The sequence below is a fragment of the Panicum virgatum genome, chromosome 9N (genome assembly GCF_016808335.1).
Source record: "Panicum virgatum strain AP13 chromosome 9N, P.virgatum_v5, whole genome shotgun sequence".
Taxonomy (NCBI): domain Eukaryota; kingdom Viridiplantae; phylum Streptophyta; class Magnoliopsida; order Poales; family Poaceae; genus Panicum; species Panicum virgatum.
This window is the reverse complement of record NC_053153.1, coordinates 69,889,743-70,031,082: the sequence shown is the minus strand read 5'-3', so window position 1 is coordinate 70,031,082 and position 141,340 is coordinate 69,889,743. Positions and strand designations below refer to the sequence as shown.

General features: G+C 48.4%; 7 protein-coding genes, 2 long non-coding RNA genes and 1 pseudogene across 18 annotated transcripts; 4 read left to right on the top strand and 6 right to left on the bottom strand.

The window, feature by feature from the left end:
• Positions 1-8,504: 8,504 nt before the first annotated feature.
• LOC120690748 (probable mannose-1-phosphate guanylyltransferase 1) lies at positions 8,505-11,721 on the bottom strand. Its single transcript, XM_039973539.1, has 4 exons — positions 11,364-11,721; positions 10,154-10,304; positions 9,726-9,788; positions 8,505-9,625 (listed from the first exon to the last, which is right to left on the bottom strand). Exons 2-4 carry the CDS (start codon positions 10,262-10,264, stop codon positions 8,714-8,716), a joined length of 1,086 nt encoding a protein of 361 aa, XP_039829473.1. The 5' UTR covers positions 10,265-10,304; positions 11,364-11,721; the 3' UTR covers positions 8,505-8,713.
• A 15,806-nt stretch (positions 11,722-27,527) lies between these two features.
• Positions 27,528-28,278, top strand: LOC120687689. The gene is made up of 2 exons (XR_005680808.1): positions 27,528-27,859; positions 28,008-28,278. It is a non-coding gene; the product is annotated as an uncharacterized LOC120687689 (long non-coding RNA).
• A 2,060-nt stretch (positions 28,279-30,338) lies between these two features.
• On the bottom strand, positions 30,339-32,213 carry LOC120691665 (annotated as a pseudogene).
• A 35,517-nt stretch (positions 32,214-67,730) lies between these two features.
• On the bottom strand, positions 67,731-71,173 carry LOC120691666 (tropinone reductase homolog At5g06060-like). 4 transcript variants are annotated; one of them, XM_039974809.1, is made up of 5 exons: positions 70,989-71,168; positions 70,695-70,902; positions 68,431-68,647; positions 68,248-68,326; positions 67,731-68,103 (listed from the first exon to the last, which is right to left on the bottom strand). In XM_039974809.1, exons 1-5 carry the CDS (start codon positions 71,087-71,089, stop codon positions 68,067-68,069), a joined length of 642 nt encoding a protein of 213 aa, XP_039830743.1. In that variant the 5' UTR covers positions 71,090-71,168; the 3' UTR covers positions 67,731-68,066. The 4 variants fall into 4 exon arrangements, with proteins under 4 accessions (XP_039830743.1, XP_039830741.1, XP_039830742.1 ...); XM_039974807.1 differs by having other exon boundaries at positions 68,220-68,326; positions 70,989-71,164; XM_039974808.1 differs by having other exon boundaries at positions 68,220-68,326; positions 70,731-70,902; positions 70,989-71,164.
• Positions 71,174-77,183: 6,010 nt separating this feature from the next.
• LOC120689310 (proline-rich receptor-like protein kinase PERK1) lies at positions 77,184-79,485 on the bottom strand. The gene is made up of 8 exons (XM_039971608.1): positions 79,470-79,485; positions 78,901-79,362; positions 78,683-78,769; positions 78,527-78,597; positions 78,210-78,286; positions 77,936-78,083; positions 77,663-77,824; positions 77,184-77,586 (listed from the first exon to the last, which is right to left on the bottom strand). The coding sequence occupies exons 1-8, from the start codon at positions 79,483-79,485 to the stop codon at positions 77,404-77,406; spliced, it is 1,206 nt and encodes a 401-aa protein (XP_039827542.1). The 3' UTR covers positions 77,184-77,403.
• Positions 79,486-85,542: 6,057 nt separating this feature from the next.
• LOC120691663 lies at positions 85,543-90,040 on the top strand. Its single transcript, XM_039974805.1, has 3 exons — positions 85,543-86,999; positions 88,889-89,449; positions 89,529-90,040. The coding sequence occupies exons 1-3, from the start codon at positions 86,115-86,117 to the stop codon at positions 89,628-89,630; spliced, it is 1,548 nt and encodes a 515-aa protein (XP_039830739.1). The 5' UTR covers positions 85,543-86,114; the 3' UTR covers positions 89,631-90,040.
• A 5,377-nt stretch (positions 90,041-95,417) lies between these two features.
• On the top strand, positions 95,418-97,430 carry LOC120691667 (AT-hook motif nuclear-localized protein 20-like). The gene is made up of 2 exons (XM_039974811.1): positions 95,418-96,561; positions 96,795-97,430. The coding sequence occupies exon 1, from the start codon at positions 95,709-95,711 to the stop codon at positions 96,525-96,527; it is 819 nt and encodes a 272-aa protein (XP_039830745.1). The 5' UTR covers positions 95,418-95,708; the 3' UTR covers positions 96,528-96,561; positions 96,795-97,430.
• A 5,322-nt stretch (positions 97,431-102,752) lies between these two features.
• LOC120691662 (serine/arginine repetitive matrix protein 1-like) lies at positions 102,753-113,093 on the bottom strand. Of its 6 annotated transcripts, none has more exons than XR_005682346.1 (14): positions 112,867-113,093; positions 112,668-112,757; positions 112,419-112,541; positions 111,651-111,818; positions 108,044-108,130; positions 107,787-107,911; positions 106,572-107,294; positions 106,378-106,494; positions 106,127-106,264; positions 105,938-106,012; positions 105,725-105,847; positions 104,366-105,282; positions 103,951-104,018; positions 102,753-102,952 (listed from the first exon to the last, which is right to left on the bottom strand). XR_005682346.1 is itself a non-coding variant. In XM_039974803.1 (12 exons), the coding sequence occupies exons 1-12, from the start codon at positions 112,885-112,887 to the stop codon at positions 104,541-104,543; spliced, it is 2,532 nt and encodes an 843-aa protein (XP_039830737.1). In that variant the 5' UTR covers positions 112,888-113,093; the 3' UTR covers positions 104,190-104,540. The 6 variants fall into 6 exon arrangements, 2 of the variants coding, with proteins under 2 accessions (XP_039830737.1, XP_039830738.1); XR_005682345.1 differs by lacking the exon at positions 102,753-102,952 and adding an exon at positions 103,314-103,832; XR_005682344.1 differs by lacking the exon at positions 102,753-102,952 and having other exon boundaries at positions 103,421-104,018.
• Positions 113,094-118,507: 5,414 nt separating this feature from the next.
• LOC120691668 lies at positions 118,508-120,255 on the top strand. The gene is made up of 2 exons (XR_005682348.1): positions 118,508-119,418; positions 119,659-120,255. It is a non-coding gene; the product is annotated as an uncharacterized LOC120691668 (long non-coding RNA).
• Positions 120,256-121,600: 1,345 nt separating this feature from the next.
• LOC120691661 (disease resistance protein RGA2-like) lies at positions 121,601-136,429 on the bottom strand. Of its 2 annotated transcripts, none has more exons than XM_039974802.1 (8): positions 136,122-136,429; positions 135,057-135,465; positions 133,499-134,659; positions 131,909-133,165; positions 130,762-131,071; positions 129,914-130,281; positions 123,498-123,734; positions 121,601-122,155 (listed from the first exon to the last, which is right to left on the bottom strand). In XM_039974802.1, the coding sequence occupies exons 2-8, from the start codon at positions 135,348-135,350 to the stop codon at positions 121,904-121,906; spliced, it is 3,879 nt and encodes a 1,292-aa protein (XP_039830736.1). In that variant the 5' UTR covers positions 135,351-135,465; positions 136,122-136,429; the 3' UTR covers positions 121,601-121,903. The 2 variants fall into 2 exon arrangements, with proteins under 2 accessions (XP_039830736.1, XP_039830735.1); XM_039974801.1 differs by having other exon boundaries at positions 135,057-135,470; positions 136,122-136,425.
• Between the last annotated feature and the right edge of the window lie 4,911 nt (positions 136,430-141,340).

The window sequence follows — 141,340 nt, the reverse complement described above, 5'->3', positions numbered from 1 at the left end:
ATGCCAATACAGAGGAGGACGACCAGGTCTCACTTGAAGACGTGGGCTTGGACGGTCCGAATGTCAGGTGCAAAAGGAGAAGGGCAATTAAGACATTCTCGGAGTGGATTGAGCACGAACCGAAAGAGAAATGTGCTTTACTGTTTGATGAAGGAGGTGCTAGGTACGGTTTAATGACTACAAACCTAACCGAGGTATACAATTGGGTGCTGCGTGGTGTAAGATCATTGCCACTTGTTGGGATCGTGGAGTTCTTCTTGTATCGCACTTGCGAGTACTTTAGGGACCGTTACGCTGTGGCACAGAAAGATATGGTCGATAATCACAAAGTTTACGGATACAAGGTTACGGAGTATATGGAGGAAGCTTTCAAAAAGGCACGTTTACATAGGGTGACTCTAGTTAGCTCTATGGAACGTCGGTACGAGGTGATGTGTAGGGACAAAGGCCGAATGGGGGGCCGGCGTGAGAAGCATGTGCAGGAGTGTGTTCTCCGTCCTGATGCTTGTATTTGCTCATGTCATAAGCCAAAGCTGCTGCACCTGCCGTGCACACATGTCATTGCTGCCTGTTTTGAAGCTGGTGGACTACAGCCTCGTATGTATGTCTCAAATTACTTCATGAAGGAAACTATTTGGATGACTTGGAGGCACGAGATTTATGAGTTCCGCATCCTGGGAGACTTCATAACTGATCCTGGACACAATGCAACTTACATTTCGGATCCAGATCCAGAAATGTTTCAAGGGGTGGCCCGACGCAAGAAGAAACGCATTAGAAATAACATGGATCGATATGAGGCTGGTCGAGACGTCCGCCTCTGCTCGAAGTGCCATGAGACGGGTCATACGTACAAGGATTGTACGGCATTGAGTTATGGTGGCCGCACAGATGGAGCGGGCCCATCAGAAGCTGCTCCAAATCCGGCAACGCAGGCAACGGGTCGTCGTGCCCACCGTCCAAACAACGATGGCCTTATGTGATCGATGACGATTGTCATCTGTGTCATTCGCTATTGAATCATGTTCGATGTTAAATTATGTAATATTAAGAACTAATATGTCGTAAAATGATTTCGTCTTGGCGTACGAATATTTGTTGTAATGTATGGCGCAAACGTATGTTCAACTTTGTTGCTGTAATTGGAAATTGAAGTTATATGATATGTAATTTGTTGTGCATCATTTATTAGTTTCTTACGTTATGTTTTATTTAGTATTTTATTAAGCATTTGTCGTATTACTTAATATTATTATGCTTAATATTGTTATTTATGTTCTGAAATTTTTGCTAATAAATCTTATTATACAGGTATGGCGCACGAGGAAGGAGCCACCCCTGAGTTGCTCGATGCTCTCGTCGACAAGCGCCACTGGTCGTACATGTCTGCGGTGCGTGGCATAAACTTAGGGACGTTTCGGGCTCGTGTCCCCATGTCGACGATGCCGATACACCGTCGCTGGGTTCCTAGGTACGGGTTACATTTGTCACATATTTTAATTGTTTCTGTAACCGTTTGTTCAAACTTGATGTTTCATTTTCGCGATGCAGGCTACACGCTTCAGGTCTTCTCCCGATTGCGCGACTTGTGGAGGGAGATATGGCCGACCCTGCACGTCGACCTAGGGACAGGGCTCCACGGTTTCAGTTCGACATGTCCCTCCTCGCGGCACTTCTCGACCGTTGACTTATTTGTAGAGCAATGCTTCTGAAAATTCTAGTTGTAGCTAGTACAAAGTACACAATGCAGATTAATTTGACATTGAAATTACAAAAACAATTGCACTGGCATGTATATGAAACACGCTAACGTCGTGTTCCATCTAGACCTAACATGCCTTAGGGAATATGAAATTCGAACATTACATGATAGTCATCTACTGAGTGCATTGAGGATACTTCCCCTTCCTAATAGTCTCGGGCCCCGCCTCCTTCGCACGGCGGGCCCTCTCTCGCTTCCTCTCCCTATCAGCTTCACGCTCCTCCGCCTGCCGACGTTCTACATCTGCGAACCTATTCTGGTTCTCTTCTTTATCTTTCTTGCGCTTCTCCTCCATTTTTTCCTCTTGCAGCATTCGCTGCCACCTTTCCGCAGCCCACCTTGCTTCGCGCTCAATGTGTTCCTTAGCTTCGGTCGATTGCTCCGTATCCAGCCACTGTATGAAATCACAAAGAGGTGGTGGACTCTATTTCCAAGCCGAGTTAGAATTAACTTACTAAACTCCAAAGGCGCAAACTAGATAGTGCGAGGTGATACCTTCGCTTTGTCCTTGCCGTAGCGCTTTGGCGGATCGTACTCGTAGTTCTCACACATGAAGAACCTCCTGCCGAAGTCATCGCCCAAAACTTTGGACTCCATCAGCTTGCACAACGAACCGCAGAAGCACATTGGAACCTGCACTCCTTGAGGCACGGGTTCTCTAATCTTGTTCCACGGAATGTAGGTAGAACCAAAGAAAGACATGGTGCAGCGATGGCTAGTGACTTCGTATGAGATGGGGCGATGTCCTATTTATAGATGGAGTTATTTGGTCTATAGACATGGTTCACGCATGTCTATCGCCGATTCAAACGGCGGTAGGTCCTCCCATATTTTTAATTATAGTGGGCATTTTTAATTATAGTGGGGTGCAGAAGAATCTGATGCAAGGTGACAGGACATCGAAATCGTAATTGAAACTCATAAATATCTCATAAAAATATATTTCCACATTCTATTAGAGTTAAATCTAATTTGTATTAATTTTTTAAAAAATATTTCCCTAACCTCCGCTATCTCTATTATTTTCTTAAATATCTCTAAACGTAAAGAAAATAATTACAGTACAGACAACCTATAAAATAATTAAACAATTAATTACAGCACTGACTACTGAGAGCATATAAAATAATTAAAAAAATGTGGCAGTACCTACCGCCGTTTCAAACGGCGATAGGACACAGGCCGTCTACAGACCGGCTACAGCCGGCTATACCCGCACTGTAGCCCGGCGGTACCACCTACCGCTAGTTCATCCGGCGGTAGGTAGCTACCGCCGGATTAACCGGCGATATGCTTCATGGGCCGTGGGCTAGAGTCCTTACCGCCGGTTCATCCGGCGGTATCTCATTACCGCCAAATGAACCGGCGGCAGGGTGACAATTTTACAAAAAAAAAATTGATATATATTTTTGATAAATCAAAAAAATAATATAAAAAAAATTCATCGTATTCCAACGACGACCCAGCGAAGCCAATCAGCCACACTTGGCAATTTGGGCCGAGAGGAAGTCTCTGGTTCGTCCGTCTCTAGCGCTTTTTTTATTTTTATATTTTCTATTTTCGTTTTTTACAAAAATATATTTTCAATATTACAATTTACAGTTTTGTACCCCTACCGCCCTCCTGGGGGCGGTAGGGGGCCTGCCGCCCCCCAGGAGGGCGGTAGGGATTTATTTGTAAATAAAAAAAAAATTATTTGCGCGGACGCCCTTGGCGGGAGCCTGCCGCCCCCCTGCCGGACGGCAGGCCCCCTGCCGCCACTCCACTGGGCGGCAGGGGGCCTGCCGCCCGGCAGGGGGGCGGCAGGCTCCCCGACATATTGCCCTGCCCGTTGTGCCCATTAAATGTGTTTTAGATATGGATACAAATAAAAAACCATTAGTAAAGAATATGAATATGAAAAATATAAGCTAGCAATTCACACACATACGCAAATGAGAACGAAATAGGTGATGTATGAGAACGAAATAAGTATAACATGATGACATGTCCATAACAAAAATACAGAAACAGCTAGAAGCACATCCTAACCACCCCGGCCACCCCGGCCATGTCGACCTCTTTTACGCTGAGCGTGGACGTGGTCTGTAGAGTAGGTGTGTCGCTCTGGAGGCCCTACGTCTCTACCTGGACGTCCGGTGGGCACAGGTGTCTGGAAGATAGTATCGGCCTGCGGGTTAGGTGTAGAAAATAACCGACTCCAATCTTCGAACTTCGCCTCAAAGGTATCCTGTGTGGGCCCTATACAGTAGCAATTAAGATATCTTAATCATCGTCTTATAAGTCATATATTTTAGTATATATTCATCATACGTACCTGGTGGTGGTGGATACGATGAATGACCCATATCAGAAAGCTGGTGGTGCGATCCTGTAAACCGTTCAAATTATTTAAAATATTCATACAGATAAGAAGCACATTATAAATTCGGGCTACAGATTAGGTATTTACCTTGCGTTCCTTCTGCTGTCGCCGTTGGTTGAAATGACATCCCTGCAGCTGGTGCCATGGTACTAAACTGAGTCCCTCCGTGAGGTTGGTAAGGTGGGTGTGCATCACCTGTATGCACTGAGAATTAATTGTTGGCTTCGAAGTAGGAAGTTAGTAAGTATCCTCACGTACCTGGATAATGCTGCTGAGACCAATAAGGTGCTTGGGAAGACTGCTGCTGTGTGGGACCACAAGTAAACGAGGTCGAGGCTTGAGACGAACCGTACGAGTCATCGTACGATGTCCGGCTACCAAAGGCTTCAAGCATGGAATGAGCTCTTTGTGAAACTCGGGTCCAGGCCGACTCTTGCTCATTCCTATCCATCATAGATCCCCCTCGAATCCTCATCAAATTCGCCCTGGCATCTAAGTCCATCAACCTGCACATTTCAAACTGCAAGCAAGAAAAAAAAGACATTAACACTGTAATCCAAAGTATTTGAAAAGCGATGATAACTTTGACTCACCGCCCCAGCTAATGCTTCATCCCTATGTCGTGCGTACCCATCCTGTGCTGTCGCAACATGCGGCTGTGGTTGCATGTCAGCATATATCAAGCGGCAACGAGTCTGAGGCTGGTACCAGCTCAGGTACGCCTTGTACGAAGCCTCCGTGTGTGCAGGGGTCGCAAGCGCCACGTTCTCCTCTGCCTGGTCCCAGGCATCGACCCAAGGCTGCACCCTTGTCACCCACATGTTGGAGAAGGGTTGCCCAGTCCTCGATAAACTAAATATTGAAAACAATTTAGTCAAATATGATTAGTTAACCATACAATGCATAGTCACTGAAATAGTATATGAATTGTTACCTGTGGTCATGGCGTTCGACCCGATCCAATGCTGACGGCACAGGATACAACTGCCTTTGACCGAACTGTCTCCTGACTCTGTCCGGGCAGTGAGCCTCAATGTAAACGTCGTACACCAATGCTGTAGTTTTCATCCATAAGGCCTGGTCCTGAAAGCAAACCGAAGATATCCCGATCGGTGCACGAGTGTTTATAGCCAACTCGGAGTAGGGCTCCCACACGACGTCTTCAGGTGTCAACCGATCAAACTCAGCCACAAAATCAGGATAGGCCCGACGAGACTGTACGTGGGCCCACCTCTTCTGCACAAAATTAATAATAATATGTACAAATAAGAAATACAAAGAGGGTAAAACAAAGCAACAGAATTGCCAACAGAATAGTACGAGTAGCAGTCATTTCCGTACTTGACGAGCGTACCAGACAGTCCCCATGGTGGGCCTATCGTCCTCGGTGTCACCGTACATATCCAGCTCATACGGTGAGTGGTCGACAAGCGGGCGACCAATTGCTATCCTCTCGTACGACCAAATCTGTAGCAGAATTGGACATCCTGTAAGAATTGCATTGTGCTTATTTTGCACCAATGCCTTGCAGAGGCCACGGTACATGGCTGCAAGTACCGCTGCACCCCAACTGTATTGAGGCATTTCCTCCACAGCTGCCTCTGTGATCTCCAGTGCGTAAGGCACAAGCACCCTATCCACATAGGCCCCGTGTGAGTTGTTGAACATTATGTATCCAAACAATCACAACAGGTATGCCTCAAGGGATCGAGTGACGCTATCATCATCAGCATCATGTGCCAAATTGTCGGGCTGCATAGAAAAGATGAACATTTATGAGTACGAGATCAATTATAAAATAAAACCATATTTGCACTAGTCAAAAGCATAACTCTAACATTAATCGTAACAAAACAAGGTATGTACCTGGAACTGGAGGATCCATGCCTTGGCAGGGCCTGTTGCTTTTGGGTGCTCTTCTACATCAATCGCGATGTCAATATTTGCAAAACGCTCTTCTAGATCGTCCAACCACGTAGGCGGGACGACACGAGGCCCTACGGCATCCCCACTGATAGGAAGACCCAGCAGCATCGCAACGTCCTGTAGGGTTGGTGTCATCTCCCCACAAGGGAGGTGGAAGGTGTTTGTCTCAGGCCTCCATCTATCAACTAGAGCCGTCAGTAGGGACCTGTCCAGCTGTACTAAACCACTCTCAGCAAGACAACCTATAGTAAGAAGACCAGCCTCACTCAACCTGAAAAATAGAACGATCAAATGTTAGTACATTATGTACGAAACGTGTACGAAATATATACGAAACAAACGAATTTTTAAAAACATAATCCGACGACATATCACCTGGGCACCCATCGTGGCTCAACAGGAATAAACTCCGCTGGTGGACGTGGACGCAGCACGTTAAGTTTCACGCGCTGAACCACAGCAAGAAAGGACCGGTGCGACGAGTCTATGACTCCGTCAAGTAGAGCTGGCGTATCTCCGGCCATACCTAATACAAAAAAATATAAGTTTTCTGCATTTTCTACAATTTTTCTACATTTTTCTAATATTTTCTAAATTTTTCTGCATTTCCTACAATTTATCTGAATGTTTCATATACTTTTCTAACATTTTCTACAATTTATCTAAATTTTTCTACATTTTCTACGATTTTTCTACAATTTATCTTAAATTTTCAAAAACTTTTCTAACATTTTCTTGCATTTCCTACAATTTTTGTACAATATAATTTTATAAATATATTTTTCTAATATTTTCTCGTATTAAACAACTACTCAATACCACAAAATTTGTTGGTAAACCTAATTGGTTTTTCTAAAAACTAATCTTAATTCTACCTAAATTATATTAAAAACATTACCTAAATCGCTAAAATATCATTACTGCTGCTTACACTAATTATAGAATTAAACATACAATAAATTTAGATCGAGAAAGTTGAGAAATATTTATTACCTGCGGTTAGGATCCAAAATCCGGCAGGGTTTCGCCGTTACAACTCCCTCCCTCACCCCTCCTCTCTCCCTCCCGCTCTCTGGATGTCGTGGGAAGCAAATGAGGGGGAGGGGGGAGGGGAAACCTTTTATACAGGAGGGGGGAGCCTGCCGCCCCCCTGCCGCCCAGTGGAGTGGCAGCAGGGGGCCTGCCGCCCGGCAGGGGCGTCCGCGCAAATAATTTTTTTTTACAAATAAGTCCCTACCGCCCTCCTAGGGGGCGGTAGGGGTACAAAACTGTAAATTGTAATATTGAAAATATATTTTTGTAAAAAACCAAAATAAAAAATATAAAAATAAAAAAGCGCCCGTCTCTTCTACTGGGTCGTTCGCTTGATCGTCCATTCGTCCTTGGGCTTTTGACGTGAGGTGAGGGCCGGGATGAAAGGGGCCCACAGCACCCCGTGAACCCAAAAGGTTATATACGGAGTAGGTGCGAAGTCCTTTTCATCCATTCTTTTCCTGATCTTGCTTCTCGAGCACGGTTTATGCTTCCTCCTAGTTGGGTACTTGGGTGGAATCTCGCAGTCTCACAACTTTCATTTCTGAATCCAGCACCGGGATTAGATGCTTCCTCCCTTGGCCAGTATCAAAACCATTATTAAGGTCAGGTGTCTGTAGTTTCAGACTTGAATAGAAGTGTTATCAGGTAGAGAGCACGTGTTTAGTACGCAAGTGGAGGTCATCGCAAAACCATTGGTCTTGTCGACATCTGCTAAACAGAAGGTTATTCTTCTAGAGAGATCCAAAAGTCCGTGCAGAAACCGAAGTACAGGCGACCCTGCCTAACCATATCAGGTTGAAATTTTCTAGGTTAAGGTTTGTGCTTGAAGGAAAAGTCTCCTCCTACTTCTAGTTCTGTCTAAAGATTTGTGGCTGGCACACAGATACAGCTTGCAATCAGCATAAACTAGCAGCAGGCTACAACATCATCAGTCTGCTTCTTTGTCGACATCAAGAAACCAGGATTAGAAGCTGCTGCTCAGTGTCACAAAAAATTTGATACTAGAAAAAAATGTGGCTGGTCCACGGACCGCATGACAGGACTGCTTAACCACATAGACATGCTTGTCTTCAGAGATGATCGAAATTAAGACGGGATTTTTTGGAGGAAGGACAATGGCAAGTCCTGGAAGATGCTCACACTGGAAGAACCATAGGAGCTGGAGTATAGAGATGCGGACAATTAACAGAAGAAAGCGGTTACTGGATGAGCTTAAATTAAGTTGTAGCCTGACAACTGACATGTCTTTCCTCAAGAGTGAAATGTAGCTTTTTTAGGAATTGGACTGATTCTGCAACAGTTTTCATGTTATGTGATAGATGGCTAGCATTTCTGTAGAATTTTTTGCATGGAGAGTGGTAGACACCGAAGCTTCTAACAAAATTCTGAGAAACTAAATGATTTCTGCAAGAGTGGTAGACGCAAAGAAAAACTTTTGTTCTTCTTTCCATTCAATCTGATACCTATATACAACCACGGAGAGAAATTTTAGACTCAGCTAACCATATAGCTCGATAGACAATGGTTGGGAGAGGGAGACGGGACAACTCGTTACACTTGCAGACAACCGAGCAACAAATGAAACAACAAACAAATGAGCCACACGGGATGCAACGGGACAATCGTCACATGACGATCTCGGGCTTGAGGATGCTGGACTTGATCTCCTTGTGCGGGAGCACGACGCCGCCGTTGCTGTAGATCTCGTCGCAGACGTGCACGTCCTCGCCGAGGATGGTCATGTTCTCCACGCGCGCCCACTTGCCGACGGTGGAGTGCCAGCCGATGATGCTGCTGGAGACGCAGGCGTGCTGCTTCACGCGGGCGCCGCGCATCACCGTGCACCGGGACAGCCGCACCCCGGCCTCCACTACGCACCCGGGGCCGACGGCCACGTCGGGCCCGATCAGGCACCCCTCCCCGATCACCGCCGTCTCGTGCACCAGCACGTTGCCCAGGACGTGCGCGCCCGACGCCAGCCGCGCGGGCGCCTTCTTCCGCAGGGAGTCCAGGTACAGGCGCAGGCCGGTGATGTAGTCGCGCGGCTGCCCGATGTCCATCCAGAAACCCGGCAGCACCATGGCGAAGAGCCCGGCGTCCGCCGCGATGCGCGGGAACACCTCCTTCTCGATGGACGTCGGCTTCAGCTCGATGCGGTCGAGCACCGACGGGTTGAACAGGTAGATGCCGGCGTTGATCTTGTTGCCCACGAACACCTTGGGCTTCTCCACGAAGCGCTCCACCTTGCCGGTGCCCTCCTCCATGACCACCACGCCGTACTTGGACGGCTCGTCCACCTTGGTGACCATGATCGTCGCCTCGCCGCCGTGGGCCTTGTGGAACTGGATGAGCTCCGCGAACGGGTACTCGCTGATCACGTCGCTGTTGAGCACGAAGAAAGGGTCGCCGGAGCCGTCGGCGAGCTTGTCGCGGGCCAGGGCCAGAGGGCCCGCGGTCCCCAGGGGCTCCGTCTCCTGGGAGCATGTGATCTTGATGCCAAGCTTGCTCTCGAAGTCCTTGAGAAAGTTGAGCATCACCTGCAGTTTTTTACCAAAAGCATCGCCAGTGAGATCCGGCGTCCGACAAATGCACGAACGCTCATGTGCGCGCCATGCCGACCGAGACAGGGCTGGTTACCTCAGGCTGGTAATTGATGGCCAGGACGACCTCTGTGACCCCAACTTCCTTCAGAGCTTCGATCTGTGTATCATAGCATTCAGTAAATTCAACCAAATACCGTATCAATCCAGCAACAGTAGGCCTGAAAGTGATTTTGCTTGCTTTTTGGTTACTTCAAATGATCAAATCATATACCAAAAGCCATCATTATTGTTCTTCAGCAATTATTTGCCACCAAGAACAGTGGTATAGGTGGACGACTATTTCAGTATTTCTGTGAGGAATTCACTCACATGGATCCACCCAATCAAAGCATGACACGGAGGCTTATAACAGCTCAGGCTGGTCAATCATGGGGTTGTTGCCGAAATCGACTTCTCTTGGCACCATTTCCTAATGACTTAAACAACCGAAAATGATCGCAGAGACGGCGCATTCGTGCTGACCTGATGCAGGATCATGGGCTTGTTGCCGAAGTCGACGAGCGGCTTGGGCACGCTGAGCGTGAGCGGCCGCAGGCGGGTGCCGAAGCCTCCGACGAGAATGAGCGCCTTCATGGCTGCGGCGGCAGTCCTCCTCCCAACTCAGCTCTCGAACCTGTGAGAAATGCAGCGAGCAGCAGGAAACACGGTGAGATTGAGATCCTCCGATCCCGATCCGATCCGGATATAGCCACTGAACTCCGAGACAATTCAACCCTCTCCCCCGGCCCCCCTGCCTACGCGGACGCCATGTGTGATGTGCCCCAGCACAGAGCACACCCAGGTGGCAGTGGCATGGAAGCGACGCGGCTGCCCCTGATTCGAAGGCACGCGTGGCCTGCCCGGTTGGAGGAGTGGCCGATGGCTTGCTTTATCGGATAGTAGGTGAAGAGGAAGACGGCAAGTGCAGGAGCAGATCGGCTGATCGGGGATGTGGGAGGAAATGGTGGGGGGCCGGGCCGCGTCGCAACAAAGCCTGATCCATCTAGCTCTTTCTGTGAGCAGCATGGTGCTGAAAAGGCAGGTGCCCCTGTGTTCGTAACGCCAGCGGCTGCCTCCCACCGGAAAACCAACCAAATGGCAATTATAGATCGCCCGCCAGCACAGCAGCTGGCCTTATCCCCTTTTTTTATGGCTTTGTACATCTAGCATCACCTGCAATATCATTTCCTAGTGATATCTTTTCTGGGGCAAAATGGGTACAGGCTGGATCCATTATGAGTGTTTTTTTTATAAAAAAACTAGTATGATGAGGAATTGAGGAGAGCTGAGATGATGGCATGGTCACCGGTAGCAGAAAAGAAAAAGAACAGAGCAAAAGGGAACATGAAAGGAAGGGGTGAACGGTGTCGCGATTGCTGAGTGCAGATCTGTCCTGGCCTGGCCTGGCCTGGCCTGGATGATCTTGTCTGTGGGCTGCCTGCCTGCGGCGTCAAGAAATCTCTTGGCGTCTCCCTACCGACACAATGACCACTCGACCACCGTTAGCATTCACCGGGAATAAGATTTGAAGTCGTGACCACTGACCAGACATGCATAGTAATCTATCTCCAAACGGGCGAATAGAAGCGCTGACGCGGATGTGAGAACGAGAGAGAACAGAGCAGAAATCACAACAGGTAGTAGCAGAGAATTAGCATGCCAGTGAAACTCTGCAGAGCACGGCCGTACGCACCTCGAACCCTTGACGCGACGGCGGCCGCTCGAGACGACGACGAGACGGAGAAGAGGCGTTGCGACGAGGAGCCGAGGAGGCCGAAGAAGAAGAAGCCGCCAGGGAAGAGGAGAGGAGAAACTGAAAAGGCGTCGGCTGCGGCTCAAAGACGCGGCTGCCAGCGATGCCGCGTCTTTATACCGCGGCTTCTCCGCCCTCGCCCCCCTTCAGCGGCAGCCGGCAGCTTCATGCGGTTGACGTAGTTTAATCTGCTGGCTTCCGCGCCAATCAATCACCCAGCTTTCGCCTCCCTCTTTTTGTATTTTTGCAGCAACGATTTGCTGTACCCGAGCTCGTCCGTCCCACGCCACCTACCCCGACCCGAGACTCGAACAACGGGCGCCCGATGACGTGCGGGCCATCAGCTGTTGCCTCCGGCGGCTCTTCGCTGGACTCGGCTTTTTTTTTGGGGGGGGGGGGGGGGGGGGGGGGGGTGTTTGCTAACGGCGGCGATCTCTGAAGTTAGGCGCATTTCTGTCAGGTGGCTGGGGAATTATCGGAAGAAAGAGAGCCTTCCGAGGACGGGACGACGGCAACGACGGCGACCTGGTCTGGCTCCACCACTTGCTTCCTGGCGCGTGGTTTTGGCCCGTGGTTTAGGTGGGCAAGCGGACACGATGACCAATGGGCCCGCCCGGCCCGGCCCGTCCTTCGCGGCCGTGGGGCCGTCTATCCATCGCATTCTGCGACTTCAACTGTTTCTATCGCAGAAAGGCTGCCGCGCGCGCCTCGCGGCGCAGCAAACCAATTTTTTTTCTTTTTGTTTCGTTTCAAAGTGGGCTTCATGAAGCTTGTGGGGCTGAGGGCGTTAATTTTTTCTTTTTGTTTCGCATGTTCTTTTTAAATATTACGGGCTTCTCTCTCATGTGCTGAGGACTTAAATAGTTTTTTTGACTTCTCTCTTGTGGGCTTCATAGCACGGGTTTCGTGTTGTTAAGATTTTTTTTTGGACTTGTCCTATTTACTTCTGAATGTTCCGTTGGAACATTTCCGAATGTTCCTTTAAATTTGTAGAATGTTCTTGAGAAAAAATATTCATGAACATTTTAAAAAGTTCGGGAACATATTTGAATGTTCCATTTGAACTATTTTAAATGTTCCTAAACATTCTTAAAACTTTCAAAAAGTTCCAGAACATTCAATAAACATTTGAAAACATTTCGGAATGTTTGTTGGAACTTTGTAAAATGTTCCAGAACATTCAAAAAATTCCCAATGTATTTTTGTAAAACATTTCAAATTGTTGAATTGGATATATTTGAGAACAAGTCACAAAATGTTCCCAAGTTGTTTGAGAACAACTCACAATGTTCTGGATAATTGCCGAAAATGTTCAGAATTTTTTAACTTTTAAAAATGTTCATGAGAAATATGAATGGAAACATTTCAGAATGTCCCTTAGAACTTATTAAAATGTCCCTGAACATTCAAAAAGTTCCCGAACAAGTTTGTAAACATTTCAAATTGTTAAGTGAAAAGATGTTTCAGAACAACTCACAAATGTTCTGGATAAAAATTGACAGAAATGTTTAGAAAAAAGTTTGAAGTTTTTAAAATGTTTCTGAAAAATTTGTTTGGAAACATTTAAGAATGTTCCATTCGAACTATTTAAAATGTTCCTATGCATTCAGAAAAAGTTTTGAACTTTTCAAATTATTCCAATACGTTTACTTTTTTTAGAAAAAAGTTATAACCTCTTCAAAAATTTCTTCAATCATTTAGAATGTTTTGAACATTTCAAATTATTCCAATACATTTAGAAAAGTTTTGAGCTTTTAAAATATTTTTATGCGCATTTTAGAATATTTGAACCATCTAACGTTGTTCCAAAGTCCAGACTAACTAAAATATGATTGATGCCGGCAGAAAAATAAAAAGAGAAAGATGAGAGGTGTCATGCTTTAGTATGGGTCATAAATGCTTAATAGGCCTCCGACAAACCAAACAAAAGCGGACGCAGAATGCTGCCGCGACAGACCTAAAAAAAAAGCTCCTGCGACAGCATAGCGGCAACAGCCCACGCAATGTGTGGTGCACGCGACCCGAGACAAGTGAGCTGCGGCGGAACCGCTTCTGCGACGCGTCAGCGCCTACTTGCGCGCGCGATAAATAGAAATCCCCGTATTTCTCGGCGGCACAACCCTACGTCCCTACCTCCTGATACATCGCATCCGCGGCTTCGTTGACTAGTTTCCTTTTTGTTTTCTTCTTTCTTCGATGTGAGTTAAGGGCTTCCGGCGAGTTTCATCTCAATGGGCCTTGAAATTATGCTCGCAGAGAGTAGTGAGTGGTACAGCAAAGGCACGAATTGGTCGATACTTGATACTGACACGATTATGCAAACCTAGGTCAGTGAACAACGTGTACCGCGTCCGATTTGTAGAAACCCTCATCTCTTTTATTACTATCCTCAAGTTTGACTAGGCTGGGGTTGATGGTTTCTTCAACTTGTACCACGTTTGAAGCAATCTCGCACGTGAGCCAGATAACCGCGCCGATTTGTTCAACGCATGGCTTCTAGTGCTGTGAACACTTTAGTACAGTAGTATGTCTTTTATTAGGCACCATGTAACTGGATCCTGGAGCATTGAGTCGCCCTGTTCATGGTCCGGTTTCTGGTTAAAAACCAACCCAAGCCATGAGGGAGTTAAGTTAACGGGTTAGAAATCGGTGGGTTGAACGGTTAATGGTTTATACTGGTCGCTATTTAGAGCTGCGATTCGCTGTCTGGAGCGAGTACCAGCCTAGAAGGGACAACACATGCCTCCGCCGCATGGAGGGCGGGCAGCACCAAGCCACGCGTTGGCGTTGCCACTTGCCAGCAGGACGCACTGCCGTGCGGCCTCTGACTCCACGCCAGAGAAGAAGCCCTGCAGCTATGGCCGGCGAGGAGGACAACATCAGGCTATGGCCGGAGTAAAAAAAAAAGGTGCTTCTGAGTCTGAGGACAAGGTCTTCACTAACGCTGCAGGTGCGTCCGTGCGTTGATGGGGGGCATGGTCGCTAGAGTGACGACGAGGAGAGGGTTTAGTGGTTCAAACCAGCCTCAAACCAACCCGTGCATGGTCTTAAGAAGCGGTTTAACATGGGCTGGTTACACAGGTTGGCCGGGTTGAAACCGGACCATGCGCAGGGTGAGCATTGAGTGGGAAAATAGAATGATTGGCAACATAATTACACAACCGTGATATGCTGATCACTTTGAGTAGTAGACAAAAAAAAAGAACACTACAGATGAAGTCCAATGTTGTACAGTGTACTAAAGCCAAAGTCCGAACTAGACAACATATTGTTAGTAAATTCAAATTTGTTTGTTAAAGGTGCACAGGGAGTACGAATTACTCCTTTTCCAGTAATAAAATAGAGGCCCCCCTTTCCAGTATGTGAGAAGGATATTGGAGAGAATTTGAAGTCATCCTTATTTTGTAGGTTTATGTAGAGGTCATGCTGGACCTGTGTTTTTTTGAATTAGCCCCAAATCTTCAGTAGCCACATTAAGGGCCCTGTTTGTGTTTGCTCTTATCGTAGCAATATCGAGAGCGGAGGGATGAGGAGAGCACCGCGCGGGCGCGTTCCGATGATGGCAATGGCAGAAGATCTGCTGACTGCATTGTAGTTTCGTACTTGCATCATCTACACGCTGTCACAAACAAATATACTTGTGATCCAATCATTGCAATTTTATTCAGTCCTATCACATCAGATGATTCAGAAACTCGGCACCAGCTGTCTCTAGATCTAACCAGGACTAGGAAGACTGAAACACTGGTCTGGAATCAGATCTTGATGTGTTTTGCCTCAAGATGGGAGCGAGCCGGATCGACCCATTGGGTAGTTGGCCAACCCATGAGAGCAAGGCCAATAGGTCATATGGGCCGGCCTCAAATCTGAGAAGGGTTCATAGAAGCCAGAACCTACTAACCTAATGGGCAATATGGGTCGACCCAAAACAACTAGCTCCATCTACACATGACCCACGAAAGAGAGACGCATGGAGGCGAGCGAGCTAGCCGCGGCGGCGGCTTCTCGGCGCTCCTGTGAGCATTTTTTACTTTAGTTGTTTGCTATTGGTCCTTGATTCACCTATGTCAAGATTTTAGCTGTGCATTGGTCCTTGATTCACCTACTGTCCCTTGTTATGTTTTTTGTTGTTGCATCTGAATATACACACATGCACTGAGATTCACCAATTCAATTTGCCTCAACACAGGTGATGATGATGCAGAGGGACAATAAGGTTCGTGATGGTTGTGAGAACTGTTTGGTCCAGTAATGTCCAATAGGTGATGAAGCAAAATATGGCGAAAACTGAGTAATCACTAGCAAAAAGATGAGTTATATGTAATGGCAGAATGACGACAACTGATGGCGAGGCCTGTATTTCAGAACTTACCAAGGATTGCGCCAAGGCGATCCGCTCTCTAAAAAGGATGTACCCAGTGCCGTAGGCTCCCGCAATGTGCGGGGTCTGGGGGAGGTTATTAGCGGGAGGTCTCTCCCATTCTTTTTAATCTGGTAGCAGATGCTTTGAGCGATCTCCTCGACAAAGCCGTGCAGCAAAAGCGAGTGGTAGGGGTGCTCTCACATCTTATCCATGGGGGGATCTCGCACATTCAATATGCGGATGATACCGTTATTATGATTGATGCTTCAGATCAATCTATCCTAAGCCTCAAGCTTATTCTTTACTGCTTTGAGTGGCTCTCAGGCTTGAAAATTAATTTTCACAAGAGTGAGGTCCTTGTTTTTGGAGTTGACCAACTTGAGAAGGAAAGGATGGCCAACATGCTTAACTGCAAACTGGGGACTTGGCCGATGAAATATTTGGGAATCCCTCTTTCTGAAAATAGATTAGGGAGTTCGGCTTTTGCTGGTCTGAAAGAAAAAATGGTTAGAAGATTGGATCCGTGGAAAGGCAAACATCTTTCTTCCGGGGGAAAACTGATCCTCACAAATACTTGCTTGTCTAGTTTGCCAATGTATACTATGGGCTTTTATCTACTCCCTAAGAGCTCCCATCATAGAATGGACTTGGTGAGAGGAAAGTTTTTTTGGCAAGGGGTGCGAGAGGACTTCAAATACCACGTGGCCAAGTGGGACAATCTTAGTAGGCCTAAGGACCAAGGTGGTCTTGGCATCATCAATTCACAGATTATGAACGAGTGTCTGCTAGTGAAATGGATTTGGAAAATTGCTAAGGGAAGCAATAACACTTGATACAAGCTCTTAGAGGCCAAATATATGCCGGACGGGAACTTCTTTAACTCTAAGTGCAAGGGCACCTCACAATTTTGGCAAGGTCTGCACAAAGTTAAACACCTCTTTAAATGGGGTGCCATTCATAAAGTTGGAGATGGTTCTCTGACTTCCTTCTAGAGTGACGTTTGGTTGGGCCAATCTCCTCTGAAAATACAATTCTCTGATCTTTTTAGGATTTGTACAGACCCTTCAGCTATAGTAGCTGATTGTTATGCTGATAATGGCTGCCTGATAAATTTTAGGCGCAGCCTCTCTCTGGAAGAAAATGTGAGCTAGGTGGAGCTCCTTAGTATTCAACAGAATGTGGATCTTGATCAGGAAGTCAGAGATGACGTGACCTAGGCTCTTGATAACTCCAAAATTTTCACAACAAAATCCCTTTACAGATTTATTACACATAGGGGTGTGTGCATTCCAACTTCAGAAGATGTTTGGAAGTCGAAACTTCCACTGAAGATCAAGGTCTTCATGTGGCAGCTTCAACATAATAAACTGCAGGTTGCAACCTCACTAAAAAATAGGGGCTGCAAAGGGGATATTGCTTGTTGCTTGTGTGGTGAGGTTGAATCGACTAACCATGTCTTCTTTGGTTGTTCCATCTCGAGGTTTGCATGGTGCTGCCTGAGAGATGCCTTCAGTTGGGCTGGTTGCCCTTCCAACTGGAGTGATCTTATGGGGGATAAGGTTACAAAAGGGATGAGGCTTTATAATCGTCTGAAAATTTTTGTTTTCGCTGGAATTCTCTAGGCCATTTGGCGCTCTAGAAATAGAATGGCGATTGAGCATTCTTTTCCTAGGGTTTAGATGTGATTCGTTCGGGTGTTGCCTTTGTGCAGAAATGGCAACCTCTGCTGGGAGCGTCTGATCAAGAGGAAATAGCAACCCTGGGGGAGCAGTTGAAGACATGGCTGCACAACTTCTCTCCAAGCAGCGCAGTTGTTTCAAATATTGTGGAGATTTGAACATTTTTCTCCTTTTCTCTTTGTTTCTACAGTTCTCGTGACCTCTTAATGGGTAACCCCCATCTTTGTACTGAACCTTATTTGCTTTCAAGAAAAGCAGAGTTTCTCCTTTAAAAAAATGACAACTGATGGAAAAAACTGTTCAATCGTTGATGATGAATTGTAATGACTGAGATAAACTTCTAATTATTAATTGCTAATGAGCATGGAAGTTAAACTCTTTATGTTCATTATGTGTAATCATGTTTGTCTGAGTGAATGCATCTTGCATCTCATGTGTCAAGTAATTGCGTAAGCACAATGTAAATATTGGCTAAGGCCGACCCGTGCCGCCCATTGGACCATCAAGGCCGCAGCCAAAGACCTAATTTGGGTCGACGTATGGCCCCTAAAATTGGCCCCGGGATCATAGGACGAGGTTCAAGGTCAGATCCGGATCCGACAATTCCCATGTTGAGTTTTGCCTGCATATATCTTGACTTCCATGTGTCTACTAACTAGTTGAGCACACTGTTAAGTGTTAACAACGACCATATGCAATCGCCAAGTCAGACTCGCTTGATCTCGACCCATCGGTACGAACTAGATCTTAACTGATTGGCGACGATCGATAGCTTCGTCGGTAGACCCGATGCCTGCGTCCTCTTAGGCTATCCGCACTCATCTTCCTCTATATTCATTCTCTAAAGAGAATATTCCTGCCTGGTCATCTAGAATCTCTACTCTACGTATAGCTTTGCTGCACCCATTCATACTCTATATCTCTCTCTACATGAACTACCAGCTAGTGGGGCCCATGCATCAGATTTTTCTTTTCTCCCTCTTTCTTTTCTTCCCCCTCCCATCATTCATCCCGGCCCCCGCCCCCCTCTCTTCTCCATGCCACGTGCCGCCCCTCCCTCGCCGGCCCTCCGCCCCTCCCTCGTCGGCGGCCGGGGCCATGAGCGGCGCGAGATAGAGACACCGGTGCCCTTGCTCTCCCCTTCATTTCGGAGCTCGCCGCACATCCCGCTCGCGCGCTCGCCCCGGCGAGCGGCGGCGGCGGAGGTCCGTGCGGAGCTGTGGCGAGCGAGCTCCGCGCCGCGCTGGCTGGCAAGCTCCACGACGCCAAGAGGCCGCGCGCGGTGGAGTCCCGCCTGGAGCTCGGCGGGAGGCCGACGCTGGCGGGCTTCCTCGGCGCGGAGTTGCGGCACGGCTGCGGCGGCCGCCATGGCGAGCGCGGAGCTTCGGCACGGCTGCGCCATGGCACCGGCGGAGCCCGCGTGGCGGCGAATTGAGGTGGCGCTGCTCCACCCCTCGCCGGAGACGGCAGAGACGGCGTAGGTCCGTGGGCGCCTCCTCCGACCTCCACCCCTCGCCACGCCTCCTCCGACCTCCGGGCGCGAGCGGGGCGTGCGAATCTGCGTGTGGCGGCGGTGCTCTATCCTCCCTCGCTCCTCCCCTCCCCGGCCTCCTTTCCCTGTGCCGGAGCTCTGAGGCGAGCGCTGGCGGCGGCCATGGACGAGCGCTGCGCCGAGTGGCACGAAGGGCGGAGGCGGACGGCGCGGCGACCGAGCACGCGGGACGCACGCGGCGGCGCGGCGCACGGCGGCTAGGCCGCGAGCTCCGCGGCGGTGGCGCGGCCGCCCTCTCCCTTCCCTCGGCGTTCCCGCAGGCCGGCGAAGCGCCCCGACCCGAAGATCAAGGCTAAACCATGTATTAATTACCGAATAAGGTCTCCGGCATAATACATGTGACATCAAGTGGAGTCCAGAGTCATACAGAGCTTTATTCAACACGTACACGAGGGGTGAAGTGACAACACAACGCCACACAGAACAACCATAGGATAACGACTAGCATAACGACATGGAGGACTAGCTCTTCATCCATCACGGCTCCACTCGATCAGCTTGGGTGCGGACAGGATCTACTCGTAGTCTTCTGGCACAAATTCAGGATCCTCTGGAGAAAAATCAACAGGGGTGAGTACAAAAGTACTCAGCAAGCTCCACCTCACCCTACGGGAGGGGAATGACATGCACGACGTACATTAAACACAATGCATTAGCAATGCAACTAATGGTATGCAACTCTTCCCGACACAACCCACAGTAGGTAGCTCAATAGTTGTCAGGACCACACCGTAGCCTGCCCATACCGTGGGCACGGACCATTCGAATGGATTATACACTCTGCAGAGGTCGTACACTGTACCCACACGCTCGACTGCCCGAACGGACAACCGACATAGCCGACACCCAGCCGTGGTCTCGCCCCAGCCCAGCCGCACAAACCCTTGGGCCCTGACCCCAATGGTCTATACCCGTAAACCATCACTGCGACCGTCAGGCTAACCAGTTGGATTAGGCTAAGTCCGGTCCATACCGGAACCTGTGGTCGTACTAAAGTAAGCTAGGTGAGATGTTAAAACAACTCGGTCCTTATGATTCACCAGGACAGCAACCATCCCTCAACATGTCAACTGGAGCCTACCACCACGGTAGCACTCACCTGCCAGTCTACCACCACGGTAGCGCCGGCTCCAGCATACCCAGCTGCCCTAGCCTCAGCCAGATCCCTTCGTATCCTAGTCTCAACTATGGATATGCATAACTACTCATATGCATGTATGAGCACACTCAATCACTCAAGTACCGGTATATGTAATCGATCCTAAACCAGGGCTACAACTAGATGTCCTCACATGGATGCAACCGCTCACGTAGGGGTCGATGAAACTTGCGTTCGCTTGCGTACGCGTCGGCGGCGGCGGCTTCCTGCTCGTGGTACGGGTCTTCTGGCTCCTTGGCAGGCTCCTCCTCGGTCACTCCGTGATCTACGGGCGAAAATGGCACAACCGGCAAACAAACACAAGCAAGCAATAAAATAAGCTCAAATGGAGATGAAAATAGGAGGAATAAATAGTATATGATTTGAGGAGAGTTTAAGAAAAAAGAGTTACGTGAAAAGGAGTTGATATGAAGGAGATATTGAGTTTACAGTATTGATTGGTAGAATGATTTGGATTAAGTGCTCACGGCCTGGTGGGTGTTTTGGGCCTTTATTAGTGTTGTGGAGTTAATGGTCGGGGGAGCTGTCTGCCATCTCACCTTGGCGCGGAACAGCTCGATGAAGAGGGCCAATTGTTGGAGCTTCGTCTCGTGAGTGAGCTGGGCTCGGGAGGAGTGGTTCAGCTGGCGGAGCGAAGCGGCCCGGTGTGCTTGGGCTGGTGACGGGGCTCGTCACGGCCTTGCTCCTTTTATAGGCGAGGAGAGCAGCAGCGGCGTTGCGCAAGGACGGGCGACGGCGTGGGCTGCTGCAGCTCGTCGTCAACGCGAACAGTGGCAGCACTGAAGGCACGAGCGCCGAGGCGGCAAAGCCGGCGAGGGTGCTGCAGTGGCGTGGGTGAGGTGGGGACGTGGGGGTGGGCGGCACGGCGCGGTCCCGTCGTGGGGCCGGCGTGTCGCGCGTGCGCGAGCGAGAGCGAGTGCGGGTGAGGACGGCAGGGAGGGGGCGTCGGCTTCTTTTATAGAATAGGTGAGGCGGTTCGCGCGGCAGAGAAAATATCTCGGCCGGCACTGTGCGCGATGACCCCGATTTATGGCGAGGTGGGTGTCGTCATATTTGCATGACGGGTTATTTAATATTGTGAGCACTCTTGTCAGCTTCTAGGAAATGAAGTGAGTGCTGCCATGACGGGTCATTTCAAGGTCAATGGTGGGGGTACTCTGTGGCTTCCAGGGGATGATGAAGTTACGGCAAAGGAGGTAGGCGCTGTCATGATTGTCTGGGAATTATGGCGTGGTACGGTGACTCGAGAGGCTTCTATGGAGACGAGATGATTTTTGTCGTAGGTGTAAGCATGCGTATGCTGGTACCTGGAGGGAACGAATGTACTAACGCAGGGCAAGAGTATAAAATAGTTTGCCTAGTAGATATGTAATACTTCATATGACGTTAGTATTATTTTACGTTACTAGTTTAATTGCAATATAAGTTTTATTTTAGTGATTGTTGGAAATTGAGGTAGCCCTACTAAGTTGAGGATCTACACCAACTCACTTCAGAGTCGGTCCGCTTCTAGTTACTTAGTGTACCGGGTCCTTTTAACGGCAGAGCCGCCTTTTGTTTCCGGGAGGCAGAGCCTACCAACAGATGAAGCTGGCTTCCGGGTGGCAGAGCCAACCTTCGATGAAGCCCAGACCCTTTTGTGATCCCGGATGACAGAGCCAATCTTCGATGGATCACAACTTATACACTAAGTGCTAAGCTTAACCGGGAGACTAACACTTATAAAGACGCTTATCTTATTGGAGCAACAAAAGAACACACACCTAGCACACTCTATCTATGCTCACTTCTACCATACCCTTGGATGTGTGTGGGATGGAGTAGAGTAGTATGGCATGGCAAGGGGTGGCACCATCCTTATATAGGCACCCATACCCTCTTGAATGAGTGACACATGTCACACTCTAGGAAGTTCCCTACAAATATCTAAGTTTCCTACAAATATCTAAGTTCCCTACAAATATCTATTTCTAAAAAATTCTAAATTTTACCATGATAAGAAAATATCCAAGTTTTATGTCTTCTTATGATTCTTATGGAACATTCTAGAACCTTATCATGGTGAACAAAATTATGCCATGATTTATTCTTATTTTTATAGAACCTTCTAAGAGTTTGCATTATATATTTCAACACTCCCCCTTAATCGTGATGAAAACTGGGATGTTACAGCCGGCCCTCTCCGCGAGCTCTGCGGCGGCTCAACAACGACGACGAGCTTCCCCGGCCTCCCTCCTCCCTCTTCCGGCCACGCACCGCCGCCGGATCTCCTCGCCGCTCCGCAGCCCCTCTCCACGGCCGTTGGGACGTGCGTGGACACGTGGGCCCCATGCCACCGTGGCCGCGGAGCGGGCTTCCGCTCCCCCGCCAGATTTGGCGAATGCACGAGCTGATGGGGCGGTAGCGTAGACTTTGCAGTACGCCGCTGCAGAGCATTTTTATGTTACCGTTTCCTGCAGTTCAGGGTGGCATACCACGCTGCGGGTAGCCTTAACCCTGCAGCATTTAGTGGATCACATGGTTTAACAGGACCCCTACATACATGCTCCCCGAAATCCGTGATGTATGCAAAGGCAACTGGAAGACCGTCCGCTCGTTTGATGATTGAGTCAGTTCCCTATATGCCATGAAAAAAATAACTCATCTCCTATGTGCCATCGAAAATTAGCTCATCCCTTCTATGCCATCATTTATAATTTCTCATCCCCTATAAGCCACTACCGTTAAAATCTGAAGCTAACGGCGTCAAATTTTTATGCCTAGACTTTTTTACCCCTGAGTCAAAAAGCAGCACCCTCGATTAAAAAAAACTCCCACCCGGCCACCCCATCCCCGAAGCCTCGGGCTCGGCCCTGTTGCGCCTTCCCCCTCCTGCCGGCCTGCTGCGCCTCCCGCGCCCTGCCTCCTGCCTGCTGCTGCGCACCCCAGGCCCCCTCTCCCGCCAGCCTGCTGCTGTGAACCCCGGACCCTGCCACAGCCGGCTTGCAGCGCCCCCCGCGACCCGCCTCCGCCGGCTTGCAGCGCCGCTGCCTGCCGCCCGCTGCGGTCCTGCGCGGCGCGCGCGCCCCGTTGCGGCTCCGCACGGCGAGTCCGTCACCCCCTATCCCCCACTGCAATGGCCTCCTCCCTCGCCGCCGCAGCGTGCCGCCTCCTCTCCCGCGCCTCCGCTGACGCAGACGCTCCGCCGCCGGAGCCCGTCGCAACCCTCAGCGAGTGCGCCAAGGGGTGCGCGGCCGCCCTTCCCCACCGCGGCCCTCCGCGCCCGCGCTGCCCGCCTGCCGGCGCGGCCCTCGCCTGTGCTCCCGGCCGCCGCCGCACCATGCGCCTCCAGGCTCGCGCCTCCGGACGCCCGCGGCGCGCTGACGCCGCGCCCGCCCTTGCTGGAGCGCTGGTCGCCCGGCGGCGGCGGAGCGGTGCCGGCCGTGCTCCCATGCCCGAGCACGTCGAGGTGAGGCGTACGGAGCACGTCGAGGTCACCTCCCGGGCGGTGGAGGCGGTGCCGGCCTAGGAGAGCGCCGCGTCGGGGTCGAGGACCGTCAGGGTCTTCTACGACGACTACGACGCCACGGACTCGTCCGGCGATGACGAGGACGCGGAGGCCGCCGCCGCCGCTGCGCGCCGGAGGGTGAAGCACTACGTGCAGGAGATCCACCTAGAGCGCGCGGTGAAGGAGGCGCCGCCTGCCAGGGCCGCGGCGTCCTCGGCAGCCGCAGCCACGGCCTTGGCGAGGGTGAAGCTGGTGCTCCCCGGCCGGAAGAGGAAGGCCGACGGCGCCGCGGAGCCGCGGTTCCGTGGCGTGCGGCGGCAGCCCAAGCGGCGGCGGCCAAGAACGCGTCCTCGTCCGCCACATCCTACGACTCCGGCGAGGAGTCCCACACGGCGGCGGCGTCCCCAACCTCCGTGCTCCGCTCTTTCCCGCCGCCCGCGGTCGCTGACGACACCAGCAGCAAGAAGCCAGCGTCGGGCTCCGAATGGGGTTCTTGACAAGGCCATGCGATAGGCAGGGGTAAAAATGTCCCAGCAGGGAAAGGTTGACGGTGTTAACACTGGAATTTAACGGGAATGGCATGTAAGGGATGAAAACTTATAAACGATGGCATAGAAGGGATACGCTAATTTTCGATGGCACATAGCGGATAGATTATATTTTTCGATGACATATAGGGAATTGACTCTTGATGATTTCACAGAACCGTGCCGGTGGTTCCACTGTTTCACTCCATTTCATGCGGAATGTTATTACGGCGTCCTTGTACTGCGACTCTCACTCTATGATGAGCAGTTTACTTGTGATCCCTTTGAAGATTAAGGCCGTGTTTAGATGTTTTGCAAAAAAAATTTGCGATGGAATCTTCCATATATTCCATATATGTATCGAAATATTCGATGCGACGTTTTTTTTTGTGTTTACGGTTTACGGTTTACGGTTGTGATCTGTTAGGGGCTAAAGTTACGAAACCATATGATATGATTTAGCGTCACCCGTATAAAGCTTTAAAGGTAGGGTATTTTACTCCCACGGATGTGTCGGCAGTCCAAGCTATTTTCATTTGTCGGTGGGAGCTGTCGGCTGATGCCTGATGGTGGCAATGTGTCTGTCAGTCTGCCTGCGCAATGGATCTGTCAATTGTTTAGGGTGTGTTTAGTTCGGTAGGGTGTAAACGCAAAAAAAATTTGTGTTTCGAATCTTCCCAATTTGAAGCACTAAATAAAGTCTATTTATAAAACTTGTTGCACAGATGGGTTGTAAATCGCGAGACGAATCTAATGATGCTAATAAATCCATGATCAATCAATAATTAGCGGATGGTACTGTAGCATCACTGTTGCAAATCATGGATTAAGTAGCCTCATTAGATTCGTCTCGCGATTTACAGCCCATCCATGTAAAAAGTTTTATAAATAGACTTCATTTAGTATTTCAAATTAGTAAGATTCCTTTACACTTTAATGCGTTTACAGCGTTTTTGTATTTACGAGGTGGAACTAAACACACCTTAGGCTGTTGACAACTTGACATGTGACATGTGATTTTTTTCAGGGGACACGTGAGATGTGACATGTGATGGTCTCCTCTACCTACAGTTAGGGATGCTAATGTGCTATAATTCTAATACTCCCTTTACAATTCTACTTAACCTCAAAATTTATAAGATTAGAGTCCGATCTTTAAATTATCTAGACAAAAAACTAAAATCCTTAACCACCCATATGTACAGTACTCCTCGTGTTACTATTTGTTTTAATCCAGGCAACACCAAGTAGTATTCTTTTTCTTGCAAAAGAATTGAAGTAGGTGCAAGAAAGACTTAAGGCCATGTTTGGTTCCAAATTTTTTTCAAAAGTTCCTATCACATCAAAAGGAATCTTACTATTTTATATTATTAAATAAAATCTGTTTATAAATATTTTTTGACAGCTGAGTGCTTTTTCGCGAGATGAATCTAATGAGCCTGCAGCTACAATGATGCTACAGTAACCATTCGATAATCAAAGATTAAGATACATCGTTAGATTCGTCTCGCAGTTTAGTCCGAGGATTCTGCAGTTAGTTTTATAATTAACTTTTATTTAATACTTCTAAATACTAAAAAGTCCTTGGGACTTAAGTCCCTATTCTAAAACACCCTCTATGTTCTGTGGCTCTTCTCTGATTGTTTGCTCAGTTCGCCACTAAATTTCAAGAAGACCATGCAAGAAAAATAAATAAATCACAAGCTGCCCCAGGACCTACGTCCTTTTATTACAATTGACAGTGCAGTTGATTTTACCAGTTTCTCCCTCAATTGTTAATAGGCCATCATCTGGCGAGAGTTTAGAGTGAGGCATCATATACCTCGCCATTGGAACTCGTCACTCTGCCTCTATTTAAAACAATTGAGTTTTTTTTGGTGGAGCACTGGAGCAGATGCTCGCTGCGAAAGCACTTTTTTTTAAAAAAAAAAAGTGTATGGAGGGCCTCGATGCCATCGGACTGTTGGATTATTGTGTGGATCTAGAGGGCGAATCCATTTGCAACTGGATCACCTGTCGCCATAGCAGATTGCTGTCAAGTAGCCGGGTGCAGTTAGAAGTCTTAATAAATAACATATTTTTATGGACACCATGCCACTTCTACAGTTGTACTTGCCTGGGTTTAGGCTGGATGAGCGGATGGTGTTCGGGTCTCTGGACACAAATCCTTCTCTCTTTTTTTTTTTGGAAAATTCGATTCATGCCACCACAACTCCGTGAAATTGGCCACCACAACTCCGTGAAATTGGGTTTCACGTTGAAAATCATGCCACTCAATGGCATGGATTTCAACATGAAATCCAACTTCGTGAAATTGTAGTGGCATGGATCCAACTGACCCTTTTTTTTGCCATGTTTGGTTACTACAGTGAATTTTACGTGTATGTTTTTCCAAGAGAAAAATCTCACATGCATGGAGTGCTAAATGAAGTCTATTTGTAAAATCTTTTTAGGGGTGTGTGTAACTTTTCGAGACGAATCTAATGACGATAATTAATTGATCATTTGCTACAGTAATGCTACGGTGACCGTTTTCTAATCATACAGTCAAAACCTCATTAGATTCGGCTCGCGATTTACACGGGAGGTTGTGGAGGTGGCTTTGTAATTATACTTGATTTAATACTCTAAATTAGTGCTTAAAGGGTAAAAAAAATGTTGCAAAAAATTTTACACCCCAAATCAACACACAGACGGACGCAGGATAAGGACCGCCCCCCCCCCCCGCCCCCCCCCCCCCCCCCCAAATTTAAAAAAAGGGGAAGTTGGAAGCCGGGAACGATGATGCAGGAAGCGAAGGATCCTCTTCCCAGGCTATTCAGGAACGTGCTCTGCCGTGCATCCGCGAGACCCCAGACAATGACGATGGGACAACGCGCAGTTTCAGACAGCAACGACGACGACTGTCTCCGGCGGCTCTCCGTGTGCATTGCTACCTTGTACACGAATGGCCGAACCGCAGAAGCTCCTTCCGTGTGGCCTCGTGCCCTAATGTGCGCTGTACATCGCCACACAGTCCATGACTCCATGCTGCATGCCTGCATTTCTGCACCTGGCTACAGTCATGGTATCTGCCTGAGGGTGTGTTTAGTTAGTAAAAAAGTTTGGATTTTGGTACTGTAGCATGTTTCGTTGTTACTTGACAAATAATGTTTAATTATAGACTTAAAAGATTCAGCTCGTGCTAATCAGTTAGACTGTATAATTAGTTATTTTTTTAATTATATTTAATGATCCATGCATGTGTCCGAAGATTCGATTTGACATATACTATAGAAATTTTTTTGGAAACTAAACGTGGCCGAAGAGTTTTATGCTTGAATGATCAGGTCAAACAAATCCGGTCGTTACCAGTTTCTTTCCCCTTCTCGACTCTTCCCCTTGATACAGTAGAGAGGGCGACCGGGAGGGCGAAAACCAAATCCGGAGCCAAATCCACCGGTTCTCCTCCTCTCCGGCGTCCTTGCCGGCGCCGGAGAGGAAGGGAAACCGGAGGGATTTGACTGCCGGCGTGTTTATTACCTTATAGCTACTTCAAATAGCGGTATGGTAATAAAAGTTGGCTCGGCAGCGTCGATCCAGCGGCGGCCCGGCCTTCTGCTCCTCCGCATCGGCGACAAGCTCGGCTCCGGCAAAAGGGACGTTGATCTGGTCGGCTGCGTGTGTGAGGTTGGTTTGGTCCTTATCCTTTTGCGATTGGATGAGATCTTTTGCTATCCCGGCTGGTTTCTCTTGTGGAGGCAGCTGTGGATTCGATTTCTAGGCTACCTTGCTTGACGAGGTCGTTCATGGTGGCGCTGGATCTTCACTTCCCAAGTCACCACCGGAGTGATGGCGCCCATGGTCGTTCAGCGGGCATAGTACGTTGCGGTGGTCGAGCTGCAATGTTGGCTTTTGCGGCATCTTCCAATGTTTGGAGCTGTACTTCGGTGTGGGCTTGTGGATCTTGTTCTGGGCTGCCTGTTCCTCGTCTTCCCGTCGTCGTTCGGCGGCGTGGTGTGCGACGGCGGTGTGCGCCGGAGGAGTGGGTTTGTACTGTACTTCACTTTGCAATATAATCCCATTCCGATCGAAAAAAAAACAACAAATCCAGCCGTTCCATTCCAGAAGGCGCTCTGGCTGCTTTTTGCAGGACAAAATGAAAAGGAGGACGGCATCATTCGACGGTTGGTGCTCGCCATGTCACCGAAACGCAGTGTCATTCTGTCGCAAGAAAGTGGTCGAGCACTCGAGCATCGCGAATGGGACGATTGAGATCACCTTTCTTTTCCCCCGTTCGGCTGCCACAACCGAAAATAGAACAGCCCAACATGCTATTTCTCAGCGACATTGTACCTGTACCTGGGCACCTGGCCCAGTTCGTCTCAATGGACGTCAAATCGTTCCTGCCCATTATCGGCCCAACAACCACCGAAACTTGTGTGGCTGGCTAGCCCGCTAGGCTTTTTAGCGGGCTATACGAGCCCACGCTTATCGGCCCGCCCAATTATTCCGGCCATCCAGCAGGAGATTACGCGACTGCCTCGCTCTCACCAGCACGACCACGAACGGTTGATTCCCGGTTAACCAGCAGGTCGCCGCTTGTTCTCCCGTTCCTTGGCAGAGAAGGCGGCTGGCACGGCGCCTTCGTTGTCCGTTCGTCCAAAGCCTTCGACGCCTTTCCAAAAGCGAGGGAGCTTTTGGGTCGTTCCGATTCCCTTGCCGTTCAAGGGACAGCCTCGCAGCCACCGTGGCCGCTCCGGCGACATGCCGCACCGGCCGCGACGTCAACCATGCGTTCCACTTCCACCACGATACCGGCACGGCATCTCCATGTGTTCTGTTCGTCTGCAGGAACGCGTCGCGGTCGAACAAGCAGCTCGGACGATGAGTAAGCAGAGGCTCCAGCAGGGAGCGCGCGCACCTGAGCTGGGAGTGCCGGAACGAAAGCGTTGCTGCGTGCGTTGGGTGCGCAAGGGCCAAAAAAAAAAAAAGACCCAGAGGGCGGCACGCAAAGAGCTCGTGTTTCACGGGGAACGTGTTCTGAAATCCCAACAGCACACGCGGAGCAGAAGCTGCACGAAAACTATTCTGCCAGACGCGTCCTGGATTCCAGCACGCTGCAGGTTCAAAAGCCGAGCTCGTAGCTTCCCGTTCTAGTGCGCCTCCGGTGACGTGTGAAGCTCCCACTGCTGTGTTGTAAAGCGGCGGCAGCTTGAAATTTCTAATGCTAAAAGCTCGCACGACTCATTAGTAAAAAAAGCGTCAACTAAAACTAGGGCCATTACAATTAGAGTAGCATCCTAAGCCGATGAACCTGAACCTGCAGCGAGCGGCGAGCCAGGTGTGCGAGCGTGACGGCTACCTTCCACCAGCGCTCCCCCCACGGACACTAAGCATCAGCGTCCCCGAAAAGGAGGGAGGCCGGGCGGAAAAAGCCCCGGCCGGCGGCCCCTGGCGTGGCCCGAGGCGATTATTGCCGTCCCGATCAAAACAAGCAGGCAGAATCTCCGACGCGATCGCGAAGACGCAAACGCCGCGAGCCGAACCCAACAGGTGTCAGCGCCGCGATCGAAAACCTCCCGGAGAAAAAAGAAACGCGATTCCCTTTACGCCCCCCTCCCCTCTCGTCGGCGTCGCGTCGTGATCGGAGTTCGTAGCTTGGACGGGTGCGCGCCTCGTGTCCGCCATGATTAGGCAGCAGCGGGGCTTGTTTGTTGACTCGCCGCACCCACCAGGTCCAGCACCGCGCAGGGGAAAGGGAAAGGCCGGGGCTTTCCGGTGACCAGCGCGGGGCGGCACGGCCGGGAGGAGACACCAAGAACAGTACGATAACAACACGCTAGATTTCACAACTCAGCGAGCGCGTGTGAGCGTTCCGCGCATTGTATGTTCGGTGTCTGCCCCGTGTGTTCAACTGGGAGCTGAATCATTAAAAAAAACTAGAGCTTTTTTGGAGACGGCACGAAGAAAACATCCTTCCGGGGAGTATTCAAATCTGATTACGGGGTTGCGAGGCTGACGCAGCATCGCCGAACGCGTCAAATCGTTCCGGACAATCATGGCGGGTCAAATTAAAAACAAGAAGAACACGTAGCCGGAGGGAGGAGCGCATCCACGATCTCTAGTCAGAGAAGGTTGGAAAGATTTGGTTTAGTGAGAGGAGCACTGGAGTACTTTACAATTGAATTCTCATTTCTCAGACGCTTGATAAAAGTTTCTTCAAACATCGGAAAGGCAAAGGCACGAGCTGCCCTTTTTTGGGAAGAAAGGCGGGCGGATCTGTCCGAGCAGATCAAAGACGCCGCCAAAAAAAAAATCTGAAGAAATAGTAGCTAGTAATCCTACTGTAAACTGCAGTTCTGCTAAGGATCTGTTCGATTTTCGCTTTGTCGACGCGAATTTTGATTTGGGGCCGCCGAGAATTTAGCCAAGAACGGCTAGTACGGTGGATCCGGCGGTCACGATCTCGGGCGCCGCCTGAGATTGACGACGACGACGCTGACGTTGTCCGCGCTCTGCCGCGCCAGCGCCAGCTTCGTCAGCAGGATGGCCGCCTCGGCGCAGGCCTTGTCCTCGCCGCCCTCGCCGTCGCTGTCGGACGCCGCGCCGTCGCTGGGCGCGGCCTCCTCGTCGCCGCTGCTGCCGCTGCCGCTGCTGCCGCTGCTCTGCCTGGGGCTCAGGCTGGAGGTCGGGCTCGACCGCTCCAGCCGCGCGGCTCCCAGTTCCGGAGGCAGGCGCGCACCACCTTGCACGCCACCTCGTTGCTCACCACGTCCCACAGGCCGTCGCTGGCCAGGATCAGGAACTCGTCCTCGCCGTCCTTCCTCTCCACCACCCTCACCTCCGGGTCCGATATCACGAACGGCTTCAGGTAGCTGTCGCCGATGGCCCGGGACATGGCGAGCATGCCGAACACGCGGGCGCCGTCCCAGAAGATGACGCGCCCTCCCGCCGCGTGGATCCGTTCGAGCTCGTCGGGACGGTCAGGCTGAAACGAATAATAATAATACAGATTTGTTCAGAACAACGCGTATACATCTATGGTCTGTTCATCTTTTCTTTGTGAGCTAGCCTAGCAAGGAACATAACAGTTTTTTTTCCTGGCTGCAGTACCTTGTGGTCAGCTGAGAGCGGGATAGCGGCGCCTCCGCTGCAGAGGACGGCGCGGGAGTCGCCGCAGTTGGCGACGACGAGGTGGCGCGGCCCCACCACGGCGACGACGGCGGTGGAGCCGACGTGGTCGCACTTGGGCAGCTGCATCTCGCACCGGCAGGTGGGCGCCGGGCCGGCGGTCTCCCTTGAGACGACGGCCTCGGCGTCCATCCGCGCGTAGCTCTTCTCCATGACGTCCCTCCACCGCGCCGCCTCGTCCGCCACCGACGAGCCTGCGGCGGCGGCAGCCTCCTCGGCCACGATCTCGTGCATCCGCACCCCGCACGACGTCGCGACCTGCATGCACATGCTGCCAATCGGTAAACACCCGGCGGCTCGAAACCAGAGCAGGGATCCGAGCAAGAACTCTGTTGACGCACAAGCGCGCGCGGCGGGGTCACTCACGTGAGAGCAGCCGTGGCCGTCGAACACCCCGAAGAAGTGGTGCCCCTGGATGAACCCCGGGCGGGTGGTCACCGCGTCCTCCATGTCCCTCCGCCGCCCGCACACCGACGTCACGCCGTACCTAGGCGCCGGGCCCCTCGCGTCGTCCTCCTCCTCCTCGTCACCCTCCAGCCTCCGCCTCTTCGCGGCCTGCTCCTCCGCCACCACCCTGAGCCGCCGTATCTCCATCCTCCGCCGCCGCGCCGCGCGGCAGCCGGCGTCGCCCGCGCACTCCCCCTTCCGGTCCGGCGACCCCGCCGCCACCTCGCAGCAGATCTCCGCCATGGACCGACGAAGCTGATCCCACGAGAATCTCCTCAAATCAAATCAACCAGCACGCGCCGAGCAAGCAAAAGCTGGGGGAAAATGCCGCGGCTTCTTCTCCTCCTCTCGTTTTCCTTCTGCTAGAGTTGATTGAGAGCGAGGGGTGGGTTGGGCTTCCAAGTGGTGCTCCGGCGGTATAAAAAAAAGCTGGGTGGGGGGGGGGGAGCCGTCGGATACGCCCCACGTGACGCTCGCCCGTGGCCGGTACGTGCCCCTGGGACGCGTGTCGCGGCGAGGGGGCGTCCACCAGGCGGGCGGGAGCTGGGGCGTGCGGCCGCGTGCCACGAGGAAGCGGGGCCGGCCGGGGCGGTTCGGCCGGCCTCGCCGCGGTGTTTGGTGTGCGCCTGTGCGGCGCGGGCGACACGTTGGTCGTGTGGGCATGGGGGGCTGCGACCGCGAGGGGGGGTCTGCGTGGAGGTTGACGCATCCTTGCGTGGGGGGATAAGCGTGAGCTCGGCAGGGGAGGCGCGGGGGCAGGACACGTGGAGGCGGAGGGGCGACTGGCGGCGTACGGGCTACAGCTCGCGCGCCTCTCGCTGTCGGCCAGCCTTGGTGCGCGCCGGCCGCGTGCGGCTGTTTATTTGGCATGGAGAGCCCTGCTTGGTTTGGTTGATAAAACAAATATGGTCATATCAACCTTATTGCCAAAGTTTTGGACAATTTAGAAGTGGGCTAAAATTTATAAGTTTGTGCGTATTTTATTACAGCATATTTTTGAAGCAAACCAAATCAAAGCCCGTACTCCCTTTCCCTTCTCTCTAAAACGAGTGCCAGAATTTTGAATTTGGTTTTAGCCTCGTTTTAGTTCCGGCAGCATGGTCTTTGCTTTCACCTTATTGTGTTTGTTTGGCTGTGACTGATGGCTGGTGCTGATTTGTTATGAGAGAACAGTATTGCTGATTGATTAGTAGTTGGTAGCTGGTGCTGATTTAGTATGAGAGAACAGTACTGCTGGCTGGTTGACTACCCAACAAAACAAACAGCTAGAGTACCGCCGTCTCTTTACATGATTCTTTAATGGGTGCCAGCGGAACACAAGCATGCAGTCATGCGTTCAGGTATGGACGTATGGTACGTGCTGCGTTCGTGGCTTCACAGGATGCCTTAGCGTTCGCCAAGTGGAGTGCTGGTAGCTACTCAATGCTGCAGTGTTCTAAACACCATCGTCGATGCTGCCCGCGAATCGTATGCGATCGACGGCCGTAGCTCCAGTAACAAGTCCCTGTCCAGCACCCAGCATTAAACGCCACGTGTATTAAAAAATTTGGATTTTAGGACTGTAATATATTTCATTTTTACTTGATAAATAATATTTAATTATAAATTAATTAAACTTAAAAAATCCAGCTCGTGGTAATCAGTTAGACCATGTAATTAGTTATTTTTTATAACTACATTTAATGCTCCATGTGTATATCCAAAGATTCGATATGACGGATACTGTGTAAAAAAATTTAGAAACTAAACGGGGCCTTAGTGGTCACACAGCGAATACTGGTGTTGGAGGTTGCTGCTGGAGTGGTGTGAGAGAAAAACACTGCTGGCTGGCTAGTGGCTGGAGACTACTATTAGAGTAGTGTGAGAGAAAAATATTATTGACTGGTGCTGGAGCAGAACAACAGAGCATAGTGGAAGAAGGCTAGTTGCTCGTAATCGCGCCACGGGAGACGTGTCACGCCTAGGCGTTCACTTGATGTGCAGCAGGCCTAGATATTTTTGGACAGCCTGCTGCGTGCTGGTTGATTGGCACCGCGAAATTTTTTTACATCTTTGATCACTAATTTCTAATATTAAATAAAATCTAATTATAAAACCATCTCTACTATCTCGTGTAAATCGCGTGACGAATCTAATGAAATTTTTAATCGCATGATTAGAAGATGATTACTGTAGCATCACTTTGAGCATAAGCTAGATACATGAGATGCATATGGCAGTAGATTGGATCTACTGCGAATTCCGTTTTATTGCAAAAGCGTGTTTTACAGTTGTCGGTACCCTGTAGCAGGGATACCCACTTCTACTGCAGCAAGACAGGACCCGCGTAGTCATCCGTAACTACACGGTAAAGGGCGGAGCAACTGGGGCCCACAGGACAGCCTCTTACCTCACCGGGCCAACGGCCCCGGGCCCGCTCCCCGCTCTGGGACGGGTCCAGAGACGCCACGTGTCCTCGAGGAAGGGAAGCTCCGAGGCAGCCACCGAGATCCCGGACCTCCCGTAGGGGTCCGGGACCTCCTCACACCCGTCCGGATCTCTCACGCGCGCGTAGAGCTAACATACCACCGGCGGGGTCCGGAGCTACCACGTGTTCCGTGGGCGCGGGAGCGAGTCTTCCGCTGGAAGGCTCCCCCACCCACCGCATTCAATGCGGATAGTTGAGATGTGCCCTGCCGCCGCGGCACGCGGGGCAGTTTTTGTCAGTCCTCACTGTAGACCGCGTATTACCAAGGTACACAGTGCAGCCGCCTGTGCCGCTCCCGCGCAGAGCCCGTCTGCCTCATTAATTGGATACGACGGCACGACGTTTTTCCATCATGCCGCCTACGCCGCAAGCTACACGGCCCGTTCAGCTACGTGGCAGGCGACGCCGCTAGCTACCCCTGACGCCGTTCCGACAAGACAGCGCCTAGACACGCTGAACAAGGGATTCCAGGAGCAGACAAGGAAATCCAGGAGAGAGATATCCATCGCCTGCGACGCCATAATGTATGAGCAATACGTTATTTTGTATTACACCGATGGGCCCATCTGTCGGGGACCCAACGGCCATGTATGCGCCTCCCTTGAGATATAAAAGGGAGGCGCTCGCTGTACACTAGAACACATTGACACGGGGACACACACTGGACTCAGCTGCAAGCTCTTCCAGACACAAGCAATACAACTCACAGTGGATGTAGAGTATTACGCTCCGGCGGCCCGTACCACTCTATACCGGCTGTGTTCATCGTGTTCTTGAGCGAAATCGAACTAGGCGCTAGCTAACCCCCGAGTACTCATCCTCTGGGCTTATGCGGGTGCATTCCGCCACCCGGCTGTGGTTTGGCACACCACGACATTTGGCGCGCCAGGTAGGGGGAGATAGCTGGTTTTCAGTTCATCTCTTGCTCGTCTCCATGGTTCAGGTGGACGACGTGAAGATGACAGAGGGTGTGGCGTCCTCCACGCCACACGCCTCTCGCGTCCCTGCTCCAAGGGCAACTGTGCCCATGGGGCAGCCACCGTCGGCGGTGGCGCACGCTGCTCGCCGGCAAGAGTCAGGGCGCCCGTCAAGGGCCCCCTCACAAGCTGCGAGCGGTGGAGCGCTGGCGGCGGCTAGGGAGTTGCTTCGCAACTCCGCGGCTGCTGCAGCCTCGCGCAGACTCCCTGAGCCAGTGGCGGGATGACATCGACCGTCTCCTCCATATTGCTCAGGCCTCCCCCAGTTCAGCAAAGACTGGGCAACGACCTCCGCCTGGCAATACGGTGGTACCCTACCACCGGCGCCCGGGCGGCGCGTCGGCATCCGTGCGCTCCCCCACAGTGAGGGGTGCACGAACAGAAGACCTGCGGGCGGAGCTCAACCGCAGGCGTGCGGGTGAGGATGCCCGCATCTCCGTGGAGAGGGCGCAAGAGCGCCGTCTCAACATTGAGGGCCGCAACCTCAACGCCGACTTGGCCGGGGTGGGCTGTGCTGCGCAGGCGGAGCACCTCCGCGCGGTGGCATGGCCGTCCAAGTTCCGTCCGCACCTGCCGGAAAAGTACGACGGTACCACTAACCCGTCGGAATTCCTGCAGGTGTACGTTACCGCCATCACAGCAGCTGGTGGTAACGACGCCGTCATGGCGAGCTACTTTCATGTAGCCTTGTCTAGGCCAGCCCGGACTTGTCTCATGAACCTCACTCCTGGGACGATCCAGTCTTGGGAGGAGCTCTGTGCGAGGTTCACAGCGAACTTCGCCAGTGCGTACCAGCAGCATGGTGTGGAGGCCCACCTCCACGCTGTGAGGCGGAAACCCGGAGAGACGCTCTAGGCATTCATCTCGCGCTTCACCAAGGTACGGGGTACCATTCCTCGTATCTCCGATGCATCTATTATCACTGCTTTCCGTCAGGGGGTACGTGACGAGAAGATGCTCGAGAAGCAGGCGACGCACGAGGTGGAAAGTGTTACCACGCTTTTCTCCCTGGCAGACAAATGTGCCAGGGCCGCTGAGGGCCGTGCATGGCACTCAGCCCCCCAAGACGGAGATGCCAAAGCTGGTGGCTCCGGTGCTACCGCTCAGGGCGGTGGCAAGAAGAAGAAGAACAAGAACCAGAGTCGCGGGGAGCCGCATCCTGGCGGTCCAAGCGTAGCAACAGCGGCACCAGCTGCTGCGGCAGCGGCTGGGGACCAGAATGCTCATGGCAAATGTCCTCGCCCGCAAGGTGGCGGCGGAGGTTCATGCCCAGTGCATCCCACCGCTCGCCACAGCGCCTGCTGACTGCCGCGAGATCCTGAAGCTCGCGAAGCGGGTCAGTGGGCGGCGTGAGCAGTCCTCCAAGGACAGTTCACCCCCTCCTCGCCAGCGGCCTGGAAAGGAGAAGGCCTCCGACAGCGGGGCCGCGGCCGGGGAGAAGGAGCTGGGGTACCAATCCCCCGCTCGGGAACTGAAGGGCGTGTACCACGACGACAAATCCGACTCCGACAACGACGACCGCCGCAAGAAGCTGTACGTAATGTACGTCGGAAGCTGGGAGCTTGTCTCCCGGCGGGACATGAAGACCCTTCGCCGAGAGGTCCTTTCGGTGAAGCCGGGGGTCCCGAAGGCGGCGCCGCACCAAAGATGGATGAACACTACCATCTCTTTCGGGCCATCCGACTGCCCGGAGAATATGGCTGGGGCCGGTTTACAACCTCTAGTCACCACTCCTGTCATATCCAATGTGAGGCTCTATCACGTGCTGATCGAGGGTGGGGCTGGCCTCAACGTCATTAGCTATGCAGCGTTCAAGCAGCTGCAGATTCCGGAGTCCAAGCTGACTCCCTCTGGCCCATTCTCCGGAGTGGGCCCACATCCGGTGTTCCCTCTGGGGAGCATCACACTGCCGGTCACGTTCGGGACTGAGGAAAATTTCCGCACAGAGAGCGTACAGTTCGATGTTGCGGAGGTGAACCTACCGTTCAACGCCATCATTGGCCGGCCGGCTCTCTACTGCTTCATGGCCATTGCCCATTACGGGTATTTGGTCTTGAAGATGCCTTCCCCTGCCGGTGTCCTCACCGTGCGGGTTGACCGCACTGCTGCCGTCGCTGCAGTTGAGAGACTGTATGCTCTGGCGGCAGAGGCTGCTCGATCCGAGGAGGACCCGTCCACCTCGCAACCCAGGGCGCCTGCAAAGGCACCTAAGGTTCAGCCGTCTGATCCGGACAATGTTCCCGTGAAGACGGTGCAGATCGGAGCGGACTCCTCCAGGACCCCCCGCATCGCGGGGAACCTGGAGGAGAAATAGGAAGACGTGCTCATCGCTTTCCTCCGGGCAAATATGGACGTGTTCGCCTTGGAACCGTCACAGATGCACGAGATCCCCAGGGAAGTGATCGAGCACAATCTGAGGAACTACCCTGAAGCCACGTCGGTGCGCCAGAAGCCTCGGAAGCAGTCTGTCGAGCGGTAGAACTTCATCCGCAAAGAAGTCCGCAAGCTCCTACACGCTGGCTTCATCGAGGAGGTCCACCACCCCGAGTGGTTGGCCAATCTGGTCGTCGTCCCAAAGGCCAACGGGAAGCTTCGAATGTGCATCGACTACACCAGCCTCAACAAGGCATGTCCTAGAGATCCCTATCCTCTTCCACGTATCGATCAGATCGGGGACTCCACCTCCGGGTGCGACCTTTTGTCTTTCCTAGATGCATACTCTGGTTTCCACCAGATTCAGATGTCTAGAGAGAATAGGAAGCACACTGCTTTTGTAACAGTAGATGGGCTTTATTGCTATATTGTCATGCCATATGGTCTGAGGAATGCCTTACCCACATTTGTACGAGCTATGAACAAAACCTTCTGTAATCTAATTAGAGATATCATTGAGGTGTATGTTAATGACATTATGGTCAAGACTAAGGTAGGGTCAACGCTAGTTGAGGACCTGTCTCTCGTCTTCGACCGGCTGCGCGCCACGCGCACGAAGTTGAATCCCGAGAAGTGCATCTTCGGCGTCTCGGCAGGGAAGCTGCTAGGTTTCCTGGTCTCACATCGAGACATTGAGGCAAACCCAGCCAAGATCAAGGCGGTTGAGGCCTCCTGGCCGCATCAAGGACGTCCAGAAGCTTACTGGATCTCTCGCCGCTCTTAGCCGCTTCATATCGAGGCTGGCTGAGAGGGCCCTCCCCTTCTTCAAGCTATTGAAGAGGTCCGGTCCATTCTCTTGGACTGAAGAGGCTGAACAAGCCTTCCAGGAACTGAAGCAGCATCTCACCTCACTGCCAGTATTGGTGGCTCCAGAGCCAGGTGAGACGTTGTTTCTGTATCTTGCTGTGTCTGCGGAGGCGGTCAGCATGGTGCTGGTCGCCGAGAGGACGGAGCAACCTCGCCAGGGGGATGCCAGGGTCTCCCCGGCCAAGGATGGGGAGCCGGACCCCGGACACGGGGCCCGTCAGGCTCACCTCTGCCTGAAGGTCCGGACCCCGGACAAGGGGGTCCGGAGGAGCCTCGTCCCAGTGGGAACCCAGAACCGCTGGGGGCCCAAGGACCTGACATGGTGGATAAGGGCGAGCCGGACCCGGTCACCAGGGCCCGGACCACCCAGAAGCCAGTCTACTACGTCAGCGAAGTCCTCCACGAGGCGAAGGCCAGGTATCTTGAGACGCATAAGCTTATCTATGCAATACTTATTGCATCCAGGAAACTGCGCCACTACTTTCAGGCACACCGAGTTATCGTAGTAACTTCTTACCCGCTAAGAGCGATCCTACACAACTCCAACACCACGGGCAACATTGCCAAGTGGGCAACAGAATTGGCTGAGTTCCAACTGGATTTCCAGCCTCGCCATGCGGTCAAGAGCCAGATCCTGGCTGATTTCATAGCAGAATGGACCCCTTCCCCCAAGCAATTCTGGGGTCCGGACTTCAACGCCGGACCCCCAGAGCCGGAAATCAGGACACCAGTCTTCACAGAGCCCCACTGGATACTCTTCTTCGACGGGTCCGTCCGCGAGAAGTGGGCTGGAGCTGGTGTGGTCCTCATCGACCCAAGCGGGGATCAGCTAAAGTACATGGTGCACCTTGAATTCAAGGCCACCAACAACATGGTGGAGTACGAAGCTCTAATCTTTGGCCTGGCACAAGCCCTGTCTCTGGGGGTCCGGCAGCTTCTGGTGAAGGGGGACTCTCAGCTAATCATCAAGCAGGTCCAAGGGGATTGCAGCTGCAACAATCCCTAGCTCGCGGCATACTGAAAGCATCTAGGCCCCTAATTCGAGTTTTGGTAATTAATGACAACGGTTTGTGGATTAACGATTCCTTTTGAGATAATGAGTAAAGGTTGATCCACGGATGAAAGAGATTTGATTGTGAACGTATGGAGTTTTGGAGATGATGAGCAAAGCTTGGGCTCAAGGCAAAGGTATAAAATAGGGCCTTTGTATTTTACCGGTCACAAGGCGTTTAGTGGATGAAAAGTGACCGGATTTGTTGGATAGATAGCCGTACTATCAAGAGGGGTTGTGTACTCATGCTTGACGGGTCTTTAGTGCCATTTTGCTCAAAATGTCTAGTTGCATGCATGAGGGCTAACGGCGTTTTGAAAAGATTTGAAATAGACTAAGTTCGAGAGCTGACTGAGTAACGGCGGACAGTCCGCGCCCGTTCCAGAGAGCTTGCAGAGGCTCTGGTGGGCTGGCGGACAGTCCGGCCCAGAGGGGCGGACAGTCCGGCCCAGAGGGGCGGACAGTCCGCGATCGTTCCAGAGAGCTTGCAGAGGCTCTGGTGGGCTGGCGGACAGTCCGGCCCAGGTGGGCGGACGGTCCGCTACTGTATTTCATTTTTGTACCAGAAAGGGTGTCTCTCTGGTGTGGGCTTCAAAGTTGAACGGCGGACAGTCCGGCCATGGGGCGCGGACGGTCCGCCGGCTAATTTCAAATTTGTACCAGAGACATTGTTTCTCTGGTTTGGGCTGAAAAGTTAAACTGCGGACGGTCCGCTCCTGAGGCGCGGACGGTCCGCAGGCTAATCTCAAAGTTGTTCCAGAGACGATGTTAGTCTCTGGTGGGTTGGAACTCTTAACTGCGGATGGTCCGCCACTGGGGTGCGGACGGTCCGCCAGGGCTTAACGGCTAGTTCTGACATGCATTAAATGCACTCTGACTCACTGGTTTATAACGGCGGACAGTCCGGTTTTTGAACCGCGGACGGTCCGCGACTTCGCAGAAAAGAGTGTAACGGCTAGTTTTTGGAGGGATGTCTATATATACCCAATGCCCGGCCATTGGGTGACTCTCTTGGCCATTTGGATAGCATTCTTGACACATTAGAGCTAAGGCATCCCTCTCTCACACACACTTGCTTAGAGATTGCATTGTTAAGAGTGTGAGAGCTTCCTAGTGCATTGCATCAAGAGTTTGAGCTTTGTGGCATTAGGGAAACTTCAAGCAAGCGTCATCAACTTGTTACTCTTGGGAGTTGCCGCTCCCTAGACGGCTTGGAGAAGTGGATTTCGTGGAGCACCTCCAAGGAGATTGTTGAGGAGCCCCGATTTCGGTTGTGAGAGGTCTTGTGCTCACCTCACCGGAGTGGTGAAGAGCAACTCTAGTGGAATCGAGGTGTGGAGCGGTTCCTTGATTCAAGCCGGCTCAAGATCAAGAGGTTCTTGATACAGGAGCGGTTGATTCTTGGAATCCACCTCAACGTGGATTAGGGGTGACCGGCAAGTCATCAACACCACGGGATATATTCTTGTGTCAAGCTCGGTTACTACTCTTGCTCTCTTTTATTCTTGTCTTTACTTTGAGCAATTTACTTTACTAGAGCTTGATTTGTGTCTTGTCACCCTAGGTTGCAAACCCATCTAGAGATAGTAATAGCATGACATAGGGCTTTCCTTTGTTACTAATTAAATTTCTCTAGTGTTATTGGTTTTAGATTTTAAACCGCTTATTCACCCCCCCTCTAGTCGGTGTTCTTGATCCTACAAGTGGTACCAGAGCTAAGTACTCCATTAATTAAGGATTTAACCATCTTGGAGTAGAACAATGACTAGTGATCATGGGATTCATGTTGGGAAGCCACCGTTCTTTGATGGGAACAATTATGATTATTGGAAGACTAGGATGTCGGCTCATCTCAAAGCCATGAGTAGAAAGCTATGGAGAGTAGTAAATGATGGATATGTCATTTTGGACCCAAAGAGTTTGACACCCCTAGATGAGGAAAATGAGACACTAAATGATCAAGGGGTTAATGTGCTCTTTAGTGCTCTTGATGTAAATGAATTCAATAGAGTCAAGAGCCTCACAAATGCAAATGACATATGGAAGAAGCTCATGGAAATTCATGAGGGTACATCAACGGTGAAGGAGGCCAAGCTATACTTGCTTAAAGGAAATTTTAGTGAATTCACCATGAAGAAGGATGAGAGCATAGCCGAGATGTTCAACCGGCTAAATGACATTGTAAATGATCTCAAGGGACTTGGATTTGAGGTACCGGATGGGGATTTCAACCACAAGTTTCTTAGATGTCTTTCGGAAAGATATGACACAATTGTGACCTTACTTGTAAGGTCAAATGTGAAGACCGCAACTCCCACACAAATATTGGGAGAAATTCTCACCCATGACATGTTCAAGAAATCTCAAGATGAAGCTCATGGTGGAGAAATTGATATGAAAAAGAAAAGTGTGGCATTCAAAGCTCAAGATAGCAAAAATGAAGAAGAAAGTGGATGCCAAGAAGAAGAATCGGATGAGGAGATGTCTCTTTTTGTCAAGAGATTCAATAGAATGATGAGCAAGAAGAGCTTTGGCAAGAGAGGTCAATCATCAAGAAAAAATCCTTTTGTGGACAAGACTTGCTTTAATTGTGGTGAAGTAGGTCATATCATTGTCAATTGTCCAAACAAGAAAAAGGACAAGAAAAATGATGAAAAGAAGAAGAAGAAGTTCATCAAGAAGAAAAAGAATGGCCAAGCTTATTTTGTTGAATGGGATTCCGATGCAAGCTCCGATGATGATGATGATGATGATGACAAGCCATCCAAGGGAGTTGCCGGGATCGCCATCAAGGAGGCTCCATCACTCTTCTCTACACCACATTGTCTTATGGCAAAGGGTGGTGCAAAGGTACAACAAGATGATGAACTTGATGAACTTTCATATGATGATCTTGTTGAAATGCTTAATGATGCCGATGAATTCATGACAAAGGAAAAGGCTAAGTTGAGGGACTTGAAGTTGAAGTTTACTTCTCTTCAAGATTCCTATGAGGAGCTAAAGACTTCTCATGAGAATCTCAAAGAAACTCATGAGAAGCTTGAGGAAGCTCACAATACCTTGCTTAGTCATGAAAGAAAAGCAACATTGAGCATTGGTGTTAGTTGTGATTTAATTGATGATAAATCTTGTGGCTCTAGCTCTACTAGTTCTTTGTGCACTAAAATTGACAACTCATCTTGCAATGAATCTCTCATTATGGAAAATGATTTATTAAAAAAAGAGGTTACTTGCTTGACAAATGATTTGAGAAAATGCTATGATAGTAGAGCAAAGTTTAATCATTGTTGGGCAAGCCAAAAGTTCACCTTGAACAAGCAAGGGTTTGGATATATTCCTAAGAAAGGGAAGAAGGCTTTTGTGCAAACCAAAACTACCTTTGTGAAGAGTAGTGGCAAGCCATATTGTGAAAAATGCAAGAAGGTTGGACATGTTGAGAAGAATTGCACCAACAAGAAAGTCATATCCTTTGATTCAAGTTACATGCTTATGAAAAATTCAAATGGCAATGTTAGTGCAAAATTTGTTGGGATACCTATAAATGGTGCTAAAAAGAATGCCATTTGGGTGCCAAAAGTCTTGGTCACTAATGTGGTTACTAACGTTCAAGGACCCAAGAAGGTTTGGGTACCTAAAAAGGTTACTTCCTCTTTGTAGGTGAATTACAAGTCCGGGGGAAGACATTGGGTGCTTGATAGTGGATGCACTCAACACATGACCGGAGATCAAATGATGTTTTCCTCTCTAGATGAGAATGTTGGTGGCTATAGTGACATTATCTTTGGTGACAATAGCCGGGGCAAAGTCAAAGGAGTTGGTACAATTCCTATCTCAAGCAATCATTCTCTCTCAAATGTATTGTTAGTTGATTCTCTCAAGTTTAATCTCTTAGCGGTCACTCAACTTTGTGATTTTGGATATAAGTGTAGTTTCACTAAAGATGATGTTGTAGTGACTAGCTTGGATGGAAAAGATCACATCTTTATGGGATTTAGACATGAGGATGTATATCTTGTGGATTTTGCAACTAAAGAGGCAAATTTGTCCACTTGCTTATTCACTCAATCATCTTTGGGTTGGTTATGGCATAGAAGACTTGGTCATGTTGGCATGAAACAACTCAACCGACTTTTGAAGCATGATTTAGTAGTTGGCTTGAAGAATGTGAAGTTTACTAAAGATAAGCTTTGTAGTGCATGTCAAGCCGGAAAGCAAGTTGCAAATACTCATCCCACTAAGAGTGTCATGTCAACCGAGAGACCTTTGGAATTATTGCACATGGATTTATTTGGTCCTACAACTTATAGAAGTATTGGTGGAAATTGCTATTGTCTTGTGGTAGTGGATGATTACTCAAGATACACATGGGTTTTCTTTCTTCATGACAAGGCCGATACATATGACACATTCAAGAAATTCTTTACAAGGGCCGAAAATGAATTTGAGCTCAAAGTGAAGAAAGTGAGGAGTGACAATGGAAGTGAGTTTAGAAACACAAGAGTTGAGGAATGGTGTGATGAGAAAGGAATCAAGCATGAATTCTCAACCAAGTACACTCCGGAACAAAATGGTCTTGTTGAGAGGAAAAATAGAACCTTGATTGATATGGCAAGATCAATGCTCTCCGAGTATAATGTTTCGGATAGTTTTGGGGCCGAAGCAATCAACACGGCTTGTCATGCCTCAAATAGATTGTATTGCCATAGATTTCATAACAAGACCCCATATGAGTTGCTCATTGGAAGGAAGCCAAATATATCATATTTTAGAGTGTTTGGTTGCAAATGCTATATTCTCAAGAAGGGAACTCGGTTATCAAAGTTTCAAAGCAAATGTGATGAGGGTTTTCTTCTTGGATATTCATCTAGTAGCAAGGCTTATCAGGTCTACAACAAAACACATGGCATTGTTGAAGAAGCATATGATGTTGAGTTTGATGAAACCAATGGGTCTCACAATGAACAAGAAAATCTTGATGATGTGAGAAGTGATGGTTTGAGAAATGCAATGAAAAATATGTCAATTGGTGATGTTAGACCAAGAGAAGAAGATGAAGATGAAGTTGGTCCTTCTATCTCTATTAGAGTTAATCCTTCAACTTCTATCTCAAATGATCAAGCACAACAAAATATACAAGATTCAAGTAATGATGATTCTCAAGTACAAGATCAAGTTGGTTCATCTAGTGCACCTTTTTCATCAACTCAAGAACCCATTGTTCCTCAAAGAATTCATCATGTTCTTGCAAAGGATCATCCGGTGGATCAAATCATGGGTGATATTAGTAAGGGTGTCCAAACTCGATCTCGCATTGCTTCATTTTGTGAACATTATTCTTTTGTATCTTTTCTTGAACCTAACCGTGTAGATGAAGCATTGAGAGATCCGGATTGGGTGAATGCTATGCATGAAGAATTAAATAATTTCACCCGGAATCAAGTTTGGGATTTAGTTGAGAGGCCCAAGAATTATAATGTTATTGGCACTAAATGGGTCTTTAGAAACAAGCAAAATGAAGATGGAATGGTTGTGAGGAACAAGGCAAGATTGGTCGCTCAAGGCTTCACTCAAGTCGAAGGTTTGGATTTCGGTGAAACTTTTGCTCCCGTTGCTAGATTAGAAGCTATTAGAATTTTATTAGCTTATGCTTGCTCTCACAACATTAAACTTTTTCAAATGGATGTGAAAAGTGCTTTCTTGAATGGCAAAATTAGTGAACTTGTTTTTGTTGAGCAACCTCCCGGTTTTGAAGATCCCAAGAAGCCAAATCATGTATACAAGCTCTCTAAAGCTCTTTATGGTCTTAAGCAAGCTCCACGAGCTTGGTATGAAAGATTGAGGGATTTTCTTATCTCTAAGGGCTTCAAAATTGGTAAGGTTGATACTACCTTGTTCACTAAAGATATTGGTAAAGACTTGTTTGTTTGTCAAATTTACGTCGATGATATTATCTTTGGTTCAACTAACCCAAGTTTTTGTGAGGAATTTGGTGAAATGATGTCTAGGGAATTTGAGATGTCCATGATTGGTGAATTGAGTTTCTTTCTTGGACTTCAAATCAAGCAACTCAAGGAAGGCACCTTTGTGTGTCAATCAAAATATGTGAAGGATATCTTGAAGAAATTTGGAATGGAAGATGCAAAACCAATCAAGACTCCTATGGCCACAAATGGGCATCTCAACCTAGATGGGGGAGGTAACCCGGTTGACCAAAAGCTTTACCGTTCTATGATTGGTAGTTTGCTTTATTTGACCGCATCTAGGCCCGACATCATGTTTAGTGTTTGCATGTGTGCACGATTTCAAGCCGCACCTAGAGAATGTCATTTGACCGCCGTCAAGAGGATCTTGAGATACTTGAAATATTCTCCTAATATTGGCTTATGGTATCCCAAGGGTGCTCATTTTGATTTGGTTGGATTCTCGGATTCGGATTATGCGGGGTGCAAGGTTGATAGGAAGAGCACTTCCGGTGGTTGTCAATTTCTTGGAAGATCTCTTGTATCATGGTCATCAAAGAAGCAAAATTCCGTGGCTCTTTCAACCGCCGAAGCGGAATATATCTCGGCCGGAAGTTGTTGTGCTCAATTATTATGGATGAAGCAAACTCTTCTAGATTATGGTGTGAAATTTGATGAAATTCTCTTGTTGTGTGATAATGAAAGTGCCGTGAAGATTGCCTCTAATCCGGTTCAACATTCAAGAACCAAGCATATTGATATCCGCCATCATTTTCTTAGAGATCATGTGAACAAGGGTGATATCAAGATTGATGGTATTGGCACGGATGATCAATTAGCCGATATCTTTACCAAGCCTTTGGATGAATCTCGGTTTTGCAAGTTGAGAAATGAGTTAAATATCATTGACTTCTCAAACGTGGCTTGAAAACTAGCACATGTGGCATATGGTTCTTTCATGCACTTCTTGTTTCTTTTTTATGAATTTTTGAGGTATTTTTGAGCCATTTATGAGTTTTCATGATTCTACTCGATTTATTTTTGAATTCTTGTTGAAACTTGCTCATATAAGTCGTTTGAAGGTTTTCATGCAATATTTGAGATTTTTGGATTTTTATATGAGCAATGATCCCAAATTGGAGTTGGAATTGAGAAAATTGGCAGAATTCAGACTTGTCAGATTTTTGGTAGCGCGGACGGTCCGCGGGTAATAGGCGGACAGTCCGCCGTTAATTGGACTTGTTCACCAGAGGCTCTGCAGAGAAGTTGTCAACCGCAGAAATTCATTGAGGACAGTCCGCAAAAGGACCGCGGACGGTCCGCGCATGTTGGGCAGAGGAAGTTCAGTCAGTTGCAGTGTAAAAAATTTCAAAGGCGGACGGTCCGCCAAAGGACCGCGGACAGTCCGCGACTGGACAGAATTGTGGGGTCGGCCAGACTTGACTTATATTGGATGTCCCCCTCACCTCCCCCACCAAACCGACCACATACTCCAAAAGTGTCTCTCTCTTTCTCTCTCAAGCACGTGGGGAAGACGACAAGGTCAAGCCCTTTTGGAGTGGTTCCCGGACGGTCCGAGCACATCCCCGGACTCTTCTCAAGATAGTGCATCATGTCCTCGCGGTATTTCAATGAATCCCTAACTCTTGTTCTTGGATTTCTTTATTGGAAAGAGTTAGGGTTAGATGCTCCGATCTATTTTTTTGGCCATGGATTCTTGAAAATACTTGGGGGATCTTATTCCTAATGATGAGGAGATGCTATAGTTTAATTTTGGTTGGTGGATTTGAATCGAAACTCGAAATGTGGATGAATCAAAGATGAGGGCGATTTTGTGTTCCTGCGCAGAACAGATGGGTCGCGGACAGTCCGCCTGCTGGACGCGGACGGTCCGCCGTGGTAGTTCATGAACCGCGGACGGTCCGCGTTCTGAAGTGCGGACGGTCTGCTAGTATCAGATTTTTCAGATCAGTGCTGAATTGAGTTATATCATTAAGGATTCATTCTATTGCTTTAGTAATTATTCTTATGGTTAAATCTTGATCTCAGGCCACCCCGGAAGATCATCAAGGTAGCTTCTAAAATCAAGAAGGCTATGTCTTCCAAAAGACAAAGAGACAGTGATGACTCGGATGATGTGGACTATGCTCCAAATGTCAGTGAGATGGCTGCAGCTTCTTCAGTAGGAGATGCAGGTGATGAGTCTTCAGAGGAAGAGACTGAAGGGGTTGATGATGATATTACAGATTTAATGGGGCTAGATCTACCTAGCCGTCAGTGGACTGCAGAGAGCTATGCCAATGCAAGAGCAGTGGATCAATTCAGCTTACCTCGTGACACCAACATTCTTTTCTTCAAAACCGAGGTACAAAAAGATGTTTACTTTGGTCATCTAGTTAAGAAAAATGTATTCAAACATCAGACCATTGACATAGGCTACATGAGACAACAACAAGTCATGACTGATCTAGTAGATAGATTTCAGCAAATGGGGTTAGCTAATTTTCTGCAGCATAGGTGTGATTGGAATGAAACTGTGATACGCCAGTTCTATGCCACCCTAGAGATCAACATGGTTGAGGAAACTTTTAGGTGGACAACTGGGAAAAGAACCTATGGTGCTACATTTGCACAGTTTGCTGAGGCAAATCAATTGGATTATAATTTCATCAATAGTGAGCAAAGCATGAATGTTGTGTTAGAAAACCCACTAGATGAAAATGACTATCCCATGTTCTATGAGCCTGCACATCTTGGAATTGCTAGAACTTTTGGGGGCACTCAGGGTCTGAGGCATCATCCTGCAGTGATCAATAAGATTGCTAGAGTCACATTCATGCCTAAGAGTGGCAACAAAGACAAGATTAGAGGACACTATTGGAATGTGATATCTCATGTCATGAATGGAAATAGAATCAATGTCATTGCTCTTATCATGGATCAGCTTGCAGACTTGAGGCTTAACATGGAGATGAACTTGTACTTTGCTCCATACATTATGTCCATCATCAAGGTTAAGACTAGCTTCAGAGGGTTATGTGAAAGCAAGCACACTCCTTTCAGGCCATTCAAGAATGACAATGCTTTTCTCTTGAGGCCTTTGACTCCCTTCCCTGGAGATGATATGGATGCCGAAGCACAGGGGCAAGATGATAGTGATGATGATGCTCATATGGGAGCAGCTGCAGCTCAGCATGCCATGCCACCACCGCATCCTCCAGCACAGCAGCAGTGGGCTCCTCCAGCTGGCTACTTTGATCCATACTTTGCATCCATGCAGGAGAGCATGTCCTCTCAGATTGCGGGGTTGGCTAGTCAGATGCAGAATCAAATGAACCTCAACTTTCAGAACATGCAGCAGCAGATGTTCCAGCCCATGATGACTCAGATGCAGGGGTTTCATGAGAGCTTACACTCAGATATAGCAGCCCTTGACTCACGTTTTGAGGATTTGCCCTCCTCTGAGCAGTTTGAGCAGCTTGAGCAGAGACAGGAGCAGCTGGAGCAGCGCTTTGATGCTTTCAGCACAGCCTTCACAGGGTTTTCTGATTATTTCTACTCCGTGTTTCCAGCTCCAGTGCCGCCTCCAGAGTTCTACCCGCACCAGCCGTTCTACCCACCGCCACCTCCTCCACCAGCCGTTTGACTTTCTTGGCAATTGATGCCAAAGGGGGAGAAGAAGCTTTGGAGTGTTTGGATCTAGGGGGAGCTCATGGACATCTCATGGAGATCATTCGCTTTTGGCTTCCGCTTGCTACTCATGCCTATTTGTGTCTTGCTTGATCTCTATTTAAGACTTGTGTTTGGATTTGAACTTTTGGGTTGTATTGTGTGATGAACTATGTTGGTTTGTGCTACTCTTATCTATTTATGTTCATCTTGTGGTTGTGAGGTTGTGCTAACCATGTTAAAGTTCATATCATATATATCTTGTATCTTGTATGCCTCGATTTCCACTTGTAGGGAAAACTCCGTCAAAAGTTTCAAATATATATATGTGTGCTTGGTATTCATGAAAACTTATATGCACATATCAAGGGGGAGTTCTCTCTACTCTTCGAACTTCGGAAATTTATTCATACCATATTCTGAAATTTTTCAAGAAAATGAGTAAGTTCTTCCAAAGTTCAATTCCAAGTCCACCTTATGCCTAGTGTATAAAGTTGACTTGAAAACTTCTATCACTCCAAAATTTAGTGTTGTCATCAATTACCAAAAAGGGGGAGATTGAAAGCATCTAGGCCCCTAATTCGAGTTTTGGTAATTAATGACAACGGTTTGTGGATTAACGATTCCTTTTGAGATAATGAGTAAAGGTTGATCCACGGATGAAAGAGATTTGATTGTGAACGTATGGAGTTTTGGAGATGATGAGCAAAGCTTGGGCTCAAGGCAAAGGTATAAAATAGGGCCTTTGTATTTTACCGGTCACAAGGCGTTTAGTGGATGAAAAGTGACCGGATATGTTGGATAGATAGCCGTACTATCAAGAGGGGTTGTGTACTCATGCTTGACGGGTCTTTAGTGCCATTTTGCTCAAAATGTCTAGTTGCATGCATGAGGGCTAACGGCGTTTTGAAAAGATTTGAAATAGACTAAGTTCGAGAGCTGACTGAGTAACGGCGGACAGTCCGCGCCTGAGGGGCGGACAGTCCGCGCCCGTTCCAGAGAGCTTGCAGAGGCTCTGGTGGGCTGGCGGACAGTCCGGCCCAGAGGGGCGGACAGTCCGCGATCGTTCCAGAGAGCTTGCAGAGGCTCTGGTGGGCTGGCGGACAGTCCGGCCCAGGTGGGCGGACGGTCCGCTACTGTATTTCATTTTTGTACCAGAAAGGGTGTCTCTCTGGTGTGGGCTTCAAAGTTGAACGGCGGACAGTCCGGCCATGGGGCGCGGACGGTCCGCCGGCTAATTTCAAATTTGTACCAGAGACATTGTTTCTCTGGTTTGGGCTGAAAAGTTAAACTGCGGACGGTCCGCTCCTGAGGCGCGGACGGTCCGCAGGCTAATCTCAAAGTTGTTCCAGAGACGATGTTAGTCTCTGGTGGGTTGGAACTCTTAACTGCAGACGGTCCGCCACTGGGGCGCGGACGGTCCGCCATGGCTTAACGGCTAGTTCTGACATGCATTAAATGCACTCTGACTCACTGGTTTATAACGGCGGACAGTCCGGTTTTTGAACCGCGGACGGTCCGCGACTTCGCAGAAAAGAGTGTAACGGCTAGTTTTTGGAGGGATGTCTATATATACCCAATGCCCGGCCATTGGGTGACTCTCTTGGCCATTTGGATAGCATTCTTGACACATTAGAGCTAAGGCATCCCTCTCTCACACACACTTGCTTAGAGATTGCATTGTTAAGAGTGTGAGAGCTTCCTAGTGCATTGCATCAAGAGTTTGAGCTTTGTGGCATTAGGGAAACTTCAAGCAAGCGTCATCAACTTGTTACTCTTGGGAGTTGCCGCTCCCTAGACGGCTTGGAGAAGTGGATTTCGTGGAGCACCTCCAAGGAGATTGTTGAGGAGCCCCGATTTCGGTTGTGAGAGGTCTTGTGCTCACCTCACCGGAGTGGTGAAGAGCAACTCTAGTGGAATCGAGGTGTGGAGCGGTTCCTTGATTCAAGCCGGCTCAAGATCAAGAGGTTCTTGATACAGGAGCGGTTGATTCTTGGAATCCACCTCAACGTGGATTAGGGGTGACCGGCAAGTCATCGACACCACGGGATATATTCTTGTGTCAAGCTCGGTTACTACTCTTGCTCTCTTTTATTCTTGTCTTTACTTTGAGCAATTTACTTTACTAGAGCTTGATTTGTGTCTTGTCACCCTAGGTTGCAAACCCATCTAGAGATAGTAATAGCATGACATAGGGCTTTCCTTTGTTACTAATTAAATTTCTCTAGTGTTATTGGTTTTAGATTTTAAACCGCCTATTCACCCCCCCTCTAGTCGGTGTTCTTGATCCTACACATACCTCATCCACGTGAGGAAGATCGAGAAAGACTTCGACGCCTTGGAACTGCAACATGTTCCCCGCGAACTCAACTCAGTAGCAGATGATCTCTCCGCGAGAGCATCTACCTAGGCATCTGTGCCAGAGGGCGTCTTCGAAAGACGGTTGCTGAGATCTACCGCCCAGCCTGCCGAGCTGTGTGAAGGGGATCAAGCTAGCACCTCGAAGCTAGCGGTCCCGGCGGCATTCCATCTGTGGTGCCCGCTCTGGGATGTGAGCTCTGTCGAGGATCCTGGAGACCTCGTTGAGTCACCCCCGCCTGCTCAGGGAAGCCCCGATGCATGGATCTCCGAGATCCGGGGTTACCTGAAAGACAACATCCTCCCTGATGACGATGTGTCCGCTGAGCGCATAGTCCGATTGGCTAAATGCTACGCGGTGGTAGAAGGGGATCTCTACCGCCGTGGCGCCAATGGTATCCTCATGCGGTGCATTTCCCAGGGAGAGGGCCGCGAGTTGCTCGCGGAGATCCATGGAGGCGAGTGCGGAAGTCATTCCTCATCTCGCACACTTGTTGGCAAGACCTTTCGGCATGGCTTCTACTGGCCGACAGCACTCCAGGATGCGGTTGAGCTGGTAAAGTCCTGCAAAGCATGTCAGTTCCATGCAAAGCAAATACACACAGGCTCAAGCTCTGCAAATGATCCCACCCTCATGGTCGTTTGCCGTATGGGGCGTGGATATCCTGGGGCCATTCCCCCGGGCCGTCGGCGGGTACCGGTTCCTCTACGTCGCCATCGACAAGTTCACAAAGTGGCCGGAGGTTACCCCTGTGGTGAATATCACTAAAAAGTCAGCAGTCGCATTCCTCAAGTCCATTGTGTGCAGATTTGGCGACCCAAGCCGCATCATCGCGGACAACGGGACCCAATTCAAAAGCAGACCCTTCCAAGAGTACTGCGAGGACATCGGCATCCAGCTATGCTTTGCGTCCGTGGCACATCCCCGCAGCAATGGACAGGTTGAGAGAGCGAATGCAGAGATCCTCAGGGGACTCAAGACCCGCACCTACAACTGCTTGAAGAAGCATGGTACCAAATGGGTTGATGAGCTTCCGTGCATACTATGGGGCAACCGGACTACACCCAACCGAGCCACCAGGGAGACTCAATTCTTCCTGGTCTACGGGGCTGAAGCATGCCTTCCCCCAGAAATTCACCTGGGCTCACCACGGGTCCAGGCTTTTAACGAGTCCATGCAGGAACAACTGCGGCACGACGATGTGGACTTCGTGGACGAACGAAGGTGGCGAGCAGCAATCCGAAATGCACGCTACAACCAGGCACTCATGCGCTATCATCAACGGTTCGTGCAAAGTAGAGAGCTCCGGGCTGGCGATAAGTAGGCGCTCATGAGTAGATATGACTATCTCTACTTGATGAAGCATAAGTCTGAAATTTTTGAAAAGTTCAAAGAATTTCAGAGTGAAGTTGAAAATCAGTGTGGCAAGAAAATTAAAGCTTTACGATCTGATCGTGGAGGTGAATATCTGAGCCATGAGTTTAGCAATCATCTAAAGAGTTGCGGAATTGTTCCACAACTTACGCCGCCTGGAAAACCTCACAGAAGCGGTGTGTCTGAGCGACGTAAGCGAACTCTATTGGACATGGTTCGATCAATGATGAGCCAGTCGGACCTACCGTTATCGTTTTGAGGTTACGCTCCAGAAACAGCAGTTTTCACATTAAATAGGGTGCCATCAAAATCCGTAGATAAGACACCATATGAGTATAGATGTCCATGCAGCCCGCAGCCCGTTAGCCCGCCCGAAGCACGGCCAATTTGGCCCGGCCCAAGCACGGCCCGGCCCGGTCCAAATCGTGCCCGGGCTGGCCCGGCCCGCTCCCCGTGCCCGGGCTTGGGCCGTCACCCCAGCCCGTGGGCTAGCACAGCCCGGCCCGGTAGCGGCCCGCTAACTCCCCAGCCCACGGCCTTACAGCGACTCCACTCCCCCTCCCCCCTGACTCGTCCTCTCCCCCAACCCCCCACCCGCGACTCCACTCCCCCTCCCCTCCAGCACGCCCCGATGCCCCATCTCCCTCTGGGCGCCGGCGGTGCCCGGGAAGCCGCCCCCCTCCGGCGTCCGCTCCCTCCGAGGGCTCGCCCCGCCGTCCACGCCACTGTCTCCGGCCTCCGCTCCATCCGAGCCTCCGAGAGCTCCCCCCATCGTCGATGCCGCGTCGCCGCCCCCTCCGACCCCGCTCCCTCGCCCCGCCATCCACGTCGCCACTCCGAGCTCCAAGCCTCCGACCTCCGCTCCCTCACCCCCCGTCGACGCCGCCCCCTCCAGCGTCCGCTCCCTCACCCCGCCATCGACCGCACCCCATTCCCCGCAACCCTAGCCGGCTAGATCTAGTGCCGCCGAATGGGGAGTGGGAGCTCTACTCGCGCCGCCTCCCTACCTCGCCTCTCCGCCGCCGCCGCCACACTTCCTCTCGCCCCTCCTGCTCTACTTTGGCCTCTTCGTCGCCGTAGCCTCTCCACCGCCGCCGTCGCCGCTCCCGCGGCTGAGTACCGGCACGGCGGCGCGCCCCATCGTGGGCCGCAGGAGGCCCGAGCCCGACAAGTAGGCCGGGCTCCGCAGGCTGGCCCGGCATGAAATAGGCCCGCGGGCCCGTGCCTGGGCTGCCGGTAGAGCCCGTGGGCTAGCACGGCACGGCCCGCTGCGATATTGGGCCGGGCTAGGCACGGCCCGGCTAAGAACGGGCCAGCCCGGGCTCGGGCCAGGGCCGGGCGGCCCGAATGGCCATCTATACATATGAGATATGGACTGGCAAGACTCCCAGTTTGTCTTTTCTAAAGATTTGGTGTTGTGAAGCATATGTCAAACGACTCCAGTCTGACAAGCTTGCACCCAAATCGGATAAGCGCATATTCGAGGGATACCCAAAGGAGACCTTAGGGTATTACTTCTACAATCGATCTGAGGGCAAAGTGTTTGTTGCTCGGAACGGAGTTTTTCAAGAGAAAGAGTTTCTCAAAGGAGAGAAAAGTGGAAGAACGGTGCAACTCAAAGAAGTTCGAGATGAGCCAATAGGACAAGACTCTACAAGTGACGCTAATGTAGCTGAACAAGTTGGGATGCCTATGGCAACAGAAGCACCTACGCAACAACGAAGGTCAGGAAGGCTCCGCGCAACGCGGGAATTATTATTGTTAGACAATGATGAGCCTGCAACATATGCAGAGGTGATGGCAGATCCTGACTCTGAGAAATGGCAAGTTGCCATAAAATCCGAAATAGAATCCATGAAGAAAAATCAAGTTTGGAACTTGGTAGACCCGCCTGATGGTGTGAGAACCATCGAGTGCAAATGGATCTATAAGAAGAAGAGATGGAAATGTTCACATCTATAAAGCTTGACTTGTCGCAAAAGGTTTTCGACAAGTTCAAGGAGTTGACTACGACGAGACTTTCTCGCCCGTGGCGATGCTTAAATATGTTCGGATTATTCAAGCTATTGCTGCATATTTCAATTATGAAATATAGCAGATGGATGTCAAAACAGCGTTCCTTAATAGAAATCTGACCGAGGACGTGTATATGATGCAGCCCGAGGGTTTTGTCGATCCGACCAATGCTGGAAAGATATGCAAGCTTCAAAAATCCATTTATGAATTAAAGCAAGCATCTCGGATTTGGAATATTCGATTTGATGAAGTAGTCAAAATGTTTGGCTTCATTAAAAACTAAGAAGAAGCTTGTGTTTATAAGAAGGAAAGTGGGAGCTATGTTGCATTTCTAATCTTGTATGTAGATGACATACTGCTGATTGAAAATAATATTCCTATGCTTGACTTCGTAAAGACTTCATTAAAAAATAGTTTTTCGATGAAGGATTTAGGAGAAGCAGCATACATACTGGGCATCAAGATCTATAGAGATAGATCAAGGAGGCTTATAGGATTAAGCCAGGATATTTATATTGACAAATGGTTGAAACGGTTCAACATGGAAGTGGCGAAGAAAGGGTTCTTGCCTATGTCACATGGCATACAGCTTAGCAAGAGTCAGTGTCCTATGACAACTGATGAGTGGGATCGCTTGAGTAAAGTTTCATATGCTTCGGCAATTGGATCTATTACGTATGCAATGATAAGTACCCGTCCAGATGTTTCTTATGCTCAAGCAGATACCAGTCTGATCCAGGTGAGAGTCACTGGACAGCTGTGAAGAACATTCTTAAGTACTTAAGAAAAACTAAAAATGTGTTTTTGGTCTATGGAGGTGAGGAAGAGCTTGTTGTAACGGGTTACACCGACGCTAGCTTCCAAACTGACAAAGATGATTCAAAGTCCCAATCAGATTACATGTTCACAATAAATGGTGGTGCTGTTAGCTGGAAGAGTTCCAAGCAGGAGACGGTGGCCGATTCTACAACAGAAGCCGAGTACATAAGGAAGGTTTTTGGATAAGGAAGTTCCTTATTGAGCTTGGTGTGTTCCCTAATGCCTCTAGCTCGCTGGATCTCTACTGTGACAACAGTGGAGCCATTGCGCAAGCCAAGGAGCCAAGGAATCACCAGGAGAGTAAACACGTTATGCAGCGATTTCATCTCATTCGAGAGTTCATCGATCGGGGTGAGATCAAGATATGCAAAATACACACGGACCTGAACATTTCAGATCCGTTGACAAAACTCCTTCCACAGCCCAAGTATGAGAGGCACACAAGAACAATGGGTATTAGATACATTTTCGATTGACTCTAGTGCAAGTGGGAGACTGTTGGAAATATTCCCTAGAGACAATCATATTTCTTTGTATTCATGATTAATAAAGTGTTCCTTGAATATCCATGGATGACAACTTGTATTGATTAATGCTTATGTGAAGTATTTGTGAAACTCTTTACTTGTATGGATATTTTAAAGTGTTCCTAGTCGGAGTTCATGTGAAGACACACATGAATATTAGACTAGCACATGTATTAATTGATTGACTACGTTTCACAAGTCATGGACATGGGGATGTCAAACTAATAATGTGGGCTCATGTGAGACATGAGATTGAACTGACCCATCATGAGATGATGACTTCTCATTACACAATATGTACGCTGTGTCCTAAGACCTGAGATCGTCATATGTATTCAAGATGTGAACCGACTTACTTAGGAGCCATCAAACGCTGCACCGTAACTGGGTAGTTATAAAGGTAGCTTTTGGGTCTGTCAAGAAGCATGCTGTGAGACATAGTCGGTCAAGACGGGATTTGCCCCTCTCTACAAGAGAGAGATATCTCTAGGCCCCTCGAGTGATTCGGATCAGGAAATGCATGGTCATACTAGGGTTAAGAGTTAATCAAGGATTCCGAATCACTGGGTCGAGAAAGAGTGCTTGGCTTCAAACTAGACCAAATATCGTGAGGCAAAGGGAACAACATGTATATGATATTGTGGCGGCTCGTCTGATATGATCTTTGTGTACGTATAGGAGTTAACATATCTTGCTAGAGGACACTGTCTACTATTGGGCCGAGTAAGAGTACTCGGGCCATGTCTATTCGCATGTGAGATTATAGTGTCACACACTAATAAGGTTGAGATCCGAATTAGACTGGACTTAAATGCACTAATGGGCCTTTTAGGCCCAAAAGAGAGCGCCTAAGGTGGGGCCCAAGACAGCCCACCTAAGAGACTATATAAACAGAGGAAGGAGCGCCTAAAAACCCTAACTATTGCTACTATTCAAGCGCATAAAACAGTACCCGTGAACAGTAGCGCCCCACTCCCTGTTCCTCCTCGTGCAACGACCCTAGTTCGTTCTCGCGGATCTAGCAATTCGGAGTGCGAAGCTTCTTCCCGTACGTGTGGACTTCGTGGAGGTGCTGCGCTTGCTGCACAAGAACGAGCCGCTCGTGAGGTGGTTTACGCAACTGCGCTGCCGGCTTCCATCTGTACTACACCGACGCGCTACAGAAGTTCCGCAACCGTGCGTCTATTGGTAATCTCGTGATTTATAACTACAGTAGTACTAGTTTATGCGGTTGAAATTTTTTGATTTTGCTACCCATGTTCCTACCACGAGGGGCAAGGAGTACTGTTCGTATGTGCGGGACTCGATGGGTGCCACGCGAGCGGGCGCGGTGCTGGATTTTTCGTCCGTTCCGCTCCGGCGCTCCTCGCGGTTGCGGCTAGGCCCCCCACGTCGGGGTCCCTACGCGCTGACACGTCCTCGCAGGCTAGCTATAGCCTAGGGTCGTGACGGTTCTGGCACTTGCGCCTCCAGAGCTCTGCATGCCCGGACGCAGCTCAGCGGCCAGCAGGGTTTACCTTTTCGTTTTTTTTCCGAATCCCGCCGTTTGCCGGAAACGAAATTTCGGCCGAAATTTCGCCGAATTTCGCTAATTCCGAACGAAAAGAGAATTCAAATTCAAAAAACGAAATTTCGGTGAATTCCGACCGAAATTTCGGTGATTCCGACCGAAATTTCGGTGATTTCGACCGGAAAATAATGTCTGTTGTGATTTTCGTACTGTTCCCGAGGTCAAATGAAAAACTTTTGAATACCAACTTTGTTCAGTTTTTCGAGATCTACAACTTTTGTTTCAGGAACTTTTTCATTTGAGCAATGGTTTGAAAGTTATTTAATTATTTCAAAAACTACCAATTAAAAGTCTTGTCATTTCATGTGACAACTTTCATTTTCTCTCTTAGGCCTCAACTGGACTTTTATTATTCTTGTTATGGCGGATATTCCTATAAATTTTTAGGGACATTAGTTGATCCAATTGAAAGTTGTTTTAAATCCAGGACAAACATGATTTGAATTGGTTATCAATTCATGTGACAGTGTTTGAATTTTTTGTTTGATTCAATTTGTATAGAGAATTGTTAAAGCATTCTGAAAGGTGTGTTTTCCGGCAGTTTTCCAACGGAAAGTTTTTCCCTGCTCTATAGATGGTGACAATTCTCTTGTGGCCTAAGATTTTGGTCACATGCATACTGTGGATGCAAGAATTTGACCTTCTCTTCTTATCCTCGGGACTGGAATGGCGTCGGAGGAAATTCACTGGAATCAAGGTTACAGTCACCGACCTACTATTGCAATGCAAAGCTTTCTTCCACGAAGTGGGGGCAGATCAAAGGCCACAACTAACTTAATCTGCAGTTGCCAATGGAGAAGAATTGCCAATGGAATTTAACACGTATCAGCAATGGCCACAACTTCAAAAAAAAAACTCCCAAGTCTCCACAGTTACCGGCTACAAAGCTAGAAGAAGAGCCAGATCGAGGGCCTGGTTAAGAATAATAGACTACAGCAGACAGAGGGCTTTAGCTGCCATCTCATTCGATCTCACCGCTACATACAAAAGAAAAGAGCTGCTAGATGATAATATAAAAGCAGATGCAAAAAGGCAAAAGCGAAGCAAGATTGACGACGAGCCTAATTGGACAGCACGAGGAAACCAGATCTACTAGTCTACTGATGAGAGTATAGTCCACCCGGGCCGGCCGATGGATCATCATTCTAGTTGTAGGTATGCATATGAAATTGAATAGGTACCTCACCAATATCATGATAAACCAAAGTCTAGTTGAAGTCGAGGGGAGAAAACAAATTTTTGCACATGAAATGACGAGTCATTCAAATTACGGTTTCAAATGTTAATTTTAGCCTAGCAAATGATCTTAGATTTGAGTGTGTTCTAGTCCTATTTGCTTAGAAAAACACCTAGTTTTTTATCATATTTTTTACATATTTTTTTACAAATTTTTTTGAATTTTTGAATTTTGAAACGAAATTTACCGAAATTTACCGAAATTCCACTTCCCGGTAACTACCGAAAACGAAAAAAATACCGAAATTTCGCCGAAATTTCACCGAAATTTTGAACCCTGGCGGCCAGCGCCCAGCGGGCACCTCGCGGGGGTTCCACGACTCCAGGCGCCTCGTGCAACGGGCCTGCCGCGGCCTCGCGAGTCGCGACGCCAGCCACCCCCCTGGCCCGTTCCTCTGGCGAGCGAGATATTTTCCTCCGGTGCGATTGGCCGCTTGATTACAGGCTGACACGGGGGCAGGGGATCATGTAGAGGGAATGGACGGTTCTGAGATATTCTACTCCTATGTGATTACTCCTGGAAATAGATTGGGCTGCATCCAAATTTAATTGGACTTTTGCTCTTGGACTCAACTGAATTTAGATCCGCTTGGATATGGATATCTATTTGTTTTAGATCAATTAGGATTAGATTTTATTGGATCGAGAAGAGAGAGAATAATCCAAATCTTGGTGGACTGAGCAGACTACGCATGTCTCTCCCCCTCCCCCGCCACCGTGCGTCGCTCCTCCTCCGCCGTGCATCGTTCTCCCGTCGCATTGCGAAGCTCTCCCAGCCGCTGCACGGAGCTATCCCCGGCCGTCGCTCCCGGCCACCGCGCGGAGCTATCCCGGCCCCCGCGCGTCGCTCTCCTCGTCGCCGCGCGGAGCTCTCCCGTCTGCCGCGCGTTGCTCCCTCGCCGCCGTGCGAAGCTCTCGACCGCCATACCTAGCCGGCGACAAACCCTCCCCCCCACCCACCCCTCCCGCCCCAGAGTCACCTACGATGTGCCGCGCCATGGAGGATGGAGCTGTGCCTGTTGGTCCGTCTGAGCTGTGGATAAACCAAGGAAGAAGATAACCACCGTGTTCGGCAGGCTGGAGCTGGAGGCCGGAGCTGGAATGTTGTGAGAAAAAAATAATGTTGAGCTGGCTAGAGCTGGAGCTGGTAGCTGAAGTGGTGTGAGAGAAAATTACTGTAGCGCTGAAGGAGAGTAGACCAGCCGAACACAGTGAACGATTCGTTTTGGGGCCTTTGAGTAGTTGGGCCAGCCTCAGCCCGTCCCACCGTCTGAAGATTGAAGTTTGACGGACCCACACGCTTGCTTGAATATTGGATTATACAGGATGGATTTGGATTAAGTGGAGTTGGGTTGGATTGGATTGATGTTGGAGACTAATTATTAGGATTGAGTTGGATGGATGCTTATTTTAGTTGAATTTCGATTGGATTCCTCTATTTGAATGTTGGATGTTAGCCCAATCCCAGGAGTATCTGTGATGTGGTGTCGTCTTCGGCCATCGCTCGCGTCAGCAACTTCCTCTGTGCTGAGATAGTGTGTGGGATCCGATTCGTGAAATTAGCACACCAGCTGCCCGTCAATCACCGGTTTGTTTGTTTGATGGCCTGAAAAGCAGAGGAATACGATCGACTGACTATACGAGTCCCATCATGCAATGAAAGTATTATAGAACACTCTGGTACGATTAGTCAAACAGAAATCATCAGCAGGCAGAAAAAACTAGGACAGTTTCGTCGCACAACCTCGACCTTTTTCCGTTGCGATTGCCACGGGTCTCGGCGTTTCGCCAGTGCAACCCGGCTTTCCCAGAGCATCAATACGGCAAGATATCTTTCAGGCGCATCCGTCGAATCACGCGAGCCATCACAGAGTACTAGTCGTCTACTCATCTCTTTTCGGGCCCGTGCAAGGCGCCTGGCGAAATGGCATCGCTCGCGACGCAACCCCGTTCCGCGCGCAGCTGATGACAGCCGGCATGCCGGGGGCCTGCCTGGGGTAGGCCTCGCCCGCTTGCTTTGGGACCACGACACCCCCGGCCTCTCTGCCGGTGCCCGACGCGCGACCGCTCGCCACGTAAAAAGCCGGCACGACGGCGACGGCACGCTGCCGCAATAACGCATCGCGTCGCGCGTTTCGGCGGCGAGTAGCTCGGCTCCGGCAGGATCCGCGACGTGATCGCGCGGCGGAGGAGGTGTCGCGCCGCCGCGCGACGTGTTCGGCGCCCCGGGCCGGGACGTCGCGGTCACGGAGATCGCGCTGCTGGGTCCTCGGATTCTCGCACGGGATTTTTTTTCTTTTTCCCTGGAGCACTTTTCTTTCTCTCGGGGGGGGGGGGGGGGGGGGGGGGGGGAGCTTCTTGCTCGTCGATTTCTGCAGTTTTGCTTGCGATCCGGGCGGAACAGTGTGGGGTAACCGCAGCTTCTCGGTGTTCATGCTGTGTTGTCGGGGTGGCGACCATTCTGCGAGTGTCTGCTCACCAACAGCTGTCCGAGCAGCGTCATGGGGTGCCAAGTGTTCGGCGCTGCGTTCGGTTTTCTCACCCGCCGTTGTCCTCGGAGGGCTCGGGACAACTCACACACGAAGCATTTAATTCGGGTCACCCGCTCAAATGATTCAACCATGCTCGAGGACTTCAGATAACACTGAAGGTTTAGATACTCTAGAACCGATCGTGGATGAAATTAGAACAAGTATTATAGTGGGCTAAAAAACTAAATTTTAGATGGAGAAGAAAGAAAAGAAGAGAGAGCAAAAAGCGTCTCCCTCACCGCCGTCTGATTGTGGGCCCGAATAAACTGAAGTGGCAGCATGCAGCGGGCAAGCAGGCGCAGCAGCGGCGGAAAATATTGGCCGCCTTAGCAGATTTGCAGCGCACCAACCCAAATGCAACCACAGCCTTCGTCACGAGGTTCGTGAAGAATTGTACAACGAACCATAATTATCGATGGATAATGGAACATAAACACTAATGCTCCCTCCATTTTAAAATATATATTGTTTTAGCTTTTTAGATTCATAACTTTTAAAAAACTTGACCTGCGGGGGGTGAGACCGCCCCCACGGCATTGTTTGAGAGGTAAAATGACTTTCTCACAGCAGGTCAAGAAAACCCCCGAACTCCTGACCCACCCGCCGTCGCCTTGTGAGTTAGGCCGGGCTCCACAGTGCTTTGGACGTGGGACAAGCGAGGGAGTTTTTTTAACCCGAGAGCTGAAATTCGCCCCGAGGGGGATCGAACCCAGGACCTCTGGGGAGTGCCTCCAGCGATGCTACCACTACGATAGCAGGCCTATGCATAGCAAACACTATGAATCTAGAAAAATCTAAATAACAGATATTTTTAGGATGGTAGAAATATCATTTTACTATTTTAGTATTAGATTTGTTCCAACTTTTAACAGCACAACCAGCTATTTTCCTTAGAAAGCAAGTGTTGGCTTGTACCTGGTTGGGCATTGTTGGTAAAACAAATTGACAATCATACATCCACCTACCGAGATAATCTGGCAGGTAGGCCTGCTAATGGGTCTAAACCCACCCTTTACTCAGCCCGCCCCAACTTCTAAGGCCCTCCACAACGTGGAGTGAAGCTAAAAAAAATAACGGACCTCATGAAAAGAAAACAAGCATCGAAGCATGTAGGTATTCTAAAGTTTACGTGGCATCACTTGTGAAGCCTACCAAATAAACAAAATGATTGTTCAAGAATGGTAAAAAAAATTAACAGATTAGTACTTGCAATAAAAGAGCAGCTGTTTTTCTGTTTGTTTACTTCATGGACATCGATGCTTGTACACGCACCGCTCCCATTTCTTTTGGTACTAGCATCACTCGGGATTGTCAGCTGCAGTGTGTGAAGTGATGATTGGATCTTCTCTCTATTTGGAGCATCACTCAAAGGTCACACTACGGAAGGGTTAAGAGCACAACCAAGTCCACTGTAGGACTCTCGTGTTCTTCTTCTCCCCCGTCAGCTGAAGCTTCCGATCCTCTGCCGTTGTATTGGAGGCATGAAGAATGGAGCACAGAAAACGGAGGGGAAAGACTCCTTTCCTAACCAATGAAGAGGCCCCAACCCTTGGATATACCGCAAGAGACAGCACGCCGGATCCAGGGTCAACACATATGAAGCCGTTGAAAGTCCATTGGCGACATCCTTATCGGTGAAGAAGAAGAGCACTACCGTCTCAAGACTGAAATCCATCAACGCGGAAGAAGCAAGACCCAAAACAGGATGCAACACCACCAACCCGATCGCATCAGGTTGAGGTAAACATACCTCGCCAATAGACCCTCGAAGCAGACGCCACCACCGCCACCACCAGAGACCATCAGAAGGAAAAGAAGCCTCCATGGAGCCAACATCGCCGCCGCCCATACACAAATCGACTCGTCAGCACCCAACTCCACAGGCAAACCCTAGCCTACTAGCAAGTAGAGGTGAAAGTGAAAATTCTCGTACCGACTGATACTGTTTTCCATATTATGATATCATTTACATTTTAAAAGTTATAAAAGTTATCATTTACATTTAATGTTATAGTCATTTTTACTGTATTTAATTTTGTTAATTATATAAATACGGAAAAATCCTAACTCGACCGCTTCCGGTCGTTTTCATCCCTACTACCAAGAGCCTAATCTAAAACTAGTAACTATAACTACGCTGGATGTCGATCCTCCCGATTCCCTCCAGGCTCCGCAGCCGAAGAGGCTGCTGGAGGAGGGAATTGATCACATCGACGCCGGAAATGAAGGACACTTCTATTCGCCTCTCTCGGTTACTGAAGCGAGGGGAACGACAGCCCACGATTCCACTTTGCCGCAAAGTTCGACTCCCAACTTGCTCCTCAAAATCCTCATTTTCCAAAAAACTCCACAGAAACAGCAAATAAAAATATTAGAGGATAGGAGGGAGTTTATGTTTGAATATTTAACCACGGAGGTGCACAAACAAAAATATCAACCCATAGAGTGGAGGTCCCCAATGAAAATCTTAACTCAGTCAAAATAGTGCATAGATAGCTCCATTCCGATCTTAACATTTCTCTGATCATGAATTCAATCGTGTCGGCACAAATAAACAAAACATTTCCATTCAAAATTTTTTCCTGGTCTTGAATATTCCTTTTTAATGATAAAAAACACGCTAGTTGTTTTCTAGCAACCTTCCTTGGCATCATACACCTGTTAGGAGTCTCCTCTTGACATTGTTAAGATGTAAAGATAAATTCTTAATAGCGTGTTTGGTTTTACAGACGGACCCGTGTCGCGGAGAACGAGTTCATTCTGGATCTTCACTTGTCAGTTGTCACCAACAACGGATGGAATGATCCCGTGAGTCAAACCAAACACAGCGTTATTAGGCTCGGATAGCTACGCATCGTCCGTAGCCCGTAGGAGCACCTCAGAGCACGTACAGCGCATGGAACGCAACATCACCAAATATATCCTACGTGTACCTGATTTAATGATGATTGAGAGCAATGCCGTCGTCTCGAGGCGACGGCACCTGCTCGTGCTCCGAAGCAAAATCGTCCGCTCCTCAGTCCTCAGCCGTTGTACGCTCTCGCTGCGACTCGGCGACGGCAGGTCTGATCTGTTGCGCGCGCGTATATAAGGCAGATGGCGGCAAATCTGCACGCACGCCATTCTCCTCTCCTTTCCCTCCAGCAAGCAATTTGCAGGGCTTGCTAGTAGCAGCATGAGCAGCACCAAGCGCGGCGGCGCGTGAGCAGTGGATGAGGCAGCTTGGATCAGGCTTCTCGTGGCACGCTTCTTCCTCAGCCCGTTGCTCTGCGTCTACGCTGCTGTCAGAGTGTCAGGCAAAACGTAATGGCTGAAGTGGTTCAGTTTATTGTAGTAATTGTTGGCCTGTTGATACTCTAGTAATTGCTGTGGCATGATTCTGTGCATCTTATCACGTTTAGTTAACTGAAAGAGAAAGGTTCAATATTGGCAGCATCTCCTGCAGACCTGCACTGTCATGAAGTGGCAATGTCCTGAAGCACGCCTTCAACAAGGCCTATGGTTTACAGAGAGGACACGCGCACGTACTTCGCCAGTTCGCTTCTTTTCGTTGTTTGTTGGAGCACTTTGTAAGCTGATCTTTTGGCGAGTTGAACTATCCATATTTTTTAATTTATGACAGTGCTATTATGCATTATATACTTATATATTATATCCTAAAATATTGATAGTTGTAAAGAAATATTGTATTTGCATTCATCATATTTGCTTGATCTCTTGAATCAAAATGTAACAAAATGGCATACAAAGATCCTATTCATGCTGAACGCATATATGCATTAAATAGTAACCTGTATGTTTAGCTATCTGTATGTGATGCGGCAAATAGTTGCAGACAACAGCTGTCTAACTGATGCACATGCCCACCCTCATGATGCAAACCAAACGCCCCATAAGTGAACCACAAGTCCCAAGAATGCCAAGTGTTTTAAGTTTGTGTCAGTTGCCGTTCTAACTTGAACATTGCATTTCACCGAGTTACTATGTGTGAGATAATACAGAAATGAACCTAACAAGGTGATGGTTTCTGTGCTCCAGTCTAAATGGCAACAGGCCATGTGCAATCAACAGAAGCATAAACATCTTACTTGATAGGCCATGTCAAAGTTTAACTTTCGGATTAAAGTTAAAGGACGTCACTAGCATTGGTGCATTACTTGAATAGCCTCCTCGGGCTTCTAGTTTTCTCTGGCCGCCTGAGCTTAAGTTCACACAAAGAAGGGTCGAGACTAACGACTTTCTAAATTCGCTCACTCAAAATCTCGAATGCTTCAGAATTGGTGTTCACAATGCCATCCATGTTCCTGATAAAAGAAACTAAATCCATGGACATTTTGTTATGAAAGTATTCATGTCGACGTAGTCTTTACTATACACCTTCCCCCATAGAAAATAACCACAAAAAAAACTTTCGACTGAACTGAAGTCTGCCAGCGGTCCCTAGACTTTCCAAATTCATAATTCTCATCCACGTACCCTAACTCAAAAAATGTAAATATGAGTTCCTAATTTAACTGAATCTATCACTGGAGGTCCAAGTCCAAATGATTAAATCTTCCTGATTAGTGTAACTTGCACGCATGCTGACTAATAGCCTTATAGCCCATGGACTTCCTAATGAGTTAGCATGCCAGACACGCGAGTTAGAATTAGGATGCTTTGGACCAAGGGCGGTACATATAGTCGGATATGCATTTTGAGAGTTTGAAACCTGGATGAGAAGAGTGCGATAAAGTTAGGGGCTGCCGGTAGATCTCAGTCAATTTTTTTTTTGACAATTCTACATTTTTACTAATCTCATTTCCACGTGAGAAATCTACTAGCTTGCTTCAATCTTTGTAATTTGGTGCGAATGAATATGAAAATAGGGGTTTAGTCTCATTTTGCATGGATGAGCATAAAACATTGAGAGACCAATTTAAGCCCATCAAGGGACTGGAAATCTCAGGACTTTGGGAGGAACTTGCCCTTTGCAGAAGGTAGGCACAATCTCAACCATTCATATCTTCATTTATTTTAGCATGTCATATAACTTACTCTTGGTCCAACCAAAAATCAAATTCCGATAATCCAACCACAAATTCATCATCTAAACTCATGTTCCAGTTCCTGACTGTTGCCAAGAATGTTTCTATGTATTAGCAGTCAGAAGTTTTAGATGCTTCAGTACGCATATTCTAATTTCACAGGTAAAAATAATGGATGAACCAATATAGCATAGTGTATTAAGAAAAGATGGATAAACGGACGGGAAACGGAGTTGAGGGATTATTTCACACTTACAAGGATGTCAAGCTTGCCACCGCAGTGGTCACCTCACGGAACAGGTGGGCCCACTGGTCCCGCACGGAGTGGTCCTGTGACCTCTCGTGGAGGCGCGCCGTCAAATCAACTTTACACAAAAAAAACAAACATCCGCATAGAGTACAAATAAAATTTATTTACAAAATTTTTTCAAGGATGTGTTTAATTTTTCGCGACGAATCTAATGACGATAATTAATTGATGATTTACTACCTATCCTCTAATCACACGAATCACACGGTCAAATACCTCATTGTGGAGGTAGTTTTGTAATTAGACTTTATTTAATACTCTAAATTAGTAATCATTGGTGGAAAAAAATCGCGCATCCCAAACCAAACACGGTGTGTCTCCTTCCGGGACCACGTGTGCACGGTGGCCTGGATCCCAGCGCCACAAGTTCGGAGTTCCTCAGCCACTGCACACCTATGCGAACACAAGCACGCACACACAAGCTAGCATGTGAAGGTGTTGCAGCTGCTCTGGTGGAATGGAGATCAGAGAAGCGTTAGAGAGGTCTTACCTGATGCAGCGGGTTCCACCAGTGATGGGGGCCATCTTGCCATGTAGTGCCTATCTCACTGGTGCCTCAATCGCTATGCCTGTCAATATCTGCAGCGGCCATCTCTCTGCTTCTCCCGGACCAGTCTGTGTGGCTACTGGCCTCTCCATGCGTGTTCTCAATCGCTCACGGCTTACCCAAAGATTAACAATTGATGGGGTAGAGCAGCAGCATTTGGGATTACAGAATGGAATGCACTATTTCGTGATCCCACTAATGTTTATGAACCAATCGCAGATGAAATTAACTAGCTGAATAGGTTGGCAAAATCACAGATTTGCAGATCACTGATCAAATATGAACACAGCATTTTTCACATGGTTCTGATGTAATTATGCATTGAACAATAATCATACATCGATTCATGATAAAATCACCTTTGCATACATATTATTAGATTTGTTTCAACTTGAAAGAACACCACCATGGTAGCTTGCACCTAGAAGGGTTTGGTTGGGTAAAACCCGTTTACAGTCATACCTCCATCAACTGAGATCGTCTGGCCAGTAATGTAAGTGGAACCCGGCATGCAAAGAAAAGCATCGAGTGCCGATATTTCTCCAGGTTCTCCGACACGTCCAAGCGGAGTTCGACTCACAACTTGCTCCTCAAAATTTTTATTTGCCAAAAGCTGCAAAAAAAAAAGATGAAATCTGAGGTTAGGAGGGTTTAGGTTTACAACTTAGTGAGCCAAAATAGGACACTAGCTTAATATGTTAATACGGACAACAAAAATAAGATACTTACTCCTTCCGTAAGTGAAGTTGCAATGTACCAGGGGGCAACAGAGTTAGCTCTTATGTTGTCTTTTGCCCACTCACATGCTAAGTTCTTGGTTAACTGATTAATAGCACCTAAACAAAGAATTTTAGCTAGTCATGCCACAAGTCCATAACACCTTCTATTCGTGTATGGTCAAGAAATAGAAGGCTGTTTAGTATTGAACTACAACTGTCACCTTTAGTCATAGCATATACACTTCCGCTAAAGATGCCCACCACTCCAGCGACAGATGAAATGAAGATAATGCTGCCTGACCCAGATAATTTCAAAAGAGGATGTGCAATTTGGCACAAGTGATATGCAGATTCAAGATTAGTAGCCATCAAAAATGAGTATTCCTCTGCAGAAAATTCAGTAGTTGGGTTCCTTATGTTTGTTCCCACATTGTTTACCTGCAAGTTGAAATGAAGAAAGCCAGGATAAATCCACATGAAATAGATTCAGATACAGATGTTGCAGATACAAATGTAGTTGAAATTTTCGATCCATCAACATAGTGTCACCATGAAGAACTTAAATTCAGCCTTAGTATTTCTCTAATCATGAATTAAACAATGCTTCTGCCTTTTGGAAATGGCTCATTGGGCACCAAAGGGAATTAAGTTTGGTTACCATTGGAATGAATAAAATATCTAAGTTTTAGTACCTTGGAAGAAATTTGGTTTGAAACTGCTTCTTTAACTGTACAATTAGATTTTCTAATATAATTAATGAGAAGGGTAGAATTATATTTGGAATGGGCAAGAGCTAATGCTGCCTTTTAAGAGAACAGCTTCTCCTACTATTATGACAAAATGGTATGAGCTAGTTGAAATAATGTCTGGTGTGAACTTAACCGATGATGTTGATGCTTCAGTTTGGCAATATGAAAGCCATAGCATTTATACCTAACAATGTCTTTTACGATGTTATTAACTTCAGAGGGGTTATTCTACGTATATTCATGCATTGTGGAAGGTTGTTATGACCGGCAAGACCTATCAACGCCGCAGCAAGAAGGTGAAGTCGCAGGAGTCCGAGACTAATAGTGGCTAGCGATGTGCCAGACGGGCTACAGTTCGTCTGCAGTTCGGCTGGAAGGCCAACAGAAATATCTGGACGGTTTGGGCGAGAGAAGATTTAGGAGATCAGTTTGCGTATTTTGCTTGTTGGCTTGTCGTATTTCCTTTACTAGAGATAAGCTTATATAAAGACGAGTTGTATTGGTTTTGGAAGTCAGTTAATGAGAATTATCTAGTTTTCCCAACCCCTTCTCTCTGTTCCCCGTCTCCTTCTCTCAGCTATCCGGCGGCGTCGCAGACGGTGCCGACTCGCCGGGGTCCTGGACCTCGTCCCACCACCCACCACAGTTACAACCTACGCCACGTTCCTCCTTCCAATTCAGCACCATCCGACCAGGAACATAACAAAGGTTTTATTCCAACTAGAGTTCAGATGTTCCAAGTGTAGATAATCTGAAAAGGAGAGGGGAACTGAAAAAATACTGAACTGTAATGTGATGAAAAATAATCAATAGCGCATTTTACTTTTTATTGTGATGTGGCTAGACAGATGCGGAATTATATGATAGATGTGGTGCAAACTATGAGTCAGTTGCTTCTAAATGGCTTGGTCAAAAGAAAAATGCAACAATTAGTTCTCAGCCAGTCAGTTGGCTGGAGTATTCGAATGATGCATAGTGAATTTATTTTTCAGAACGAACAATGGCAGGAAATTATGCTGAGATTAACACAAAAAATTTCCAAGCATCAGAGGCCAAGTTTATCAGAGAGATTTGTCGGAATGGTGGAGTGATGGCATGGCTCCTCAAGGCGCCATTGAAGAAATTGTTTCTAATCACGCTCAATTGAAGAAGTTGCAAAGAGCAGATTTATTGTGCGCGCACGCCAGGGCGCATTGGGTCACTGATATCAAATCTTGAAAAGCTCACAAATTGGATGTCAATTTTCGAAATTTCTCTCTTAAAAGTAACTGGAGATGCAGATCATGGAATGTTTTTTTTAAGGACAAAAAAAAAAGGCGTACCCAGTGCCGTAGGCTTCCCGCACTGTGCGGAGTCTGGGGAAGAGTTGTCTTTTAAGCCCAAAGCCTTATCCACACAAATGTGCAGAGGCTGGGGCTCGAACCCGGGACCTTCCGGTTACAGATGGTAGGCTCTACCGCTGCACCAGGCTCTACCGCACGCCTGTCCCATTTTTTTTTAAGGACAGATTACGGTTTTTTTTTTGAAAAGGGCAGATTACGGAATGTTGTGTAGAGAAGTTAAACTGTATGAGAAGTCAGGCTCTGCAACCTTTGTTATGCAGGAGCGCAGGATAGGATGAGCCACATACTATGCTTAAACTGTAAGAGCATTTAGTGGCTTTGTTTTAGTAAAAATGGGACAGGCAGGTTGCCTTTGTTTCTAAAAAACAGTAGTCACAGTTTATTCTGATTCACGAGGATGTCGAGCTTGCCGCCGAAGTGGTCGGCGACCTCGCGAAGCAGGCGCTCCCGCTGGTCACGCGCGGAGAGGTCGCAGACGGAGCCGGTGACGCGGAAGCCCCTGGCCTCCCACTCCTTGATGCGCTCGCCGAGCTCCTCCTCCTTCCGGGAGCAGGTGTGCACAGCCGCCCCTAGCGCCGCCAGCTCCTCCACTACCGCACGCCTGCGGCGCACGCGACCTCAGGTGAGCCTCCGTGGCGGGCTGGCAAGTGCTGAAGAATCGAGATGGGTGTTTGAGGGGAGCCATACCCGATGCCGCGCGTGCCGCCGGTGACGAGGGCCGTCTTGCCGTGGAGGGCCCATCTTCCCGAGGACCCTATCGCCGTGCCAGAGGACTCCGCCGCCGCCATCTCGCTGCTGCTGCTCCCGGCCGGCCTCTGTGCTGTGGCCTTCCTGTACTCAGTCGATGTGGGATTGATTGATGGGTTAATTGGATCTATCCAATTACTATTATACGAGTTAACTGATCTGTCATTGCTATTCATCGTATTATTAGAATCGTGACATTACAATTTCAAAATTCTTCGAAACATGACATTATATATCTCTTCAACGTGTTTCTCAAAATTTATTGACCAAAATACCCTCCAGTCTTCTTCCTCTCATCCCCTCCATCTTTCCTCTTTCTCTAATGGCAAATCCCCTGGGGCGGCCGAGGCGCGCGCTCATGCAGCTCAGCGCCGCGGCTCTGGCACTGTCACTGCCGTCGCGGCTCTTTCCCGACGACGTATGCGGAGGCCCGGAGCAGCTCCTCCTGCTCCATCCCTAACCCGTCGTCCACCACGAGGAACACCTCGGCGGAGCGGAGGGCCACCTAGGCGCATCCGCCACGCGCGCCATCGGCCGCCTCCGCACGTTTGCTGGCCGCCTGCGCGCGTTCGCCGGCCGCCTGGGCGTGGCCACCCCGGGCTCGCCGACTGCCTCCGCCTGCCCGGGGTGGATCTCGCCGAGCCGCCATGGGAGGCCGCCTGGGAGGAGAGAGGGCCTCCGCCGCGAGGAGCCGCGCCGAGTCCCCACCGCCGCCACGCCATCTCATCCCCCGTGCTGCGCTGCTGCTCCGGCAGAGGAGGGTGAGAGGGGGAGGTGACGCAGGGAGGCGGCGCTGTCCTGGTCGCCGCGAGGCTCGACGCCTCCGTTGGCCGGCCACCGCGAGCCGGGCCGCCGCAGCTGTGCCCGCCCACCGGCCGCCGCCCGCCAGCTCGAGCTCGTGCCAGCCCGCCGCCGGCTCGCCGCGGCCACCTCGCTGGAGCGCCGGGGAGGAAGGTAGGGAGCCGCGAGGGAGGGCGCCGGCGATAGAGGGGCTCCACCGTGCCGTCCCGCGGGCCCGTCGCCGCCCCGCGGGCACGCCGTCCCGCTGGAGCTCCGCCGCGGGAGAGGGGAGGGGGAACGAGGAGGGATCCGGCAGCGTAGAGAGTGGAAAGAGGGAGGGGATGAGAGGAAGAAGAAGGCTGGGGGTATTTTGGTCTATAAATTTTGAGAAATACATTGAAAGGGTATGTAATGGCATGTTTCAGAGAATTTTGAAATTGTAATGGCATGATTCTAATATGATGAATAGTAATAGCAGATCAGTGAACTCGGATAATTGTAATGGTATAGATCCAATTAACCCTTGATTGATAGGGTGAGATACGGATCTCTACCCCTATAAATAAATTCATCTAAGGTGGCGTTTGGAACATGTCGGTAGGTTAGGGAAAAGGAAATGTGATTGTATTCCCTTTCTTATGTTTCGCATGCATCAGGTTTGGATGGGGATATCACTTTTAATGACCAAAAATACCCTGCTGGAAAGATGAAAAATTCATGAGCCCGTTCATTTGCATAAAGGGATCAAAACAGAACTAATCTTAAGCATTGAAAATTCATGCTTTGGTTGCAGGATCTTCTAATTCTATCTTCCCTCTCCCTTCTCGGTAGCTCTTTCTAATTTACGAGAAAATAAAACAAAGAAAAAAAAGGACAGCAATAAGGTAAAGAAGCAAGTAGTAGATCCAGACAAACACGAGGGAAGCCGGATATGAAAAAAAATACTGGAATGTAAAGAATACTGATCTAATTAAACTCATAATTCTAGTATTCTTTTCATAATCAAATTTAATCTTTATGTATTTTTAGTTTAATTAGAGCTGTCTTTTTTAGTCTATTATTCTCTTTCTTTTTAAATTGTATGCCATGTGACATAGGCAAAATTGATGAATGACATACAATTTAAGAAGAAAGAGAACAATAGAGTTTTATATTGATGAAACTTGATGTGCACAGTTTCCAAGCGCCATCAAACCGGTATGAAACTCCACGGAGAGAATTTGCGTTTCATCTACACACATCTCTCAACTTCTATTGGTCGCATGGTACATTTAATTATTAATACCAGTCAACAATTAAATGTGACACCTTATCTACTCCCTCGGTCCCCCAAAGACTGTTTGTTTAACTTTCAAATTTTGTCTCATAAAGATTGTTAGTTTAGATTGCAGTAAAGTTTATCTAATTAAAGCAATACAAAATATCAAGAAATAATTGCATTGAGAAGAGCATAGAGCTAATCACTGTTTAAGTAGATGTTGCTTTTTGTTCCAATGCATTTACGTTTATTGAGGATCTAGGAAACCAAATAAACATTGCAATGTTACAGTTAATTAGGGATAACATGATTATTTTTCACTACTAGTAGTATGTCTAAAATTTTCTAAACGAGCGGTCTTTGCGGGATGGAGAGAGTATGAAACTGTGCAGTGAAATCTTTGCATGGAGGGGGTAGTATCATTAGTGTTCAGCTGACAAAACACTCTTGGTAATTGTGCCACGATATTATGCACTGAGATTCGTGTTAGAGTTTAGGGCATCCCGAATGTATATGGTCGCGAGCACCTCTAAGGTGGGTCCCATGGTGCACTAAGGCCAGGGTCTTTAGCTTAGAGTCGGGTCTTTGCCTTTTTCTGTTAGGGCCCCTCTTAGGACCGGACCTGGTATGTATAAGGTCAGCCTTAAGAACCTTAGGACCCCTTGTTCTGCAACACTATGGATGCCCTTAGATACTGTGTTACAATGTAGCCTGATTGATCGGCACGCATCCTTGGGGAGTCGGGGGTTCATTCAGCCTGCACTCGTGCAGGAGCAGCCAGGAGTGCAGGTTGCGGTGCCATTTCATACAGTAATCCAGAGCAGGAAGCTAGGAGGCACCTCTGGCGTTTTGAGGGAGCAGAGTCCCACACTCCCATATTACACACTGCACATTCTGAATCAGAACAGAAGTAGATTCGCTCATTGACTATGTGCCCTAAGCAAAAGTGAGGTGGCGGAACGGCTCAGCTGGCCCTCACACAACAATTTCACATGCTTCATCCTCACTTCGACGACGCCGGAGGCAAAACTCGCGACTCGACGGTGGAAGGGATTGGTGGCTGACGGTGGGTGAGTACTGCGAGCAGGGATTTGTGGGAACCCCCGTTTAGAGATTCAGCCAGGGGTATAAACCGCGCAAGGATCTCCCCTAAGGAAGCGAGTGGAGACGGTGGTTTTTAGACAGGTTCAGACCGCCCGGAGGCGTAATACCCTCCGTCCTGTGTGTTGTGATTGGTTCTTCGTTGATCCCGAGTTGGGGAGCCCAAGCCCGGAATGTATCAGTTAGGTCTCGAAAGAGCCCCTCCTCTACATGTCATAGGACCTTCCTATTTATAGACTATGTCTGCCTTCTCTATTGCTTCTCTAACTAATGTGAACGCGCCCTTTGTATGGTGGGCGCCGTCTTCCAGGCTGCCCTGCCTCTGTCAGGCGGGCAGGCGTCTTGTCGGGCCCACTGCCGTAGGCTTCTGGGGTCCCGCCAGTGTCAGAGGCATCACGGGGTGTCCGGGGTGGCCGTAGACACTGACCGGTGGGTCTTCTCATCCCGGGGTGTTGCGGGGCAGTCTGGCCGGTCCTCACGCTCCCGGGGTGCCCCAGGGGACATCCGGGGTGGCGCAAGTGTGGCCACGTGGTGACCTCCGAGGTCGCCCCGTGGACCCTCCTGGTCCGGGGTGACCCGGTCAGTTCTGGGGCATCGCCCGGGGTGGTTCTGGCTTTTACCGTGATGGGGGCGCGGTAAACGGCGGTTGGTCCCGTCCACCGTCCATCTTCAAGCCGATGGGACGGGTGGCTCAGAGATAAGCTATCCGCTGCCTATCGTCTTATCTTCTGAGTGCACGACATCTCCGTAATCATAATATTCTTACGGGGAAGCCACGCACCCTCTTGGGCTCTGCATGGAGAGTCTGGCGGCGAGGCGCCGTAACCGCCTGATAAAGATCTTTTTACCAGGCAGGTGTCTTCGAGGGGAAGGAAATGCCCCCCGGGCTTCACGTGCCGGGTCAGGCCCGGCTCGCTCCAGTTGGGTGCCCACCTCCGTGGGTGGATGTCCCTGTTGGGGGCCCACAGCTGCGCTCGGCTGACGTCGCCGGCTGACGTGGTTGGTGGGCCCCATCTTCCTTAATCGCGCATGAATCCTGGGTTATGGGGACCCTCGTTCCCATTACGCTAACGGTGGTGGTGGTGACTAAATGGGATGTCCGGTATGCACGGATCGGAGTGGGAATGCCTCACGACCTTGCTCACAATGGAAGGCGGCGTCACGACTCGACGATGGAGGGAAGCGGATGTGGCCCTGTGCGAGTCCATCACTTACATCATGTGGGGCGATGGGACGGTATATATGGACCAAGGATTATCGAGCTCGTACACATGTGCTCCAGTTGTGTCCATTGATTCGCCAGGGCAGCTGGGCGTGGGGAGCGCGAGCGTCTCATCGACCCGCGGCATTGAGCGCGAGCTGGACGGTATATATGTCCTAGTTATTTTCTTATTTCTGATGCTACGCGCATCATTTTCCATACTTTGGTGTATTTTCAATAGTGGAATTTCCTCATGCAAGTTTTTCATCTCACTATGAGACGAGGATTTGTGCTAGATTTTGCTGCTCTTCGTATTACTGGACGCACGAGAAAAGAATCCGTGTTCATAATTTCAACCGATCTCTATCTATTCCTCTTGTTTTAATTCATGGATTATTTATGCTCTAATTTATCTATTCCTCTTGTTTTAATTCATGGATTATTTATGCTCTAATAAAATCTAGATGTCCCCTCTGTGTAACTGTTGTTTTCTTCCTAAATTAATGAAGATTGAATTTGTTTGTAAGGATTCATTGGCAGAGCCGTCTTTTCACTTCCGGGTGGCAGAGCTACCAACAGATGAAACTAGCTTCCGAGTGACAGAGCCAACTCAAAACTTATACGCTAAGTAACTATATAGCTTAATTGAAAGACTAACACTTACAAAGAACTAGATTTTATTACAACACAACAATACTACATTAGAGTATACAACACTTTCTTCTTTAGTGGCTAGCCTAGCACTCACCCTTTTCTGTTGCTCTTTCCTATCTAGCACTACCTTTTCCCATCTACCATGCTTATAACTGAATACCATGGTAAAGAAGGAGGTCTCTATTTATAGGTTAAATGGATCATGATTGTAAGACAAATGTCTTATTTTTAGATAATTTTTAAATATTCTAATATTTTTAGTTTTACTTATTACTAATTTTAGAGTTCTTAAAAGAAAAATATCTCCTTGCACAATGAAGAATATTCTAGAAAATTGTCCTGTTCTTTTCGACCATAAGTATTGATGTATATCCTGCCATAGTAGCCACTAATGAGCTAGAGCTCAATGTTTTCCCGATTGAGCAGGTGGTTCTCAATTGTCACCGGTGGATACTACTACGCCAACGGCAACATTAAGTACGGCCTCGCTCCCGCTGGCCGTCGCTGTGTTTGTTTGACTGTAGTTGATGGCTGGTGTTGATTTATTATGAAAAAATAGTACTGCTGACTGGCTGTTAGCTGATGACTGATGCTGATTTAGTATATAAGAAAAATACTGCTAGCTGATTAGCTGACAAGCCGGGCAACACATGGAGCACGCTGGCGTGGACGGCGCTGGCGTGGACTGAGCTGCAGCCGGCCAAGGAGCTGAGCCACGTGCACGAGGCCATCAGGTGGGACACCGACTAGCTACTTGCTCAAGTGGGCCGCTAGGAAGAAGATGTGGGCGCAGGTGACTTCCCTTCAATTTCTGAGTTCATCGCTAATTTTTATCTTTAATTTGTCTGGAATTCATGCATGGTGGTCTGTCCTTAGGCCAATCTCAATAGAGTTGTTATAAAAGTGTCACCGGCATTAAAGTTGTTGACATGATAGAGTTATTATAAAAAAAGAATTTAGAGTTTTATGGAATATGAGAGAAGTGTTATCACCGTAGACCTCTAATATTATACAGAGCCCCTTAGAGGTTATTTGAATCTCACGTTTTAAGAAAAATAGATTCCGGAATTGCTTTTCCATTGTTTTAACGAAAGCTTTGTTTGTTTCTTGTAACTACAGGATAAGTAAAACAAGTTTCTGCTAACCCCAAATTTGCCGCGGTTTTGTCAAAATTGACTTTTTCGCGTTTTTCATAGAACCGAGTCTCTGTTGGGCAACGTTTCTGCCTTGGTACACAAACTATATCTTCTGCACGCATGAGTGCCTCAGGCAATGAACCTATCATCTCAATTTTACACCATCATCGATTATCTTGGGACAAAACATCATCACTTCATCAGCCGCTGGCCGAGCTCCATTTCTCACGCTTGTTCGCTGCTGCCATTGTTGCTAGTGTTCCCCTGATTCCGCCGAGTTCTTCTTGGCCTCGGTCCAGCTGATTCACCGGATTCCATGCTGGAGCTGAAGGATTCTTCTACGGTTGTAATTTGAAAAACGCCATCCGGATCATCTGCTCGTGTTTCCCCTTGCAAGTGTTTAAGGATCTGCGGGTAACATCCTGTCAGATTTCTGAAGCATGCCAGCATTGGAACTCTGGGGGCGTGCGGTCGGTGAACGAACCTGAACCATGGATGGACGCTGCTGCGCGGATTGGCGCACAGCGGCGGCAGCGCACTCGACCATTCGCATCATTGTTGACGGATCGTAGTCGCTTCCAAGTCGTGGATCGATGAGGGCTTGAAGGCTGCCTCCCTCTGCAACCTGTGAAATCAAGGGTCTAGCCTGCAGAAGCAATCACATAGGAATGAGCCTTCAGCTTGAGCCAAAAAACAAGTTGTTGTTATAGATGTCAATAGAGTTCAAATATCAGGAACTTTTTTCTGATGGACTGACCCAGCCAACTAATGTCTCATCCATGTAGGATTGAGATGACTGAACTGGTAACCTTCCAGTAATCAGCTCCAGGAGGACGACTCCAAAAGAGAAAACATCAGCTTTGTCAGTTAGTCTTCCACTAGATAAGAACTCCGGAGCTATGTACCTGGGGGGAAGATGAGAGAACAGACTGGTTAGACGCTCATCCGCTGAAGATTTTATTTTCAAACAAAGAAAAAGAAAAAGAAAATCTTGAATGGTACTGCAGAATGGCAGCGATGAAAGGACTGACCCGAAAGTTCCCATTACTCTTGTGGAAACGTGAGTGTCATCTCCTGGTTGATACTTTGCTAACCCAAAATCCGCAACCTTCAGAGAATTAAGGCGCACTAATCAACAAAGGTTTATGCTACTGCACATTTTTTGTTAAGATGATCAACGATAAGCGAAGTTGAAGAACTTAACAGCACACACCAAAGTTCAAATGAAGGCACAAATAATTTTGTTCAAATGCAGCATTAGGCACAGTTGAAATGCTGCGCACTCGGTTTTACTTCTAGTGCGCCTGACATGTACTACAATACTTCTCCATGTCGGTCAAAATGATACCTTGGGCTCAAAATTATGATGGAGAAGAATGTTGGACGCCTTAACATCACGATGTATGATTTTAGGATAACCTGGCAGCACGTCGAGGCAGCTCGTGAGAACTCAATATGAGACACGAAACTGAACAGAACAAGAAATGGGCTGAAGCAGACTAACAGTCGTCGTGAAGATAGGCCAAACCCCTCGCAGATCCCACAGCTATTTGCCATCTTTGATGCCAGTCAAGCGGTGGCCCATTGTGCCCTAAATAAAGTTCAATGTCAAATTATCAACAAGAAAATAAGTCGTTGATCAGAGTTTAATTAACAGTCGAAGACCATCCATCGAACAGGCATCCATGCAGAACTGAGGACAAATAACTTCTAGTAACTCACCGTGCAAATGGGAGTCGAGTGTCTTGTTGGGCACAAACTCGTAGACCAGCAGCCTCTCGTCGGAGTAGATGCAGTACCCAACCAGCGAGACAAGGTTCCGGTGGTGCACGCGGCTGATGATCTCGACCTCCGCCCGGAACTCGCGGTCCCCCTGCCGGCTCTCCGTCTTGAGCTTCTTGATCGCCACCTCGGCGCCGTCCAGCGTCCCCCTGTACACGCACCCGAAGCCGCCCTGCCCGATGATGTTGCCGGGGGCGAACCCGTCCGTCGCGGCCGCGAGCTGCTCGTAAGAGTGGGAACCGCCGCCGGTCGGCAGCTCGGCGACGACGTCGACGGAATGGTGGCGGTCGGTTCCGGCGTCCGAGAACGTGCCGCTGGTCTGGGGAGGCGTGGGGCGCTGCTGCTGCGCGAAGTAGAACTCGGATGGCGTCGCTTGCTGAAGCACTGGCCATGTCAGGCCGTCTGAAACACCACACGTACGAACGCAAGCAGGCGAGCTGTTAGCAATAAGTCTGACAAGGGCATACAGAGCCCGACGCTTGTACATCTAGACCAGACTACGTGCATACCTTTGTGGTATACCATCGGTGGTGGCAGCTGAGCCGCTGGCAGCACCGGCCGGCTCCGGCGCCGCCGCCTCCTCCGCCGCCGTACGAAGCAAGCCACCACGCACAAGACCAGAAACACCGCTGCCACCACGGCGCCCACGATGATCCAGTGCACGGCCCGAGAACTCAAGGTCCACGAGTCATTCGTCGTCGCCGCCGGGGCCGCCTTGGAGGCCGGGGCCGTCAACTCGGCCACGGCACGTCGAGTGCTCGACGTCGCGGAGATGGCGTCGGGACCCGCCGGCCCGCCGGTGGCCAGCGCTGTCTTGGCCCGGTCGAGGAAGTCGCCGGCGAGCGCGTACAGCGACGCGACAGATGATGGCTCGGGAGGAGGGCCGTACTGAGGCGGCGCCGGCGGTGGCGGCGGGGGTGCAAACGGCGGCGGCCGCGGCCTCTCGGCCGGCATGGAAAACCAGAAACGCGCCCACATCTCTGCCTGTGCAGTACAGAACACCGGCCACAAGGTAATCAAGAAGGCGGGAACACAAGGTTTTATAAGCTTATGGAAGCATCCACGGGAACCTTGGCGCGTCGTTCGCAACCTTGCGGCGCCTGATGCTGCTGTTCCGTAGAACAGAGTGCTGCGAGCGCACGGGAAAGCAGAACCAATCAGCTCGGCAAGGGCGCGCCATCTCTATCACCGGCTACCATAGACTCACAAGAGCAGAAAACACGTGCCAAATCGGTGGGCTGAGCGATCACAAATGAGATCCTGTGTCGTGGTTTGGGCCTGTTCTACGTTAATGTACCGTTACTGGAATGAACAATTCAGCGTAGGGTAATGTCAAATTCAGGGATGGGGATTCATTCGTTGACAGTAGGTCAGATTCAGGAAATCAAAAGATTCAAATCTTAAAGTAGTTGATGCCACGGTCAACCGATCATGCCAATTGGTCAGAATATAGACACATGTAAAAAAAAACAGAAACAAGGGGTCATATATTGGCTAGTAGCACTACTGGCGTGCTTGCTTCCCAGTTCCCAGCCACGGGAAGCCACGCCACAAGGCCGATTCTGAGCGTCACACCCGCCAAGCTATAGTGGCGTGGCGAGTTGTGGCTGAGAACTAAGCAGCTCCCAAGTTACTGTGAAATCGAGTTGGTTCGAACTTGCTAGTAGGCTAGTACGCAGCTTACCCCTTTTCGGTTGTACTTTCTAGTGATGATTATGTGAGATGAGATCAATAACACTGCCTAAAAGCAAAACCAGGACCAAAAATCCAAAATTATATCACACTGCTGGGCATCTTACATTTCTTAAATTTCTGTACAGGACACTAGTTAATGCATATTAAGTACACTAACTATCCTTTGTTAGAAAAGTTCGTCAAGCAAGAAATTATTTGACTGGAGTAGCAACTTCTTTTCATGGTAAACATTTCAGACAGATCAAGTTACTGCTGCTTCTTTCACAAAACAAACAATTGTTTTCCAAGTTCCAACACGAACATAATCCAGACCCTGCAATATTTTTTTTTCAATTGATTTCCGTTTTCTGAATAACACAAATAGGAGGAACGTACTAAGGATTTTATAAAAGTCTTTGACATGTATGTCATTAAGAAAGTTCGCTGCGCCGTGTATGCCACTGAAAAATTGAGTGGGTCGTCTATGCCATCGCGCGAACTTCTTTTGACATGTGTGCCATTCCATCCATATTCCGTTAGAACTTAACAGAGTTAGAGCCCTTACAGGCGGAACCCACCAATACATATGACCATTATGCTCCTGGGTGTATAGGAAAATCTCTTGTCCGCCGGTACCCTCCCACCAAGCCACTCCTACGAGCCGTGTGCCGCCACCGCCAGCCAGGAAGCTCTGCCGCGCGTCACCACCTCCCGATCCGCCATTACCCGACCTACTGCCGCCACCATGCCTTCCCACTCTGCAGCCGCTGCAGCCAGGGCGCGCCGTCGCCGCCGGCCGGCAAGGCAACAGGTGGCAGGAGAGGTGGCCTGCAGCCATCACCCCTCCAGGCAACGGGCGCCGCCGGCAGGGGATGTGGAGGCGTCGAACCATGGAACGTCGTGAAGGAAGAGGGCCTGGATGACGAGCTCACATCCTCGGCGGCGACAGGTGGCCTCAAATCGAGTTTCTATGATTCTAATAGAAGCAAGGATTGCTGGAACCGAAGTAGCAAACTAGGTCCTCCATAGGGATGGCACCAGCGGATGCGGGTGCGGGTTTTGCAAAAATCCGCCCGCAGGCAAACCCGCGGGGTTGGGAAAAAAACCCGCCCGCAGGCAGACCCGCGGGTGCATTTCTGCACCCGCACCCGCACCCACGGATTTCGGGCGGGTTTCGGGTGCCCGTGAGTGTGACAATATAAACAATAAAAATACATAAATCCATCAATTTAAACAGTCAAATAGTACATTTCTATAAGTAATAAGGGCAAACTAACAACAAATTCATAAGTTCAAAGTAATAAGAACAAACTAACAATAAATTCATAAGTTTATGTGCTCATTTTATAGTTAGGATAGTTGGACTGGACCTTATCTAAGCAGGTTAGACTGTGATTTCTTTGTTTTTGATGGGTGCGAGTCCACCCGCGGGTGGAATTTCAAACCCGCACCCACACCCGCAATATGCGGATACGCGGGTGCGGGTCCACCCACGGGTTGAATATTGAACCTGCACTCGCACCCGTCGGGTTTAAAATTCGCGGATACCCGCATCCGCGGGTGGAATTGCGATCCCTAGTCCTCCATGGATCTGACAGCCTCCCTTTTTGGCTTCTTCTAATTTGTATTGATCTGAATCTTGACTACTGAGGCCGTAATTGATGATTTGAGTGGATCGATTTGGGGATGCCGCATGGTGTTTTTTTTTTGCCATTCCTTTCTTCGGTGGATTAAGAGAAATTGCCTGCTGGTTTGTTTCGAAGCATTTTTTGGGAATTGATATGATTCAACTTCACTGCGCATCTAAAAATGATCAAGAGCCACCTGCGGTGATATTTTGACCCACCTAGAACAAGTAATCATTTTGTGGATGGTGAGGTCGGCGAGCTTGAGAGATGCAAGGGAAAGAGAAGACATGCACATGCACGGTAACTTCACCTCCCAACTAGTGCACATGCAAGGGAAAGTAGAAGGGCATTAGGGTCATTTTGCATCTTCGTTAGCCTCCGCTAAGTCTCCATCCGTCAAAAGTGGCACACATGTCAAAAAAAGTTCGCGCGATGGCACAAACGACCCACTCAACTTTTCAATGACATACACGGCACGATAAACTTACTTAATGGCATATATGTCAAAGACTCATTTTATGAAACCCAATGATAGATGACGCCCCATCTTCGTAGTACAAGCATAGGTGGAGGGACAGAAATATAAGTTTCGGTCCTACATTTGGCAGGTCGGAAAAGGTTGCAACAAAAAGCTCTCCGTTGGGTTTGGAAATGCTCCATCGCGTCAGTTCCCTGCATCATTTCCGACGCCGGCGTCAAGAACACACGGTGGAGCTGGCTCCGGCGTTCTTACTTCACTGCATTATTCTCCCGGAGCATCATCGACCACAACCTTCTGTGATGCCCGTGTCGCGAGCAGCCTCCGCCCTCCAGCGCCCGCAGCTGCAGCTGATGACATCCGCTCGCCGACTACTCTCGCCCACATCGTCTTCATCATCGGCGCTGCGATGTAAATACAAATATCTCCCGGATCACGCGCGATATCAGCACATGTATCGGAAAATGGATTTTGTTTTCAAACTAAAGGACGTGGAGCATCTCCAAAGAGTGACTAAGAAATATAGTGCTAAAAAAACTTGGTTTTAGAATATAGTGCTAAAAATCTTGGTTTTAGGACTCTGCCAAAAAATATTAGTAGGAAAAAGTACCCACATATGCAATAGTTCCTAAATAAACTGGTTCCAAAAAATATTTAATTGCTGCCACATCATCAATTTGTGGGCTCAACAACTGATTTTTTACCATGCGTGAACAGATTCGCGGAAGATTTTTTTGTCGCCGTTATTTCCGTGGGATTGGGAGCACGGAAAGGAGGGGAGAATTTGGCCCAGGATGGAGCCAATATTGGAAATGGATAAATTTTAGAAGCAATATGAGACACATGTTGGAGCATTGTTTTTTCAACTTCGTTCCCAAAACTGATTATTCAGAACTTTTATTGAAAACTCGGGATACTAACATGTTTCCTAAGCTCGGGTCGCTGCTAAGCTTTCATTTTTTTCGAAAGATCAAGGACATCTTCCCAGCATTAATTAATAAGGAGTAGCAGTAAAGGCGCCAGAGGCACCGAAGTTAACCTAGGTCGAAGTGACTTAGGCTGGAGCATGGGAATAGCCCCACAACAGAAAAAAGGAAGAAAACGTTTACAAATTACTCGGTTATGCGGCGATCAACTGGAAAGGCCAAGTGTTTAGCACCAGCTGATGTCCACAGTCTTGAAGTCTCCTTTATTTCATCGATGATTACTGCCAAGCTTTCATAAAACAGCATCAAAGCACAGTGTGCGTCGGGAACGGCTTTACTGATTTTTGAAATCGCCCATGGTAAACTTTACGCTGCTAGCATTAGCATTGCGAAATGATGGATCCCGTTCTTAGCGTTCCTCTGCTAATGATTGTTTGCGCAGCGCCGTTACCGAGTTCCCGTCAGGGCACATGCGTGACTTGGTGTTTCAATCATAAGCAGGCAGGGAACGGGCAATCAGAAACAAAAGGGGACCCGGTTCAAAAAAAAAAAAGAAACAAAAGGGGAGCAAGAAGCATCGGAGCTGTCGCTCGAGCAAACAGCCTGGGAATGGCGATATGGGCGATACAGAGCACTGAAAGCTGTATGAGAACGGACGGTTGTAACTTGTAAGTTTCGATGATAAGAGCGGTGAATGGAAGTGTGGGGTGTACCTAGGCACTATAGTAACTTTTTTGTTTCGAAGCAACACTATACTATTTCGAATGTACTAGAAATCATTGTTCCTATATTAGACACTACTATGATACTAGTCTGTGGTCTGTATCGATATGTTTTTCCTTGGACAATTAATGTGGAGTGGTATCTACCGATTGAGCAGCACGCATGACAAACATAGCGGTCTTTTGGGAGGACTCTCACAAAACGGCTTCACAAGTGAAGCTAAAAAAAGTGGCATCACCCAGCTTTTAGTTCATTTAAAATTCCAATGTATAAAATACAGTATCTCAATTTGCGTAAAATAGGTGAAAATGAAACAGGTAAAAACCCTCCCAAACAGATCATGTTGAGATTTTTAAATTTGCCATTGTGTTGTTGGCTTCTTCAAAAGTTAGACTAGATCAGCCAGCAACTGGGTGCATCAGTCTGTTCAAACTGGAAATCATTGGCCTAGCGATCTCACATCGCAAGTTGTATGTTGTTTATTGAGCCGAATATACCACCCAACGAATGAGCGAAGCCATAGGGCCTTGTTCCCCCCATGCAGGCGTATTTCGTTCCCGATACGGCAGTAGGACATCAGAGTTCGCTCAACAGATGCAGCGCACATTTGAACGCTGCCGCTCCTGCGCCCGGCTACGTTGATCGTTGCTTCGTCCATGTGCGCGCCACCTTGACGAAGGGGAAAAAAAGAAAAAAAATTCCCGGGACACGCCGAGAAAGTTAGACAGCGAAGGCCCAAGCGGCGTTCCGATGCTCCAGTGCTCCACGCGGCTGGCCGCCGACTTGCCTGGCGCCATGAGCCGGCCGCATCCGGCGGGCGGCGCGGCCACCGCACCACACATGCGCCTGCGGCGGCGGCCTCCCGCCTCCGTCTCGAGTCGCACCGAGAGATGGGCGCTGCGGTGGACACGACACACACCCCAATAAACCGAAGCGAAGCCATAGCTCGTGACTCGGTATCCTTCCCTGAGCCTTCTTTATCGGGAGGAGGGTAGTGTAGGAGTGATAAAGGGTCTAAATTTTTGAATTAGAAAATCTAAGAACTGGACTCTAAAATAGTCGGACTTTAATTTTATACAATTTTAAATTAAATAATTTAAGAATTTTGTTGAACTATAAAGAGATCACTAGCGCCATGACATATTACCATTCCTAGGTTAGCGCCTAGCAGGGCTCGGTTATCTCGCATCACCTGCCTTTCAAGCGTTCCCAGGCCGGAGCCCGACCCAACCCAACCCAACCCTATCAATCAAAACCTATACTGTAGATTAAAAACGCCGCCTTTTTGTTCCGGTCGTGCCACGCCGCGGCGCCCCCATAGCTAAACGCCACCTGCGAGCGATAAGGAAGGGAGAGGAGGCGCCCAACAAATCACAGCGTCCCACGCCGTGCGCCGGGTGTCGCCGCCGCCGCCTCGCCTCTTGCCCCAAGGCCGCGGCACCCATCGAGCGCCGGCCGGATACCGGGAGCTCCTGGAGGGCGACGAAGGGAGCAGCGTCGCGTTCCGTTCCCGCGCGCCCCCCACGGTCCCGCCGCCTCCGGGAAGAGGGGGCTCGTCGCGACGGAAGGGGTCTCTCGGGCACCAGGCCCACATCATTATTGTTCGCGGGAAGGAAACGAACGGCCGGGGCCTCGAGCCCTGCCGGCCACTCCGTTGCGCGTCGCGAGATCCCCGCGGGATCGTTGCGGTAGCGCGGGGAAGGCGGTGATCGGGGGCCGGTGCGGATGCTGCACAAATGGAAGGCCGTGGAGGGCGGCGGGTGCGCCGGCGTCGCGGGCGGCGGCGACCAGCGCCGGCGGTGCGTGGCGGCGTCGCTGTCCATGCTCATCGCGGCCACCCTGGCGTTCCTCGCCTACGTCGCCTTCTTCCCCAACGACGGCGCGGGCGGGCTGTACCGGCTGTGGAGGTGCCAGGGTTGCGCGGGCGAGCTCGGCGAGTCCCCCGGCGACGAGGCGCCCGCGGCCGACGGGCCTTCGCCCTCGCGCGCGGCCAGGGAGCCGACGACGCTGTCGCACATCGTGTTCGGCATCGGCGCCTCGGCGCGGACGTGGGACCAGCGCCGCGGGTACGCGGAGCTGTGGTGGCGCCCCGACCAGATGCGCGGGCACGTGTGGCTCGACGAGGAGCCGGTGAGCCCGTGGCCGGCGGCGACGTGCCCGCCGTACCGCGTATCGGCGGACGCGTCCCGGTTCGGGGACCGCGCGTCCGCAGCAAGGATGGCCAGGATCGTGGCCGACTCGTTCCTGGCCGTCGCCGCGGAGCTCGGGAACGACACGGCCCGCGACGAGCCGCGGTGGTTCGTGATGGGCGACGACGACACGGTGTTCTTCCCGGACAACCTGGTGGCCGTGCTGCGCAAGTACGACCACGGGGAGATGTACTACGTCGGGGCGCCGTCGGAGAGCGTGGAGCAGGACGTGATGCACTCGTACGGCATGGCCTTCGGCGGCGGCGGGTTCGCGGTCAGCTACCCGGCCGCCGCCGCGCTCGCCAAGGCCATCGACGGCTGCCTCGACCGCTACGTGTACTTCTACGGCAGCGATCAGCGCGTGCAGGCCTGCCTCACAGAGCTCGGCGTCCCGCTCACCCGCGAGCCCGGATTCCACCAGGTGAGTGCCCGGTAACTCCGCCCGCTCCATTTCTTCCTCCATTATTAATTCCATCTCGTTTCAAACATTTAAAAAATACTCCAAAATAGCAACTTTTAAGTACGTAGAGTATGCTGCTTGCGTTGTGCCTAATCAACCCAAAAATGGCCTTTTAAACCATCTTTGGAATCGGTAACGGATTATGTGAGCCTCCGATGCACATGCCAAATTCAGCTCAGCTAGAGCTAGTCTTGGTTCAGCAGCTTGGCTGACCAGTCCAAGCTGATTCCACTCGTTTTTTCCTTTTTTTGCCTTGCCCTGCCCCCTCCATCATCCTGGATCAGAGCTTTTTGACGGAACCTTTCACCGTTCTCCCTAGTCCCTAGTAAAAATGTCTCAGCAGCTTTAACGATCCCCTCCCCTCGTCCTGCGTTGAGAATCGACGGAAGCATCTTTCGGTTGCTGCAAAGGCGAATATAGTTGCGTCGAGAACCTTTTCTGGAAATCGCTGGAGCCCGGCCGTGGCGGCACGCGTACGCGACGGCGGACAAATGCTACCCATGGCCTCTTTGCCGGACAGCGTGGACCATGGAGTCGCCGGACCCCAGGGCCCGGGCCGACCAGTTGTCCGTGCAGTCCTTGGACTTTCACCAGTTCACCCCCCATTGTGGCGCGGGCATCTCGCAGGACAAGCGTCGATCGACAGGCCACAAGAGAGCACTGACTGGCACAGCCAACCACCGCTAGTCCTCTAGCAAAAGGACATCGAGCCCTCCCTCATCTTTTCTTTTTCGCAATCGCCACCCCATTCCCACTGGTGCCATGCCCCAGCCGGCGGGCATCGCCGTCTGTAAACAGGACAGCGAGCCAGGGACGCGCGCAGATTCGGGGTAGATTTTTCTCCGGCGCGGCGCCGGTTGGTGGAGGCGTCGAGCCAAACCATGTGTCGCATCTTGGCCGATGGTCCCGGGCATGGCATGGGTACTGCTCGGCGCCGGGCACTGTCAAGGATCCCGGAGGATACCGGCACTGCGGCCGCGGGCCGCGGGCGGCTTTTGAACCTTCTTCCACCGGGCGCACGGAATGATGAGACCCCCGCACGCCTTCGCCGTAGTGGCGGCCGTCGTGGTGGAGCGTCCACGATTAGTGGCGCCGGGGAAAAGCTTGGTCTCGTTTTGGAGACCTAATCAAAGTTCGTGGCTGTAAAACACCGTGGCGGTGGTGGTCCGAGATCTCGACGTCGCGTTCAGGCGGAGTGTGCTGGTGGGTGGTTGGTGCGACGTGTGACCTCGCCGGGCCAGGTGTGCGGCCGTCCTTCTCCGGCGGTGACGAGGTTGCCCGGTCTAGGTGTCGATCGAGACACTAGCGTAGCTTCTGCCGCAAGGTCTAGGAAATTGTTAGGACAAGGCCATCAGGCGAGGACGTAGCAACCGGTGCGCTGCAGCATCCCAGGCCAGCGCAGCCGGTGTACGCGCTTGCCGGCAATTTCTACCGTGCTTGACATGCCGTGGAGTCGTATCCGATGAACCGACAAAGAGAGAGACTTTGGGCCGCTTCTGTGCCTTCCCAGGACAGACGACCAGACCAGACGCGCCCCGTTTCCTTTCTCCACGCTCTGCTGAACCGTTTCCAGATCTGTGATGTCTGCGCGTTTCGTCGCGTGGCGCACGCTCACCCGGGATGCCGTGTGTCTCGTTGTCTCCTCATGCGCCCCAGCCCTTTTTCCTGCCAACCTTACCATGAACCGCCACCTGGCCTCGAGAATCTACCGGCACGAACTTCCACGCGCGTGCAGAAAAGTTCCTTGGCAGCTGCTTTTTACTCTCTCTCTCTCTCTCTCTCTCTTTTCAGAGGATCATCACTGTTTTGACTGATGACACGTCGCCCCTACGCGCGACACACAAATGCAGGTGGACATCCGCGGCGACGCGTACGGGATGCTGGCGGCCCACCCGGTGGCGCCGCTGGTGTCGCTGCACCACCTCGACCACATCCAGCCCATCAGCCCGCGGGGCAAGACCGCGCTAGAGGCGGTCCGGCCCCTGGTGGCCGCGTCCCGCCTGGACCCGGCGCGGGCGCTGCAGCAGAGCATCTGCTACCAGCGTGGGCCGGGCTACGTCTGGTCCGTCTCCGTCGCGTGGGGCTACACCGCGCAGCTGTACCCGTGGGCCGTGGCGCCGCACGACCTGGAGGTGCCGCTGCAGACGTTCCGGACCTGGCGGAGCTGGGCCGACGGGCCGTTCGTCTTCAACACGCGGCCGCTGAGCCCGCGCGACGCCTGCGCGCGCCCCGCCATCTTCTTCCTCAGCGCCGCCCGGAACGGGACGGCCACCACCGTGACCGAGTACGCCAGGCACGACGCCGCGTCGCCGCCAGAGAAGGAGTGCGACAGAGCCAGCTTCCGGGCGGCGTCCACGGTGCACACCGTCAGGGTCATCGCCCCCAGGATGAGCGAGGGCGACTGGAGACGGGTAAGTGCCGCCGCCGCCGCCACCGGCGCCTCTCGCGATGCCGCGATGCTAACTTTTCTTTGTGCAACGATGTTTTCAGGCCCCGCGGCGGCAGTGCTGCAAGACGAGGCGGACGAGATGGGGCTCGGTGCTGGAGGTGCGGATACGGCGCTGCGGCCGGGGAGAGCTCACGTCGCCGTGATTTCTTCGCCACGGCAGCGGATACACGAGGATAGTACAGCGGTAGTGTGATACGATCGTTCGGTTGCCTGACACGTACGTACTAGATAGTGGAGGCTGGCACGGTGGCACCTGCCGGCGACGAACAGATTCTCCTCGCTGTGTATAAATGGCTTCGTGGACTACGAGACCCACCAGACATACAGATCACGTATACGTATACGTGCGTGCGTACATCAGGTCCACGCTTCTTCTTTTTCTCCCCCTGTTTGGCATTGCTGGCTTGGTGTACTGTAAAGAGCAAGGTGGGTCTGTTTGCACGCAGACAAGTGATGGGTTCTGCCATTCTCTGAAGAGGAGGGTCAAGGCCCTGCTGTATGTTTCAGCCTTTACCTCTTTCCTGGTAGCTTACTGATTTTGAAAATGGGGAAATGATTGTTTGCTTAAAGTGGTGGATTGGGTGCGAAAGAAGCAGAAATTCAAAGATGTGCTTTCTGCGGCATGCAGAAGAAAAGGTGACGAGAGCCCATTGGGCCGTAACACATGTGCATGGTAGCCCATAATGCTTGGAATTTCAATGGGCCGGATTAAGAGTTGCATGACCCATGTCGGCACACCCCTTCCGGACTCCGAGGCGTGTCCTCTCCGTGTCAACCTACCTTGATGCTGTCGGAACTCGGAACTCCGAACTCGGAAGGGGAAAGCAAAGCGTACAAAATAAGCTCCGACGCAAAATGCATTAAGAGGTTTCGAGTCAAACACTGATCTGTTAAACTGTTATCTTACGCACAAGTTACACGGTTACTGTAGCCGATGTGCCCAAACTTGTATATTATTGTCCTCCTGAGACTTTGGCCGCTTCTCTGGAACACCCTTTCCAGGACATTTCACATATATAGTGACTAACTGACTAGTGACCAGTGAGTAGCCACCGTCTGAGCAACCGAAGCATCGTCGTTGGTCGAAAGAAATAGTATGGGGCTGCGCTAGTGAAGGTTTTAGAAAAGGCAAAAGAGGAGGAAATAAAATTGGAGGTGGCATCGCAGTCCCTTTCAAAGCACCACCCAAGTGGGGAGCAGCGTAGAACAAGGCCAAACATCCAACGTCTAAGCCCACCAACATTGTGTGGCTCACATTGCCCGGGGAATTATCCACGAGTTCCTCGGTAGCATACAGGGTCTACTTGTCCATTTAAAGAAAGTCAATCTGGTCAGCGATATATTCCATCCGTGTAAGAACAAAGACATATTCAATTCGTCAGACAAGACTTTTAAAAATAATTATTCCATGATATATAAGTTCTATGACAACAAAATTGACATTAACAGATTTATATTCAAAAAAATACCTTTGTATGGATGTACTTTTGCATCACAAAAATAGAATAATATTGTATTGATTGTTGGTCCAAGTCTTATTTTAACGAAACGAAATACTCCTAGTAAAGAATAAGAGAAGCACCAACCAACCTTCCCAACACCTATGTGATCACCACTTTAGGTGGCCAGTCTACTTCTTTCCATCCTGTCATAAGTTAAAATAATCTAAATTTAATAAAAATTTATAGAAAAGAATATTAACATCTAACACATCAGCAAGTATGTAAATAATAAAAAAATTATTATGTAATGATCATTTTTAATTAATATTTAGAATATTTTTTCTACAAATTTAGTCAAACTTAGATCAGTTTTAACTTAGGACATTCCAAAATCTTATATTTTAGGACGGATTGCAAGATCAAGTTATATACTATAACTTGTTTTACAAAATATACTGCAAGATCCAAGTCATCTAATAACATTCTTTGAGCAATTAGTCGTATACTATAATTTCTTTTACAAAATAGACTAAGATCAAAAGTGATATAGTGTAATTTCTTTAAAATCATATCCACAAGCATGCCCAGTCGCACTCGAACAGTGCTCTGACTTACCAGGTATTTTCTCTGAATTTGTATGCACCTACGAGTACGAAACTATCAACACTTTGAAATCCAGGTACATCTGATTTCGACAAGTACTGCTCGCCTTGCTCCGCTGGAAGTCAAACACTGCATGTGCATGGCAACTTGGAAAGCTATAGCCAGCCGAACACGCAAGCATTCGTCAAAACTTGTTTCGAGAACAAGTCGACGGAGGCCACAACGCGTCGCTGAAGACGAACTGACGAAGCATGTGGATATGCACGAGCATTTTGGCGCCACATGGTAGAGCGGCCGGACTAGAGTTCCTCCCAGCTCGCCGCGGCGATCGCCGTCACGCAGCGTAACCGCTGATGTCTTCGTGCAGTGTGCTGCGCCGCCGAACATGGTGCTGCTCTCTCTCCGGGCGGCCGGTGTGCCGCACAATCTGAACATGCCGGATTCGATCGATTTCGTAAGCACGGCGGCAAGGAAGAAGCAGGGGCGACGACGACCAAGTGCAATAAGCTAAGGCGAGGCAAGTGGCAAGGCAGCTCAAAAAGTCTCGTGCTTTGCGGCCGGCCGTGCCGACGGCGGCGCGATAGGTACGGTGTATGTTCAGCTCAATGTCCATGCATCCATGGCGACGTCGGCAGCGTGTACATGTTTGTCAACCCCCGTGCTCTCCTTTGCTTCGTTTGCAAGGGAAGCGACGAGGCATCGATTCCTCTCTTTGTGCCTGCGCTCTCAAGGCAGAGAAAGGTATAGCTCGAGTTCACATTCTCAGGTGAGGAAAAAATTGGGAGACAGACAGACATGGAGTCATGGGTGGCTACTGGTCTACTGGATTTAGTGGAGAAAAAACAATCAACGATCCTGACCTCCTCATCAATCGACCTATTAAGATTGAGATCGAATTAAAAAGAAAAAAAGAGAGATAAGACCTTTATGATACGCGGATACTTCGCAAAACTCACGTATCGGTATCGGATACCCGTACTCCACGGATACTCCCGGATACGTATCCCGTAAGTATCGTACTATTTAGGTATTTTCAAATAATAAAAATAAATCGGATACTCATGGGATACCTGTCCGATACCTTCAAACCCTAACAACACCACACAATCGCTTCGTATAAAGGTCCTTCGTTCAGCTGTGCCACCCTCTCATCCCCACTCGCGCAGCCGCAGGCCCGCAGCAGCCTCGCACGGCTCGCGCGGCCCGCGCAGCCGCTAGAGAGGGAGAGGATGAGCCGCAGCCTCCGGAGAGGGAGAGGAGGAGTCGCGGCCGCCAGAGTTGGCCGCTACACAGAGAAAGAGAAAGAGAGAGTGCCGGAGGTTGGGGAAGAAGACGACCGACATCTATTCGTGGAACAGACGAACAGGTAAGAGAAGGTTAGTTCTTTTTTCCTTTGCCCCTTCCCTTTTCTAATAATTATAGAACATATTAATATATGAGTTTATGACGCATTATAGTCCCTGGAACTTCTATTTTCTCACATTCCAGTTCTTGAAACTTTTATTTATTTTTATTTTTTATATATATTGGCGTATCTCCGTATCCTTATTTTTGGAAAAATGACGTATCGGAGTATCCCTATATCGCGTACTGGTATCCGTATCCGCGTATCCGGGCATCATAGCCTTTATTTGCAGGTGAGTGTGAGAGAGAAGCATCTGATAGCAGGCGCTACGCAACAAGGCTTTGGCTGATGACAATTATGGCCTAAACAGCTTTTCCGCGTAACAACGGAAGGCTAATGGCCCCGCGACTGCTCATCGACGGCGACGGGCGAGTCATCGGTCGAGAAAAACCACGGCCGGTGGCGGCCCCACCAGCGAGCCAAAGTTCGCGAGCGACGGCGACCGCCGGAGATGCATGTTCCCGGCGGGGGCCTGCTGTTTCCCGGCACTGCACTGCACGGCCCGCCTGAAAATCAAACCATTAACAACTAACGGGGAGCCGCCGAGTCAAGGTCGAGGCGTCACGTCGTCGATGGGCCGGTCGGGGGTGGATCGGGCGGGGGGAGGGGGAGCGTGCAATGTACTTGGCGCGGGATCGATCGGGGGCGCGCCGCTGCAGGAGGCGGGGGCCCGACCCGACCCGGCCGCCGTCGCTGTCGCCGATCGCGACGCGCCAGCTGGCAAGCGACCCCGGCCCATGGCGCTTGCCGTTTGGGTTTGGCCATGCGGCGGAGACAGTGGAGTGCGGCGCAGTATAATGACACCGCCGCCGCCGGGCGGCACCCTGCGGGAGTGGCTTGTCATACCAACCCTAGCTAGACCATTACCCCTCGCTAATCAGTGGCTTGCTGGCTGCGGCTTGTTGGCCTGCTTGATTATTTTCAATTTAAATTACCCGGCAGGAGGGATGTCATTGTTGATTGCTGTGAGCGTGCACTATTCCAGATCGATTACTCCGCCCGGTGTCAGTCTGTTGCAATGATCACTCTCTGGTTGACAATTTATCAGTGCTTACATTTATACACATAAAATATGGGAGTAAAAGATATACTGGAGTTACACTACTAACGGGCCGGGGGAATCGAATGGATGGATAAAGGGTGAGAGTGTGTGTCTGTCCTCGTCCTCAGTAGTCAGTCCTCTTTAACCTGCCGCATGGCAGGTCTTTTAAAAAACAAATCGCGACAAGAACGGGTGGCTAGCGAAACATAGCGTGGCATGAATGGGGTCGGGGACATGCACCGGTATGGCAGCGCCCTGTGCGGAGTCCCTCTCATTGTTTTCGGCCTTATCTTTTAGGGTTTATTTCGGCCTCATCTTTTCACCACCAGGCAGATCAGGGAGCGTTTTGTGCAACTGCTTGTGATTATTGAATGCCATGCAAAAACACATGAACTCGCTCCGCGGTTTGGAGGTTCTCGGTACCTATATGTGTTTTTGCATATTATTGGTCAAGATTGTAACTTTATTTCTGAGTAATAGAAGAGCTCTCTTTTCCTTACAAAAGAAAGATTGCCAAGCAAAAACAAAAAGAGAATTGTTCTACGACCTTCGTTGGACATCATGATCCGTACTAATCTAAAAAGTAGAGAGATATATCATAAATATCAATGTGTATGTAGTATGGTCAGTGTTATTTTAAAGTTTAGCCTATTATTCGGGCAAAACAGTATTTAGACGGACAAAGCGGCCGATTAAATGGTCAAAATAACCAAATAAACAGAATGTCGTTGTACTACCGTGTAGCGCTTTAACAGTGTGCAAATAGGCTAAACGACCGATTAGACGGACAATAAGTATGGTATGCTGAGCTGGTTACCGACCGGAGAAAAAGAGGGACGAAGACAAAATCAGATGGCCCATTTCTTCGTGCGACTGTAACCGAGTACTCCAGTAGGGCAACTGTGTGTTAGCGTCACGCTCCGTCCGCCCCGTTCGGATCGCGAGCTAGGGAACGGCCACTACCACTAATACACTGGGGTACACAGTATGACGGTACACCGGGTTCCGGTGCACCACACGCGCGCGCATGATGACGACAGGAGATGCAAACGGTCGTGGTCGCGTCCAAAGGCGCACGTGGTTTCCGCGCCGCGCGATGCATGATCGATCGCTGACGACCGGTTTTCAAACCCCGGCCCATCCGCGCTGCGGCGATCACACCAGACTAGCCATGCCGGCTGCCGCGCCGCGCCGTACCCCCCGGCCCCCGCGAGCCTTCTCCGAACCTTCACCATCTCTCTCTCCCTCTCTTTTTTTTTAAAAAAAACATCTCTCTCTCTCTCTCACACACACGCACGGCTTGATTAGCGCGTACGAATTGAACGTACACATGTGTCGCTGCAGTTACTACGGAGCACTCTACAAAACAGTAGCAGGCTCGCCACTGGGCACGATGGCATCCATCCACTGACCGGACCGTGTATATATGTCTCGGTTGGGGACGGAGTCGGTCACCTTGATTCTCCGATCCCGTAGCTGATAGCGCGCCCCAGAAGGTTTTCTTCGGGGGTGGAAACGAACAGGGAAAGCCGCGGGGGAGAAGTGCATTCCAGAGAAGAGATAGGCATAAATAGCTAGCCACGCGCGGCGGAGAGCGAGCTAGCAACGCAGAGGCTGCCTGCTTCCTGGTCGCCGCCTCGCGTCGTCGATCGGCGCGGTGTTTCTCACGGCTACCAAGATAGTAGGGCTGGCAAACCGGTGGCCGGCCGCCGGCGCGGCGGCCGAGGAGATGGGGAGCCTCGACGGCCACGCGCTGCAGGGCCACCACCACGGCTACGCCGCCCACTCCCACGTCGGCGCCGACAGCGGCGGCGGCGGCAACAGCAACAACGACGAGGACGACGCGTCGCCGCCGCCGGCGTCGTCGGGTGGAGGAGCGGGGGCGGGCTCGCGCCGGCCGCGCGGGCGGCCCCCCGGGTCCAAGAACAAGCCCAAGCCGCCCGTGGTGGTGACGCGGGAGAGCCCCAACGCGATGCGCTCCCACGTGCTGGAGATCGCCAGCGGCGCCGACATCGCGGACGCCATCGCGGGCTTATCCCGCCGCCGCCAGCGCGGCGTCTCCGTTCTCAGCGGGACCGGCGCCGTCACCAACGTCACGCTGCGGCAGCCCGCGGGGGCCGGGGCCGCCGCCGTCGCGCTGCGGGGCCGCTTCGAGATACTCTCCCTGTCGGGTGCCTTCCTCCCGGCGCCGGCGCCGCCGGGGGCCACGGGGCTCGCCGTGTACCTGGCGGGAGGGCAGGGGCAGGTGGTGGGCGGGAGCGTCATGGGAGAGCTCATCGCGTCGGGCCCCGTCATGGTGATCGCCGCCACGTTCGGCAACGCCACCTACGAGAGGCTGCCGCTGGACCAGGACGCCGACGAGGGCGCCGTGCTGTCCGGGTCGTCCGAGGGCGCCGCCACCGCGCAGCAGCTGGAGCAGCAGCCGCAGAGCAGCGGGGGCAACGTCGTGCCGCCGTCCATGTACGCCGTCCCGCCGATGCCGCCGCACGACATGTTCGGTCAGTGGGGGCACCCCGCCGTGACGCGGCCACCGCCGACGTCGTTCTAGCAACCAGGCGCTTGCTTGCTGCACCGCCCGGCCGGTGATTACCTTTGCTAGTTAGATCTCTACTTCCTCCGTAGCTGCAGGCCAGTTGTTTGAGTAGCTCGACTACCATGTTAATTAATGTGCCATGTCATGCATATGTGTGTGGATCTTTTCATTTCTTCTCTTCTACTTGGAAGCCTGTGATATTAATCAACTACTCCTACTAGTATTTGCGTATCAGCAATTCAGCATCGACCAATGTTTACTGGCTACTCAATCTATCTGCAGGATGGCGTCTCTGCAGGCATCAACGACCCATGCGATCCGATCAGTTTCATGTGAACTGCTAAGTGAATCTTCATTCTTTCATGGCCGCTATCTAATCGAATCAGTTCTGCTGTATATCTTGTGGGAATGCCTGCGCAAGTTAGATGCCATACCATATCACAATGAACTGATCATATGTACATGTTTTTCTTTGTTTGCTCCTCATCATACATAAATCGATCTGGCCCGTAGGTTTGATCATTTCAACGAACTCAGAATGATTCCAAAATTTCAAAAAAGTAATAATACTACTATGTTCTTTCAAAATAAACTATGTTAATTGTTGACTTCTGAACTTTACTGCTGTCAGGAGATCTACTGATCTTGACATTCCATTTTGCTAGTTTATTATTTCTTCGATCACTCTACCTTTTCGCTGACTGATAAATCTAATAATGGGTAGGGGGTGTGAAGAAGGGAACGCATCCTGATGTGAGGTATGTGCACCAAATCTGGAAAACTCTTGTATGCAAATAGTTATTACAAACTGTGTATAGGTACTTCAATTTCTGTGTATGGATTGTACTTCAAACTGTGTATAGGTACTCCAATTTCTGTGTATGGATTGTACTTCAAACTGTGTATCCTCACAATCATCTAACTATGGACTGTATCCTGAAAATTTTTTGGAGATGTTTATAACCTAATTAGGAGTATTAGAGACAGACTAATTACAAAACTATTTACACGAATGGACGAGAAATCGCAAGACGAATCTATTAAGTCTAATTAATCCGTCATTGAAAGTTGTTTACTGTAATACGACATTATCTAATCATTGCATAATTAGGTTAATTAGATTCGTCTCGCGATTTTGTCCGGGGGTTATGGAATGAGTTTTGTCAGTTATCCACATTTAATATTTCTAATTAGCGATCAAATATTTGAAATTACTGTAGCATTTGAAATTTTTTTGGAACTAAATAGGACGTAATAATGGCTGACGAAATTACCCAAGCAAGAAAGCAACGAACTGGTCAGTATGCGAAAAATTGACGTAGTAGCTAGATCTAGTCTTAAGAAGCAAAGTACAACGATCAACGACGCAAGTGGCAGTACAACAAATTTTGCCATTTTTACGATGCTCCCGAGCACAAACTGGGAACATGATCGGGAACACCGGAAAAAAAGGAGCAGCCAAATTCGCCGGTCAGCAAAATTCCAGCCGCTCCGAATCCATCGCTGCTGCATTCTTGTCTGCCCCCAGGAAAAGACCCGTCCCGTCACGAGCGTACCCTCCCCTCCACTACTGCTCGCCCCATTCGTTCCCTCCCCCTTTTCCCATTTCAGCTCACCCGGACAGGAAGAAATGCTCTCAATCTCAGCACGGAGCAGCGGTGGTTGGAGGGGGGATGGCCGCCGCATGGATGGGCAAGTAGCGTGTGACAGAATCGTCAAATTAAAACTCTAATTAAGTGTAATGATTATCATTTGAGCATATCGAGTGTATTAGTTTAATAGCTTAATTTGGCGATCCTTTCTCAACCCACAGCCCGATCGAAACAACACCGGTAGTCCCACGCAAGGGTGGGCGCAGATGGTACAAGCACGACATAATACTTGAAAATACAGGAATGAAAACAATATGAAACACTTATTTTACAAGTCGAGTTCCAAATATACATAAATGTTACATAAACGAAATAATTTTACACAATATTACAAGAGTAACCAATGTTCAAAGGAACAATTTCTACACCTAAACTTTACTCCACCCTATCCTGCCTGCACCCAACCGGTCAGCCCGGCTCCTTCAATCGGTCAGTCTGGTTGCCACTGCCTGATCCACACCACCGGTCAGACCGGTCACACTGACCGGTCAGACCGGTCCTCGCAAAACAGAGGGGTTGCACACACAGCCCTCAAGGGTGCAACCCGACAACTCCCTAGCCTAGGGGTCTCGCTCCACCACTTCCCACCCCTCTGCATCTCGGCGGATGAACTTGACACAGCAGGGGCAGAAGTCAACATCCGGATGGCCTGAAATGATTGTGGCAACAAACCCTGAGTGTACTAATACTCAGCAAGGCTTACCCGACCAGTGGGTATAACTTAGCCCACATATCTAGACATGCAAGATATTTGGCTGGTGGTTTATTTTGCAGAAAAGCATCTAAAAGTGGATGTTTATTTTCAATATTTTAGCTCCATGTTCTATATAGATTAACCTCAATCTAATATTTGCACAATTCAACTATTGCACACAAGGTGAAGCAATCATAATAATTCAATGTGTTCAACATTATATATATACATATATATATATATATATATATATATATAATTCACCATCTAACATTTTGCTACGATGCAGCAAAGAGATCAAGGCCCTCATATCCGCGAGACACGGCGAATCGATTCGATTTAACCTTGTAAGGTAGACCTAACCAACACGGCACGCGTAGGCCCCGTCGGACCCCACGCACCAACCCTTCCCCTCCCCGCCTCAAATTACAGAACCACCCCCATCTTCATATAGTCAGCCGAGCTCAATGTGAGACCACCAAAAGTAAACATATGCATCCCGTTTCTCCGCGACTACTCGACTCGCCCTACGGGGTGGTGATGCAGTTCTGTACTTTCGAAGCGAGGCATTACTAGGCTTACCGGTTTCGACTATCTCCTACTCCCGGCATGCGGTTAGTACAGTTCAATCCCCGATTTAACCAAATCAATTTCTATCTATTCTCACTAACAAACTCTGATTTAACCCTCTCAGCCCTGCTAGCACCGGTCAGACCAGTCTGGCCTGTGTGCGACTCGAGACAAAAAATCCGGAGTATCCGGACGTATTCTCAGAGTATCGGGACTCCCAAGTCCGGAGAATCCGAACCTAACTCTGGAATGTCTAGATCACCACAACCCCGGAGTATCCGATCCAATGGCCGGACTGTCCGGGGCACTACCGGTCACCGGTCCCTCCGACCGGTCAGACCGGTCCTACCCAGACCAAAAACCTAGGATTCCTTGGCGCGCCGAAAATCGCCCACAAATTCTTAAACCCTTATAGGCACTAGTCCAGGGATACATTTGGATGTTTTTTATTAGAGGGAACCACCTAAAAACATCTAGAAGTAGAAATCAACCATCACAAGCTAAAATACCTTGGGTGAGTGTTTCCCCCGCGAAGAACTTGGATCCCTCGCTCCCCAAGGAGGGAATCGTGGAGAAGAAGCTCCCCCACGCCGGTTTGATCCTTCCTTGGCCTTGAAATCAAGTGGAAAGGGAGAATTTTGGACTTAGGGTTTGGGTGAGAGGGGAGGGAGAGGGAGCTCGGGCTCAAGCTGGCTCTGGTGAGGGTGAGGGAGTTGGTGGGGAGGAAAAGAGAGATCTAAATGTTGTGGGCCCAACCAGTTGAACCCAGTTCAACCGGTCAGACCGGTCCGGCCCAAACTGACAGGAAAAATTTTGGATTAGGATTTGTCGTGCGAGTTGAACTAATGGCCATGATTAACTTAATTACAGAAGATTAACACCTGGGTGTTACATGGCGCCATGGAGATGGCGACATGGCGACACTGTGCCCTGGCCCCCGACCGGACGCCGGGTGAGGTGAGGGGAAACGAAGTGAAGTGATGGGTGTGTGAGTGCGCCTGCCCATCGTGTCGGTGTGTCTAGTACATGTTCCAAAACCGCACGGAACGAAAGGGATCGTCCCTGTGTGCTGCCCGGCCGTCTTTGGATGCTCGGAGAACATGCCATAGATGTATGTCCATCGCCTGCTCGTCACTCTCTCACGGCGTCTCGAACGCTACGACGACGCTGCGGTAACGAACCTGCTTCATGCCAAAAGGTGATTCGCCTTCGTTCGTTCCTGCTGGTGCCGTGATTTCGTGCACGAATATCCCAGTCTCTCTCTCTCTCTCTCTCTCTCTCTCTCTCTCTCTCTCTCTCTCTACAGAGGCAGAGGCCAAAGGATGATGGTATTGGTAGGGTAGGTGTGACTTCGGCATGGGTGGCCGATGTGTCCGATTTGATCTCTGAAGTGTGATCCAAGTTGGCGATGCCTGTCCCCGTCCCGTCGAGAAGGAGGCGGCAAGCGGTGGTTGGCCTTTGGAGCGCAGGCATTCACATCGGACCTGCACGGCGGGGCCCCTCCGCCGCTGTGCGCGCGTCCCGCTCTGCCTAGCCCGTTCAGGAAGTTAAGCGTAAGCCCCACGCCCCGCGCGCCTCGCTCCCGGATCAGGTTTGACTCTTCGACGGGGTTTTGACCTCACCAACTCCGCCGCTGGACGCGGCGGCGCACGACCTGCAAGTTCGGCACCCACGGGGCGGCGTGCGCTGCTGCGACTCGCGGAGACACCACGGGCACGGGCAAGGCAGGCGCGCGGCGGTGAGCATGCTATGCCCGCGAGTCACCGAGGCGCGCCGGGAGTTTTCCCCCATCCCGACCGTCAGCTAGCGTGGCGGGGCAGCCGGTGTACGCGCGCGAGGCACGGCACGGGACGGGACGGGCGCGGGGCCGGCAGTGCACGCGCGCAGCCCAACCTGCCCACGTGGGAGCAGTCGCGCCATTGAAGCCGGGGCACTGTTCGCCATCGGCAGGGGACCATCTGCGACGCCGATCGACTACCGTGTCAGAGAGGATAGGGGCCAATGCAGGCGGGGATCGAGCCTAGCTGGCGTCTGGCCTGCGGGGGCAAGTCGCGCTCGCGGCGTTCGATTTTGGAACAGCAGCTACGGTGGGCGCGGACGGTGATGGGTCAGCGTCGCAGGCGCTGTGAGAACGAGAAGCCCGGTTCCATCCATCCCTACTGGGCACAACGTGTCCCGGTGCAACGCATTCGCGCCACGCCACGGCTCCGGGTCCAACCGGCTCTCGCTTCCGAAACTAGCATGGCACGATCCGAAATACGGTAGTCCAACCCAACTTGCCATGCTGCTGCAAGCGAACGTTACCCGGGCACGTACAGCTCGGACGCCGCCGAACGGAGGGGAGGGGAGGGGAGGGGAGCGGGCGGCAGGGCAGGTTGGGCAACTTGCAGGGCGCGCGACAGGAGCCGGGATCGTGACCGAGCCCGCGGCCTGGGAATAGCTGGCGGAGCGGGGACTCTGGCTGGCAGGGCGAGGGCGACAAGGCCCCAGCATAGCTGGGACAAAGCGGCCGCTGAGCACAGCGCCGAGCGTCTGCGGCTCTGCGGGAGACGATGGGGGCAATCATACCATATACCACCGAATGCCACCAGATATGCCTCGGCATGCGCTGACGCCAGGCGGCGGAGCAAGCGTCAAGCGTGGCTGCTGAACGCAGCCACAGGTGTGCAGTGCAAGCGCTACGCAAAAATGGCAACGGCGAATTTGCACTGACGGGGAGCGGTTTTCCTGATGGAAAGGGACACCAATGATGGCATGGCTATCACACTGGTTTTGAGTAAAGGTCACTAACAGTCGTTTGGCCTGACAGGAACCATGTCTAGCAGCCTCAAAAGAACAGGGCACCAACACGCCCCAGCCCGGATATCAAAAACGCATTTTTGATAGACAAAAAATACGTATGTGTTTTACCGTTCATATACACGAACCTGGTCTAATATTTTTTTATGGTAAAACCTGGTCAAATCCAGCATGCCAGCAAACAATTGGGCGAACTAAGAGTCCCACCCTGTCCGTTACCCCACACAGGCGAAATAGAAGTGTCACGTTGTGATCACAAGAACATTGATACGATTAGTGGCTGGGCCAAATAAGAGGGTGCCATTGCGAACTGGCTCACAAAAGAGGCAAAAATAAGTGTCCGAAATGCAAACACACAGATCTGTTCGACTGTGTGGGGTATTAATATTGGATTTTGAATATTGGGGTAAGCATGTTGAGAGTAAATAATTTGGCATCCAAAGAATAGGACGGGTTAAGTATATCACACTGTAACGAGCTTTAAAAAAGAGAAGGATTCCGCATTAGATTGCATTGCTAATTAAATTAAATGTAACGATAAAATTGCATTCTCTTATGACGCCATGTAGCCGTTTTCATTAGGGATATACAATTTTGTCAAGAACTCAGATTCCACTGGTCGCTACTGTTGGCAACTACCCAGTAGCCGTGAATTTAGTACTCACTAGTCACTACCCACTGGCGACTGGCACTAAGCTGGAACTGAGTCCCACGCGCGCTCTTTCCTGGGAGTAAACATGACAGCACACCAGAATTTAACAAATGTGCTTGCTACCCAACAAATGGTGAAAAGGGTAATCTTAGCATCAGTGACCCACAAACCAATAGTGAGCAGATGAGATCATGATTTGGTTACACATTGTTTGTCAAATGCATGAAAGGATCATATATACAGCTAGTATTGAATTGGGCACTCTGAAGCTCTACCACTTCAAAGAGAAACAGCATTACCACTCTATACATCGCTCTACCACTTCAAAGAGAAACAACATTACCACCCTATACATGTTGTCAGTTAACAATACTTACTCCCCCTCAGTTTTGCTTTACCGGGCACTTTAGAGATGGGCAGACTGGCATTTCAAATTCAGAAAACCAATATCTCAAATTCTCTTAACTGGGTATACAAAAACTTTGCTAGATCCATCATGACGATGAATATATGGGAAAGTACTAAGAAAACACAAAGCAAAAGGAAAAGGGGAAAGAAACCATAGTATGACCAGTCAATAAAGATTCTACAAACTCAGGGCACTATTCAACACAAGGAGAAACAGGAAATTCCATCTGTTTTTTTCCTTTTCAATAGACAATAGAGCACCCATGGTCATGCATCATCAGACAGCAAGTAATAGCCTAAGTTAGTGAACTAAACATGTAGGCCATTAAATTCCTCTGATGCTATGGACTATTCCACTTCATCCTATGTGGAACATGGTTTCTGCAGATACTGTTTGTAACTTAAATCATCAGCTGGTTTGGTGGTTTCATATTCCAAGCATAAAAAAATTTGTTATGGTACTTTCATTTTTTCACTTTCCCTTCAGCTAAGGATAAAAGTTAGTTCCGGAAAAGCGGCGGCTATGGCATCCAATATTTACTTGCCTGAGCACAACATAGCAATATATTGGCTACTGCACAAACCTGAAACTAAGCAGCACTGACCAAACAACTGGAAAGAAGGAATGCTTTAGCAGACTTTCCAATCAATAATGTTACCAACTTGTTTTTGTTGAGGCGCAGGTCATATCATCCTGAGGAACATAAAAAGCCTGTGCACATGGTGCTAATCTGCCAATAATCCAAATTCGAATCAACAAAGTGGCAAGTAGCAGGAAAGTGTCCACAAAAGTGGAAAAAATAATAAGCAGTATCATTACACAACAAGCCCATGGCAATTCTGCCGTATCCAAAACCAATCTTATTACTTCCCAGTAAATGAATAATGTAAGAGAGCTGTGCTAGGTTTCAATAATATATATTTTTTAACAAATTACACGAGGTAAGCTAGTAAAGAACTTATCAGAATATCGATTCCCAGTTAAGGAAAGGAAACAAAGGCAAGCAAATGTTCACAAAACATAAATATCTCCATTTCAGTGTTACGGTTCATACAAATCTGTAGAAGCAAACATTACCAGATAACTGGCAGCTAAAAGCCTGAACGCAGCTGCATCAAGGAAACAGATCAGGAATCCTCAGATCAACTGCCACATAAACATACAGAACATTAAATAGGCATCATATAAGCACACTTCCATAGATAAGCACTTGAAAATAGAAACTCAAATGTGTCGAAAGAAATTTCTCAGGCTAGTTGTTGATGGCTTTCTTTGCTCTAAGAGACTCAAGGGCCTTCTCACGAAGCTCAATTTCAAGTTTCTTCTGATCAGACTCTTCTCTGCCAGCAGGTGAACCTCTTTTCCTAACATCAACATCTGAACCAGAATCCCGATCCTTGTCAGAATCTGAAGGCAGTGCAACAGTATCAGTCTGCTTCATTTTTTGTTTGCTGGCATGGCGTTCTGCCCTTCTGCGATGCCGCTCTTCACGTCTTCGACGTCTTTCTTCTTTTCTCAGTCTCTTTTCTTCCTTCCTCCTCCTCTTTGCCTCTTTGCCATCTGGCTCGGTATCAGACTCAGAACTATCGTCATATTGCCTCTTATGCCTGTTGGCCTTCTTGTGCCTTCGCTTCTCAGAATGGGATCTATGTTTGTCAGGTTCTTCAGACCCTGAACTACCAGAATCAATGTGGCTTTTAGTATCTGTTCTTTTCTTGGGCTTTTTGACAGGACTTCCATCTTCTGATTGGGAGTTCCCATTGATTTCAGAAATAAATTTCTTTGCCTCGATAGCATCATCAGATTCATCACGTGAACCCATCATGGCACGCTCACTTTTCCTCCCGTCCTTTGAGTGCAAGTCATCCTTTTCAATTCTAGGCGGGGAACGCTCATCAGGAGGATCAGTTCTGTGCTTCATTCTTCTACCAACAAGCTCATCTTCTGATGATTCTGACAGTTGATCAAGGTGTTTCTTCTGGACACCCTTGCCACTGGATAACAGAAAACAATATCATACAATTGCTGAGAAGATGCACATTGTGCTACAGTGAGAAGGTACACTCTGATAGATAGCTACAAAAACGCACATGTATACAACTAGATCAAACTTATTTTACGATACATCACCATGGTTATTAAGTGAATTATATAACGATAACAAATGACACATCCATCAAAACTTGTATAAAATTGTCAACCACATGACTTGTACTCAAAAAGGTTAAAGAAGACACAATCAGGGAGTAAATTTTCATCTGAAATTTATCTACTAGTATTCAGTTTTCAATAAGGAATTAAATTAAAACATTTTAAGAAGCTGTATGTTAGGGGAAAGGCAGTGTTGCAAAGTGGTGAATACTAAGGAGCAGACAGAAGTCTAGTGACCATTCAATAGTCTCAAGAATTAAAAGCAGTTTCAGAAGGGAATCCAACCTCTGTAACATGAATGGTGATTTTTCCCCAGGGCTAGAGGCACCAGCTCCAACTTTGCTCAGTTGCCGATCTGCTGAATCCTTTGTTTTCCTACGCGCTGAATTTGCTTTCCGTGCATTCTCTCTGAAACATGAAAAGAGAAACACCATTAAATATGAGAAAAGACAAGGAAAACAATTTTGCAAGCGCAATAGAGGAAACTAGGGCACCTACCTAGCACGACTGCCTTCCTCCTCATCTCCACTTGTATCTGTGCTGTCCTGACTAGGTAATTGTTTCCCTGAGCTCCTGAAAGAGATGCATAAAAGATTATGAGACTTTCCAACATTCAAATATGTTGAATGATGTGCGGGACAGAATATGGAAGAAAGCATATACAACACAATGCGGAAGAATACACACCTATCACGTGTGGAGTTTCTTTCTTCATTGTTGGGCGACCTCAATGATTTTAACAACCTATGTTCAGAATCTGGGGAATGATCATCGCCAATCCTTGCACCATCCCTGTCATTATCATCTGATCTTCGTTCTTGGTCCCTAAGACAATATTGGTTGTAAGGTAATTGTTTCTGAATACATCAAAAGAACATATCTAGAAATAATCTTTCAGTTCATGATAACATGTCTCTGAATAAAACAACGCATATTACCTTTCAGGCAAAACTGTGTCCTTAATGGAGGGGGTGCCATTTGTTCCTTTATCAGCCTCTATACTCAAACTCCGGCGAGAACGATTAGGACTTTTGCTACTGTACGGACTGATACTCCTGATAGTATTGGTGTCAGAATTGGTGGCTGATTCCACGCAGATAGAGGTGGAAAGGAAGTAGCGCTGCAGCTTTACCTTCTCCGCTGTGGAGATGGACGCCGATTTGCACAACGAGTTCTTGGTGATGGGGATCTCCTCCGACGTTTTGGAGATGGGGACCGACGTTTTACTGGAGATTGAGACCATGGCCTACGTCTTCCAGGAGATGGGGAGCGTAGCCTGTGGCTTCCAGGAGATGGGGACCGTGGCCTGCGCCTTCCTGGAGAAGGCGACCGTGGTCTGCGCCTTCCTGGAGACGGCGACCGTGGCCTGCGCCTTCCTGGAGATGGGGAACGTGGCCTGCGCCTTCCCGGAGATGGGGATCTTGGCCTACGCCTTGCTGGAGATGGAGATCGATGTCTACCTGGTGAAAACCTGCGTCGGATAGGAGACCTTCGATGTGCAGGAGATGGTGACCTCCTTGGAGCACGAGCTGGCGAACGACGATGGCGAGGAGAAGGTGACCTTCGTGACCCAGACGATGGTGATTTTCTGCGAAGAGGAGATCTCCGGCGTGAAGATGGGGATGGATACCTTGGCAATGAAGGTGAACCTCTCCTTGAATAAGGTGATCTCCTTCTTGGAGAATGCCTTCGGGGAGAAGCAGAGCGTCTAGGTGAAATCGAACGCCGTGATGACGCACGCTGTCTATCAATTGAGCGGGAACGCCTGGAAGGAGATCGAGAATGCTTTCTGGGAGAAATAGATCTTCGCCTACCACGAGGCGACAAAGATATGCTCCTGGATCTGCGACTTGCCCTGGAAGAAAAAAAATCAATAAGCTTATAGTTCAGGGTTATTCCACCTAGAAACAACCCTATAACATAATCAGGCTATTTGAGAATATACATCAATGCTAGAGATAAGAAAGGCTACAGTAGAATGATGGTTCACATACTTACAATGTTTTTATCTTAAATATCATGGAAGTTTAGGGCAATTTCAGACCCAGATCCAGACACCCTTATTGAACATATTTATTTAAATACAATTAACTATTTTACTGTTCTCGGAATTTATACCGAACATTCAAGAAAAAGCTGTACTTAGAGAGTGGCTGAAACTTTGATTGGTAATGACAGCTTCTTACATAAATATGTTACTAAGGGTGGCAACCAACAAGCTGTCACAACAGGCAAAACACTAAAATTGGAAGGATCTAATATAGGCACACAGTGATAGCATAGTGTGAAGCATGCATTTAAGACTTAGTTAAAGCCATTCAAATTATCTGAGAAATTAACAACTGACCGGTTCTTTGTTCTTGAGCTGCGCTTGAAGTCCAATTCCATGTCTTCCTCAACATTGACAGTTGTATTATTTATAGCAGAGCCAGTTAGATCACCAGAGGATCTTGAGTTGCCAGCATCCCCATCCTACAGTAGTTGAGGTAAAGAATGATATGAACCCAAATAATCGGAGAAGCTATCTGAATACCATCAGAAACACAGAATGTCACAATATAACCGTAAAATCAATGATACAAGAAAAATGGTTGAAAACCTCACCATCCTTTTCTGCTTCTCCAGTTCTAAGTCTCTTCCCTCTTTCTCCCGCTTTTTTTGGATCTCCTGTGCAATTCTATCATCCTCTGCCTGTGTTGAATAGAAGACTTTCAAATTTCTCAAAACTGAAATATGACCAACATTTTGAATGATGTCTGAAAAATATTCTGGTACCATGGTACGAAAGATAATACAAAAGACCCTGCTAAACCCAAGCTATTCAATAGTCTTAGAAATCGCATACAAAAAATTGAGAAAAAGAATGTCCTAATAGCCTTCCACAGTATTCACTAAAAATAGCCCATAAAAATATGCATCCTGCCATATGAATTAACTATCACTCTTGCACACACAAACAGTTCTCAAGGACCCAAAACGGCCGTGAACTACAATATCAATGGTCTGATTTAATTGAAAGGTAAATTGCATATTTGCCACTACTTTGATCCTCTAACTTGAATTAGTTAACAACAACAACATAGCCTTTTTTCCCAAGCAAGTTGGGGTAGGCTAGAGATGAAACCCGAAAGAAATAAGTTCAAGGTTCAGGCACATTGATAGCTAGTCTCCAAGCGCTCATATCCAAAGCTATCTCTTTAGAGATATTCCAATCCTTAAGGTCTCTCTTAACCGACTCATCTCACGTCAGTTTAGGTCTACATCTACCCCTCTTTACATTATCGACCCGCTCAAGAACCCCATTACGCACCGGCGCCTCAGGAGGCCTTCGTTGGACATGTCCAAACCATCTCAGCCGATGCTGGGTAAGTTTCTCCTCAATTGGTGCCACCCCGACCCTATCCCGAATAACTTCGGTCCGGACTCTATCCCTCCTTGTGTGCTCGCAAAACCACCACAACATCCGCATCTCTGCTACACTCAGTTGCTGGACATGTCGCCTTTTTGTAGGCCAACATTCAGCACCGCATAACATCGCCGGACGAATTGTTGTCCTATAGAATTTGCCTTTTAGCTTTTGTGGCACCCTCTTGTCACAAAGGATGCTAGAAGCTTGCCGCCATTTCAACTAGCCAGCTGAAATTCTATGCCTAACATCTTCATCAATGTCGCCATTCTTTTGTAGCACCGATCCTAAATACCGAAAAATATCCTTCTGGACCACCACTTGCCCATCTAGACTAACGTCTCCCCCCTCATGCCTAGTCGCGCTGAAATCGCACATCATGTACTCGGTCTTGGTCCTACTAAGTCTGAACCCTTTCGACTCTAACGTGCGTCTCCACAGCTCTAACTTCCTATTAACCCCTGCCCTACTCTTGTCAACTAGCACCACATCATCAGCAAAGAGCATACACCAAGGGATCTCACCTTGTATATCCCTTGTGACCTCATCCATCACTAAAGCAAATAAATAAGGGCTCAATGCTGACCCCTGGTGTAGACCTATGTTAATAGGAAAGTCAGTGGTGTTGCCATCACATGTCCGAACAAACGTCGTCGCATCCTTGTACATATCCTTAATGAGGGTAATGTACTTAGTTGGGACTTTGTGCTTCTCCAAGACCCACCACATGACATTTCTCGGTACTTTGTCATATGCCTTCTTAAGGTCAATGAAGACCATGTGCAAGTCCTTCTTCTGCTCCCTATATCTCTCCATCAATTGTCGTATTAAGAAAATCGCCTCCATGGTTGACCTTCCAGGCATGAACCCAAATTGGTTTTGGGTCACACTTGTCACTCTTCTTAGGCGATGCTCGAGAACCCTCTCCCAAAGCTTCATCGTATGGCTCATCAGCTTAATCCCACGGTAGTTAGTACAATTTTGAACATCGCCCTTGTTTTTGAAGATAGGTACTAATATACTTCTCCTCCATTCTTCCGGCATCTTGTTTGACCGAAAAATGAGATTAAAAAGCTTAGTTAAACATACTATTGCTCTATCTCCTAGGCATCTCCACACCTCAATGGGGATACCATCAGGGCCCATCGCTTTACCTCCCTTCATCCTCTTCAAAGCCTCTCCGATCTCTACCTCCTGAATTCTCCTCACAAAACGTCTGTTGGTATCGTCAAAAGAGTCATCTAACTCAAGGGTAGGGCCCTCACTCTCCCCATTAAACAACTTATCGAAATACTCTCTCCATCTATCCATGATCTCCTCATCCTTCACTAACAGTCGATCTGTCCCATCCTTAATGCATTTGATTTGGTTGATGTCCCTTGTCTTCCGCTCGCGGATCCTAGCCATCCTATAAATGTCCTTCTCCCCTTCTTTTGTGCCTAGCCGCTGATACAGGTCATCATACTCCTTACCCTTTGCTACACTCACAGCTCGCTTTGCAACCCTCTTCGCTAATTTATAGCCCTCGATGTTGGCTGCACTCTTGTCAAGGTGGAGGCGCTTGAAACACTCCTTCTTCTCCTTAATAGCCCTTTGCACCTCGTCGTTCCACCACCAGGTGTCTTTCCCCTCCTGTTTGCCTCCCTACTCACGCCAAACACCTCTGAGGCCACCTTCCGAACACATGTTGCCATCTTTAGCCACATGTCATCTGCGTCTTCTCCTTCTTCCCAAGGCCCCTCACCTAGCATCCTTTCCTTAAACGCTTGTGCCGCTTCCCCTCTAAGCTTCCACCACTTTGTTCTCGCAATCTTGGCACGTTTGTCCCGGTGGACACGTACCCGAAGACGAAAGTCCGCCACCACAAGCTTATGTTGAGGGACAACACACTCCCCAGGTATCACCTTACAATCTAAGCAATCACGCCAATCCTCCCTCCTAGCAAGGATAAAGTCGATCTGCCTCGAGTGTTGTCCACTACGAAACGTCACAAGATGGGATTCCCTCTTCTTAAACACGGTATTCGCTATCAACAAGTCGTAGGCTAATGCGAAGTTCAACACATCCTCCCCCTCTTGACTCCTGCTACCATACCCAAAACCCTCGTGCACTCGCTCGAACCCTACATTAGTCGCACTCACATGGCCGTTGAGATCTCCTCCTATGAAGAGTTTCTCGCTGGTAGGCACGGTACTAACCATGCTATCTAGATCTTTCCAGAACTGCATCTTGGTGCTCTCACTAAGGCATACCTGAGGGCATAGTCACAACTGATCAACATTCAAAACGCTGAATCTACAACTACCAACCGGATCTAGGATAATCCGGTCGCTTGCCTTCTAACATCTATACAGCTCCATCCTTAAGGCTCTATCAATCAAGATGCCTACATCATTCCTACTCTGGAGTTGCTCCTGTGTACCAAGCTTGAAGCCAGTATCCCAACCTCCTTCGCCTTCTGGCCCTTCCATTTAGTCTCCTGAACGCATAGAATATTTACACGCCTCCTAATTGGCTACATCAACTAGCTCTCGCAACTTACCCGTTAGGGACCATACGTTCCAGCTACCTATACGAATCCTGCCCTCTGTCGGCCATTACTCCATTGATCATGCATCCGCTTGTGAGGACAGCATGGTCGGACAGAGGGGGGCATTTGTGTCGGTCAACAGACTTCATGAGGTGCAGCCGTGCGGAGGTCCCATCCGATGACAGATATGTAATTGGCCTTAAGTGAAAATAGCATATCCAGCAAGTAACAGCCAAATTGGTGACAGCATAGTAGTATTTTTTAGTCAAACAAACCTTTCTCTGCTGTATTTCAGCCTCCTTTGCATCTAGAAACTGTTGAGGTACCCCACTGGCATTCTGTTGCGCACTTAGGAGGAGGCTCCAGAGCTCCTTCATGAACTTTACTGTGTTCTTCTCCATGAATCCTGTTAGCTGGATCTGAATCTTCTTCCCATCTGCCGCCTGCCATTGAAAAACACACCTCAGTGGCATACTGGCATCAGTTGTCATCTATGTTACAAGTGAAATATAATATTAAACATTACAAAAGAAAACAGTAAAGCTGTACTGTACTTGATTTTGGATAACATTAAGAAAATCAATTCTGTGAGCAACATTGGAGTACATAGCAGCCAGAAATAAAACTTCCCACAAGTAACTGTTACACTTGGTCACAAGGCATAACTGAATCCATTTGGAATTTTGTGAAATCGGAAATTGGACAGGATTATCTTCACATGATTGGTTGGGTTCCAAGTTACTCTACAAACAAGCCTGCCTGTGCTCTCAGGTTTGAGTTGACTCCTAAACCGCACCGTAACACCAAACAGTGTTTTAGTTTTAACTCCGGAGCTTAAGCTAGGTCACAAAATAGATGTTCTTTGTTTTCAGAGCTACATTACTCGAGCTGATGAGAATAAATCCACATATCCTAAAGGTACCTAGTAGGAGAGGCTGTTTTCAATGAAATTCAATCAAATTTGTTACACCATGCACACAATTTAGTAAGGACAGAATAAACAGGCGACATTGCTAGACATGAATAAACCGTGCGAACTTCACCTTCTCTTCGAGGAGGCCATAGATGAAGTTGATGAGCACTTCATCCTCGAACCCGAGGAGCTCAGTGACCCGCTTGGCGATCCAGGGCTTCATCACATCCATCTTGACCTTAGACATGTCCACCTATCACAAACCCCAAGCACAAAATGCCCGAATTAGAGCAAGCTTTTGTTGATAACAGCTACATCCCGAAAACATTACGCCAGCCCGATAGAGAAACGAAGAGGGTGAGTGGATGAACGAACTAACCAAGTGGTCAAGCTCAGGCGCGAACTTCTGTGTCTTGAGCAGCTTCGCCTGCTTGTTGGAGAAGCGCGTGTCCTGGTCAGCGGACGTCCCCTGCGCAAAAATCACGGGGAATCAGGGCGGCAGATCCGACGACCCCGAAAAACGACGACGAGACGAAGCGCGAGACAGATAGATCGAAGCAACGAGTTGCGCAGCTTACCCGGAAGAAGCCGCCCGACATCTTCGCTGACGCCGAGGCCGCAGCCGCCGCCGGGGGCAGGAGGCGGCCGGGGAGCGCAGGGGCGGCGCGGGTGACTAGGGTTCGAAGGCGTCTGCGTGTGACGCTTGGGTAGGGTAGGGTAGGCGACGAGAGCCCGAACCGACGGAGGTTACCTCGGGTGGCCGCGGAGCGGGGGCTGCACGTGAGATATAGCCCGATCCAGTTAATCCATCTACTATACTTACTACACGGGCCGCATTGTTGTGGGCCTTTATAGACCGAGTGAGCCTTTCTAGTTTGCGTCCCGTTATGTGATTCGTGTTGTAACAGTTTTTTTTCCGGAAAAGAGCTCTCTAATATTTTAAGAACGCAGCTATCGCTGGCCACCAAATCCTCGACTGAGTCAGTGTGCCCTTCCAACGGAGATGAGCACCCTGAGGATATTTACAACCAAGATCCGCTAGAGCATGAGCTACCTTGTTACAAGATCGTGGTACGTAGGAAATAGGAACTAAAGAAAAACTCGTTGATAACGAGGACGGAAGTTCATAGATTAGATCCCATGCCACCGCCAAACGATATGAGGAGTTCTCCAAGGCCTGCTTGTGCTTGAGTATCAGTGAATCAGTTTCAAGAATTATCCTGCCCACTCTAGTTGCCAAAGCTAGCTTTGCTCCCGTCAGACCTCCGATTGAAAAGCATCAAGAACATATGATAGCTTTCCAGCAGCAGCCTGCACAACATCCCCTTCATTACCCCTGATCGCCACACCCCATCCACCACCACCTAAGTCCATAGAGAAAGCACCATCTAAATTAACCTTCAACCAATCGGACTCAGGCTGTCTTACAAAGGTTGAGGTACTCATCAGCATATCGTTTACACAGAAAGAAAATCTCCTCCACTCCTCTTCTCCACTCTCCTTCGCAGATCCGATTTCTTTCCTGCCACCATTTCCACAAGAACGTGACTAGCTATTTTAATTTGTACTCCTTCCTCTAACAACAAGATATATTTCACCACTTCCACAGCTGATATCTTCTCTGCCAGTGTTTTTCTTGGCTTCTCCGTTCCCATTTCTGCCCAAATGTGTCTAGCACACTTGCACCATTGTAAGGAACATGGCCTCATTAGGACATTGTTGGTCCACTAACTTGTAACTTTGGGACAAAAGCTCAGCTTCTAAATTAGTTAGTGCTGGTCCACTAGCACGCATGAGAGCATCTCCAACAGCCTCTTTAAAAGGATTTGACTATCTAAATTTTTAGAAAAAAATCACAAAACAAGCATCCAACTGCAGTTATTTTAGGAGAAGAGAAAATTCTTGTTATTATATATTAGTTCGATGTAATTTGTATATTCATTAGTGATTATTCTAACTATATTTGCTTTCTTTCGAATATTTTCATCTGACGTATCATGTACTTCTAAGAGCATCTCCAAGAGCTTCTTCAAACTACACTAACCAAATCTCATTTAACTAGTCATTTAGCTAATGATTTAGCTATTCAAAAGATGCGAAAACCAACAACTTCTCCATCCATCCCCTCTCCACTCCATCCCCTCCTCCCGCTGACCAATGGGCCCTCCCCCACCCATCTCCCCTCCGGCAGCCCGAGTAGGGAGGCACGCGGCCACCTCCCCCCGTGCCACAACCGTCCCGCCTCTTGGCCGGTGAGCAGGGAGGCGCGGTGTCCATCTCCCCCCACGCCGCCGTCGTCCTGCCTCTTGGCTGGCGAGCGGGAGCAGGGAGGCGCATCGGCCACCTCAACCCACCCAGTACTGCTAAAAATGAAGCTCGCAGCGGGGGCGAGGCGGAGCCGGCGGACGAGATCACCGGCGGGAGCGCAGGGCCGGCGGAGCTCCAGGTCCGCGAGCAGGGGAACACGGCGAGGGCAAGGCGGAGCCGGTGGGGGCGTGGGGCCGGTGGAGCTCGCGGTCCGCGAGCCGGAGAACACGGCGGGGGCGACCCGGAGCTAGCGGGCGAGGTTGCCGGTGGGGGCGGGGGGCTGGCGGAGCCGGCGGGTGAGGTCGCCGGTGAGGCGCGGGGTCGGCGGAGCTCGCGGTCCGCAAGCAGGGGGCGCGACGGGGGCGAGGCGGAGCTCGATGGAGGTGGGGCCGGTGGATGGAGGCGGGGCGGGCGAGCGGGAAAGACGGGAGGCGAATGCCGAGCGGTGTTCGTTCGGCATATGCCGACTGGGGAGGTGCGGATAGAGAACGGGAGACCGAATGGAGCATTATACAGAACTGTTGGATGCAAATTTAGCCTCATTTTGCTAATTTTAGCTACTCAACCCATTTTACAGAGTTTCTTGAAGATGCTCTTAAGTGTTTTGGTTGGGAATATATCTAATGCAAACCACAATCTTCGTGAAAACTCGTGCAAACTACGGCAAAAAAAGTCATCTAAATTCAACACAAAAATCACACATGTAGATGATATGATGATACACAACTTTGTAAAATATCTTGAAGTTTGTTATTTTTATATCTCACAAACGAAGTCGAGTTTGGACAAGATATTTTATAAAGTTGTGTATCATCATATCATCTACATGTGTGACTTTTTTTGGTGAATTTAGACGATTTTTTTACCGTAGTTTGCACGGATTTTCATGAAGATTGTGGTTTCCACCAGATATATTCCGTTTTGTTTACCCGTCATTTGTTGCAGTGATAAAATGGAAGTACATGTACATATCAGTTGATATCATCTTTAGGATTTGAATTTAAATTTGAAATTTTCTTGACCGATCTATTACTTTGGACTATCCGAGTCTCTTCTGTAAAAAGTGGCTGCAGAGGACTATTATTTTTCCCATCCGTTATGTTTTTTTTAAAAAATTCCATCTGTATACCTTTTTACATTTGTATAACATCATCATTTGGACACCCACAAATATGGAGCCCGGCAATAGCACGTCTGATCATCTTCTATGATAGCTCCGTTCTAAAACTGAACCTGCAGATCGGCAGTCTACCCAGATTTGCAGGCATCCTATTTCTACTAACCCTGCTTGTTGGTGCCTTCATATTCAGAGTTCAATTTCTGCAAATAATGAGATCCAAAGGCCAAGCTGAGTATCACTGAAACTCTGAAAGACATTACCGTTACACAGAATCGTAGTGCCCTCGTAAATTTCTAATACATCAGAAAAATAATGCATGTGCACATCGTATTGCTCAGGCTTGCAGAAAATAATGCAATTATCAGATTACCAAAGCTGAATCTGTACAATCTCATGTTTATTTCAGTGCATGCCTTCTTGCAGATTTTCGAAGAAGCCATCCTTATTTATTTTATGATCAAACTTGAAGGATTGAAGATAAGTTTGATTCTTTTCACTTTGTGGAATGGATTCTGCTAAATCAATCTGGTAATTCTTGCCGTAAAGGCCCAACGCAACATCCTACTCGCCCTGGCCCGTAAATTAGAGATTCAGGAGTCGGCGTAAGCAGGAGGCCCATGTTGACTTGAGACCATCATTTTTCTTTGTATCTTATTGGGCCCAATGCATCCATGACAAGGATTCGTGATGTATATATATGGTCCCTCCATGATGCATAGAAACGTAGTTTATGTCTGTCATAAAAAAGATAGTTTATGAAATGACGATGAAACCATTCGTCTTAAATTTCGTGCCAAAATAGTCTTAAATTTGCGGCTTCTCGTATGCGAAATTATTTTGGTACGCAAAAAAATCCACGTTTCTACGAGAATTGAGTTATTCAATATTAAATCATTGCAGCGGAAAAATCTGTAACGTAATGGTTATAAGAGGCTTAGTAGCACTTTAGATTTTAATTTGACTGCACGTGGGAGCATATTTTAGTATTTAATGACTTAGTGTTTTCGGTGATAGGCCATGTTCCCATCAACAATGATGTTTAAACAGTGTTTGAGTATCTAAGTTGTATAATCGAAATAAAATATTAAATCGCTGCAACTTTTTTTTATCGAGCTTGAACGGCGCGAAACTCTCGTGAAACTCCTGCTCTGAACATGCCGTACCCAAGGGCGACGCAGAACAAATTGACCGTGACTTGGGGGCGCAAAAGCAAGCACGGGACACGACCTATTGCTGCCCCGTGGCCGGGATCATAACTGGCCGGGATGGGGACAAAGGTACCGCTAGGCTACGTACGTGGTGGTGTAGTCAAAATTCAAAAGGCGGCAGCCCCTGGCCCTTCTCTTTTCCCAAGTGACGACGCCCCGGGTGGTTTCCACTTGCACGTGACGGCTCTTGGTGGCGCGCCTCTCTTTTGGCCGGCTCCCGTCCGTCGGCACCAACAAGGGCGACGCACACCCACTGCCGCGCACGATTATTGACGCGCACTGCGGATGGAAGTGCACGAGCAGGACCAGGACGACGGCACGAAAAGGTCTCCGATTCCAGTGGGTAGAATCCGTGCAGCGCTCCCTGCACGGTGCGCCTCTTTTTTCCAAAGCGCGCTCGCTTATAAAGGGAGAGAAAGCGACGGCCATAAACTCGTGACCCGGGAGACATGTTGGGACGCGCCATGCGCCGCTCCACATGCTGCTCCAGTGCCATCGCCAGGGACGCGTCGTGGACGTGGACGACGATCGGATCGGATCGGACATGTTCCAGCGAGACGAGGAAAAGACTCGAGACGGGGAGCCAAGCGTCGCCGTCGCCGAAGACTTGCGCGGCGGATCCCAGTCAGTCTCCGGCCCCGTCGCTCACGACACCGTGCGGTGGAGTGACGAGCGGAGCATGGAGCAGGGCCAGCGGTTCAGCATGCAGCCGCGCGCGCTGATGGTGCAGACGCTGCACTTCGCTGACCGGAGAAAAGCGGATGCTGCCATCGTTGATGTGCTCGTCCGCCTCAGCTGCGTGTGCTGGTACGACGATGAGCGGCGCCGGCTCGAGTCCGTGGACTGGGACGACGAGTAGCAGCTACTGATTTGTGATTTCTGAGCGGCGGGTCGTGGATTTTAGTCTATGTGTGTGAATATTATCACGAAGCATCTGTACATAACTACATGTGCAATAGATGATTGCTCGGGTGTTTTGGAGCCATGGTTGGTGCTCCGAGGCATGCCTCTCAAGTCTTAACTCCGGCGAGGATCGGATCGTCGCCAACCGGAACTGCATGTGGAGGACATCCTGTGGGTGTGGCCAACGACGGCGACCATGAGGGCAGTAGGAGATAGTGGAGCGCGGGAGTGGTGCGACGAGGGCGGTGAGGCCAGAGACCCTACCACTCCGGCGAATCCTGTGGGTGTGGCCAACGACGGCGACCATGAGGGCAGTAGGAGATAGTGGAGCGCGGGAGTGGTGCGACGAGGGCGGTGAGGCCAGAGACCCTACCACTCCGGCAGACCGCTGACCACCATGCCTCTAAACATCTCTTTCACACGTGTTATCGTGGGGAACAATCTGATTCTTTTGTCTTGAATTAGTAGGAAGAGTCTTATGGGTTCAGTTTTAATAATAGAAGTGATAATTTTGTTTGGCTAGGATCTTTCTCGGTTATATGTTAATTGGACCCCTGAAAGATAAATCTTCCTTAAAAATCCAAGTGTTCCTTTTGTACCTAAGAAGGGGAGTCATTTTAACCGAAGACAACTTGATTAAAAGGAATTGGAAAGGTTGTACAAGATGTTTTTTTTTATAAACTGGGATTTCATTTTTCATTTCATATGCATGTCTTAAGGATTACACTGCAACTCTTATAAACGCACCCTCGCAAAATAGGAAAATTAGGTTTTGATCCAAACAAGGGTGTCTCCCGGTCGTCTTCGTCGCCGGCGTAAGGGGCAGCCCCTCGACACAGCTCCACCGCACTAGAGGTTGGAGGAGAACAGTGCCAAGGCTACCACTTGAAGCCACCTTCCTTCTCGGCGAAGAAACTTCTAAGTTTTTGATTGCTACAACAAGTAGCACATCGAACTCGTCGATATGCCATTGATCCAATGAGCGCCAGCCACACATCGCCGAGTAACTTGGGATTCGACGCCACAAGCAGCACCGACAACCCCAATCACCAAACGACAGAAGCAACTGAAAAGGGGAAGAAGATCACCCAAGCAGTTGCAATGAAACCACCCACCCGATTTCATAAGGACAATGGTAAGCAAACCTTCTCGGAGCCATGACGGAGAAGACAATGACAGCGGTGCCGTCCCTGAAGAAGACAAGGAAGGGACAAAATAACTCATCGACAAGATATAGAGCTCCTATTGAAACACCAGATTTGGCGAGGAAGCAGCACACAAGCCCTTCACCATTGCTAGAAAGCACACCAGCGAGGTGGAGAAGGGGCCAGCGGATCTTATTTTACTAACGACGGCGACACCTTCACCAACCGCTCGCCACCGAGCCGTAGGAAGCCTAGATTAGGGACTATATATAACGGCCACCTCAATCCCCGTTCCCCATCCCCTCCAGCCCCAAGACGGTTGCTGGAGTAGAGGGGAAACGAAGGATTGGCATCAGATCGGAGAATTTCTCCTTTCATCCTCTCTCTCAACTGTTACTCTGGAAAGGTCAAGAGGAAGAAGACGGAGTTCGTGGCCGGTTGTACCAGGTGTTGCTTCTAAAATATAGAAGAGTCTATTCAGCACCTTTTTTTTTAATTTTGATGTGGCTAAGCTGATGTGGAGAGCTTTATACCGTGCTTTTGGTATTGTTCCTCCCTCTATTGTGGCTGATTTGTTTGGTGCTCGGAGTAGTTTCTCCACAAAGTTTCAATCATCAGTTTTAGCCATTTGGATCAGTCGTAAATGACGCGATTTTCAAGAATTGCACCACTAACTCTTATTTGCAGGTCATCTTCAGGGTGACGTATTTGGATCAAACTCGGGCAATCCTATCTGAAGAGGAAGAGAAGCTCGTTTTGAAGGAGAGCTGCCAGCATTGGAAACCACGTCTTTGATATCTTTAATAATTTTGGGTGCAAGTTCAGAAACAGAATTGAGAGATAGTGTTATGTTTCTCTTTTTCTACTCTTTTATAATGCATATGACATGATGCCGTGCTTAGTACTGCTTTTCTCTAAACTTTTGGCTGTGAGCTACAATCTTGTGGTAGCTGAGGCCGGTCGGTTTCACTAATCTAAAAATAGACCGCTGGCCGCCCTGGTAGGGTAGGAGCACCAAGGGGCAAGGACAGGGGCAGAAGCGAGGCACCACCAGCAGAGACAAAGTAGCAATGAGCACATTGAACGGCTGGAAGAAGAGAATTTTTTAGTAGCCTTTGGATGGAAGACACCAATGACCAAGAAATCGAGGATTCTGCCCTAGCAAAATACTCGACTATACGCAGACAATCCCTTTTGTTTTGGTCGATGCTATAGATAATAACAATAAAGAAGAACCTTGTGATTTTGTGCGATTCAAATTTTAGTCGAGCGTTTTGCTGAAGATGGCCGAGCCTTGCTTCTCTTTTCTCCCAACAAATCCAAACCTAGATAAGAGAACAACGGACTCGGGCAATAACTTGTTCCCCAATCTTTCCATCTTGTACCGGTCTCTGGCGACCTAGTTCCAATAAAAGGACTGTATTGTTCTTTTCTTCTGGAAGATGCTATAGATTTTGTGAGAAAAACCATCCAAATTATCCCGATTAAACCAGGTTATATCCATTGATCAATTCCAACTTAAGTAAGATAATCTTGGTAGTTCCCGGTATGCGCCTTGAGCAACGCCCAGGATCAACTCGCATACCATTTGTTCACGTCATAGCAACCATCACAAGGATACATATGAGAGCAAAATTTTAAACTTTCGATTACAAGTCTTAATTATCTTACAAAAAACTCATGAAGTTAACTATAACATAGGCAACTAAACATGAGGATTTTCATCATTTAAAGGTTCTTTACAAACTAAGGTGTATCATAGGTCTAAGTGGATAACCTACCATGTTTTTTTAGATTCAGAGACTAAACGCAGCGGATATTTAGAGAGTACTAAGTAATGATGTCCTTGCCCAAGACACCACTTGCATAAGCCGGCTCCGGCGGAATGAACGTGGCCATCATTCCTTAGAAGAGAACCTACAAAACAACTTAACGGCAACACTGCAAGTACATTTCGTACTTGCAGGACTTATCCATAATACTATAAATTTGGTGGATGCAGAAGGCTAGTCAAATTTTAACATTAACTTATAAAAATGTGAGCATAATTTGTCAAGTAAGCAAAAGATATGGCGTCTATATTTCTATATCAAGTAACATGAGCTCAATCTTCCATAAGCCCTTAACGAGACTCTATGTTAAAGTCAAAGTACAAGAGCGTGCTCAATAACCGAGAGCGCGGCTATTGCAATAGATTATAAATCCTACAGGGGTGTACAATTTTTCCCACACGACATGAGACCATAGGCCACACGACCCATCGACCCGTAAGCAATGATTCATGAGTCAACCGTTCGCATACCCATCCCCAACGCTGAGACAAACGGCCGGGATAGACAGATACAACGGAACCGCCGACTACACTCCATCACAAACCGCGCAGAATCCGCCCAGTGAAGGATGCACGTATGGTACTGAGCTTACCATCCCATTATAAAGCATGTGATTTGTAAGGAAAAATGCTCAAGTATCACAGCGATAACGCGTCGGTCCTTAACCAACTCAAGCAAGTCTAAACCATTTGGATTCCACTTCCAACATGGCCCTACCACACTTGCTCAAGTCTCGATCCATCATTCATATCTTGCTCATGTTTTAATCTTTCTCATCTACTGCGTACTTTCCGATATTTGTGTTCCAAAATACTAGCTGCAATCACAATTAAAGGAACATGACAAAATTTATTCGTTTAATCATCCTCGCCACACTTGTAGCCCTTGTATATCTAATCTTATACCTTGCTATCAGTACGTTGGTCACCAGGTTGAGAATCTAAAATAGGTTTTACAAGAACATGGCAGACGACAAAATACACTACAGCTGATTACAACTGCTTCTCTTCTTTCATCTTTTTTTCTTTTACCTTTTCTTTTACTTTCTTTTGATCTTCTCTGGCCCCTTCACCTCCATTATGGTTTCAGTAAGAACCTGTTTAGCTCTGTGGGGACTGAGAATGGAGGGTGTTCGAAGGGATTGGAACACCACCCCCACGGAGAGAGACAGTGGGTCCGCTCCAGGCAGCAGTTGCCGTGGCTTTTGAATCTAAAAAGACCACGATGACAGTTATATCATCATGGAAGTGCCTCCTCACCCCACGATCAATTTTCTTGATGTCGGAATACCTCATCTCCCTCTTCTTCCCTGCTTCCTGCATTGCAGCCTTTACTAATCTTCGAGCGATTCCCTGGGACATAAGTAAGATAGATGTCAAGAAAACAGCAGGTAATATCTTTTTGTAAGAGCAGTAAAGCAACAAAAAGAAATTGCAAATAAGGAAGTTGTGGACTCATGGTTGCACTATCTGCCTGTTAAAATACTTCCAGACTTGTTTAGGACATCGACACGGCATACAATATACACTATCACTATTACTTGACCTAATTAAATGATAGCAAAAATTATCAAAAAAAATTTCAAGAATCAGAAGAACATGATGGTGAACCTTTTGATAGAATTTCAATGTGAAAGATAAAAGGTATGTTAGTGGTCAAGGTTTCAAGGGATGACTGCATGCATTCAAGGATGACCTTGATTTAGTTAGACTGTTGTATCAAGTTTTGAAAAGCAAACGTGATTGCTATGAACAAAATCTGTAGCTTTGGGGAGGCGTGAGAAATAGACAAAGCAGTCACAAAATAGATCATTTGTATTTCAAGTTGAATGCAAATTGCCAAATTTACACGAGACTCCCACCAGACACAAATACATGCTTTTATGACACAAATGCAGTCAAATATGTTTTATTTTTTTTAGAGCTGCAAGATTGAAAGTCATGCGTGGATTTCTCTAAGGAAGTATTTCATAATTTCTTCGGTTTTCTTGATATACTGCACTAGAAAGCTGTGGTCAGCGTTGCATTTTGGACATGGTGCCCTTGTCGGGAGTATCCACCAACTAAACATCTTACTAAGTCCACAAGCAGACATATCTGTACTGTCAGCAATCAAGATTACACGAGTAGATACTTGACTCGTGTAATCAAGATTCAAGCGACGCAAAAAAAAAAAAAGGTGTAGAACATGAAGATAACATTCCAGATTATCCTGGAGATGGTCTAATACAGTATGAGGTGAAGAACACTAACTTGGATAAACTATCCCACAGAGCAGTTTCCTTGTATTACATTTCGCTACACACAATAATCACCAATACTGCAATAGTACATCCATATAAACTTGGAATGCTTAAATACCTAGGATGGAGGAAATGCTTACTCTGGTACGATTCCCAAATTTAACAATCTAATTGCCTTCATACCATGGCCTACATCTACTGCACTATCGTAAAACTCGTTACATCTTTAGAAACCCAGAACAGAAGCTTCTAAAGACATACAGATAGTATACTCTCAAATTTCCTAGACAAGGTACATCCATCTACCTCACCAGGAACATCAGCAAAAGCATGATGAAATTACGAAAAAAAATATTTTTGTAGTTTTGAGCAGGCAAACGATAAAACAAACTAGCACTGCACCTCCAATGAGCCAAGATACAGAAAGATAAACATAAGATAAGAATACATACATTTCGAGGGCTACTCTGGACCATGTCAACAGCTTCCTGATTACTAAGATGCTCCCAGAGTCCATCAGATGCAAAAATGATGAACTTATCAGTTGGCTGTATTTGCTGTACAGTAATTGCTGGATCAGAACTAAGAAGTGGTCTCCTGAAAGTTTCCTGAAGGCGAAACTTGGCGTGCAAAGGTTCTCTATTGAACTCCGGTTTCTTTAGATATACATCTCCAATTGACCTTGTTATCTGCAAAACATCATACCACATGAGATGCCTAGAAGCAGAGCAGTTCAAAATGCAACATTGCATGACAGAAGTCCCTTGTAAACGCTAAGCATCAGAAGTAACTGGCTTGAAAAAATTGACTTAATAGTTACAAATACACCCAGATAATCTATAAAATAATTAACCTACAAAATGCACCTATTTATATCTTGTCTCACACAGCAACATCCGTTTAAGGCAAAGCATTAACATTAAGTTCACTTGGAGATTGCAATAAGAAAATTGCATTCAACACCTTACAACGTAGTGGTCATGGTTCATCAACATCGTCGTAGTACTGCACCCTGTGGGTTTTTGAGAAAGGAAAATAGGATTGTCCTGACTGTAGAATAATCATAAACACACATGATGTGGCTCTGTAAATGTAACTACGTAACTGTCGGTACCCTATAATAGGGATACCCACTTCTACTACAGCAAGGCAGGACTCGCGTAGTTATCTGTAACTACGCCATAAGGGGCGGAGCAGCCGGGCCCACGGGTCAGGCTCTTACCTCACCGGGCCAACAGCCCCGGACCCGCTCCCCGCTCTAGGGCAGGTCCGGAGACGCCACGTGTCCGTGAGGAAGGGAAGCTCCGAGCCAACAGCCGAGGCCCCGGACCCCCGTAGGGGTCCGGGACCTCCCGCGTCCATCCGGGCCTCCCACGCGCGCAGAGCCAACATACCGCCGGGGGAAGGTCCGGAGCCGCCACGTGTCCCGTAGGCACGGGCGCAGGCACGAGTCTTCCGCTGGAAGGCTCGCCCACCCACCGCATTCAATATGGGTGGTTCGGGCGTGCTCTGCCGCCGCGGCACGCGGGACAGCCTTTGCCAGGTCTCACTGTAGACCGCGTATTACCGAGGTACACAGTACAGCCGCCTACGCCGCATCCGCACAGGGGCGTCTGGCTCATTAATGGGATACGACGGCACGGCACTTTTCATCATGCCACCTACGCCGCAAGCTACCCGGCCCGTTCAGCTGCGTGGCAGGCGACGCCGCAAGCTACGCCTGGCGCCGTTTCGACAAGACAGCGCCTGGACATCCCGAACAGGGGATCCCAGGAGCAGCCAGGGAAATCCGGAGATGAGATCTTCGCCTGCAACGCCATGATGAACGAACAACACATTATTATACACTACACCGTTGGGGCCCACTTGTCGGGGACCTAACAGCCCTGTATTCGCCTCCCTTGAGATATAAAAGGGGGCGCTCGTTAGAACAGGGACACCGCTCTTGGAGGGCACGGGCAATACAACACACAGTGGACGTAAGGTATTACGCTCCGGCGGCCCGAACCACTCTAAACCCTGGTGTTCTTCGTGTTCTTGGCGAGATCGAACTAAATCTAGCTAACCCCCGAGTACTCACCTTCTGGGCTGAGGTGGGTGCATTCCGCCACCCGGCTGTGGTTTGCCACACCACGACAATAACATCAAACGAAAAAGAAAATGCAACCATAGAATTTCAATTTTTATACAAGGTACTGTAGAGAAGTAGATTAGGGCAAAACACCACGCACCCTATAGGGGGGGTGACCTCATATTCGGCTGGTTGTGGCTGGTGGCTATTGCTGATTTGTGGTGAGCGAAAAATACTGCTGGCTGCCTGGTGATTGGTGGCTGGTGCTGATTAGTTGTGAGAGAAAAGTACTGCTGGCTGGCTGATGCGAACAGAGCAATAGCCAATGTGGCTTGGGGTACAAGCATTACAATCATGTATGTATGGAAACTATACATGTTAGGCTATACATATCTGATAGTTACGAGAAACTTTTTTTAGGACAGTTCAAAATATTTTGATACATAAGTCAGAATGAATACAACAACAACAACAACAACATAGCCTTTTTTTTCCCAAGCAAGTTGGGGTAGGCTAGAGATGAAACCCGAAAGAAATAAGTTCAAGGTTCAGGCACATTGATAGCTAGTCTCCAAGCGCTCCTATCCAAAGCTATCTACAACAACAACAACATAGCCTTTTTTCCCAAGCAAGTTGGGGTAGGCTAGAGATGAAACCCGAAAAAAATAAGTTCAAGGTTCAGGCACATTGATAGCTAGTCTCCAAGCGCTCCTATCCAAAGCTATCTCTTTAGAGATGTTCCAATCCTTAAGGTCTCTCTTAACCGACTCATCCCACGTCAGTTTAGGTCTACCTCTACCCCTCTTTACATTATCGACTAGCTCAAGGATCCCATTACGCACCGGCGCCTCAGGAGGCCTTCGTTGGACATGTCCAAACCATTTCAGCCGATGCTGAGTAAGTTTCTCCTCAATTGGTGCCACCCCGACCCTATCCCGAATAACTTCGTTCCGGACTCTATCCCTCCTTGTGTGCCCGCAAAACCACCGCAACATCCGCATCTCTGCTACACTCAGTTGCTGCACATGTCGTCTTTTTGTAGGCCAACATTCAGCACCGTATAATATCGCCGGACGAATTGCTGTCCTATAGAATTTGCCTTTTAGCTTTTGTGGCACCCTCTTGTCACAAAGGATGCCAGAAGCTTGCCGCCATTTCAACCAGCCAGCTGAAATTCTATGCCTAACATCTTCATCAATGTCGCCATCCTTTTGTAACACCGATCCTAAATACCGAAACGTATCCTTCTGGACCACCACTTGCCCATCTAGACTAACGTCTCCCCCCTCATGCCTAGTCGCGCTGAAATCGCACATCATGTACTCGGTCTTGGTCCTACTAAGTCTGAACCCTTTCGACTCTAACGTGCGTCTCCACAGCTCTAACTTCCTATTAACCCCTGCACTACTCTCGTCAACTAGCACCACATCATCAGCAAAGAGCATACACCAAGGGATCTCACCTTGTATATCCCTTGTGATCTCATCCATCACTAAAGCAAATAAATAAGGGCTCAATGCTGACCCCTGGTGTAGGCCTATGTTAATAGGAAAGTCAGTGGTGTTGCCATCACATGTCCGGACAAACGTCGTCGCATCTTTGTACATATCCTTAATGAGGGTAATGTACTTGGTTGGGACTTTGTGCTTCTCCAAAGCCCACCACATGACATTTCTCGGTACTTTGTCATATGCCTTCTCAAGGTCAATGAAGACCATGTGCAAGTCCTTCTTCTGCTCTCTATATCTCTCCATCAATTGTCGTATTAAGAAAATCGCCTCCATGGTTGACCTTCCAGGCATGAACCCAAATTGGTTTTGGATCACACTTGTCCCTCTTCTTAGGCGATGCTCGATGACCCTCTCCCAAAGCTTCATCGTATGGCTCATCAGCTTAATCCCACGGTAGTTAGTACAACTTTGAACATCGCTCTTGTTTTTGAAGATAGGTACTAATATACTTCTCCTCCATTCTTCCGGCATCTTGTTTGACCGAAAAATGAGATTAAAAAGCTTAGTTAACCAAACTATTGCTCTATCTCCTAGGCATCTCCATACCTCAATGGGAATACCATCAGGACCCAACGCTTTACCTCTCTTCATCCTCTTCAAAGCCTCCCCGATCTCTACCTCCTGAATTCTCCTCACAAAACGTCTGTTGGTATCGTCAAAAGAGTCATCTAACTCAAGGGTAGGGCTCTCACTCTCCCCATTAAACAACTTGTCGAAGTACTCTCTCCATCTATCCATGATCTCATCATCCTTCACTAGCAGTCGATCTGTCCCATCCTTAATGCATTTGATTTGGTTGATGTCCTTGTCTTCCGCTCGCGGATCCTAGCCATCCTATAAATGTCCTTTTCCCCTTCTTTCGTGCCTAGCCGCTGATACAGGTCATCATACGCCTTACCTTTTGCTACACTCACAGCTCGCTTTGCAACCCTCTTCGCTAATTTATAGCCCTCGATGTTGGCTGCACTCTTGTCAAGATGGAGACGCTTGAAACACTCATTCTTCTCCTTAATAGCCCTTTGCACCTCGTCGTTCCACCACCAGGTGTCTTTCCCCTCCTGTTTGCCTCCCTTACTCACGCCAAACACCTCTGAGGCCACCTTCCGAACACATGTTGCCATCTTTAGCCACATGTCATCTGCGTCTTCTCCTTCTTCCCAAGGCCCCTCACCTAGCATCCTTTCCTTAAACGCTTGTGCCGCTTCCCCTCTAAGCTTCCACCACTTTGTTCTCGCAATCTTGGTACATTTGTCCCGGTGGACACGTACCCGAAGACGAAAGTCCGCCACCACAAGCTTGTGTTGAGGGACAACACACTCCCCAGGTATCACCTTACAATCTAAGCAATCACGTCTATCCTCCCTCCTAGTAAAGATAAAGTCGATCTGGCTCGAGTGTTGTCCACTACGAAACGTCACAAGATGGGATTCCCTCTTCTTAAACACGGTATTCGCTATCAACAAGTCGTAGGCTAACGCGAAGTTCAACACATCCTCCCCCTCTTGACTCCTGCTACCATACCCAAAACCCCCGTGCACTCGCTCGAACCCTACATTAGTCGCACCCACATGACCGTTGAGATCTCCTCCTATGAAGAGTTTCTCGCTGGTAGGCACGGTACTAATCATGCTATCTAGATCTTCCCAGAACTGCATCTTGGTGCTCTCACTAAGGCCCACCTGAGGGGCATATGCACTGATCACATTCAAAACCGAATCTCCAACTACCAACCGGATTAGGATAATCCGGTCGCCTTGCCTTCTAACCTCTACGACTCCATCCTTAAGACTCCTATCCATCAAATGCCTATACCATTCCTACCCGGAATTGCTCCCGTGTACCAAAGCTTGAAGCCAGTATCCTCAACCTCCTTCGCCTTCTGGCCCTTCCATTTAGTCTCTTGAACGCATAGAATATTTACACGCCTCCTAATTGCTACATCAACTAGCTCTCGCAACTTACCCGTTAGGGACCCTACGTTCCAGCTACCTATACGAAACCTAGTTGGCTCGGCTAGCTTCCTTACCCTTCGCACCCGTCGAGGGAAGTGCGAAGACCCTTGCTCATTTAGAGATATTCCAAAGCTATCTCTTTAGAGATATTCCAATCCTTAAGGTCTCTCTTAACCAACTCATCCCACGTCAGTTTAGGTCTACCTCTACCCCTTTTTACATTATCGACCCGCTCAAGAACCCCATTACGCACCGGCGCCTCAGGAGGCCTTCGTTGGACATGTCCAAACCATCTCAGCCGATGCTGAGTAAGTTTCTCCTCAATTGGTGCCACCCCGACCCTATCCCGAATAACTTCGTTCCAGACTCTATCTCTCCTTGTGTGCACGCAAAACCACCGCAACATCCGCATCTCTGCTACACTCAGTTGCTGCACATGTCGCCTTTTTGTAGGCCAACATTCAGCACCGTATAACATCGCCGGACGAATTGCTGTCCTATAGAATTTGCCTTTTAGCTTTTGTGGCACCCTCTTGTCACAAAGGATGCTAAAAGCTTGCCGCCATTTCAACCAGCCAGCTGAAATTCTATGCCTAACATCTTCATCAATGTCGCCATCCTTTTGTAGCACCGATCCTAAATACCGAAAAGTATCCTTCTGGGCCACCACTTGCCCATCTAGACTAACGTCTCCCCCCTCATGCCTAGTCGCGCTGAAATCGCACATCATGTACTCGGTCTTGGTCCTACTAAGTCTGAACCCTTTCGACTCTAACGTGCGTCTCCACAGCTCTAACTTCCTATTAACCCCTGCCCTACTCTCGTCAACTAGCACCACATCATCAGCAAAAAGCATACACCAAGGGATCTCACCTTGTATATCCCTTGTGACCTCATCCATCACTAAAGCAAATAAATAAGGGCTCAATGCTGACCCTTGGTGTAGGCCTATGTTAATAGGAAAGTCAGTGGTGTTGCCATCACATGTCCGGACAAATGTCGTCGCTTCCTTGTACATATCCTTAATGAGGGTAATGTACTTAGTTGGGACTTTGTGCTTCTCCAAAGCCCACCACATGACATTTCTCGGTACTTTGTCATATGCCTTCTCAAGGTCAATGAAGACCATGTGCAAGTCCTTCTTCTGCTCCCTATATCTCTCCATCAATTGTCGTATTAAGAAAATCGCCTCCATGGTTGACCTTCCAGGCATGAACCCAAATTGGTTTTGGGTCACACTTGTCACTCTTCTTGGTTGACATAAGTCAGAATGAATGAAAGAATAAAAACTAGAAACTTTTATCTTATGAAAATTACAGTTCAAGCTCTTATACCTGGATGATGCCCTTCACACGCCAAACATTGTGCTTTAGGACCACAATATGGGGATCGTCAGGATGTGCTGCCTGCAACTCTCGTCTAACCTCCTCGTAGGATGCATTGTGTTCTGCTGAGAGCTGCATTGCCAAAACCTCTCTAGTTACCTTGACTAGTCTCCCAAGAACAGCACGGGAATTCCCAAGGTTTGCAACATATAGAGTTCCACTGCAAACCACACCAACAAGACAGCAAGAGCCAACCGCTGCTAATTGAGGTCTCAATGACCATTGCCTACTAACTACAGAAATGAACCCCTCCTCGGTCGCTTGGAAAGCCTTCCGAATCACATCAGCTGACATGCACTTGTGCTCAGATGCAAATCCTGAAAAAAACAGAGTTTGTCATGCAAAAAGGCATATATATGAAAATAAGTAATCAGTTAAAACATATTATGATATAATTAGAAGATGTAACAGAAGACACTATCCTTTTTCAATCATCAATAACTTTTAGCAGTTTTATAATTATTGCACTATCCCATGCAATGATGTGCTTAAATTCTCTTCCGATTATATCATCATTGAATTTAAGGCAACGTTGGTCATTTGTCTAAACATAATTGCATTTAAATTTGTGTGCACTTTTCCATATTACTCTACATTGGACAACATTCTATGCAATGCACGCATACAATCAAGATCCACCGAAATGGCAAATATATTTATTTAATAGTGTCAGTGGTCCGCATCAACTATACATACTTGCATATCACAAAACCAGATGTAACAATCATGAATCTGATAGCATAGCTTGATTGTTATTTGATCTAAAGCATGAACTTCAGCAGCGGTAGAGGCCTTACTCCTCAGGTGGTTGAAGAGATGATCATTGATGTAGCGCGCCGTCTCCGGGCCACCATGCCCATCATAAACGCCAACGAATGTGCCTTGGAGGCTGGGGTCCGTTGCGCTGAGCGGCCCTGATTCCACCTGGCTTTGGTCCTCCTGCAGGTTGTTGGCCTGGACCACGGCCATGGAGAACTTACCATCGACAACCTGCCCACTGTCCTTGTACCACAGGAGCCCATCCTGGCGGCCGGCAGCGTCCGATCCTCTGCGGGGGCGCCCAGCCGGCGACGGGAGCTTGACTGTTGGTGTGGACTGCTGCCCATCCTGGGAGGAGGAATTACGCCTTGTGTCAGATCATATTATAGTAACCATGTTCACTCTGATGTCGATCTAACTTGCACTCGTAGGACGAATAATGCCTACTATGTAACTTGAGTTTCATATTGCAAATACAAAAGCGGTTAAACATCACCACATTTGTTGTAAAATTTTTCTCTTGTTTCTGAGTAAATGAATGTGGTAAACCATACTCACTCTGTTCATCTTTGTAAGGCATATTATCAAATCTTTGATCAACCATTACTGTATTAATACATAATTTTGAGGCATAAAAATTGGGATTATTAGATTCATATTAAAAAAATACTTACTCATATGATATTTAATAAGTGTAATTGGTCATAGCATTGTGCTATCAAAACAAAAAACGGAGGGAGTGACACTCATCTTTCAGAAAGACCAAGTATGCAGTTTGTATCTGACCTTTTAATATCTTGTTGTGTAGACAAGAAGCACTACTCCCTCTTTCTAAAAAAAAGAAGTTGATTTCTAGTTTTTTTTTCGAAGTCCAATTATCTTACCTTTGACTAATTGTATGAGACAACACCTACATCACCAAATAATTACACTATCAACAAATATTTGATGATACATCTAATATTACTGGTTCTATGTCTTAAACATCGACACTATTTTCATATGTTTGTACCACAGACTTTCATATTTATATATTTGTGTACCACTTATGTTGTGTATCATATCGTGATCAAATTATACCATTACAGAATACAGAGTACCGGCGACTAGTTAGATGTAGCCTATCAGTATGTGAAGATCACAATATAATTGCACACATTTGCACAGGGTTTATTGTATGATTACCTTACTAAAATTCTTCGGATCAGAATGATCTGATAAAGGGTGGTCTTGCCTGACCTCTCTGTTTTTTTCAGAGGCACCTTCCTCCAAAGTATGTGGGTATGGTGATTTTCCCATTTGCAGTGGATTTGCCCTCTCTGAAGTGTGTACAGACTTACCCTCCCTTACTACATTTCTGACTTCTGTTAAGGACTGAATGTGTCGAGATATGTAACTTTCAACATCCGAGTCATCTGTCAAGAGCAATTTGAGATTTGGTATCTTCAGCACAATGCTCGAAAATGTTTGAGGTGTGTCCGACAACAGTGAGAGCCGATAACCAGTAATATCTAACGAGCGGAGCCTCTCAAGCTTGCTTAGAGACTCGGGCAACTCAAGCAGAACATGTGCCAAGTTCAGATATTGCAAATTTACAAGCCCTACAATACATTCTGGCAACTGCTGAAGCTCAGAGCACCCTGATAAGTTTAAGAACCGAAGAAAATAAAGGTTACCAAATGATTCTGGTAGTTTCTTGAGATTTGAACAACCTGAGAGGTTAAGGTCCTCTAAATTTATTAGGTTACCCAATAAATGAGGGAAATGTTGAATCTCAGTGCAACTTGATAGATCCAGAAATCGAAGTTCATGGAGTGTGCAAAGAAATTCAGGTACGTTACCAACTCCAGAACAACGCGATAGGTTGAGATATTGTAGCATCTTGAGATCACAAAGCGTGGGGGGCAAGTTTCGAAGTTTGTCACATCCTCCTAGGTTCAAATATGTTAGCTTTTGATAAGAACCGATAAATGTGGGTAACTCCTCAACATAAGATTCTGAGAGATCCAATGCCTCAAGGTTTAGCAAACTGCTCATTTGGATGGGTAATTCCCGAATCCTTAATCCAGAAGCATCGAGATACCTCAGAGGCTTCAAATGGCCAATTGAAGCAGGTAGTTCAACAATAGAACAACAGGTGAGATCTAAAACACGCAAATGGTTTAGTTTGGAGAGCGTATTTGAAATAAGCCTTGATGATTCACAGTTTTTGAATGATACTGCCCTTGCCCTGGTGAGAAAATCTTTCAGGGCTGGTGAATGTGCAGTGTAATTATTCGCCACCACATAGCTGTAACTGATCTTTTCAGCTGAAGGGACAATTGACAGGTTGCCACCATCCAGAGTTACGAGGTCATTAGCAACAACATATTTTGCAAATGCATGTACCAAGTTATGTACTTGGAATACCATGGTACTATTGGTGTGATTGGTTCCAGTAGCCTGACAAAACAAACACAATCTTGGTCACATAATCTGTTTCCAAGAGCAACTTCTACGGGAATCTATATGTTTGAAAATATGAAAATAATCCATCCTTAAGAACAATGTGTGCTTCACAGTAAACACATATTGCTAGGTGACATGCATGATTTAAAGATTACCAGCTTACTAGTGGTGTGTTGTTATTAATCCCTCCATTTCAAAATATAAGGCATTGTTGATTTAGCATGGCCTCCAAAATTAAATCTGACTCTTAATATTTCTTATACTACCATGTTTGAAATAAGCCTTGATGTCTCACAGTTTTTCTTATACTACAATGCAGTAACTTACTGAGGATCTCTCTTGAATTTGAAGGAAGGATATCGACAAAAGTTCTTGAATGTACATATCTCCATGAATGTAAGCAGGTAAAGTCCCATGCTTCGACCCAACTATATCTAGTGCCATCCACTGTTGAATAAGTTTCTCCTTATCAATTCTTGACCCCTTGGAGAAAACCGACAAGTATGCAAAGCATAATTTTAAAGCCGAGGGCATAGTGTAATACATTTCACTGAATGGCGTCAGTACTTCAACTGCACTAGAAAACTTCCTCTCTAATTCCCATATATCCTTATCCCTAGTCCATAACCAGTCACTCTCACCCTTGTGACGCATCAATGAACCAAGAGAATATGCTACTGCTGGCATGCCTTCGCACTTCTTTACAATTTGCTTCCCAATTTCAGTGAGGTGTGTGCTTCCATCTCCATTGTCAAATGCTCTTCGAGAAAATATCTCCCAGCAATCATCTTCGGATAAAGGACCCAGTTTATAAGGTGGAATAGTGTGAAACAGCTCTGCAGTTATTTCATTGGAAGTGGTCATGATGATTTTGGTGCCCTTCTTCTTACTAGTCAACATTTCCTTCAGTTCAGCAAGCTGGATTTTATCTGTACTCAACAAGCCATCCAAGACAATCAAACAGCTTTTGTCATGAATAACTTCTTGAACGCGTTTCTTCATAAACTGCAAGTTATTTCGAATTTGGTCATTCCTGGTTACCTCTGAAATGGCAATATCTTCTGTTTGATTAACTTGCGAGATTATATCACTAGCAATTTTATTAAGCTCCAAATTCCTGTCCAAATGGATCCATATATGCAGATCAAAGTTCCACCCTTCTCCAGTCTGGTCATGAAAAATTAACCTTGCTAGAGTTGTCTTCCCCAAACCCGTAAGGCCAACAATCGGAATGATGGTTATCTTATCTGCATCATGTTTCAAGAGCAAACTTTTTACATTTTCTCTGTCACTATTTCTTCCAATAATAGCACTTCCATGAAACACCTGGTGCTGATTAGATGGCTTATGATCGCATAAATTGTGCTGCATTAAACTGTATATGACAGAATCTTCAGTTGATAAATCTAGTTTTCTTCTGAGCATTTTCATTCTTTGCGCACTACTATTATGAAACACAAATGGAGCTGCTGAACAGAATAATGTTGCCTGGAAATTTTACATTCAGATTATTACACACAGAGATCTATCTTCTGGTTTTTATCATAATTTCTCAGAAAAATGCTAAATGACATCTAGGCATAATTTTACATCAAAGTTGCAGTAGCTCAGATGGATCATGCATAGGCATAGAAAGACGTAATAGCATCCAGAAACAGCTTTACTCAAGAAATCTCCAAAAAGTTAATTCCAGATTATTTTGTTTCAAAGGGAAAACAAGATAGATGAGACGTGGCAGGTGTTAGTGTTATACGGGAACTATATTTACTATACGAAATTACAAGCTGAAACGAAGTACTTTTGCATTGTCACTAAGAAGTTAACTGATTCACTGAACTAATTTCTAGTGAGCATCTCGATTCTTTTTCATGTAAATGTATCATACCGTTGCTATGCAAGAGCCACCTTTTGGAGATCCGATGCCGCAAGGGTCTTCGAACTCATCCAGAAGATCTTCCATGTCATAAGCAATCTGCTTGATTTTCCTCATCCAATCCTTCGCCTCCGCAGGCATCTTGAAGTACTGCCTCTCCATGTTTGCAAGCACATCTTGCAACCTCGACATAGTTTGGCCGACATGCGCCACGTCCTCAGCTGTGCTTGAGGGCAGCTCCAAATGGCGAGCATCTAAGGCCAGCCGGCGCCGGAGTCGATCCACGACGGCACCAGCGGTGGCCATAAGGCAAGGCGACTTTGGTTTTGTCTCCTCTTTCCCCTCCCTTGAAGGGATGGCGTTTTGATGGAGCAGATCAAGGCGATTCCTCTCTGAATTCTGATGCTTGCTTGCGGCACCCCTATGCTAGATGCACACAATAGTTGCACACAGATTTTTATCATTTAAATCATCTAAAAAAATAATTAGCAAACATTGTGATTAATCCACTGTTACGTGGCCTCATGCAACTTTTTCTTGGCTCCACCAGCGAGCAAGATGAAGACTATCATTTACGCAAGCCGCACGCGAACACAAGCACTATTCAAACTGTTCTACAAGGATCGTTTGCATTTCCACCCATTGCGTAGCTCACTTCTTTCCCTTTGAACAATCTATTACTTCTAGCTACTTTGCTAGCAATACAATGTCATCCTTGACTTATCTAAAAAAACATGTCATCCTTGAATTAAAGCTTTTGAAGTTACATGCTGAATTATCATGGAGTGGAAGACCATTGATGTTTTGCATCTGTTTAGGCATTATTCTAATACTAGCAATCCATCCTGTCGCAATAGGTGTTGTTTATTAGGACATTAAACACTCCCCCTACCCCATTACCACAGAAAATATATTTTCTAATTTCCACTAATCACAAGACAATACATTAATTCGGCACAAAATTTACCTAGAGGAAGACTAATCCGACTAAATTACCAATGCAAAGTCTCTCCTCTGTTGAGAAAGCAACACCCAAACGGCAGCATGAATCGTCGAATTACGAGAGGGGCACCTCACCTTGAGGAGCCACCGGTCGTCCTCGGCGTCGCTGGAAGCTTGCCTGCGGCGGTAGGCGGCGGGCCGGCGGCGCGCACCAGCGGTGGGTGGCGGCGCGGGCGCGGCGCGGCGGAGCGCTGCGGTAGCCACGCCGGCGCGCACCGGCAGTGGGTGGCGGCGCGGCGGGCTGGAGCGCGGAGGCGGAGCGCTGCGGCGGTGGGCGGCGCCGCGGCCGCGTGCTTGCACTAGGGTTAGCGGCGCCCACCCCGGAGCAGCCAGCAGTCGAGGCCGCGAGGCGAGGGGGTCAGCCCACCCTGCAGCTCCGCCACACGTCATTTTCAAGCAAAAAAGAAAAAGAAAAGACAAGCCCAGCCGGTACGAAACGTGTGTTTTTTTAAAATACAAAGTAAAGACAAAATACTACATAGAAAACAGCAGCATCTTGTGTAGGCAAGTAAGAGGTTTTAACGTATTACAGTCTTCTTTTATGATAATACAATTGAATGCTCTCTTCAACAACATAGTTTCTACACAATGCAACAGTTCATCACAGCTGCGAAATTCAAACCCCCAATAACTAACAATAGCTCGCGTATATGATAGAAGGTAGAGATGAATAAGTTTCATGCCACGACTGCTTCATGCCACTGTCGTATGTGCCTTCATGTTCTTTTATCCACGGACTAGCCTTGCCATACAATACTGGCCTTTGTATGTTTTTGTCAATAAAAAGGCAAAATAGTAGCTGAGTCCTGGGACGGTAGCTGTAGCTCCCTGAAGTTACTTTTAGAAGAGCTATCTCTCCTCAGCTCATGAATATGTGGTACTACCTCCGTCCTAAAATATAACAACTTTTGATTTTTCAAAGTCAAACATCTTCATCTTTGACCAATAATATCTCATAAAATAATTATTTTTAAATAGAAAAGATTACATATTACAATAGTTAGTTTCATTACGAATCAACTAATATCACTTTTATGTTGTCAATCTTTATATTTTTTTTACCATCTACAGTCAAAGATGAAAATATTTGATTTTGAAAAGTCAAAAAATTGTTATATTTTGAGATGGATGTAGTATGAATTACTGGGCATTGCCGAGTTAATTAAGTTCTCTGAAGAACAAGATAATGTTGTTTGGAGGTTTACCTCCAATGGAAAGTATTCTGTGCAGTCTTTATATGCAGTAGTCAACTTTGGAGGGGCTAAATCTGTTTATCCTCTGGCAATTTGGAACCTCTGTATTCGTCCAAGTTATCTCACCTGCACCCTGGGAGGAATACAGACCAGGAGGAGGCTTGAAAATACGTCCTGCTTGTTTTGTAATGAGCCGGAAAGTATAAATCACTTGTTCTTTGATTGCTGTGTTATCTCTCGGGGTGTGGAATTTTCTTTCTGCTATTTTTCACACCTGCTTGAGTGGGGGGTTTGAAGCAATTGCTAGGTGGTGGATCAGTAGTAAAAAACATGCTGTACTTAACATGTGTTCATCTGCTGTTCTTTGGTCTGTATGGAAGCTGAGGAATTCGTTTTGTTTTCAGGGAGCAAGCTGGTCGGACGAGAGGGTGGTGCTACGGAAGATTGCAGGGACGCTGAGAAGATGGATAAGTATTTGCATGGAAGGAGACGTTCAGCGTCTAAGGCTCTGTTTGTTCCATTAATTTTTTTAGCTCCTGTCACATCAAAAAGAATCTTATCATTTAGGAATATCAAATAAAATTACTGTAGCATCACTGTAGCCAATCATCGATTAATTACTGTCATTAGATTCGTCGTGAAAAGTTATACCCATCCGTGGGCGTAGAATACGTCTGAACGTTCTTGTACTGAAACGTTTTTTTTCCTGTGGACAACGGCAGAGCCAGGGGGCCAGCAGGGGCCACGGCACCCCCCAATAGCGCAAAAAAAATTGAAGACCCCCTCATCCAGCAGGCAAGGCAAAGCCCAGTAGGAAGTGTCGCACAGGCCCAATAAAGCCCCGGCCCCTGGGAAAAGGTCACGGAGCTGCGGAGGGCAGCCACGAAGGGCGATTCCGTGCACCGTCTCCGTTGCTTGTCGCCCGTCGCGGCCGCCGGCCACCGGCCAGACCATGGCTATCGGCAGCTCGCCTTGCCTGCCGACGAGCGGAATCACGAGCCTCGATGACGTCGGACAGGAGCGACGCGCGGAGGCGGAAGGGAACCAGCAGGCAGCCCCCACACCTACCTAACCTTTTTTTTCCCCAATTCTATTATATTCTTTGGTGAGGAACGAGGATTCAGTGCTAGCTAGGATGGTGATTCATTCGAGAATAGATTGTTCCCCAATTCTATTCTATTATTCATTCCTCACAAATTCACATTCTAGGAAATCACGGCTAAACCAAGAAGGAAGGCACAAACACTTTTTTCTTTTACAAGAAGATTGATGGCACAACTACCGATCTGCAAGTACAAGAGCAAGATCATTTGGAAGTTCACGACAGATTCAATCATCGATGATCTCTATGCAAAGAAGAACCGCAAAGTTCGACTTAAATGAAAATATTAGTTTCAGTTGACCCTTTTGTAAAGTGCAGCTAGCTTTTGTGAATGGGCTATGGTTCCTGACTACATGCTTACATGAACACCATAAAAATTTGGTGTCAAATACACTTAATGGCAATATTATCTAATGTATACATATTGATCTTGGTCTCCCCCCCTGAAATTGTTGCTGGCTCCGCCGCTGCCTGTGGATTAAAATGGGGGGAGACCCTTTTCTCTAAAAAAAATCTCATAAATGAATGTTGAGGTTTGGTTCTTGGACAGTCATGTAATATTTGTAAGCGAAACCACAATAATACATCGGCCATGTAAACTAAATCAGGCGAGTCATGGGAGAAAATTTATTTATTTATTTTTAGTGGCAGCGTGCCTTGGTCAGTTTGACAGGATCTTGAGCACCTCGAGCATCTGTAGTTGTATTGGCTCCTTGTAAAACAATATCTTAAAACTCAGTTACCTAATCAGTTTTTTTATAAATCACCACATTATACTTCACTTAGGTTCATACCTAAAACCCTGAAATTAAATACCAAGGAGGCAGCCCTGTTGATTCCCATCCCTGAAACTAAATACCAAGGAGGTAGCCCTGTTGAGTCCCATCTATGCTCTCGTTTTCCATCCCAAGCAACAATGACCAAACAAAAATGAAGAAAATTAAATATGAAACAATATATGAATGCATTAAACTGATAACATAATTATAGTTAAATATATTGATTAGGCTACCAAATTTGATTAGATAGTGGTATCATCAAACTTTTAGAAACACCAGGGACAACTTACCTCCTGGCTTCCATTTTCTGAAGACTGCTCCCTGGTAAGTTCTCCAATAAAAATATGAGAACAGATGCAAACTCTGAGTGCTTGCTGTTCTGCAGTCATATAAATAGAGACATTACATTACAATGTACTCCCTCCGTTCCAAAATAAATGTAATTTTAGAACCAAACACGTAAACCAATGCTAGGTGTAAAATTATAAAAATACTCTTATCTTTTGTGATGAGTTGATGAGTTGTTAGTTGTCTTTTATGGTAATCTTCCGGAATTGCCTTGTCTTTTGTGGTAGGTTGGGACAAATTTTGAATTCTATAGTTGCATGGGACTGAGGAAGTAGATGACTATTGCCATACATATCTTGTTGTTAATCAATCAGTGTGTAGAAGACCGTATTGAACCGGACATCTGCTTATCCAAGAAACAATTTATAACTTTGTGTGAACCACAACGCTTGTGAGGTATACAGATACAGAATAGAGAGTATTGCAGGGCATTAAACTGAAACCTCCTTAGCAAAGTCTCTGATTTTTGGCCTTTTGGATGCAATTTTCTTGAATAAATAGGAGATCGAGCAAATAGTCCTCATTCTGGTTTTTTAAGGCTAAATTAATGGTAGAAAAAGTTTCCCAATGGTAGGAAAGAAACGTAGGAAGAAAACATACGAATAATGGTGGACATATAACAGGCTATATGAATATGTCAGATACAAATGAAACTAAATCAATGGTAGGATGACAGAAATATTTCATATCTGACATATTTATATAGCCTGTTAACATGCATATCAGATTTGGTCTTTAATGTTTCATTTGCTTGCTCCACCATCCCTGAATTGAGTTATTCATGCAGTTTGGGTTTCAGTACAACCTGATATACGAAAATACTAAAAACTCACAGTATCAACCGAAGAAGGGAAAGTGCCGAAGAGCTACTCGCTCCATCCAAAAAAAAACAAGTTATTCTTGAATTCAAAATTTATTCCCAAAAAACAAGTAATCGTACCCTATTTACCCTCTTGTTAATTTGTCCTAAAATTTCTAGAGTGACTTGTTTTTTGGGATAGAGGGAGTATATAAAGTGTAGAAAATGCAGCATCAATATTAGCTAGGCAATCTGTTATGCACTTGGCATCTGCAAAACTAAAGATTCAGGTAGCTTATTTGGCAAGAACTTGAATATGCGAAAACCACAGTGAACCAGACGTGATGTCCAGCCGGCAGACAGGATTATTATACGACACGCGCCACCATTCAATTTGTCAACAGTGCGCGGAGGCTCCGTAGGCCTCCAAAACTTTCAGCGATATAGATCTACATATTATTCATGCCAATATTCTTCTTGCATGCGTGTGCTCCAACCACCGGGACACGTTCAAGCTAACGCAGCCGATCGTCCGACGCAACTACCTTGGCGCATCTAGGACGAACGAAAATGAATCACGGAGGCTCGGGCAGAGGTATACCTTGGCGCATTTAAGACCAACTGTTCGTTCGAGACCTTTGCGTAGATGCCATGCCAGCGTGTGTCTTGTCCTATTGCCCAGTGTCCGTGTCCCCCTCACCGATGACGCGTGAGCCCAGCAAAACTTGAACGCCGAAGGCAGCGTCTGGTCCTTGAAAACTCCAGCAGCGTGGCGATCCCGCGAAGTTCACGACAAGATGCAGAACGCAGATACCATGCCCGTGCAGCTACGCTTCGGTTTGGCAGTTCTCTCTTCCGCATTCCTGACGCAGAGAGAGACGATGCGCAATGGTAACCATGCGGGTCGCGCGTAACTAGCTAGGAAGAGGATCTTAGCACACGATCAGATGTGCCACGTCCACGTTTAACTTTATCGAATTGTTTAGGCGCTCTTGCCTGAATATCATTAAGTCTGAATGCGTAAGCTAAAACTTCAAGTGTAGCGAAGTTAAACAAGGAAAAATAAGGACCAA

Excerpts from the sequence above, each read along its gene's own strand:
- LOC120691662 (XM_039974803.1), bottom strand. The coding sequence starts at position 112,887 with ATGTCGGGCGGCTTCTTCCGG. Across the intron at positions 112,758-112,866 it reads TGTCGGGCGGCTTCTTCCGG|GGGACGTCCGCTGACCAGGA; the intron begins GTAAGCTGCGCA and ends ATTTTTGCGCAG. Across the intron at positions 106,265-106,377 it reads GACACAGTTTTGCCTGAAAG|GGACCAAGAACGAAGATCAG; the intron begins GTAATATGCGTT and ends ATATTGTCTTAG.
- LOC120691666 (XM_039974807.1), bottom strand. The coding sequence starts at position 71,089 with ATGGCGGCGGCGGAGTCCTCTGGCACGGCGATAGGGTCCTCGGGAAGA. Across the intron at positions 70,903-70,988 it reads GGCGGCACGCGCGGCATCGG|GCGTGCGGTAGTGGAGGAGC; the intron begins GTATGGCTCCCC and ends CGTGCGCCGCAG. Across the intron at positions 68,648-70,694 it reads GCGGCAAGCTCGACATCCTC|GTAAACAATGTGGGAACAAA; the intron begins GTGAATCAGAAT and ends TTCAACTTGCAG.
- LOC120691663 (XM_039974805.1), top strand. The coding sequence starts at position 86,115 with ATGCTGCACAAATGGAAGGCCGTGGAGGGCGGCGGGTGCGCCGGCGTC. Across the intron at positions 87,000-88,888 it reads GCGAGCCCGGATTCCACCAG|GTGGACATCCGCGGCGACGC; the intron begins GTGAGTGCCCGG and ends ACACAAATGCAG. Across the intron at positions 89,450-89,528 it reads GCGAGGGCGACTGGAGACGG|GCCCCGCGGCGGCAGTGCTG; the intron begins GTAAGTGCCGCC and ends CGATGTTTTCAG.
- LOC120691661 (XM_039974802.1), bottom strand. The coding sequence starts at position 135,350 with ATGGCCACCGCTGGTGCCGTCGTGGATCGACTCCGGCGCCGGCTGGCC. Across the intron at positions 134,660-135,056 it reads GTGGCTCTTGCATAGCAACG|GCAACATTATTCTGTTCAGC; the intron begins GTATGATACATT and ends TAAAATTTCCAG. Across the intron at positions 131,072-131,908 it reads ATCCGAAGAATTTTAGTAAG|GATGGGCAGCAGTCCACACC; the intron begins GTAATCATACAA and ends TCCTCCTCCCAG.
- LOC120691667 (XM_039974811.1), top strand. The coding sequence starts at position 95,709 with ATGGGGAGCCTCGACGGCCACGCGCTGCAGGGCCACCACCACGGCTAC.
- LOC120690748 (XM_039973539.1), bottom strand. The coding sequence starts at position 10,264 with ATGAAGGCGCTCATTCTCGTCGGAGGCTTCGGCACCCGCCTGCGGCCG. Across the intron at positions 9,789-10,153 it reads AGCCCATGATCCTGCATCAG|ATCGAAGCTCTGAAGGAAGT; the intron begins GTCAGCACGAAT and ends TATGATACACAG. Across the intron at positions 9,626-9,725 it reads CCATCAATTACCAGCCTGAG|GTGATGCTCAACTTTCTCAA; the intron begins GTAACCAGCCCT and ends AAAAAACTGCAG.
- LOC120689310 (XM_039971608.1), bottom strand. Across the intron at positions 78,598-78,682 it reads GGCCTATCTTCACGACGACT|GTTATCCTAAAATCATACAT; the intron begins GTTAGTCTGCTT and ends ACGTGCTGCCAG. Across the intron at positions 78,287-78,526 it reads ATCATAATTTTGAGCCCAAG|GTTGCGGATTTTGGGTTAGC; the intron begins GTATCATTTTGA and ends AATTCTCTGAAG.